Below are 144179 nucleotides of genomic sequence, written 5' to 3' on the forward strand. Positions count from 1 at the left end.
TGATGTCTTCAATGTGAATCTACAATTTTCAGAGTCATGAAAATAAAGAAAACCCTTTGAATGGGAAGGTGTGTCCAAACTTTTGGTCTGTACTGTATGTGTACATATACACGTAAATTCAATATCATGGACTATCCACTGTATTATATTTACAGGTATATGTACACAAATATTATTATTTTTTTTAATATTTGACATAGTGAGGGAGCATGTGAGGGATATTGATGCGGCAGAGACAGCGACCAATGAGACGGAATTAAAGACCATTCCCTGTCATTTTAAACAATTTCATAGTTGCAACCTGAAATCCTTTAAAGCAAAAGAAAGGTATTGATGTAATCCATTGCGGCATAAGAGGAGGAGATATAAAAAAACTTTTGGCGCAATGTGAAATGAAATGGATTACCATATTAGATACTGTGACCCCAAAGGGCCTTAGTGAAGCTTTAAATTTTGCTCCTTTCTTATAGATTAACCATTTCTGTATTTTATATGCACCTTTTTAATTGTATTTAAATCATTTATAGTGCTATTTTGAGCCCCCCTTTTCCTAACTTTTTGTATGTTTTGCTGCTGTTTTAGGATCATGTTGCCTCCACAGGAGAATTTTTGAATCATGGACGTGTTGGAAATTTTTTTTTCCGTTTTTTATCTCCTTCACCACCTCAAGATTGAATTGATGCACTGTCACTTTAAGAAGATCTGAAATTAACTCCGGTGTATTGTTTTATATAAAACTATTTAATATTGATATGGAGAAAGTTTATGTATCATTATAATGCATTGGAGATGTGATATTTGATATATTTGAGGGGGTGATATAATGCATAAATATTAGGGATGATCGAATACCTCAAATATTCAGCTACACCCATATTCGACGAATAGTTCGCCGCTATTCGACTATTTGCGAATATTCGATGCGCAATGTAAGTCTATGTGAAACCCGAATAGTTGCCGAATAGCAACTATCCAGGCTTCCCACAGACTTACATTGCGCATCGAGTATTCTCATAGTGGCGATCTATTCGTCGAATATTCGCGCAGCCAAATATTGCTGAATATTTGTGATATTTGACCATCCCTAATAATTATCTATATGCTTAGTCTATTATACCGGTGCCCAGTCCTTGAATTGCGGGGCGCATGCGCCCTGCCTGGGGAGCACACCACCCCGTTCTCCACGGCATCCTTATGCTGTGGGCGGGGAGTGCCTGACGTCCTTGGTTACCAGGGACGCCATGCACTTCCTCCCACTGGATGGCCGGGGTGGGCGAGTGTGGGCGTGTGCCACGTGGTGCACATGCGCCGTTTCTAGCTATTCAATTGGCTGGGACACCAAGTGACAGGTCCTGGAAGATCCAACTAAACCGTTTTTTTGTATTTTTATTTTGCTTATTTTTTCACCCACTTTCATGATTATGCATGATATTGTGATATTTTCTAATATTCAGTGTATATATGAGGAAGGTCACTCAGACCGAAACGTCAGAATAGGACATTATACTCTACAACCTTGTTTACCAAAATAAAGGGATCTTTCCTTTAACTTCATTATTGAGTGTCAGATTCTTTCTTCTATATGAAAACGGAGTTGGACCCTATCTGAGCACCAATCATAACCCCAGGAGTGCCATACACCCATATTTTCCTTAATCCTAACCAGTCCTGTAAGGGTGAAGTCTAGAATGTATGGTCCCTTCCCGGTTAGCGGACATGACCAGCTTAGTCAGTGGGCATTGCAATGTTTCCTCTGGTCCACTGTAATCATGCAAGAAGGGGGTTTTACCCCCCTCTGAATCCCGGCTCCATATGGAGGTCTTACCCCCAGACCCCCGCTTCTAGTATAAATAGCTCCATGACAATGTGGACTTAGGAAAATAAAGTTTATTCTGCCTGAAAAACATTGGGCTGCATTTAGAACATCTGAAATGATGTCATACCTGAAAGGAGCCTGTACACTCTAGCATCTACTGTTCCATAAGTAGATAAGTATCACCGCCGGGCCTGGGTCACTGTCTCCAGAGGCAGTACTCCTGTTTTGTGCCTCCCTGCCGAGTGTCGACAACATGCAGAGCCACCCACGAGCAGTAGCAACCACCAATGGCTGCTGCTCGCTTGTCTGCCACCGAGTCCAAAGCTTCTCTCTCTGGCTGGAAAACTACGTCAGCAAGGGGGTGTCGTGGGCATGCAATTTAGCCAGAGAGATGAGCAACAGAGCAGGAGAAGCTCCTCCTAGGACACTGCAGCCTGAGATGAAAGACAAAGTGCACACAGCATGGGTAGCTGCCCTGGGGCCCCTGCAGCTCATGGGCCCCATAGCAGTGGCATGGCCTGTCTTTATTGGTGGTGCGCCACTGCTTATTGGTGAAAATCAGAATAGGCCTCCAAACTTTATATCATTTCTAATTAAAGCAAACATTTTAATTGTCCATTTATGAAGCAAAATGAAACTAATTTATACAGTGTTGGCACCATTCCTTTAAATTATTAACCTGTACTTTTCACACCCAAATAATTATACTGACTCATCTACCACACCCTGTATTTCGTACAACAAAAATATACACAGCAACTACTGTATGAGATAGCTATGAGACAAGACCAGTTCTACACTCATTCCAATCAAGCTATCGATCTGAGATGCAAAATACTTCATTGAAATACTTTGATTTTACATGATAATATAAGCACTGGATGAATTTTGTAAGAATTTCTATGTCTGGTTTTGATATGTATCTATTCCTTGTTCATTTTTTTATCACATCCCAGTGCTTAATGTGATTTTCCTCTGAATTATTGGCATGTGACAATCGATATGTGTTTTGGAAAACCAAAATTCTCAGATATGTGTTCACTTATTGGACTTAGGAACAAGTTCTTTTAATCAATATGTAATGGATTGAAATGTCTTCAGTCTACTTACAGTAAATGGAATCTATCACCAACCATACCCCCCTCCAAAAGAATTCAATTTTTTGGATGGATGCGTAGGCCTTGAAGGTTCAATTTACTCAATACCAGTAGAACAGGGGTGGGAACCCTCCACATGTGGGCCGTATGCAGCCCACGATGACCTTTTCTGCGGCCCCCGGGCAGATTCCCAAGGACCGCAGTGTTCAGGCGGCAGTCGCATCTTGCTGGCTGCTGGTCCTTTAAACCCTCTACTCAATCCACGCCCACCAACCTGGAAAGAGCCCATAAATTCTAGGCTCAACCATGCATACACTGGAAGATTACTTCGGCGGGGTAAGCCTGCAACACCCTCTCGTCCCACAGAAGAGAAGCAGCTGCCCTAGCGTCCCCCCAGGTTTGTTCGTGTCCCCTGGCCGCTCTGAGCCCCTGCAGCTTCCCCAGGCCTCTTTGTGTGCCCCTACAGTCTCCTCAGGCCACTGTGCATGCCCCTGCAGCCTCTCCAGGCCTCTGTGTGAACCCTTGCAGCATCCCCAGGCTTCTTTCTGAGCCCCTATAGCCTCCCCCAGGCCTCTGTGTGTGCGCTGCAGCCTCCCCCAGGCCTCTGTGTGTTCCCAGGCAGCCTCCTCAGGCCTCTGTGTGTGCCGCCACTGCCTCCTCAGGCCATTGTGTGTCCCTGCAGCCTCTCCAGGCCTCTGTTTATGTCCCTGCAGCCTTCCCCAGGCCTCTGTGTGTGCCCCTGCAGCCTCCCCAGGCCTCTTTGTGTGCCCCTGGACCCCACCAGGCCTCTGTGTGTGCCTCGTCAGCCTTCTCAGGTCTCTATGTGTTCACTTGCAGCCTCTGCAGGCCTCTGTGTGTGCCCTTGCAGCCTCACCAGGCCTCTGTGTATGCGCCTGCAGCCTCCCCAGGCCTCTGTGTGTGCCCTTCCCGCCTTCCCAGGCCTCTGTGTGTGCCCTTGCAGCCTTCCCCGACCTCTATGTGTGACGCCCTGGCCTATCAGGTCGTCACAGGGTATTGTGCAATCTCCCCTTCTGTGCAATATCCACCTCCTCCTTGATTAAGGGTCCCTAACCATTGGTGTTGCCAAGAACAATCAAAATTCTAGGAACACTCTGCACCACACCCACCAGACACACCAGTGGACGGCCTGAGTGGAATAGGGTCGCCCACTTGGGGGGTTGGTTAAGGGGAGGTCAGGAGTGTCAGGAGTCAGTCAGTGTAGTGTTGGAGGTGAAAGTGAGAGGAGGTCAGGAGCAGGGCTCCTTGGTACTACTAGGTAGCAGACGTTGTTCTGGGCCTGGTAGGAGCTGGACCCCGGTCGCAGGGGGATTGTGACAAGGGGCACGGACTGTCGAGGAGGATAGCCGGCGGCCTTGTGCCATCACCAGGCAGGGGCCAGGGCACGACGTGGTACGTGGACCCTAGGTCAGGGAGTAGCTTCAAGCGTCCTGACAATTTACCCGACGAGGACGGAGCCTTCAAGATCCGTTCTCCACCTGCTCCAAAATCAGGGTACTAGCGCAATGAAGGGGATAGGATTTTCCACACATACGGTCCAGAAAATCCCAAGCGTGAACCCTGAGAGCAAGCTCACCCAGTTAGCCATACTGGGGAGCGGGACCCGATTGGTTCCAAACTAAAGGGGCCAACTAGAAGAAAAGGTGCCAAGGCAAAGGTCACAGACTAACAGGCAACACCAATGGGCATGGGGTCCAGGCGTGCTCCCTTCAAGCAGCAGCGGTGTCCAGAACTTTGGTTTACTACAGTTGTCGGTGTCAGCATTATTGGACTGAGTACGCAAGTGACCCTTACCGTCCCAACAGCACATCCCGATCACCATCATCGAGTCCCGGGGCATCACCCCTACCCGTGGAGGGGTTAAACACCTAGCTGCCCACACCATAGCCACCGGGTACTCCCAGCCGCAGCGGTGGTACTCCACCTTACCACACACCACGGGTGGTGTCAAAAACTGTTCTGTGACCCTAGGGGTCACTTGAAAAGGGGTTATATACAGGGGAGATTAAAGAGTGTATGTCATGAGGCCATTTGCAGGGTGCGGCTAGGTAAATGGAGACACCACTGCACAGTCTTTTGTCACTGGGGCTGATGGTGATGGCAGCCTGGATGTTAGGCCCTTCGCAAGTAGGGCCGAACACCAGGGGGTAGATGATGGAGTTCAGCATGGAAAGAAGGGAGACCACACAAAGGTTATGCAGTGCAACTGGTGTTTACTCACAGTGGTGGTAATGCTGGTTTACTGAGGACGGCTGGCTTCGACCTCTGGTCCGTTTCGTCCCAGTGCCGGTGTGGTAACCTGGTGGCTTCTTTCCCCTGCACCTCTCAATAGTTGGTGGAACCCCGTGGCTTGGAGTTTCTGGGGGTCCCCTCCTGTTTGTCGTTCAGTCTCTCGTCTGTACGGCGGGCAGTGTGACCCCTGTAGGGTTGGTGGTCTGTCCCGGTCCCTGGTTCTCTCGTTACTGCTGGTGCCCCTAGATTCTTGGGTCAGTGAGGTCCTGAATGGTCCCCTCATTGTGCAGGTATTTGTCAGGTAGCCTGAAGCTTCCGCCTGACCTAGGGCCCTGTGCCCGTCGGGGCTATGGTTCCAGGAGTGCCTGGTCGTACCCTCCCTGGCAACCACTCTCTTTCACCAGCTAGGTCACTGCTACACGACCCCGTCTGAAGACACGTCCGTCTCCCACAACTGTCACTACAGATTATCCTGATTCTACTCACTGTCTGCCCCCCTCCCACCTGGTTGTCGTCTAGTGGACTGGATTGGCTCCACCCCTGGGTCGCCATCCATTGGGTCCCAAGCTAGTCGGTCACCAATGATTGGGAGAGGGAAGCTGGGGATTTTTATGTGTTTTGATGTTACCGGCACTAGACTTCCAGGTCCCTGGGGGTAGGCCCTCCATATTTGACTGGATGCAGTACCTTGTAGTGCCCTTATGAGTGCAGGGGCGCTACACAACCTCAAGATGGTACCAATAAAAGCTACAACTCACCACGCAAAAGAAAATCCCTCAGCTCCATTGACAGAAAGATATAAAAGTTATGTCTCAGAAAATGGCACACCAACCTTTTTTTTTTTTTTACAAAGTTCAATTTTTTTTTTAAACAACTAAAATATATAAATGTATTAAGTTTTGCATCACTGTGTTTGTACTGACTGGAAGAATCATATTTCCATGTTATTTTAACTGCACAATGAATGCTATAAAAATCATGTTTTTCAGTAAATTAAATGGTATTAAATAATATAATTCAAAGCTACAGTGTACATCTGCAAAAAAAAAAACCCTTATACAGCTATGATAATGGAAAAATAAATTTATTGTTGCTCCTGTAAGGAGGGGAAGGAGGCTGCAAGAGCAAGGATGAATGTTGCATATGATAGAAAGGGTGTTAAGTATATAGCATTTTTGGAAACCCCCCATTATTTAAAAACGAATAATCTGTGCGTCACCTTCTCTCCCTCAGAAGCAAATTTTCTGAAAAGGAAAAGTTTTAATAAGGTCCTGGAAGCTGCAAGTGACAGGAGATGTCCTGAAAGTCACAAGAGGGCACATAGCAAGGCAAACTAGAAACCACAAACAGGTAAAGTCCTGAAGACTTGTTCTTACCAGTAGGAGAGTTTGTCCTGTAGACCTTAGACAAGTTGTTGATATGGGAAATCGCAGGTAAAGCCCCAGTCACACATCAGTTTTTTGCCATCACTCACAATTCGTCGAATTTTGAAAAAAAATGATCCACGATTGATGCCGCTAGATACGCTTTTTTCTCATCGACTTGTATTAGCGACGGATTGCGACGGATGGACTGATGGCAAGCAAGGAAGATCTCCTGGAAACCGTAGGCAGGTTGCGATACTGTAATGCACAGATAGATTACATAGTTACAGAAAACCGCACACAATTGACTCAGGGACTGGAAACAACAGACAACCAGGCGATATCCAGGAGCCTGTAGACAAAAACTACACACTGACAACCTAAAAGAGATACTAGCAAGTCATAATACCAAGACCCAGGTGTAAGGGGTACTTTGCACACTACAACATCGCAGCTGTGATATCGTTGGGGTCAAATCAAAAGTGACGCACATCCGGCGTCGTTGTCGAGATCGGACTTTGTAAATCCTTTTTGCTACGATTAACGATCGCAAAACCGTCGAAATTGTATGATCGGTGTAGTGTCGGACATTTCCATAATTTCGCTGCAGCGACAGGTACGATGTTGTTCCTCGTTCCTGCGTCAGCACACATCGCTGTGTATGAAGCCGCAAGAGCGAGGAACATCTACTTACCTGCGTCCCCCCTGCAATGAGGAAGGAAGGAGGTGGGTAAGATGTTTACGTCCCGCTCATCTCCGCCCCTCCGCTTCTATTGGCCGCCTGTCGTGTGATGTTGCTGTGACGCCGCACGACCCTCCCCCTTAGGAAGGAGGCGGGTCGCCGGCCAGAGCGACGTCGCAGGGCAGGTAAGTGCGTGTGAAGCTGCCGTAGCGATAATGTTCGCTACGGCAGCTATCACAAGAGATTGCATGTGCGACGGGGGCGGGGACTATCGTGCTCGGCATCGCTACAATCGGCTAGCGATGTCGCAGTTTGCAAAGTACCCCTTAGTCTTAGGAAGCCTTATATAGGCCTAGGAATTCCATTACATAGGAGAATGCTAGGCTACCTGCAAAGCCCAACATGGAGCACTGGAAAGTCCATCCAGTGGACTGGGGTGCAGGGAGCAGAGCCCATACCTGGAACATGTGTTTATAACAGATACATGTCCGTTTTCTTCCAGCAGTACAGATAAGACCAACTCAAGTCTATTCCTATTCACCAGAGAAAAACACTTATAGTACATGGATGGCATACGTGTTTAACATTGCAAAGGATAGGAGAATCTTAGTAATTAATTAATTAATTTAATTGACCATCCATAAAAAACATTGATGACCAAAACAGACACACAGACTGTACACTGATGACACTGATCCAAAACACTGATGACACCAGTACCATTTTTTCAAGTACATGTTATAACACAGACAAGTGAATGAGGATTTAAGAACAGTTTCTTTGATTTTCTGATGGAAGACACTTTAAGGAGGGTTACAGGGAATTAATCAGTTACATGGTATGTACATGTGACGCACATAGTTCTTTAGTATGTAAACTTATATTGCACCTTCATATTCTATGAAGAAAAAACAAAAAGCCAGCACCAAATGTGCACTTCAGCACTAAACATTCCAAACTGTACTTATTATAAAAATTTTGAGATTTTTGGCAAAAAATTGCAATTTCTTGAGCTGCCTCGCCACGTCACGGCAAATCTCATTTGAGGCAGTCCTACACTAAAATATTTTTATAAAATGTGCCATACGGCCTCACATATGAATAGTAGAACTGCTCTTAGCAGCACTCACCTGGTCTATTTCAATCCCGTACCCATGACTGAGTCATGTCTGTGGGCGGGACAGGTCCAAGCAAATGCTGCATGAAGGAAATAGCCTGTGGATATTGGTCGGTGGTTGACCTCCACCTTGCTATGCACCCCAATTTGGGATGTATTCCATCTGTCTAGATTTTGGCGGTTGGTGACTGTTCACATTGAGTCATCAGGCTTTGTCCACAGGCTATTTACTTCATGCAGCATTTGCTTGGACCTGTCCCGCCCACAGCCATGACTCAGTCATGGGTACGGGATTGAAATAGACCAGGTGAGTGCTGCTAAGAGCAGTTCTACTATTCATATGTGAGGCCGTATGGCACATTTTATAAAAATATTTTAGTGTAGGACTGCCTCAAATGAGATTTGCCGTGACGTGGCGAGGCAGCTCAAGAAATTGCAATTTTTTGCCAAAAATCTCAAAATTTTTATAATAAATACAGTTTGGAATGTTTTGTTTAGTGCTGAAGTGCACATTTAGTGCTGGCTTTTTGTTTTTTTTACCTTCATATTCTGCAGCACTTCATAGACATTATCACTGTGCCAATTGTGTCTCACTATCTAACGTCTGTATCAGTATGTCTGGATTGTGGGAGGAAATGTGGATCTAAGACCCCAGCGCTGCAAAATAACATTTCCATTCACTGAACCACTGTGGTGCCACACATACAGTGGTGAAAATAAGTATTTGATACACTGCCGATTTTGTGAGTTTTATCACCTACAAAGAATAGAGACATCTGTAATTTTTAGGGTAAGTTCAATTCCTCTGTGACAGACAGGATTCAACAAAACAAAAATCCATAAAATCACATTGTATGATTTTTAAATAGGAGAGAGAGAGATAACTCCCTCCTCCCCTCCGCAGCATCAGCCTTCCCTTCCACAGCGCCGGCCCGCCCCCCGCAGCTGTGGTCTGATCGCACGATTGGACCACAGTCCCAATGACCCTTGCATGACACTCGGCACCCGCTGTGCTGCCAGCATGAGCCGAGTGCCTTGTGAGGATCGCACATAGCCTCTTGTGGTCACGGCCTTATAGAAAAACAGAGCTTAATATTTGGTACAGAAACCTTTGTTTATAATTATAGAGGTCAGACATTTCCTGTAGTTCATGACCAAACTGGGACACACTGCAGCAGGGATTTTGGCCCATGCCTCCATACAGGTCTTCTCCAGATATTTTAGGTTTCGGGGCTCTTGCTGGGCAACATTGAGTTCCAGCTCCCTCCCTCCCTGATTTTCTTTTGGGTTCAGGTGTGCACACTGGCTAGGACACTCCAGAACCTAGAAATGCTTTTGGTTGAGCCACTCCTTAGTTGCCCTATGTGTTTTGGGTCATTGTCAAGCTGTAAAAGCCAGCCACGACCTATCTTCAATGCACTTACTGAGGGAAGGAGGTCGTTTGCCAAAATCTCGCAATTCATGACCCCATCTATCCTCCTTTCAATACGGTGCAGTCGTTCTGCCCTCTTTGCAGAAAAGTACCTCCACAGTCTGATGTTTCCACCCCCATGCTTCACGGTTGGGAAAGTGTTTTTGGGGTTGAACTCATCCTTCTTCTTCCTCCAAACACGATGAGTGGAGTTGATATGAAAAAGTTCTATTTTGTTCTCATCTGATATCATGGCGTTCTCCCATAACTCTTCTGTATCATTCAGATGATCATTGGCAAACTTGATATGGGCCTGGAAATGTGCTGGCCTGAGCATGGGAACCATGCGTGCACTGCAGGATTTTAATCCATGATGGCATAGTGTGTTACAAACAGTAATCTTTGATCCTGTGTGTCTCAGCTCTCTTCAAGTCATTGACCAGGTCCTCCCATGTATTTCTGGTCTGATTTCTGAGCTTTCTTAGAATCATCCTTACCCCACGAGGCAAAATCTTGCATAGAGCCTCAGACTGAGTTAGATTGACAGTCTTCTTGTGTTTTGTTCATTTTCTAATAATTGCACCAATAGTTGTTGCCTTCTCAACAAACTGCTTGCCTATTGTCCTGTAGCCCATCCCAGCCTTGTGCAGGTCTACAATTTTGTCACTGGTGTCCGTAGACAGCTCTTTGGTCTTGGCCATGATGGAGAGTTTGGAGTGTAATTGACTGAGTGTGTGGACAAGTGTCTTTTATAAAAGTAACAAGTTCAAACAGGTACAATTAATACAGGTAATAAGAGCAGAGTAGGAGGGCTTCTTAAAGTAAAAATAACAGGCCTGTGAGAGCCAGAATTCTCACTGGTTGGTAGGTGAGCAAATACTTACCGTATTTTTTGGATTATAAGAATATAAAATATAGCTTACCGGTGGGGCTGTCTGTGCGGCTCTATGTGCGATTGGCTGGGTGCCTGTGGATGCGTGGGGGTGGGTGCCTGTGGCTGCGTGCTGGCTGCCTGTCGGTGCCGACTGCCTCTCTGTCTCAGCGGCCAGCTGCTTCTCTGTGCGGGTGGGCGGGCGGCCTGCTGGCTGCCACCTTATGTGTGCGGCTGTGAAGACTGCGATGGCTTTGCGGCGGCTGTCCCAGTGTGTCCGCAGTCCTGGTTTCAAATGATGACACCGGATGTCAGCGCGTGCGCAGATGGAGCTCTTGGATAAAAGCTCCAGCTGCGCACGCGCCGCTCCGGGAGTCAGCACGTGCGCAGATGGAGCCTTTGGATGAGAGCTCCATGTGCGCATGCTACGCTCCGGGCACCATCACTTGAACCGGGACTGTGGACCGCGGACACTCACTGCACCAGCCTGCTCCACCACTGAGCTGTTGCCGCCGCTGCCACCACTGAGGCGTTGCCGCCGCTGCCGCCACTGACCCGCCGCTGCCACCACTGACCGCCACTGCTACCATGGACCTGCCGCCGCTGCCAGCACAACCTCTGTCTCTTGTGATCCCACTTCACCACTGCTGCCCCCCTCTGGTACGACACCACAACACTAGAGTATAAGACATACCCCTTTTTTTTTCCCTTTTTTTATCTCTAAATTTGGGGTGTATCTTATAATCCGGTGCATCTTATAAAACAAAAAATATCGTATTTCAAGTAATAAAATGCAAATTAATTATTTAAAAATCATACAATGTGATTTTCTGAATTTTTATTTTTTATTCTGTTACAGTTAATGTGTACCTATGATAAAAAATTCCATAAATTTGCATTCTTTGTAGGTGGGAAATCTTGCAAAATCGGTAGTATATTGAAAACTTATTTTCCTCACTTTGCAAGCAGTGTGCAATTTTTGGCAGTGCAACAGTCACTTGTACAGGTTAATTTACCTCTTTCCCATAACTTTGGTTAAACATGGATCTGCAAAGTAGAACAAGACTTATGAACTGGTGAGTGATGTGTACTACTCCTCAAATTTGTTTTTTTCCCATAGGTCTAATATACAGGTGCGTCTCAATAAATTAGAATATCATCAAAAAGATAATTTATTTCACTATTTCAATACAAAAAGGGAAACATTTTATATAGAGTCATTACAAACAGAGTGATCTAATTCAAGTGTTTATTTCTGTTAATGTTGATGATTATGGCTTACAGTCAATGAAAACCTAAAAGTTATTATCTCAGAAAATTAGAGTATTATATAACACTAACTGAAAAAAAGATTTTAAAGTCAGAAATGTTGGCCTACTGAAAAGTCATTAACTCAGAAAATTAGAATAATTACCAAAAAACACCTGCAAAGACTACCTAAGCATTTAAAATGGTCCCTTAGTCTGGTTCAGTAGGCTACAAAATCATGGGGAAGACTGCTGACTTGACAGACGTCCAGCAGGCAGTCATTGACACACTCCACAAGGAGGTTAAGCCACAAAAGATAATTGCTAAAGAAGCTGGCTATTCATAGAGTGCTGTATCCAAGCATATTAATGGGAAGTTGAGTGGAAGGAAAAAGTGTGGTAGAAAAAGGTGCACACGCAACCGGGATAACTGCAGCCTTGATAAGATTGTTAAGAAAAGGCCATTGAAAAATTTGTGGGGAGATTCACAAGGAGTGGACTGCTGCAGGAGTCTGTGCTTCAAGAGCCACCTCACACACACGTATCCAGGACATGGGCTACAACTGTCGCATTCCTTGTGACAAGCTACTCGTGAACTATAGACAACACCAGACGTGTCTTACCTGGGCCAAGGAGAAAAAGAACTTGACCGTTACTCAGTGGTCTAATTTGCTGTTTTCAGTTGAAAGTAAATGTTGCAATTCATTTGGAAATCAAGGTCCCAGAGTCTGGAGGAAGAGTGAAGAGGCCACAATCCAAGCTGCTTGAGGTCTATTAGGAAGTTTCCACAATCAGTGATGGTTTGGACAGCCATGTCATCTGCTGGTGTAGGTCCACTGGATTTTATCAAGACCAAAGTCAGTGCAACCATCTACCAGGAAATTCTAGAGCACTTCATGCTTTCCTCTGCCAACAAGCTTTTTGGAGTTGGAAATTTCACTTTCCAGCAGGACTTGGCACCTGACCACACTGCCAAAAGTACCAATACCTGGTTTAATAACCACAGTATAAGTTTGATTGATCGGCCAGCAAACTCTCCTGACCTAAACCCCATAGAGAATCTATAGGGTATTGTCAAGAGGAAGATGAGAGGCACCAGATCCAACAATGCAGATGAGCTGAAGGCTGCTATCAAAGCAACCTGGGCTTCCATAACACCTCGGCAGTGCCACAGGATGATCGCCTCCATGCCGCATTGATGCAGTAATTCATGCAATAGGAGTCCCAACCAAGTATTGAGGCATTTACTGTACATATTTTTCAGTAGGCCAACATTTCCGAGTTTAAGATAATTTCTTTAGTTGGTCATATAATATTCTAATTTTCTGAGATAATGACTTTTGGGTTTTCATTGGCTGTAAGCCATAATCATCAACATTAACAGAAATAAACACTATAAATAGATCCCTCTGTGTGTAATGATGCTATATAATATGTGTTTCTCTTTTTGTATTGAATTACTGATATAAATTAACTGTTTGATGATATTCTAATTTATTGAGAGGCACCTGTAACTACATCATTTTGGTTTGGGGTCTGCATTAGGATTTGGTGTTTTATAAACTGCAGGTAGAAGTCCTCATTCAGATGGCAGTCCTTTTGTATTTGTAAACCCGAATTATGAATAGGACAAGCACAGAAAAGGATGAAGAAAAGAAAAAGCCCTTAGTGTTCAGGTTCAGGTTCCACTGCAAGTTTTGGCATAAAATTGCTAATTCAAAATACTGCTAGGAGAATAAAATCCACAGGACACTTTACCCTCGTATATTATATGTGACCTATGTGCGTCCACTAGATTTTTCTTTTGTACATTATAACTGACTAATGGTCACATCAGAGTCATGTTAGTTTTTGTGCACATTGATACCTTTGCACGGCCTTCACACTGGGTTTACTTCAGTTTATTGAACTCTAAAGTCCTGCAGGAGACATGAAAACTTTTAGAATTATTTGATACCTGAAATTCAGAAATATAAAAAATAGGCACAAGACAGCCTCCTCTGTAGCACAACTGATGCATCAGTACAATATAGCATGCCCCATTTTGAGTAGGCAGCTATAGATAACAATAAGGCTATGTTCACATACAGCATTTTTTCTGTAGCCATTTAGTTTATGAATCTTCTTATCTAACACACTACTTCATTTCATAGTGAATGAGATGATCCTTTCATATCTTTATCTTCCTATGCTGCTATCATTTACAATATGTGAATATGATCCAAGAAAGGTTATTGCATTTCATATACAGTATGTTTATTAAAGGTTAAAGAGAACCAACCACCAGGATTTTCCTATATAAACTAAAGCCAGTGCTCTACTGGCACTATCAGGCTGATTTTATACATAACTTTAGTTGTGAGATCGGATGTATAGTTTTTGATATACAGGCAAGTAAAGTTACAGAAATGTATTGGCAGTAGCTGCCGAATAACTAATATGTGGGTGGGGTTTTTCTATCTAATCCCGCCCCTGTCTGCTGCCTGGCCTCAGTAGATTTTAGACTGTATAAACTGAATTTCTAGCAGACCCCTACCACGTGACAGAAATTACTCATACCTGGCAAATTTCTCAGCTCCACAAGCATAGCAGGAGAAAATGTACCCCACAACTTGTTGTGTAATTTCTCCTGAGTATGACGATACCCTATATGTCAGAATCTAATGTTTGGGAATACGAGCACCGCTCTGATGGGTAGGAGCGCTATTTTATTTTTGGGGTACAAAATTGTCTGGAATAGATTGCAGATGTCATGTCGCATATGGAGGGCCATCAAGCTGCCAAAACAGAAGAAACCACCCAAAAATGACCCCATTATGGAAACTACACCCTCCAAGGAATTTATGTAGGGGTGTGGTAAGCACCTTGGACCCACAGGATTGGGCAGTGAAAATTAAATATAATATTTTTTACAATTATGTTGCTGAAGGCCCACATTTTTTATTTTAACAGGAGAAAGCAGACCACATAATTTGTTTTGCAATTTCTTCTGAGTACAGGAATATCCTATATGTGGTTAGAAACTACGGTTTGGGCACAAAGGAGAGCTTAGGGCAGAAGAAGAACCTGTTGACTTTTGGAACACAATTTTTGCTAGAACAGATTGTGGACTCTATGTCACATTGGGAAAACCGGAGAAAAAAGAACAAAACCAAAAATATAGGTAATAGTGAAATATAAATACTAAGTGAAAATATGATTATACAAAGGACATTTAGGTCAGGGACAAACATTAAGTGGGATGTCAAAAGATCAACTGCACAAATATACAATAGCAATAAAAGGACCCCTCTCCTGCACGAAGCGACCCAGCGTGATAAGAACAAAGGGATAGGGGCAAGTCCAGTAGAGGGAGGTGAAGTGTGCGGGGGAACATACACGTTCAGAATCTAATGAAGGCTGCAGTAGCAAGGCACATAGACCGACATTTCAAAACAGCCACAATACAATGTAGATGAGTGTTTCTCCATATGGAGGCTAGAGGGTCAGTCTATGCTCCTCTCTGTGGTCTCCACAGTCTCTTCACAGGCCCTAATGAACTTTCGAGCCAGAGACCAGACCTGGCTCACCCAATTGGACCAGGTCACCAAACATTATGGTGGTACATACTCCGCTCCTATGAATGATGGCGAAACTGGAGGGGGCCCTTCAGTGCAGTCTGTGGTCCACAGATATCGGGAGCTATATAAAAAACGCACACGTATATGGTGGAATAGAGCCTTCCTCACAAAATATTTGGAAAATGACCGTATCCCCAGGGGGCTCCGGGTACAGGTCTTCCCCTCCTTTCCCACCTTGGAGGATTCCTTTAAAAAGGATTGGGAGAGGAGCTTGCATTCTTATTCAAGAAATTTATTAGAACTCCTTTCCCAACACAACTCTTCCGCCCTGACCTCCATCGAATCTGAGCTGGAGAGTCTAGAAAAATCATTATCTGATTTATGTAGTACGGAGGCATTAGCCAAAATTTATGGAGACATGGAACAGGAGGTACAAAAATGGGAGAAGGAAATCTGTGATCTCAAATCCAAAAAATTTCAAAGAGATGCACAAGATTATGCCTCTGAGACAGTATATAAATGGAACCATCGCTTCTCAAGGGGTCGCAGCTTGTCTCGCCAGTCTAACCCTCCTCGGTCTAGGTCCACCTCGCTGTTCTCCGAATCCTCAGTTGAAGATACGGGGGCCTCTAATGCGTCCGCCGGGCTACGTGACACAGTTGAACCTGGGAGAATCCAAACTAGGAGCACACGTACAAGACAAATTAACACTCCCCGTAGTAGTTACATCCGTCCGGATACTGACAAAAATAAAAAACAACTCCAGGTAATCAACCTCTCCTCACGTACCCTGTCGGACGCCGAATTGGATGTGCTATCCAAAGGTTTAAATTTTTGTCCTACTCTTTCTTTTGATTTCTTTGCTGCAGTGAAAGATACGAACCTTTTTGCCCGGAAAGTATTATTAAAAAAACTACACAATCAGAGACGGAGTAACAGCGACATGGACCAGACTGAAAGGCAAGCATTACAAGACTTACAAGACCTCTTGGAAGAACAAGATCCCTCCACAGGTAATCTTCCCACACATTTGCTCCCCAGGTCCACGAGGTTTCCCCCTCTGTCCCTCTGCCCCGCGGTCGACATTTTTACAAAACTAGTTATGGAGGACTTCAGAAAAGTACCAACTAGACGTCAATGTGACAACCTCACACACCGCCAACGTCTTGCTATTAAAACTTTACAATCATATGACGATATTGTAATTAAGGCGGCGGACAAAGGGGGAAATATCGTGGTCTGGCCGGTGGTAATGTATGAAAAAGAGGCTTTGAGACAACTTCGTGATAAAAACACCTATACACGTTTACCACACTCACCTCTAAATACCTTCTCCCAAGAACTCCGGAGGATTTTGCTGCGTGCTCACGATCTAGGGATCATTGATAAGAAGTTACTCGATGGATTGCTCGTTGGCTTTCCACGTGTTCCCACGTTTTACTTACTGCCAAAAATCCATAAAAACGCCCTCAACCCCCCGGGGCGTCCGATAGTGTCCGGCATAGGAGGGCTATGCAATCCAATCTGCCAATTTATTGACTTTTATTTAAAACCACTTGTTGAAACTTTGCCCTCCTATGTTAAAGATACCACGGACGTCCTGAGGCGTCTTGATGGCGTTTTTATGGATAAGGACATGCTCATGGTTTGCGCTGACGTGGAAACCTTATACACCTGCATCGGACATGAAGATGGATTGGAGGCAGTCCGCTTCTTCCTTGGAATCTCCGGTCGGGATGGCGCGCTCAATGAACTGATCCTCGAGCTGCTCCGGTTTGCCCTCACCCATAATTTTTTCGTTTTCAAGGACATTTTTTATCTACAGCGGCGCGGCACTGCAATGGGCGCCGCCTGTGCACCTTCGTACGCCAACCTCTTCCTGGGTTACTGGGAGAGGTTGGTTTTTGGAGACGGAGGTGCCGGGTGCGGCGCCCATGTGCAGTGCTGGCTCCGCTACATAGATGACATTTTTATTTTTTGGCAGGGCACACCGGGGCAGCTCAGATCATTCATTGACACTCTCAACCACAACCCGTACAATATCAGACTTACCTATAGATCTAGTCAAATTGAAATTGACCTCTTAGATATTCGGATTGTGGTTGATGAGTTTGGTGGCGTGCAGACCGACGTTTTCCGAAAGGATACGTCGGTGAATGCATTACTTCATGCAACATCCAGTCACACTCCCGCCACCATTCGCGCCATCCCCACCGGACAATTCCTAAGGATGAAGCGGATTTGCTCTACAGATGACACCTTTGAAGCCCAATCCTCTGACCTCCGGTGCAGGTTCAAAGCGAGGGGTTATGGCAACAGATGCATAAAGAAGGGTTACAACCGTGCCAAACATACCCCTCGCAACCAACTTCTTTCCTATATTCCACGTCAGCAGAACCGGGATACCAATGTCCGTTTTATCAGTACTTTTAATCATGAGTGGGACACAATGAGGGGCATTTTAAGCAAGCATTGGCCTGTACTTCTGACTGATCCTACCTTGGCAGAAGTACTACCCGATCGGCCCCTCATGACGGCCAAACGAGCGAACAACCTCGGGGACCTTCTTGTTAAGAGCCATTATATTCCTCCCCGACCCAATTTTTTTGGTTCGAGTGGCCCACTTCGTGGGTGTTACCCCTGTGGCCATTGTGTGGCATGCAGCAACGTCCTCCGGAGTAAGTCCTTCTCATCCTCTGATGGCACCAAAAATTTTTCCATCTATCCCTACATTAATTGTGGGACCACCCACGTTGTCTATTATGCTACCTGCGCGTGTTCCCTGATCTATGTGGGGCTCACTTCACGTGAGCTCCGCATACGGGTCAGGGAACACGTCCGAGACATCATGGGTGCCAAGACAGCTGAGGATATTAGTCTCCTAAAAACTTTACCTCGCCACTTTAGACTCCGCCATCAAAGTGATCCTAGTTCTCTTCAGGTCAGGGGTATTGATGTCGTTCGGGGCGGAATCCGTGGGGGCAACTTACGTAAGACCCTTGCCCAACGAGAATCCAAGTGGATCATACTCCTAAACACCTTGGTACCCAACGGCCTTAATGAGGTCATTAGCTATGCCCCCTTCCTCTGAATTTATTATCAACACTCTTCGGACTTTTTATATGATAAGTTTTAAAATTCCACCTTTTGAAGTCTGAGATTCTTACGACTGACGGCTGGCTCCTCTCCCTGAGCTCTACACGTCATCCTGCTCCCCTATCCCACAGACCTCTGCTGTGTTCCCCCACAGTCTCGCCTTTAATCATTCATTTTTAACGATTTATTAACGTGTAAAACATACATAATTTTATGATAGATGAATTTCCTTCTTGGAGCAACATATACCTTCTGATATGCTCCTAATGTGCACAGACTTATTAGCTTGTGCTAAGTATATATTCACACTACTATGTGTTGGCAAAAGTATAAATTATCTATTTACTCTTATATTTGTTATACTAACATTCACTTTTCTCTTATTTTATATTTCCTCCTCCAGGTCTCTCCTCTTTTAACAAGTTCTTATGAACGAAATTATGTCTTGGGATTCATAATTTTACCAAAATCATCCTCCTTTGATTCCCTTGGAACATACTAGAGTATTGATATTTGCATTTATTACATCCTCCTTTGCTCTCATGTTTTATGCGCCTTATTCTGTTATTCCTATCTAATTAAATTTATGCTTATATCACTTATACGTCTTGTCAAGAGAGACTCCCTGCTGATATCAGTGCGCGCGCGTCGACCTGCCGATGGGCGGGCTGTGTGGATGCCCGGCGTCGCCTCATGAAGCCAGCTCAGTTCTGGAAAAGTATTCTATGGCCAGATGAGACAAAGATCAACCTGTACCAGAATGATGGGAAGAAAAAAGTTTGGAGAAGAAAGGGAACAGCACATGATCCAAGGCACACCACATCCTCTGTAAAACATAGTGGAGGCAACGTGATGGCATGGGCATGCTTGGCTTTCAATGGCACTGGGTCACTTGTGTTTATTGATTACATAACAGACAAGAGTAGCCGGATGAATTCTGAAGTGTACCGGGATATACTTTCAGCCCAGATTCAGCCAAATGCCGCAAAGTTGATCGGACGGCGCTTCATAGTACAGATGGACAATGACCCCAAGCATACAGCCAAAGCTACCCAGGAGTTCATGAGTGCAAAAAAGTGGAACATTCTGCAATGGCCAAGTCAATCACCAGATCTTAACCCAATTGAGCATGCATTTCACTTGCTCAAATCCAGACTTAAGACGGAAAGACCCACAAACAAGCAAGACCTGAAGGCTGCGGCTGTAAAGGCCTGGCAAAGCATTAAGAAGGAGGAAACCCAGCGTTTGGTGATGTCCATGGGTTCCAGACTTAAGGCAGTGATTGCCTCCAAAGGATTCGCAACAAAATATTGAAAATAAAAATATTTTGTTTGGGTTTGGTTTATTTGTCCAATTACTTTTGACCTCCTAAAATGTGGAGTGTTTGTAAAGAAATGTGTACAATTCCTACAATTTCTATCAGATATTTTTCTTCAAACCTTCAAATTAAACGTTACAATCTGCATTTGAATTATGTTGTAGAGGTTTCATTTCAAATCCAATGTGGTGGCATGCAGAGCCCAACTCGCGAAAATTGTGTCACTGTCCAAATATTTCTGGACCTAACTGTATGTTGTCAGAAGCTACTTTTCAGGCACAGTGCAAAGCTCAGAAGGGAAGGAGTACAATATTAGGGTGCAGATTGTGCTGGAATGGGTTGTGGGTGACATGTCATATTTTCAGTCACTGACTTACCAGGACAGTAGAACCCCGCATAAGTAACTCCATTTTAGAAACTACACTCCTTAATGAAATCATGTAGCCCCAGGAAAAAGCACCATAGCGAAACAATCGTTGGGGATTCCCCCCCCCCACTCTGTGTGACCATTCAGCTCATCAGGTAATTGTCTTCCACATTCAGGCTAGGTTCGCACACTGCGTCTTTTTGATGCTGCGTTTTTGTGCGTTTTTGGCCACTAAAAACGCACAAAAACACACCTGCATCGAAAAAACGCATCAAAAAACGCATGCGTTTTTGCCGCAATTTGGTGCGTTTTTGGCTGCGTTTTTGATCTCTGCGTTTTGCTGCGTTTTTCAAATGCATTGCATGGGCGGAAAACGCAGAAAAACGCAGGAAAGAACTGACATGTCCATTTTTTTTTTTAACTCAAAAACGCAGGTAAAAAAAAACATATGTGTGCGGATAGCAAAAATGAAAACTCATAGACTTTGCTGGGGAAGCAAAGTCCTGCAGTTTTGAGGCCAAAAACGCATCCGAAAAACGCGCAAAAACGCCGCGAAAAACGCACTGTGCGCACATAGCCTCATGTTGCTGAGTTTTGCCTGATCACCCTGGCTTTGAGATCTGTCTGTACTGGTCTCATTAGCCATGAGTCCATTGCGGTATCTGCCTGGATTAGTTTGTGTAGACTTGCACTTTTTCTCCTCATTATCAGTGGTCTCCACCTGGTTTTTACTGCCATAGAGTCTGCACAGTATTAAATGATTCCTATTTCCTAACACTTGGTACATTTCCATGTTCCTACATTGCCAGGGGGTCTGATTCATTACCTTGCTACATATATTTTTTACGCACTCAGCACTTTGATAATTTTTACTATAATTGTTACAACTACACGAGCCTCCCCTTTTTTCTACTGGGTGTGTGACTTCTCTTGCTGTTACCTGTTATACATATGTACAGTTAGGTCCAGAAATATTTGGACAGTGACACAATTTTCGCGAGTTGGGCTCTGCATGCCACCACATTGGATTTGAAATGAAACCTCTACAACAGAATTCAAGTGCAGATTGTAACGTTTAATTTGAAGGTTTGAACAAAAATATCTGATAGAAATTGTAGGAATTGTACACATTTCTTTACAAACACTCCACATTTTAGGAGGTCAAAAGTAATTGGACAAATAAACCAAACCCAAACAAAATATTTTTATTTTCAATATTTTGTTGCGAATCCTTTGGAGGCAATCACTGCCTTAAGTCTGGAACCCATGGACATCACCAAACGCTGGGTTTCCTCCTTCTTAATGCTTTGCCAGGCCTTTACAGCCACAGCCTTCAGGTCTTGCTTGTTTGTGGGTCTTTCCGTCTTAAGTCTGGATTTGAGCAAGTGAAATGCATGCTCAATTGGGTTAAGATCTGGTGATTGACTTGGCCATTGCAGAATGTTCCACTTTTTTGCACTCATGAACTCCTGGGTAGCTTTGGCTGTATGCTTGGGGTCATTGTCCATCTGTACTATGAAGCGCCGTCCGATCAACTTTGCGGCATTTGGCTGAATCTGGGCTGAAAGTATATCCCGGTACACTTCAGAATTCATCCGGCTACTCTTGTCTGCTGTTATGTCATCAATAAACACAAGTGACCCAGTGCCATTGAAAGCCATGCATGCCCATGCCATCACGTTGCCTCCACCATGTTTTACAGAGGATGTGGTGTGCCTTGGATCATGTGCTGTTCCCTTTCTTCTCCAAACTTTTTTCTTCCCATCATTCTGGTACAGGTTGATCTTTGTCTCATCTGTCCATAGAATACTTTTCCAGAACTGAGCTGGCTTCATGAGGTGTTTTTCAGCAAATTTAACTCTGGCCTGTCTATTTTTGGAATTGATGAATGGTTTGCATCTAGATGTGAACCCTTTGTATTTACTTTCATGGAGTCTTCTCTTTACTGTTGACTTAGAGACAGATACACCTACTTCACTGAGAGTGTTCTGGACTTCAGTTGATGTTGTGAACGGGTTCTTCTTCACCAAAGAAAGTATGCGGCGATCATCCACCACTGTTGTCATCCATGGACGCCCAGGCCTTTTTGAGTTTCCAAGCTCACCAGTCAATTCCTTTTTTCTCAGAATGTACCCGACTGTTGATTTTGCTACTCCCAGCATGTCTGCTATCTCTCTGATGGATTTTTTCTTTTTTTTCAGCCTCAGGATGTTCTGCTTCACCTCAATTGAGAGTTCCTTAGACCGCATGTTGTCTGGTCACAGCAATAGCTTCCAAATGCAAAACCACACACCTGTAATCAACCCCAGACCTTTTAACTACTTCATTGATTACAGGTTAATGAGGGAGACGCCTTCAGAGTTAATTGCAGCCCTTAGAGTCCCTTGTCCAATTACTTTTGGTCCCTTTAAAAAGAGGAGGCTATGCATTACAGAGCTATGATTCCTAAACCCTTTCTCCGATTTGGATGTGAAAACTCTCATATTGCAGCTGGGAGTCTGCACTTTCAGCCCATATTATATATATAATTGTATTTCTGAACATGTTTTTGTAAACAGCTAAAATAACAAAACTTGTGTCACTGTCCAAATATTTCTGGACCTAACTGTATGATTATTTTGACCACTATACAGTATTAACATAGCTAGTTATCTGCAGATGTTACAATTGTCCCCTTTTCTTATAAACTAATCTTATGGTCACGTATTGTTAGGGGGATATTACATCCTTCCCTGCCTTTATATGTACGGGTCATCTAAAACCTTCCCTGTCTCTTGTCCTGTATGTTGTTTTTACTTTTTGTAATTTGTTAATAAAATATTTTAAATGTATTATTGCGTTTCTGCTTTACTGTTTTTTGTTCTTCATTTTTCTCCTTTTTTAATAGCTACTAAAAATGCAATAATGATGATAAATTAATAAAGATACAATTGTGCTATAAATCTGCATGAAAAATGACATAAGTAATTACAATCTCTGGATCTTGAAAATTAGGGCCAATCAGCAAATTTAGGCATAATATTAGTTTTCAGCACCACAAAATTAGTCATGGTCAACTGTTTTCATCTGTGAACCAATTTGGGTGAAGAGCACTGTTACCCAGGTTAGGTCTGATAAGCTACCATATCTGGCAGACCACAACACACCCTTGCGCTAACATTTGTACTTCCTGCTTTGCTCCTCATTCTGGCACAGCGACTATGTGAAAAAGACTTGGCAAGGGTCAAAACGTTCTGCTTTGTCCCATATGACTCCAAGCTTGATGAAACATATTTTGTGTCTGCAACACAAATACATTTCACTTGATGTTACAACTCAAGGTATTGTGTAAGTGCGGTTGTTTTCTCTTCTGCTATACTTTTGGGCAACCATTGAGTCCAACCACCTCACAACAGCATTGAGTGCACATGAAAATCTTCTTCACTGTTTATGAACATTAAGAGTTTAAGTTCATAATGGATATAGTACGCAGTAGGTTGACTAGAGTCCCTTGGGCCTTTGTGAAAAATTTGAACATCTCTCTCCCCTGCATGGTGGTCAAATGTATGGGCTATTGTAACGTTCTAAATCCTATAAGAACATAGGAGTTGCCCTCTTCCCCCATTATATAGTAATATCCCCCATCATGCTATATATGTTCCCCATCCTGGTATATATGTTGCCCATCCTGGTATATATGATCCCCATCCTGGTAGATATGTCCTCCAACCTGGTATATATGTTCCACATCCTGGTATATGTGTCCCCCATCATAGTACATATATCCCCCATCCTGGGCTCATCCTGGCATATATGTGTCACAAAGTTACTGTAGAATAGCGAGTGACAGGGGTCTCCTATGTTGTCCCTCACGCTAGAAATAGGGGTCCATAGGCTATTCCTAACTTCAGGGTTAACTTAATGGTGGAGATGCCTGCATCTCGTGCTTGGCTATACTCCTGACCCGACCAGAACTAATCTGATTCCCCCCTCCCACCAGGAAAGAAAGGGGCAGGAGTGAGATGGGAAACAGATAAAGAAAGACAGGGGAAAACCAAAACTCTGACACACTACAAACTCACAGGAACAAACAATGAGAGACTCAGGAGAAAAAGAAAAGCAGAACGGTAGCAACAAAAAATACAAACAAGTTTAAGTCCACAACTAGTTGCAAACAGCAACAAGTACTATAACCACCATTTAGTCTAGATCACAGCATCTAACTAGATCAGATTAGATAAATTATAGCTGGCATAGAAGGGAGGATCTAATCAGCATATATAGCAGGGGAGCAGATGTGATTGGCTTCTCCACAACACGTGATCAAATAAGACTAGCAAGCAGATCAGCAGTGATTATCTCGAGTCTTCCTGTGCTGATCATGGACATCAGAGAAATTATTTATCAGGCAAAGTGTCAGAATCTGCAGTCTGAACAGATTCTGACGCCACCATTGCAGTCGCCGATGTTTGTAAACATCTCCTTGTGACAATACTCTTTCCTCTAAGATGGGCCTCTTGACCCTCGGGACCCAGTTTTTCTAGATGGAAACAATGAAAAGTCGTAACCAGGCGCTAAGCATGTATATCAGAGGCTGGCACCCAAGTCCTTTAATCAGGACCATAACTCTGTCAATGAACCAAGTATTGCAACTAATGGCGAATAAAAAGGAGAATCATCAATCTTGGACACCTGGAATTCTAATGACCCATTGACTAAGACCGGAGGCAGAGGGAAAGGAGATTCAAAAATCCACATTTTTTTTTCGAGACCTGTGAATTACATTATGGATTTTGAGGGACGCAAGTAATGCCAGACAGAACACAACAGTATTAATGACTGCTGTAATTCTGTACCAGGGTCTTAACTTCAATGAAGGTATTTTAAGTTTCATGTTTTTTTTAGGTAACCAGACCAGATCACCCACACACAGATCCAAACCAGGCATATGGGTACAGTCAACCGCACATTTATACTTAGAACCCATATCACACAAATGCTGGTGAACCTTCTCCCACGTAAATAATAATGATGAGACAAATAGATCCTTCTAGGTACCACTGATGAGTGCTCCTCCTGAAAATACAGAACTGGAGATGCCAACCATGCACAAAAAAAAAGTGATACCCCAGAAGATTCATGGTATACAGTTGAAACTACTTTACATACACTATCTAAGGAGACACATATTTATGTTTTTCTCACTATCTGACATGAAATCAGAATAAAACTTTCCGGTTTTAGGTCAATTAGGAACCAAAATTATTTATATTTACCAAATACCAGAATAATGAGGGAGATCCCCCGCACTTGTTAACTAGTTTAATCCCGCTGCTAATCTCTGACAGCAGGATTTAACGCAATTCCCTGCCATCATCGGCAGCCCTGTAACACAATTACAGGGCACCGATGAATTGTCATGACATCATGACAGCCGGGGGACACATGATGACCACTGTCGCCGTCATGATGAAGTTCCTGTGAATGACAGCAGAGTGCCTCACAGGATATCAGCATTTCTGCTGTTCGGACGAATGCGAAGCATTGCTCTGAACAGAAGTGATCGGACAGTGCAGGACTCTAATCCTCTAAGGCAGAGGTCTCAAACACGCGGCCCGCATGCGGCCCCTCGTTCTTCTTCTTGCGGCCCGTGGACCCCATGATGATCGGTACTGGGGGCCACAGTAGTCAACGCTTTATTTCATTTGAATGAACTGCTAGCGCTGCACTGAGATATCTGTAGCTATACCTAAGGCAGCCACCGGCCAATCACAGGCCAGCAGCTGACGTAGTGATATGACGTCAAACGCTGGCAGTTGCCATTGCTTTGTGGCTCCAAAGAGCTGTGCGTGGCGCCTGTGGGCCGCAAGAAGAACCAGTGAAGAGGACACCGAGAAAATGGAGGACAGATGAGAAGAATCTTTTTTTTTTTAATGTGTATATGAAGATCGGCATATAAGGGTAAATTACTACAGGATGGGACATGACTACAAGGAGACCAGGGTGGGCACAATACTATAGGATGGGGACATAACTACAAAGAGACTAGGATGGGCCCAATACTACAGGATGGGCACATTACTACAAGGAGACCAGGATGGACATAATACTACAGGATGGGCACATTACTACAAGGAGACCAGGATGGACATAATACTACAGGATGGGCACATTACTACAAGGAGACAAAGATGCGCACAATACTACAGGATGGGCGCATTACTACAAGGAGGTCAGAATGGGCACAATACTACAGGATGGGGACATTTTTACAAGGAGACCAGGATGGGCACAAATACTACAGCATGGGCACATTACTACAAGGAGACCAGTATGGGCACAATACTATAGGATGGGGACATTACTACAAGGAGACCAGGATGGGCATAATACTACAGGATGGGGACATTACTACAATGAGACCAGGATGGGCACAATACTACAGGATGGGCGCAATACTACAAGATGGCACATTTCTACAATGAGACCAGGAAGGGCACAAAACAACAGAATGGGACATGACTACAAGGAAATCAGGATGGGCACAATACTACAGGAATGGGACATTACTACAAGGAGACCACGATTCACGCTAATGATTCACGCTATAAAACCATACCATAACCAATACGATAAATGCCATTTAAATATTTAATAATAAAAAAAAAAAAAAACTAGCGAAAAATTTAAAAAAGTGATCTTATTGTATAGAAAAAATTATATGGTATTACTAAAAATATCACTTTGTCCTGCAAAAAATGCAGCAACCGAAATATTTTTTTTTCTATGTGTAGCCCATATAGCCAGCTGAGTTTGAGACCACTGCTCCAAAGGGACTAATAAAATCAATGAAAAATGTAATAAAATAGTGTTAAAGAATATGGAAAAAATAAAAAAATATAAGTTTAAATCACCCCTTTTGCCTCACTGAAAATAATAAAAAAAATACACATATTTGGTATTGCCACATTCAGAAATGACCGATCTATCAAAGTATAAAATCAATTAATGTGATTGGTAAAGGGCGTAACAAGAAAAAAAACAAAATGACAGAATTACGTTTTTGTTGGTCACCGCAACATTGCAGTAAAATGCAATAAGAGGCGATGAACACATCGCATTTACTCAAAAATGTTATAAATTAGAAACGTCATCTCAAATCGCAAGAAAAGGCTGTCACTGAGCTCCAGATCCCGAAAAATGAGAACGCTATGGCATATTGACGGAAAAATAAAAAGGTATGGTTCTTAGAAAAAGGGGAGGAAAAAACGAAAATGGAAAATCGGTGGGTGGTGAAGGGGTTAAATATTTCCTTTTTAAAGAAAAAAAAATCTTGAACATACTCTTTGAGGGATTAAGGTTGGAAGCGTCTGAACTAACCCAACTAAAAGAAAACCCCAATCCTGGCATTTAGATTTTTTTTCCAATTGGGTTAATTTTGGTTTTATGGATGTGTCAATACCAAATATATATATATATATATATATATATATATATATATATATATATATATATATTTATATTTATATCTATCTATATATACATATTTCATATTATTATTATTATTATTATTATTATTATTATTATTATTATTAATAATAATAATAATAATAATAATAATAATAATAATAATAATAAATAATTATTTTCAATGAGGGATAAAGTAGATGATTCCAATTTTTATATTTTTTAAAAGTTACATTTCTAAGAGTTTTGTTTTCAAGCTTTCTGTGCCCCAGCAGGTTATTAGATGAGCAGGAGTGTTTCCTGTAAGAATTGGTGTTATTTCCTATGGAGGAGATGTCTTGGAATCCTTCTTGCCCTTTCACTGTGTGCAGTTGGCACGGCTCAGTCACCCAGCTGGCATGCCATTCCCTCCAGCAGGTCGTTGTGGCACCACTTGTGGTGCTCAGGTCAGCTGAATGATGCCCATTGTGCTGGAGGAGCACAGAGAGCCCCTGTCCTGCGCCTGGCAGGGTCAGACCACACTGTGTGCCATCTCCTCCCCATATGGGTGTAGTTACACCTCACTTGTTGAGGAAGCTTCCCGCCCCCTGTGTGCAGGACAGCCCCATGACAGCTGCTGCCTCCTTACCAGGGCCAGAGCTGCCCGCTCATGTCACTGCACAGAGCAGGGAGCCCGGTGAGTACCACTGTGAGGGGCAGTGTGACTGGCACATGACAGCAGTGTGACAGGCAGGGCAGCTCCACGCCGGCTGCGAGCTGTGGGCTGGCCAATAAGTTGGAGAAGTTGTGAGCTCCACACAGTACACAGGAGACGTGTGACATTACTCCAGTATAGAGCACAGCCAGCATGTACTGAAGGTATATAGTGTGTATACTGGGGGGATAGAGTGTATAGTAAAGGTATATAGTGTATACTGAGGGGATAGAGTGTATACTGATGGGATACAGTGTATAGTGAAAGTATATAGTGTAAACTGAGGGTATATAGTGTATACTGAGGGGATAGAGTGTATACTGATGTGATACAGTGTATAGTGAAAGTATATAGTGTAAACTGAGGGTATATAGTGTATACTGAGGGAATAGAGTGTATACTGATGGGATACAGTGTATAGTGAAAGTATATAGTGTAAACTGAGGGGATAGAGTGTATACTGAAGGTATAGAGTGTATACTGAGGGGATGTAGTGTATAGTGAAAGTATATAGTGTATACTGAGGGTATATAGTGTATACTGAGGGGATACAGTGTATAGTGAAAGTATATAGTGTAAACTGAGGGGATAGAGTGTATACTGAGGGGATATAGTGTATACTGATGTGATACAGTGTATAGTGAAAGTATATAGTGTAAACTGAGGGGATAGAGTGTATACTGAGGGGATGTAGTGTATAGTGAAAGTATATAGTGTAAACTGAGGGTATATAGTGTATACTGAGGGTATATAGTGTATACTGAGGGGATATAGTGTATACTGATGGGATAAAATTTATACTGAAGGTATATAGCGTATAGTAAAGGTATATAGTGCATGCAGATGGTATATAGTGTATACTGAAGGTATATAATGTATACTGATGGTATATAGTGTATACAGATGGGATTGAATGTATACTGAAGGTATATAGTGTATACTGAAGGTATACAGGGTATTCTGATGGGATATAGTGGAAATTGAAGATATATAGTGAAGGGATATAGTGTACAGTGAAGGCATATATTGTATACTGATGAAATATAGTGTATTCTGAAGGTATATAATGTATACAGACGGGATGTATTGTATACTGAAGATATATATAGTGTATACTGATGGGATGTAGTGTATAATGAAGGTATATAGTGTATACTGATGGGATATAGTGTATATTGAAGGTATATAGTGTATAGTGAAGGGATATAGTGTATAGTGAAGGGATATAGTGTATAGTGAAGGGATATAGTGTATATTGATGATTTTTAGTGAAGGTTTATACAGTATTGTATACTGATGGCATATAAGGCTATAGTGTCCTTGCATTGGGCAGTGCTGGTGACAGGGGGCGGAGCTAAGCACTTCTGAATGATAGCTGTTCTAATTGTACTCCAAATGTGGGCACTGCTTTACTACCGGCATACACACAGCCCCAGGGAGCATGGGCATGCTGAATAACTAACACTATACCTGGTGTGTACTGATGTGAGTAGATATATCAACTCATATTTCTTTATATCATATATAGACAGCCATCATACACACACTCACACACACACACACACACACACACACACACATTCACACACACACACACACACACACACATACACACACACACTCACACACACACACACACACATACACACACACACACATACACACACACACACACACACACACACACACACACACACATACACACACACACACACACACACACACACATACACACACACACACACACACACACACACATACACACACACACACACACACACACATACACACACACATACACGTATGTGTGTATATATATATATATATATATATACACTGTATATATACCACCTATATATCATCCATCTATAAATAATAATTTTATTTATATAGCACCGACATATTCTGAAGCACTTTAGTATCGCTCGTTCTCTATCTACTATCTGTCTATCTACAGTAATGGCTGGAATGTTTGAGATTGTTCCAGAAAATGAAGTGAAGTTTTTCTCCCTGAAATTTATTGCAATTACAAATATTCTGTTATACACATGATTATTTCCTGTATGTATTGGAACAACACAAAAAAGACCCAGAGGAAATAAAGGCAAATTGCACATAATTTCACACAAAACTCCAAAAATAGGCCAATGGGCTAACAAATTTGTTGGCACCCTCAACCTTTTTTTAGTAGCACACCCTTCGGAATAAATAGCTGGAATCATCGCTTTCTATAACCATCAACAAACTTCTTACACAGGTCTCTCACCTGGAAATTTGGACCAGTCATCATTTTCAAACTACTCCAGGTCTCTCATATGTGAAGGGCGCCTTCTCCCAACTTCAATTTTAAGATCTCTTTAAGACGTGTTCAATGGCATCTAGATTTGGACTCATTGTTGTCCCTTCAGAACTCTCCAGCACTTTGTTTCCATCCATTTCTGGGGGCTTCTTGAAGTATGTTTGGGGTCATTGTCCTGCTAGAATTCCCATGACCTAGGATGCAAACCCAGCTTTTTCTGGGCTAACACTGGGCAGAACATTGCCAACCAAAATCCTTTGGTAATCTTCAGATTTCATGATATCTTGCACACAGCCAAGGCATCCAGTGCCAGAGGAAGCAAAACAACCCCAAAACATCTTTGAACCTTCATCATATTTTACTGTAGATACTGTGTTCTTTTCTTTGTAGGCCTCATTCTCTTTTTGGTAAATGGTAGAATGATGGGCTTTACCAAAAAGCTCTATCTTGGTCTCATCTCTCCACAAGACACTTTCCCAGCATGATTTTAGCTTATTTACGTATATTTTGGCAAACTGCAGTTTAGCTTTTTATGTCTCTGTGTCATTAGTGGGTCCTACTGGGTATCATCCATAGCGTATCATTTCCTATAAATGTTGACGGATAGTACGCACTGACATAATGCACCCTGAGCCTGCAGGACAGCTTGAATTTTGTTGAAACTTGTTTGGGGCTCCACCATCTGGACTGTCCTGCGTTGCAACCATTCATCAATGTTTCTCTACTGTCCAGCTTCAGGGAGATTAGATACAGTGACATGAGTTGTAAACTTCTTAATTATGTTGCGCACAGTGGACAAAGGAACATCGATCTCTGGAAATGGACTCGTAACCTTGAGATTGTTGATGTTTTTTAACTATTTTGGTTCTCAAGTCCTCAGACTGTTCTCTTCTTCTTTCTGTTCTCCAAGCTTAGTGTGGATCACAGACATACAATGTAAAGATTCATTCAACTTATCATTTTATCTGGTTTCAGGTGTGATTTTCATATTGCCCACACCTGTTACTTGCCACAGGTGAGTTTGAATGAGCATCACATGCTTGAAACAACGTTGTTTACCCGAAATTTTGGAAAGGGCCAACAATTTTGGGGGTTTTGTGTGAAATTATATGTCTATCTATCTACTGATCTGTCTATCTATCCAAATATGTATACATTAACTATCTATCTATTATCTATATATTATCTATACTGAACAAAAATGTCAATAGAACACTTTTGTTTTTGTTCCCAATTTTCATCAGCTGAACTCAAAGATCTAAGGCTATGTGCGCACTAGAAATGTCCTTTTTCTCAAGAAACTTTCTTGAGAGACATTCTGGGAGTTGAAGATTCCCGCACCTGCGGGAAAAAAACGCACTAATTCCGCGGTAAAAACGCATGCGTCTGCAGAAAGATTTCTAATCTTTCTCAAGAAATTTCCGCGGCAAATCCGCGGGTAAATCCGCGGGTAAAACGGTCTAGTGCACATATAGCCCAAGTCTTTTTCTTTGTACACAAAAGGCCTTTTTCGCTCAAATATTGTTCACAAACATGTATATCTGTGTTAGTGAGCACTTCTACTTTGCTGAGATAATTCATTCACCATACAGGTGTGACATATTAAGATGCTCATTTGACAGCATGGTTATAGCACAGGTGTGCCTTAGGCTGGCCACAATAAAAGACCACTCTAAAATGTGTAGTTTTATCACACAGCACAATGCCACAGATGTCTCAAGTTTTGAGGGAGCGTGCAATTGGCATGCTGACTGCAGGAATGTCCACTATAGCTGTTGCCTGTGAATTGAATGTTCATTTCTCTACCATAAGCCAACTCCAAGGGCGTTTCGAAGAATTTTTCAGTACATCCAACCACCCTTACATCTGCAGGCCACGTGTAATCACACCAGCCCAGGACCTCAAGATCCAGCATCTTCACCTCCAAGATTGTCTAAGAGGTCTTTCGCCCTGTGTTCTGTTCTCCCCGTTCAGTGATCCCATTGGGGCTTCCATATAAACCCCCCACAAAACGTGTTTTGGACTTATGCGCAGACAGGACCATTGACTCTCATGGTGCACATGGAGTCACTGTGTGCCCTGTTGTGCTCCATTTTCGGAAGTATACGCTTACTGGAGACGAACACCCAGACATAGTAGACTATCTATCTCTCTATCTTTCTTTATATCAAATTCAATCTCAAATTCAAAGAACTTTATTGTCAGGACTAAATACACATTAATTTTGCCAAAGCAAGTTTTCATTAGGGAATAGGGATAGGGACTGTGGGGATGATGAATAGGGACCGTAGGAATGATGGATGGGGGCACATCTAAGATGGGGGCTTTGGAAGTCCATAGCATATCATAGTTCTCTTTTTCAGTCTATGGCATGTGCTCACATACTGTGCTGCTATCTCCACTGCACTCTCTTCTTTCCCCAGCAGGATATACAGGGTGGTCCAAAAGTAGGTGGACAGTATTTGTAATAGGGTTATCAAACATGGTATAAAGTGAAACTGACTCAGTTGCCCTTAGCAACCAATCAGATTCCACTTTTCATTCTTCATAGACTCTTTGGAAAATGAAAGGTAGAATCTGATGGTTGCTAAGAGCAACTGAGTCAGTTTCACTTTACACCATGTTTGATAACCCTATTACACATACTGTCCACCTACTTTTGGACCACCCTGTATGTTTTCTCTTCCTTCTTCATTCTTTCTTCTTCTCCTCCCTCTTCCTTTAGAACACCATGATGTTGGTTTTCTTTTGATTGGTAGTCATCATGTGGAGTTGAATGTCTCCAAGATTTTCAGGTTGTCTTGAAGGCCTTCCTGAGTTGGTAACATCAGCAGTAGGTCATCTGCATACAGCAAGAACTTCACCTGGGCTTCATGGAGTGTGAGACCTGTAGCTGTGGTGGATTCAAGAGCTTTGGCCAGTTCAATGATGTAAATGTTGAAGAGCGTTGGACTTAGGCTGTAGCCCTGCCTGACTCTGTTGCCGAGCTGGAAATAAGCCATTTTTCTCCCGTTCACCCTCATGCTTCAGTGGTTCTTTGTGTAGGAACTAGGTCTTTACTCCTATTCTGTTGTCCAGCAATTTCAGGAATAAGCCCGAGTGCCACACTGAGTTGAAGGCCTTTTTAAAGTTCACAAAATAGGGGTATACCTTCCCATGCTTTATATTGTGAATGTGGCTCTGATCGAGGATATGCAGGTTGGAGATGTGGTCAGTGGTATGACGGTTTGGCCTGAACCCTGCTTGGCTCTTGCTGAGGATGTTGTGCTACATAAGGAAACTGAGCATCCTCTTGTTCAGGATGCTGTTGAACAGTTTTTCCAGGTTGCTGCTGACACATAGGTCTCTATTTGACTAGGTCATACCTTTCCCTACTCTTTCACAGCCTGTATTTCTAGTGGTTTGTACTTTAGCTTTTCTGGTGGGATTCCATCCAGGGCTCTAGCTTTTCTACATTTCATGGAAGAGATTATCTCTTCAACTTCCACTAGTGTAATTGGTGTATCCAAAGGGTTTTTGGAAATGTTTGACTTTTTCCTCCATTGCCTTTACTTTTGACGTTTCCTTTGGGGTGTCTTTGTAGTGGTCTATGAAGTATTGGAACCCCTTGTTGTTGACTCTGTTGCAATCACTTTTCTGAACAAGAAAGCCATGACATATTGCACTATCATTACCATCAAAATAAAGGAAACCTTGATAGAACTACAACAGTAAGTAATAAAGCCACATTGTAAATGTAAAGAGTTGTATCATTGTATAAATGTGATTGGTCATCCCCTGACTTTTCCTCATGCAGATTTGTCACATTTTTTGTGCACAGATTTGTCACAACCAGAAGGTTTTCCTGATGTCAGCAAAATGAATGAGATCCCTGAAGTCTTGTGCACACGGTGCTTATTTTCTCCGTTAGTAGATGTGGTGCATAATTTAGATCTGCAGCATGTCAATTTCAGCGTTATTGGTTCAGATTTCACTCCTATGAGTGGGGAAAAATCTGCACCAAAAGCGCATGTGAAAAACACATGAAAAGCGAGCCTATTTTAAGCAGCGTTTTCCTGCCAAGAGATGCAGAAATAGTGCAGAAATGTATGCACCAAATACTTGAGATGTGCACATACCCTTACTTGTTGGATAGATCTGCCGTGGTCTATGGAGTAGTTGTAATATGATAAATGTCTATCTAATGCTCTAATGTGGAGGCAAAGTGATTAGGGTATTGGGGCATCCTGGTATACTGGGTTGACTTTGAAAATTATTAATTTCATGCACAGACGAAATCACAGTATTTCATTTTAATATAACCACTTTAGATAGCACAAGTGACATAACTGTACGGGTTGCAGTAATGTCAACTCACTCAATGGAGTGGAGGTAGGAGCTGGAGACAATTTATATAAACCGACCAGGCTGCTATATTAAGACTCCATAAAGCATGATGCAAATGCAGAAAATAAGTGGCCTTTCAATGCAAGAAACAGGATACGCAGTCCAAACAACGGCATTTCAGCAATAGTCCAGTACACAAGTCCCAGTTTGGAGTCTTGTATCCACCATACCATTCAATGGGTATGGTGGATATAAGACTGACATATCCCCATACAATGGGTATGGGGATATGTCATCAACCATTATCACCCATCTCTCTGAATACCCATAAACATGGCCCTTGTCACCCTATTAACGCTCTCAGTACTATACATGCTGGAGCTTCTGGACATATCTCCCCTCTATGACTTGTCCGGCGGCCATCTAACAGGGGATATTAGTTGTAATGGTCTTTGGGGCAGTTATATGGGGTGTAGTAATGGTGTTGAGGCATTAGTTTACTCTTGCATGGTAGTATTTGTGTAACTGAATTTTTTAGGAGTCCACTATTATATATTATTAAATTGTTTGGGGAAATGCTTATACAATTATATATAGCAATACTAGACCCCACAGTGCTGATTTTCATTATAAAATAACATCTGGAGACAGTGTACTACAGAAGTTTTGCTTCTAGGCCTATCGTGTGCTAAAAGTTGTTCTATAGATGACATACTAAAATATATTTTGGGGGTGGGGTAACAGATGCCTTTGGGCTTGTGCCACCTGTCATTTAAAACTTGGCTTAACACTGCATTATCCCAGTGGTTGGTCCAAAGTGTTTGGAGCCATGTTGTAATTGATTGATTAAAGGGGGTATCCAACTGATAAATGACAACCTTTATCCCCGACAGGGAACTGTTAACCTTTTTACATAGTAGAGTGACATTTCGGATGCCTGACTGCTGCTCCACTTGTTCTCTATGGGTGCTGCCAGAAAAAGCCAAGTATAGCACTCTTCAGCTCCACAGTGAATGAATGGAGTGGCAGTCGAGCATCACACTGCAATGCCATTCTAAACCCAGGGTCACATGACTGTAGATTCATCCAAGATAATTGGGTCATTTATGCTAATGAATGTGTAGCCACATGTCTGTATAACTCAGCCAAGGATTTCATTGCAATGCACAAACTGACTGTCAGACTCCTGACCGCAGCATGACAGGGGCATAGAAACACATGCTTGGATCAGAAATGCTTATGGCCAGTCTGAGCATAGTTATATGGCCATGGGATATTTCGATCAAACTATGATCTGAGTTTGATCAGAGTGTCATTCTCTCGGTTGTGAGAATCATAGCACTCTGTGAGGAGAAGATAGATAGCAAAATTTCTCCATCTTCTCCATTCTCTGAATCTGTGGAAATCGGACTGCACTCAGATGTCCTTCAAGTGCAGTCCAATGATGTCCATATACATATAGACTTGAATGGGTGAGTCTCATCAAGATTTATGCATCTAATTGCAATATACTGCAAGTTTTTCTCATGCCGAATCTATATGAGAAAGATGTTGATCACCACTGCCCCAGAGCATATCATTACTTCGAGTGTTAATCGATACAAAATCGGATAGCATTCTTCTGATTTATACACTTGTGTGACCCTGGCCTAGCAAGAGTAAAATTTCCCCATTTTACCAATTTGTGCGCATCTCAGTGGTTGGATTCCTACTGTGTCAACAAGTTGTCACCTATCTACTTGTTTTAAAAAGGCAGGAATTGTGCAAGTGTATATCTGCCTGTTTTAGAGTGACTACAGAACAAGACAACTACTTTATTTCTTTAGTCTCATGAGAGCAAACTGAGAGAGAATGATGACAACACTTGAGAAAGTCAGTGCAGTTTGATAGGTTGCATGAATGCATTGACAGCTGTTCCACCCTAACCCTACATAAACATGCATGCTTGGCCAAGGGGTATGAATTCTAAATGAAGAGAGAAAGGAGTAAAATGCTCCTCAACACCTCTAAGGCCCCTTTCAGATTGCGTTTTGCCATACGTCCACAGGTCCCGTCGGAGCATCCGTCCGGACTGCCCCTCCCCCACTCTGCTAAGCGTGCTCCGGACGCATGCGCCCAACAGGGCCATTCACTGCTATGGAGCGCACTGCGTTAGCGTGTGCTCTGTTTTGTGCCATTTTGTGCAAATATACGTTTCTGCAGACGGACACCCGAACGCAGTGCGCTCCATAGAAGTGAATGGCCCTGTCGGGCGCATGCGTCCGGAGCACGCTTAGCAGAGTGGGGGAGGGGCAGTCCGGACGGATGCTCCGACGGGACCTGTGGACGTATGGCAAAACGCAATCTAAAAGGGGCTAAGGCTTATCTTGCCTAAGAACAAAAGAATCAGGCATGTTGAAGTCCAAGAGCTCTATCCTTTCTTCCTGAAAAATAAGCTATTGAGATAGAAGATACACATTAGTCGGTGGTCCGGTCCTGCTGAAATTGTCTGTGCAATGGCCCAAATTGTGTATGGCCACCTTTACACAAATAATGCAAGTACAGTAGGATTAGTACAGAAGGGCAACTGGACAACCCTGTATCGAAGACATCTCCTTTAATCATCTGATCAGTGTTGACAGGGATGTGCCATTCCACTAAACCAAAGTTCTCTACTATAACAGAGGACTTTGATGACTATATCATACACAGTCCCAGAACATCTGGGAAGTGGTTGTCTAGCCCAGGAAAATCTCTTAAGAAGCAACACTAAATATTATCAATGACCATGAATGGCTTAGGTGTTAAAACACTTTATCCATGGTTGTCTTTGGTGGTTTAGTTATCAATTAGTTAGAGATGAGTGAACCCGAGGCTTGGTGCTTGGACTTTTATAAAAAAACTGTTTGGATTCAGAGTTCGGTGCTTTACGTATGAACACCACTCGCGCAAGCATCGTTGAGCTCGGGTACGCAGTTATCAGCCCAGTGCAAGCTGCTTGCTGTGTGTGGAGGTAACAACAGCATGATCAGATGTAGTTGTACAAAAAAATGGGAAAAACCCCGCCTACCTCCCTGTATGGGATCTGTTTATGGATGACTACATGTGGATGAAGATCGGAAGTGCCGAATTAGTGACTTCCATTTGGCTTCAGATCAAGTTCATGTCCCTAACCAAACTTAAGTTTGGCTACTCCTCTGAATCGATTTTTCCATGGGTCAGCTAATCTCTAGTTACAGTGTATTTTTGGTGGTCTACGGTTGTGTACAAGTTAATGCATTTGTCTGATAGTCTAGGGGTGCTTTAGGATTTAAAATGGGCTATTGATGGGTAGTGAAGGGTAAAGGGTTTATATTTAATGATGACATTATCATCTGGCACACCATGCAGGAAGTGCTTGTGCCAAGAAGTAATATTAAGATTTAGAAACCCCTTTATATCTAACAATCAGAACTAATGCTTTATTGATGTCTTTAAACTAGAACAGCGTGGGAAGGGAAGAAAAAGGCCAGGGAAAGCCATACAGGTGACAAATACTATTGAAAACTCTGCTGTTAGAAATGGAAAGGAAGAACTAAGACAAAAAAAAAATCAGAATAATGAAAATATGGGGGAAAGAAAAAACAATCACAAACTAAAATGTTTTTATACAAATGCACAGAGCATGGGCAACAAACAAGGAGAATTGGAGTTACTAACTCAGGAAAAGAAATATGATGTCATTGGCATCACTGAAACTTGGTGGAATGATACACATGATTGGAATACAAGGCTAGAAGGATACAACTTATTTGCAAGAAACAGACATAATAAACAAGGAGGAGGTGTCACATTGTATGTTAGAAAATCCTATATCTCCACAGAGATTGAAGCTTCAGAGACTGGGAGGTCTGTGGAAGTTTGGGTAAGAATACAAGGAGTAAACAAGGGAAAGAACACCATTGCAGGCGTGGACTACAGGCCGCCTTAACAAGCGGAGGATATGGATAAACTCTTTATACATCAGATGATCAAAATATGATGTTGAGATCATGGAAAATTTCAACTATCCAGACATTTCTTGGGAATCTCTCTCAGGCAAAAGTAACAGTTCCAACAAATTCTTATCCTCTGTTACCGACAACTTTATCTTCCAAAAGGTAGAGGAGAAAACAAGGAGATCTGCTACCTTGGATCTAATCCTTATAAACAGGGAGAAAATAGTTGAGGAGGTAAGGGTGGCTGGTGCCTTGGGAAGCAGTGACCATGCTATCATAGAGTTTTGGATAACTAGAGGAGGAAGACCTGTGAAAACTCAGACTTCAAGGCTGGATTTCAGAAAGGCAGATTTTAAGGGACTCAGAAAGATGATAGCAGGGATTCAATGGCCGTATGTTCTTAAGGACTGAAATTTCCAGAAAGGAGATAGTTCTGTTTTGTATAACTTGTTTTTTGTTTTTTTTTTACTGCACTATTCTAAGGCGGGCTTTGCACGTTGCGACATCGCAAGCCGATGCTGCAATGTTGCACGCGATAGTCCCCGCCCCCGTCGCAGGTACGATATCGTGATAGCTGGCGTAGCGAAAATTATCGCTACGCCAGCTTCACATGCACTCACCTGCCCTGCGACCGTCGCTCTGGCCGGCGACCCGCCTCCTTCCTAAGGGGGCGGGTCGTGCGGCGTCATAGCGATGTCACACGGCAGACGGCCAATAGCGGCGGAGGGGCGGAGATGAGCAGGATGTAAACATCCCGCCCACCTCCTTCCTTCCGCATTGTGTCCGGCGGCAGGTAAGGAGATGTTCCTCGCTCCTGCGGCTTCATACACAGCGATGTGCGCTGCCGCAGGGGAACGAGGAACAACATCGTACCTGTCGCTGCAGCGGCATTATGGAAATGTCGGTGAATGTAACGATGATACGATAACGACGCTTTTGCGCTCGTTCATCGTATCATCTAGGATTTACACACTACGACATCGCAAGTGACGCCGGATGTTCGTCACTTTCGATTTGACCCCAACGACATCGCACCTGCGATGTCGCAACGTGCAAAGCCCGCCTAAGTCCTGTTGTGTATAAATATGTGACTCTTCAGATTTTGTGTTATACCATGCCTGATGAAAAGACCTGAGAGGTCTCGAAAGCTTGCAATTATTACCATCTTTTCAGTTAGCCATAAAAAGGTATCAACCACTGAGGATTCTCAGTTCTTTTAAACAATTTTTTTATCTCTACTGGCTAACACGGTACAAAGATATATTTTACTTGTATCAGAAAGGATGGGACATCTTAAAAAATGAGATTCTTAAAGCACAATTGTTAACAATCCCTAAAAGAGGGAAGAATAAGAAACATTTAAGGAAATCAGGATGGATGAACACAGAACTTAAACACATGCTAAAAAGGAAGAAAGAAATGTTTATCAAATGGAAAGAGGGAGGCATATCTAAAGAAAAATATAACACAGTCTGCAAAACCTGCAGGGCATGCATCAGATTAGCCAAAGCTGATAATGAAATAAAGCTTGCAAGAGTCAAAAGCAATAAAAAAGGATTTTGGAGTTATGTAAAAAATAAAAGTCAAAGATGTTATACAAATTTTACAGGATGAAAATGGTGAAGTTGTAAAAAATGATGTTGAGAAGGCCAAACTTTTAAATTCCTATTTTGCATCTGTTTTCTCTGAAAAAGTAAATGTAAAATCAACTGTTCTTCACCGTTCTATTGAAGGATTAGAAGAATCCAGGTCATCTATAAACAAGGAGATAGTGAGGATCTGATGAATTAGGGGTGCTTCACACATAGCGAGATCGCTACCGAAATCGCTGCTACGGCACGGTTTTGGTGACGCAACAGTGACCTCATTAGCGATCTCGCTGTGTGTGACACTGAGCAGCGATCTGGCCCCTGCTGCGAGATCGCTGCTCGTTACACACAGCCCTGGTTCGTTTTCTTCAAAGGCGCTCTCCCGCTGTGACACACAGATCGCTGTGTGTGACAGCGAGAGAGCGACGAAATGAAGCGAGCAGGGAGCAGGAGCCGGCATCTGGCAGCTGCGGTAAGCTGTAACTATGGTAAACATCGGGTAACCAAGGTGGTTACCCGATATTTACCTTAGTTACCAGCCTCCGCAGCTCTCACGCTGCCTGTGCTGCCGGCTCCGGCTCTCTGCACATGTAGCTGCTGTACACATCGGCTTAATTAACCCGATGTGAACTGTAGCTAGGACAGCAAGGAGCCAGCGCTAAGCAGTGTGCGCGGCTCCCTGCTCTCTGCACATGTAGCGATGTTATGATCGCTGCTGCGTCGCTGTGTTTGACAGCTAAGCAGCGATCATAACAGCGACTTACCAGGTCGCTGTTACGTCACAGAAAATGGTGACGTAACAGCGACGTCGTTGTCGCTGTCGCTATGTGTGAAACACCCCTTACATCCCAGAGTACTGAAGGAGATAGCAGAGGAAATATTAGAACCACTCTTCAGAATTTTTGAAAATTCTTGGAGAACAGGAGAAGTTCCAGAAGACTGGAGAAGAGCAAATGTTGTCCCTATCTTCAAAAAGGGGAAGAAAGTGGACCCAGGGAACTACAGGCCTGTGAGCCTGACTTCCATACCAGGAAAGATCTTTGAACAAATTATTAAACAACATTTATGCAAGTACCTGGATGAGAAGGAAGTGATTAACCAGAGCCAGAATGGGTTTGTAACTAATAAGTCATGTCAGACTAACTTAATTTCCTTCTATGACAGAATCACTGACTGGGTGGATCAGGGAGATGCAGTAGATATAGTATATCTTGACTTCAGCAAAGCATTTGACAAAGTATCTCATACAATCCTTGTTGAAAAAATGAATGTGTGGAATGGACAAGGCGACTGTTAGATGGATTCGTAACTTGCTTAGTGATCGGAGTCAAAGAGTGGTCATAAATGGCTGCACATCCAGTTGGAAGACAGTCTCAAGTGAGGTATCACATCAACATCTTTATCAATGATTTAGAAGAAGGAATTAATGGTAAACTGATTAAATTTGCTGATGACACAAAGCTATGAGGAATAGATAATACTAGAGAAGAGAGAGAGAGGATTCAACAAGATCTAAACAAGCAGGAACAGTGGGCAGCAACTAATAGAATGGTTTTTAACAGGGAGAAATGCAAAGTCATACATCTTGGCAAGAATAATGAAAAGAGAATATACAGCATGGAAGGAATAGAGCTATCCAACAGCATGTGTGAAAAAGACTTAGGTATATTAATACATAACAGACTGAACATGAGTCAACAGTGTGATGCAGCAGCAAAAAAGGCAAACAACATTCTAGAAGCATGCATTCTAGATCACGTGAAGTCATTATCCCCCTTTACCCTTCTTTGGTCAAACCTCATCTGGAATATTGTGTCCAGTTCTGGGCACCACATTTTAAAAAAGACATCAACAAACTGGAGCAAGTTTAGAGAAGAGTAACCAGAATGGTGAGTAGTCTGCAAACCATGTCCTCTGAGGAACGGTTACAGGATTTAGGATTGTATAGCTTGCAAAAGAGAAGACTGAGAGGAGACCTAATAGCTGTCTACAAATATCTTAAAGGCTGTCACACTGTAGAGGGATCAGTTTTATTCTCATTTTCACAAGGAAAGACTAGAAGCAATGAGATGAAACTAATGGGGATGAGACACAGATAGATATTAAAAAATTGTTTGACAGTGAGGGTGATCAACGAGTGAAACAGGCTGCCACAAGAGGTGGTGAGTTCTCCTTCAATTGAAGTCTTTAAAAAGAGGTTGGATGGACATCTGTCTGGGATGATTTAGTGAATCCTGCTTTGAGCAGGGGGTTGGACTAGATGACCCAGGAGGTCCATGCCAACTTTAATATTCTATGATTCTATGAAGCTAAATTCTGAATTCTAGTTTTCGTTCACCAGCATGCAGTGCATTGTGGAAACTTAGAGTACAGCTAATACACTGTTAGGTGTTATGTGTATTGTGTACAGACCTGTACAACGGTACACACAGTGACTATAGATTCATATCATGAAACCATAAACATTTATTGCACCACTTTATGGTACTGCCCTGAGGCACAATTTTCACCCCATGAAGTTTTGCATCATGCACGCACATTGTTTATCACCAGTCCCAACTCCATAGCCAGGACCTACTGTTATCTGTTAATTTGCAACCAATTTTTTTCAGTAGTATACTCTGATTAACCCAGCAAACTCCTTTGACATCATCGCTCAAAGCCATTTAAGGTTGCCTCATAGCGTAATGTGCTGTGTGAGTATTCTAAAGATTTGTTTTCAGTTTACAAATGTGCGTCAGGAATTTTGTTTCACTATCCATTTCTCTCATCTCGCTAGTCATCTTGTGAACTCCCGCTCGTCTATCTTCTATCTGCATTTACCTCCTGGCTCAGATCTTCAGTTAACCATTCATCTGTTGTAAGCATAACAAACTCTTCGTGCAAATTGGTACAGTTCACGCTATTATTCTGCTGTAACAGTGTTTCTATAAGCTAGTACGATATTCATTTGATTTTGCATAAACTCATTTAACATTGTACATTACTATTGTCTGTGGTTAACCATTCCTTTGCTGATTGCATACATTTCTGCCATTGAGCATTAAGGGGGTTTTACACGCAATGACATCGCTAACGAGATGTCGTTGGGGTCACAGAATTCGTGACACACATCCGGCCTCGTTAGCGACATTGTTGCGTGTGAAACGTACGAACGACCACTAACGATCAAAAATACTCCCCTAATCGTTGATCGTTGACACGTTGTTCAAAACCCAAATATCGTTGCTGGTGCAGGACGCAGGTTGTTCCTCATTCCTGATACAGCACACACCGCTACGTGTGACACCCCAGGAACGACGAACAACACCGTACCTGCATCCTCCGGCAACGAGGTGGACGTGTCTTTCCTTCGGCTGCTCTCCGCCCCTCTGCTTTTATTGGCCGCCTGCCGTGTGACATCGCTGTGACGCCGCATGAACCGCTCCCTTAGAAAAGAGGCTGTTTGCCAGCCACAGTGATGTCGCTAGGCAGGTAAGTATGTGTGGCGGGATTTTAGTCTGCTGATAGCAGACAACTCAGCCATTAAAAATTGATTGCTGCAAGTATTGGACTGACAATACATCTACCTTTTGTATGCATAGCCACTCTCCTGGCTCTGTCTTCCATTGTTCCTGCTCTGCTTGTCTGTCTGTCGTCCTGCATAGCCTGTTGTTCTGGTCCTCGCTGGTCCACTTGTCATCCAACGTGTCCTGCTTCCTGTCCCATCACCTTTCATCTGTGTTGCTCAGCATAACCTATGGCTTAGTGAAACCACGCCACGTCTGACAGTAGAGGAAAGACAAAGTGCTGTCTGTTTCTAATGACAACCAGCAGAGTTTTGACAGTTTGTGTGTATATAAATACTGCGGGAAATGCTGTGGAAGAACTCAAAGTAGGGTTAAATTATTATCAATAGTAGAAATTATAAGACAATTTACAAAAGGTTTAAGGCCAGCACTAATATTTCCAAATTTTAATTTGTTAGAAAATGGCTGTTTATAATACACTTTTATACATATACTGTGCCTATGAGCATAATTTTCTTTCCATTAGTGTATACAAAGCTTTTCTTCACGATTGTAAGGCCTTGTGAAAATGGTGTCGTTTCGATGCTTTTTTTATGTGTTTTTTTCAAAATCTGCACCAAAAACTACATGCCTCTCCTGAAGTCTGTGCCAACGTTGCAGGTTTTTTTCCTTGCAGATTTGGTGCAGATTTTCATTTAGAAAAAATCTGCAGCATGTCAATTGTTGGGGCATTTTTTAGCCTTTCGAACCATTTGACTTCACTAAAAAAACGCATAGAAAAAAAACGGACCAAAATCGGATGCACCAAATTCTGCACCAAATCTGCAGCGTGTGCACACAGCCTAAGGTCAACTGTAGCCAGTTCTTTCATAAGTCCTCATGATTTTATTTAATAAGTCAGTGGATTGTGAAATTATTTCAACATAATTAATCCCGAATTTTAATATTTTCAGGAATGTTATTACGCACGTCAGTATTTTTTTTCTGAAATGACATGGAGCTTTGTGTGATGATTTGTGTTCTGTTCATGTGACTGATGTTCTCACAGGCAATTATCAGACCAGTCTGAGCTTTTCGGAAACCTTCCTCTTATGTTCCCATACATTACTCTATAGGGAAGTTCTGGCGATCTAGTTTTTCTCTGTGACTGTGTGTGTGTGTGTGTGTGTGGTTGAAGTTTTTTCTCTTGAACATGACGCCTGGGTACATTATCCTCTTTGACATTGTAATGGTGATAATCTATTTTTTGTGTGTGAAAGGTCACTGAACTCCAGACCATTGTTTGCTCGGTAGCTGTACGTGGCCCTATGAACTATATGAGAATCGAGATATGGATCACGGATCAAGCATGTCCATATTATAGCCTTCTGACATCTGTATAATATCTGTATAGTACATAAAAAATATAGAATATAATAAGAGGCCAAATACAGTTTCCTGTGTTTATAATTTGAATTGATCCATGAAAAATGAACGCCATACTGATGGTTTCTGTTTGGCATCTGGTTTTTAACTCATCCATTGAGGTTATTGGGTAAGCCTGATCCATAAAATAGATCGGAGTAAAGACAGCATGGTGGCTCAGTGGTTAGGACTGTGCATCTGCAAGGAGTTTATGTTCTCCTTGTGTTTGTGTGGGTTTCCTCCGGATGCTCCGGTTACCAACCAGCATTCCAAAGACATACTGATAGGGAATTTAGATTGTGAGCTCCAATGGGGAGAGTGATGGTAATCTCTGAATATGATGGCGCTATATAAGCAATGCATAAAAAAAATAATAATAATAATGTCTCATCCTCACCGGAGTCCGCTCCTGCAACTTCTGCTTAGGTCACCAGGCACAGCCATGTTCCCACCGTGGGCAGTGCTGGAGTCAATACTAGTCGCTCTGGTGGGTCCAGGCTCTGCTCATTCTACTGGGTTTCCCTGGGACCTGCAGTACCACTGGCTGACTGTAGGTGGCGTGTGTCTTCCAGCTGAAGTTACCACCATTTACTTACAGCCAATGGGAAGGCACCACACCCTTCTTATTCCCCCCTCTTGTCTGCTGGTCACTGCCAGATATACTATAGTTTTCTAGTTCACTACTTACGTCTGGTTCCTGCTCTGTTCTGACTATTGATCCCTGTGTTTTGACCTCTGCATACTCAATGACTACTCTCCTACTTGCCGTTTTTGTACCTCACTCCCATCTCCGGTTTTGACCTCTGCCTGATTTCCTGACCACGCTCTTGTCTGCCGATTTTGTCCCTTTTCTATATCTCCTGGTTTGACCTTGCCTGTCGACTACTCTTCTAGGGATTGCAGCCTTCCACAGGTAGCGCTCTCCGGGGTCCTGTAGTAATTCCAAATCCCTGTATAGTGGTTAAAGGGTTTCGGGGTTCTGAGGATCCTGCTTAGTGGGCGGCTAGCCTGTAGATTGTCCGTGACAGCCATTCTGAAACTGACTGTGGTTCCAGGCAGGTGTTATAAATAATCAGAGTAGTGCCTGTTGTTTTTTTTAAAGGGGACCAGCGGTCTATGTGTACAAACATTCATGGAAACTGTTTGATAGCTGGTTCTATACCACAATATCACACTATATAAGGAAAAATCACAACATGCTAAAGCTTCACCAGTATGTTCTTTAATGGCATCACATTAAATGATAGCCAACTGGACATCCAGACAGGGTCGTGCAACCTTAAATACGGCTTTCAGAGATTGATACATGGGATTCAAATGGTTAAAACAACAGGCTATTGCTGGCTGCATAAAACAGCTGGCATCTGCTCCTGCACCCACTGCACACACTCCTGTCATATTACATAATATTATGTCCTTCACTGGATAGGGTTTAAAATTCCCTGTAGATTACTTTTTGGAGGTTAAAAATCTTTGCCCACCCAACCTGATTGTCAGCTCCTCATTGACCCTCCTCCTTCCTGCTGCTGAGATCTCACACTGCTCAGTACTAACTGCCGCTGTCAGCCAGGTGGGGTGATCACAGGTTAAATACCCGTTCACTAATGAGCTAATTCATTCTATAATTGGTTTTATAAAATGCTCATCAGAATTATATAGTCATTCTGACACAGGTTTGCAAAGTAGGTAACTTGTCCCCTTCATGTACAAGACATCTCTTTCATAATCTATGTAGTTTGTATTCTGAAATCTGGTAACAAATCCACTTTAAAAAAAGAAAAAATCCTGTAGCTGATAGTAGGATTGCATCACATTAATGCAGCTGTTAAATATACTCATATTACCTGAACAGAAGAACAATAAACAATACATCCAATGCTGAGATACCTGGAAATATGGCATTTGTCCAATTAGTTAAATATTACTAGTAAGGCAATAGTGGTGTGTAGTGAACAGAATGTTCAGTACATTCATTCACCTTCATTCAGTTACATCATTACTATTAAAGGAAACCTGGCAGATTTGTCCCCTATTATCTGCGGCCACAATCGGTTAGTTTTTATTTTCAGCATTCTACAATCTATATATATAATTGCCTTATTCTGTCTGTCTGTCTGTCTGTCTGTCTGTCTGTCATGCTCCGAAATTGTGTCCTTACGGTGACACAAAGCTGATTGGCCGCTGGGCTCGCCATGGCCCCGCCCCCCCACACGGATTGGCCTCTCTCCCCGGCTCTCTGCAGGCCCCGCCCCCCTCACGCAATGCACGCTCGCTCTGGCCCAACTGACACGGAGCCGCGACTCCCAGGTGAGTACACACACACATCAGATCACACTCACTCTCACACTCACTCTCACACACACCTCCCACATCACAACATGCTGGGATATCACTTGCTTCTACACCGGCTGCGTCAGGATCCCGGCAGCGCCAGACATAACCTTGCGATGCTGGGATCTTGACGGATGCCGTGAAAGCTGGTAACCATTATAAACATCGGGTAACTAAGGTCCCTTAGTTACCCGATGTGTATCATAGTTACCAGTGTACACCGGCTCACACTCACACACACATCACATCGCATCCACACATCAAGGTCCTGCAGCGGCGGAAAATACAGACACATAACAGCACACACACATAACAGCACACACATACACACAAATCAGATCACACTCACACACACCTCACACATCACATCGCATCCACATACTCACAACATCCTGGGATATCGCTTGCTTCTCGGCGGCGGTACTGTGCTGTTAGCTTCCAGGACCTGCGGGAGGATCACATGGCCAGAAGCATGTGATACCTCCGGATGTTGTGAGTATAAGCGCGTATGTGCGATATCGTCAGTGTCTGTGTGTGTGAGTGGATGCGATCGGGTGTGTGTGAGTGGATGCGATCGGGTGTGTGTGAGTGGATGCGATCGGGTGTGTGAGTGGATGCGATCGGGTGTGTGTGAGTGGATGCGATCGGGTGTGTGAGTGTCGGCAGAGGAGCACGGCGTGCTGGAGGAGGCTGGGAGCAGAGAGGCTGATCATGGGGAAGGCTGGGAGGAGAGAGGCTGATGCTGGGGGAGGCTGGGAGGGGGAGGCTGGGACGAGGGAGGCTGATGCTGGTGGAGGCTGATGCTTGGGGAGGCTGATGCTGGGGGAGGCTGGAAGGAGAGAGGCTAATGCTGGTGGAGGCTAATGCTGGTGGAGGCTGATGCTTGGGGAGGCTGATGCTGGGGGAGACTGGGAGGGGAAGGCTGATGCTGAGGGAGGCTGGGAGGAAGGAGGCTGGGAGGAGAGAGGATGATCCTGGGGAAGGCTGGGAACGGGAGGCTGATGCTGAGGGAGGCTGGAAGGAGAGAGGCTGATGCTGGGGGAGGCTGGAAGGAGAGAGGCTGATGCTGGTGGAGGCTGATGCTTGGGAGGCTGATGCTGGGGGAGACTGGGAGCGGAAGGCTGATGCTGAGGGAGGCTGGGAGGGGGAGGCTGGGAGGAAGGAGGCTGGGAGGAGAGAGGCTGATCCTGGGGAAGGCTGGGAAAGGGAGGCTGATGCTGGGGGAGGCTGGAAGGAGAGAGGCTGATGCATGGGGAGGCTGATGCTGGGGGAGACTGGGAGCGGAAGGCTGATGCTGAGGGAGGCTGGGAGGGGGAGGCTGGGAGGAAGGAGGCTGGGAGGAGAGAGGCTGATCCTGGGGAAGGCTGGGAAGGGGAGGCTGATGCTGAGGGAAGCTGGAAGGAGAGAGGCTGATGCTGGGGGAGGCTGGAAGGAGAGAGGCTGAGGCTGGGAGGAGAGAGGCTGATGCTGGGGAAGGCTGATGCTGAGGGAGGCTGGGAGGGGAAAGCTGATGCTGGGGAAGGCTGGGAGGACGGAGGCTGGGAGGAGAGAGGCTGATCCTGGGGAAGGCTGGGAGAGGGAGGCTGATGCTGGAGGAGGCTGGAAGGAGAGAGGCTGATGCTGGCGGAGGCTGATGCTGGGGGAGGCTGGAAGGAGAGAGGCTGATGCTGGTGGAGGCTGATGCTTGGGGAGGCTGGGAGAGGGAGGCTGATGCTGAGGGAGGCTGGGAGGAGGGAGGCTGGGAGAGGTAGGCTGAGAGAAGAGAGGCTGATGCACACACACACACACACACACACACACACGCGCGCACTGCACAACACACCACACACACACACACACTGGGAACCACAAACAACTGCCCTACACAGACACCCACACATACAGACAACGCTGCACACACACAACACCCAACACACAAACACCGCGGCACACACAAATATACGCACATACCGCACAACACACACATTGCACAAAACATACCTCCCCCCAAAACACACCACACACACACAAACCGCGCAACACACACACACAACGCTACAGACACACAGCGCTCCACAAACAACGCAACACACGCAACACACATACAACACCGCTCTCACCCCCCGCCACACCCAGACAACACCCAGAACATGTACAGCGCCCTACACAAACACTTGGTAACTACACACAACAACATCTATATATATATATATATATATATATATATATATATATATATATATATAACAAAAATCATACATGAACTACACAATACGTAAATTCTAGAATACCCGATGCGTAGAATCGGGCCACCTTCTAGTCTATATATATAATTGCCTTATTCTGTCTGTCTGTCTGTCTGTCTGTCTGTCTGTCATGCTCCGAAATTGTGTCCTTATGGTGACACAAAGCTGATTGGCCGCTGGGCTCGCCATGGCCCCGCCCCCCCACACGGATTGGCCTCTCTCCCCGGCTCTCTGCAGGCCCCGCCCCCCTCACGCAATGCACGCTCGCTCTGGCCCAACTGACACGGAGCCGCGACTTCCAGGTGAGTACACACACACATCAGATCACACTCACTCTCACACTCACTCTCACACACACCTCACACATCACAACATGCTGGGATATCACTTGCTTCTACACCGGCTCCGTCAGGATCCCGGCAGCGCCAGACATAACCTTGCGATGCTGGGATCTTGACGGAGGCCGTGAAAGCTGGTAACCATTATAAACATCGGGTAACTAAGGTCCCTTAGTTACCCGATGTGTATCATAGTTACCAGTGTACACCGGCTCACACACACATCACACACACATCACATCGCATCCACACATCAAGGTCCTGCAGCGGCGGAAAATACAGACACATAACAGCACACACACATAACAGCACACACATACACAGAAATCAGATCACACTCACACACACCTCACACATCACATCGCATCCACATACTCACAACATCCTGGGATATCGCTTGCTTCTCGGCGGCGGTACTGTGCTGTTAGCTTCCAGGACCTGCGGGAGGATCACATGGCCAGAAGCATGTGATATCCCCGGATGTTGTGAGTATAAGCGCGTATGTGCGATATCGTCAGTGTCTGTGTGTGTGAGTGGATGCGATCGGGTGTGTGTGAGTGGATGCGATCGGGTGTGTGTGAGTGGATGCGATCGGGTGTGTGTGAGTGGATGCGATCGGGTGTGTGTGAGTGGATGCGATCGGGTGTGTGTGAGTGGATGCGATCGGGTGTGTGAGTGTCGGCAGAGGAGCACGGCGTGCTGGAGGAGGCTGGGAGCAGAGAGGCTGATCATGGGGAAGGCTGGGAGGAGAGAGGCTGATGCTGGGGGAGGCTGGGAGGGGGAGGCTGGGACGAGGGAGGCTGATGCTGGTGGAGGCTGATGCTTGGGGAGGCTGATGCTGGGGGAGGCTGGAAGGAGAGAGGCTAATGCTGGTGGAGGCTAATGCTGGTGGAGGCTGATGCTTGGGGAGGCTGATGCTGGGGGAGACTGGGAGGGGAAGGCTGATGCTGAGGGAGGCTGGGAGGAAGGAGGCTGGGAGGAGAGAGGATGATCCTGGGGAAGGCTGGGAACGGGAGGCTGATGCTGAGGGAGGCTGGAAGGAGAGAGGCTGATGCTGGGGGAGGCTGGAAGGAGAGAGGCTGATGCTGGTGGAGGCTGATGCTTGGGGAGGCTGATGCTGGGGGAGACTGGGAGCGGAAGGCTGATGCTGAGGGAGGCTGGGAGGGGGAGGCTGGGAGGAAGGAGGCTGGGAGGAGAGAGGCTGATCCTGGGGAAGGCTGGGAAGGGGAGGCTGATGCTGGGGGAGGCTGGAAGGAGTGAGGCTGATGCATTGGGAGGCTGATGCTTGGGGAGACTGGGAGCGGAAGGCTGATGCTGAGGGAGGCTGGGAGGAAGGAGGCTGGGAGGAGAGAGGCTGATCCTGGGGAAGGCTGGGAAGGGGAGGCTGATGCTGAGGGAAGCTGGAAGGAGAGAGGCTGATGCTGGGGGAGGCTGGAAGGAGAGAGGCTGAGGCTGGGAGGAGAGAGGCTGATGCTGGGGAAGGCTGATGCTGAGGGAGGCTGGGAGGGGAAAGCTGATGCTGGGGAAGGCTGGGAGGACGGAGGCTGGGACGGAGGCTGATCCTGGGGAAGGCTGGGAGAGGGAGGCTGATGCTGGAGGAGGCTGGAAGGAGAGAGGCTGATGCTGGCGGAGGCTGATGCTGGGGGAGGCTGGAAGGAGAGAGGCTGATGCTGGTGGAGGCTGATGCTTGGGGAGGCTGGGAGAGGGAGGCTGATGCTGAGGGAGGCTGGGAGGAGGGAGGCTGGGAGAGGTAGGCTGAGAGAAGAGAGGCTGATGCACACACACACACACACACACACACACACGCGCGCACTGCACAACACACCACACACACACACACACACACACTGGGAACCACAAACAACTGCCCTACACAGACACCCACACATACAGACAACGCTGCACACACACAACACCCAACACACAAACACCGCGGCACACACAAATATACGCACATACCGCACAACACACACATTGCACAAAACATACCTCCCCCCAAAACACACCACACACACACAAACCGCGCAACACACACACACAACGCTACAGACACACAGCGCTCCACAAACAACGCAACACACGCAACACACATACAACACCGCTCTCACCCCCCGCCACACCCAGACAACACCCAGAACATGTACAGCGCCTACACAAACACTTGGTAACTACACACAACAACATCTCTATATATATATATATATATATAACAAAAATCATACATGAACTACACAATACGTAAATTCTAGAATACCCGATGCGTAGAATCGGGCCACCTTCTAGTACAGTATATAAGTGCCCAGGTTGCTTTGTATAATGTTAAATAGGGCTTTTATTTTACTCACCTGCGGGGCGGTCGGGTCCGATGGGCGTCACTGGTCTCGTCCTGGCGCCTCCTATCTTCCTTCCATCGCTGTCCTCCTTTCCAGCTCGTGTAGATGACACATCCTACATCATCCACGCAAAGGCCTCCATTGCGCTCCTGCGCATGCGCACGATAATGTGCTGAGGGTAGAGCAAAGTCCTGTAATGCGCAGGCATAGGAAAAGCTCAAAGACTGCCCACACATGCGCAACACAATACTTTGATCTGCGCTCAGCAGGGCAGATCAAACCGCGCATACGCAGGAGCACAATGGAGGCCTCTATGTAGATGAAGTAAGACGTACCATCCACACAAGCATGAAGGAGGACGGCGACTGTGCAGCATAGAAGAGGCTCTGGACCTGAGATCAGCTTGCCCATTTGACCCGAACGCCCTCTAGGGGAGTATAGTAAAGCTGTTTTTTCCGTTATACAGATCAGTCTGGGCACTTATATACAGTATTCTAGAATTCTGTACGAGGGATTACTCATAAGGGACAACCTGGTGACAGGTTCCCTTTAAAGAGAACCTGTCATTAATATAGAAGAGAGAGACCTGTCAATCTCTTGGAGCAGTGTTGGGAGCAGACATCCGTGGCAGCGCTGGTCTAGTCTCATCTCTGTGTATGGTCCCTGGCTGGATTGTCTAATTATGTTTTCTATGAAATCATGCAGCCTGGCTACTGGTTTTGACAGCATGAATCAAGTCTTAGATCTTATAGTTACGTTAATATTTTTGTTCAGTATAATTTCTAACCTCAAAACATAATGTCGCTATAATGCACATTGAATCCAGAGCCTCCCTGTCCATCTGATCAGAGTGGGGATTTATCTGATCAATAATGAAATATTAAGGCTGGTTTCAGACTTCCGTGTTTTAGGTATTTGTGACATCTGTGATAAAACGGATGCCACACGTACCCATGTTATTCTTTGGAGTTACAGACACGTCCGTGTTTTCACATGGACCGTATGACCCGGCATGGCCCCGTACATTCACACGGAGACATGTCCGTTTTTTCTCCGGCATCACGGTTGTCACACGGATCGCACACTGATGTGATCCGTGTGACATCAGGGTGACATGTACTGGAAAAAACACTTGTCTTTGAAATATAAAGATTTTCTATATTCACCTGTATCCAGTGATGCTGTCTTCGGCTCTGCTGTCTCCTGCTTCTGACCCCCGCTAATTATGCTCATTGAACATTCACTGCACCTTGGACCTGGAAGCAGGAGCATCGTTGGGGACAGCATCGCTGGGTCAGCACCGGGGACAGCATCGCCGGTACAGCGCCAGGTACAACACCGCTGGAACAGCGTCGGGGACAGCACCGGAGACAGCATCGCCGGTGACAGGTGAGTATCCAGCAAGCAGTGTGTGTGCAGTGACTCTAGGAGGTCATCCGAGTTCCCAGTGAACTCTAATGAACCCGTGAAGTCACCATCGTGACACCCGCTGTTGTGTGTTTGTCGCGGGGGTGTCATCAAGGGGTCATCAAAGTTCATTGAGAATTCCGATGACCTCCTGGACATGTCACAAGTATGCAAACACAGATGTCACGCGTTACACACATATGACTATACCCATGCGTATGGCTTGTACCTGATTAAACACGGACGTCTGAAGCCGGCCTAAGTGTGGGTTATGCCATCTGATGTTTAGACATGGTCAATAGTTTGTCATATGTTTTGTTCCCACTGATGGAGGATGGGAAGGGAGGAATTATAAAATCAAGCAGCTCTGATAAATTGTATTCAGATAGCTCTGGCTCCAAATTACAGTTTTATTTGTAACTGACTATGGCATGATTGGATTACAAAACCATCTGTAATTTAGGCGTACTTGCCATTCATCTTTTACCTCCATTGATTTACTTGATTGACAGAGCTAGCTTTACAGGAGCCAGAGAAGGGGCAATATAGATGGGAAATAAGTAGTTGACAAGGTGCACTGAACTGCTCCATTACTCTGAGGATATACTGAGCACCACAATCTAAACTCCCTGTCACCATGTCTTCAGAGTCTAGAAGAAAACCAGAGGAAACCCACGTAAACTCAGGGAGAATGTACAAACTCTTTGCAGATGTTGTCCTTGGTGGGATTTAAATCTAGGACCCCAGCGTTGCAAGACTGTAGTGCTAACCACTGAACCACCGTGCTGCCCATTTTGTACTTCCTTTACAAAAAAAATTGACTTGGTTTCCCTGCTCTTGTGCAGCTTTTGGTGCTGTTGCACTAGGTGTTAAAGGGTAACCATTGTTTCAATTTTTTATTTAATAAATCAATGGTTCACATGAAAATAACCAACTTTGTGTCTTATCAGACAAATCTGCTTCTTTCTCTGCCAGAATTGATCAGGCATTACCAAAATTCTCAGTTCTGTAGGTAAAATCTGTATTAAGTGAAAACTTTCCCATTACTGAGATAGGAGATGGCAGTTGGTGCTGATGAGATTCTATAACGAAGGGAGGAGCAAAAGGAAAAGAAAAGAGTTAGAGATGGATGGAGGAGCTAGAGGCAGAGGAGAGCTAGAGGCAGACCTCTGCCTCTAGCTTTTCCCTCTTCTATCTGTTGAGGAGAGCCATAAGATGAAATACTTAATTAACCTCTGGACATAGAGCACTGTGAGAAGTGTGTTCAATGAAATCAATTCTCTATATATAAGCCAGTCGGTTTTCAGAGGAACTCAAAGATGGCCCTCGATGACATCACAGACCCTACCATCAGCATGGATCCACAAGATGACGTCCCTCCAATCACCATCATCATGGATTCATCCACTGAAGTCAGACCCGCCCATCAACAGCAACACAGATCTCCCCATTGGCTAGCCCATGAACTGTCCCACTAAATGGGCATATCTGAACTTGTGTACGCCCCTAGCCTATATCAAGAGGACGCATGCTTGTACTCGCTCTGTTCGGTGCCACCAAGAAGAGATTTCACATCCGACTGTGTCTGGTGTGAATTCTTTACGCATGCACTTGGTCCATACCAATTAGGCCAGGCAGTAGGCAACTAGTGATCTCTGGTTAAGAGTTCACCCCAACATATCTACATAGAATCTTATCAGCACCAGCTGCCATCTCCTATCTCAGTAATGGGAAAGTCTTCACTGAACACAGATTTTAAGTCAGAACTGAGAATTTTGATAATGACTGATCAATCCTGGTAGAGAAAGAAGCAGATTTGTCTGATAAAATATATTACCAAGTTTCTTATTTTTATGTGTACTATTGATTTATGAAATAAAAATTAAAATGACGATTACACTTTAAAATACCCTGCATCAAGGTATGGACTGCAGCAATTGTCCTAAAGGGAACCTGTCAGGTGCAATATGCACCCAGAACCACGAGCAGTGCTGGGTGCATATTGCTAATCCCTGCCTAACCGTCCCTGTATACACTAGCATAGATAAAGAGATCTTTAGAAAAAGTATTTCTAAAGATCTTATATCGTATGCTAATGAGCGAGGGCACTAGTCAAAAGGGCGATACTTCCCCCAACTAGTCAGCCCTCTTTGCATGGCGTGCCAACATGCTACTCAGTGCAGCATCACCAGCAGTGACGTACCTTTGTCCAATGTCTCCGCTATTCAGACGTCCCTGGCACTTCCAGTCATGTGCACTAGACCTCTCTGAAACTGGGACGTGTATACTCGGCGTCATACTGCACATTTCCGGAAGTGCTACTATGCTAAGAGGGCGGACTAGTCAGGGGAAGTAACGCCCTTGCGACTAGTCTCTGTGCTGATTAGCATATGATTAAAGATCTTTAAAAATACTTTTTCTAAAGATCCCTTTATCTATGCTAGTGTATACAGCTACTGTTAGGCAGGTGATTAGCAATATACACCCAGAACTGCTCGTGGTTCTGGGTGCATATTACACCTGACAGGTTCACTTTAATGACCTTCTCCAGGATCTTATGCTGGACAGAGTCAGGACCTAGTGCAGTAGTACCTGGATTTGAACAAGAGCCAGAAGTGAAGAAGGTAGATTAATTCACTCCTCAACATTGGAAATGCAAAACCAACAAGGAAAAGTCATTATTGTTAATAATATGCAAATTATGGAAAAGTTGAAAAAAAATTCAAAACATCTTGATTTAATCAGTATCAATTATGACACCACGCCTTGGCATGCGATCCATATGGTTATTATGTCTGTGGAATGATTTCATGCCACGCTGAATGCACTTGGTAATGCAAATTAGCAAGACTTTTCCTTTTTGAGGTTGCAATTTGATTATTGAACAGTGTAGTTTGGTCTGGGGACTATATATTTATATAATAAAATAGGACAATTGGAAACTGTTCTGTGGTTTGCTAGTATAGGAATCTGGCCTAGCTGGACTCTGATTAACTTTGAAGCCAAAGAATAGTTTACATGGCCTGGGATCTGAGTAATGTTAGGGGTTTGGTCTTGCTTCCCATTTTTGTCGGTAAATGCCTCTCAAATAACATCCTGTTTCGAGAAGCGTTCCTCTGACATCTTTTTAGACGTTACCCTTACGTCATACTGAAAACAGGTTGCTGGTCCCTGTGGACATGCTAAGGGCTGTAGAGATCAACGTTTTATTAAACCAGTTTCAAAGGTTATTCCAAGGTATACAAAAGACTTTTGCGCTTAACAGGAATCTGTCAGTAACATTTGCCCCAGGCGAGCAGTACAAGATAGAGCAAAGTAAATATTTTTATGGTTACCTATTTTGCCACAACCTCGTGCCCTATTACATAGAAATTATTCACATACAGTCATGGCCAAAAGTTTTGAGAATGACACCAAAATTATTTTTTCACATGATCTGTTGCCCTCTGGTTTTTAATTGTGTTTGTCTGATGTTTACATCACTTACAGAAATATAATTGCAATCATATTATGAGTACCAAAAGGTTATATTGACAGTTAGAATGAGTTAATGCAGCAAGTCAATATTTGCAGTGTTGACCCTTCTTCTTCAGGACCTCTGCAATTCTCCCTGGCATGCTCTCAATCAACTTCTGGACCAAATCCTGATTAATAGCTGTCCATTCTTGCATAAGCAATGCTTGCATTTTGCCAGAATTTGTTGGTTTTTGTTTGTCCACCCGTCTCTTGATGATTGCCCACAAGTTCTCAATGGGATTAAGATCTGGGGAGTTTCCAGGCCATGGACCCAAAATCTCTATGTTTTGTTCCATGAGCCATTTAGTGATCACCTTTGCTTTATGGCAAGGTGCTCCATCATGCTGGAAAAGGCATTGTTGGGCGCCAAACTGCTCTTGAACAGTTGGGAGAAGTTGCTCTTGGAGGACATTCTGGTACCATTCTTTATTTATGGCTGTGTTTTTAGGCAACACTGTGAGTGAGCCGATTCCCTTGGCTGAGAAGCAACCCCACACATGAATCATTTCAGGACGCTTAACAGTTGGCATGAGACAAGACTGGTGGTAGCGCTCACCTCTTCTCCTAATAAGCTGTTTTCCAGATGTCCCAAACAATCGAAAAGGGGATTCATCTGAGAAAATGACTTTACCCCAGTCCTCAGCAGTCCACTCCCTGTACCTTTTGCAGAATATTAGTCAGTCCCTGATGTTTTTTCTGGAGAGAAGTGGCTTCTTTGCTGCCCTCCTTGAAACTAGGCCTTGCTCAAAGAGTCTCCGCCTCACAGTGCGTGCAGAAGCACTCACACCAGCCTGCTGCCATTGCTGATCTAGCTCGGCACTGCTGGTAGTCCGATCCCGCAGCTGAAAAGTTTTAAGATACGGTCCTGGCGTTTGCTGGTCCTTCCTGGGCGCCCTGGAGCCTTTTTGGCAACAATGGAAGCTCTCTCCTTGAAGTTCTTGATGATGCGATAGATTGTTGACTGAGGTGCAATCTTTGTAGCTGCGATACTCTTCCCTGTTAGGCCATTTTTGTGCAGAGCAATGATGGCTGCACGTGTTTCTTTAGAGATAACTATGGTTAACTGAAGAGAAACAATGATACCAAGCACCAGCCTCCTTTTAAAGTGTCCAGTGGTGTCATTCTTACTTAATCATGACTGATTGATCGCCAGCCCTGTCCTCATCAACACCCACACCTGTGTTAATGGAACAATCACTAAAACAATGTTAGCTGCTCCTTTTAAGGCAGGAATGCAATGCTGTTGAAATGTGTTTTGGGGGTTAAAGTTCATTTTCTTAGCCAATATTGACTTTGCAAGTAATTGCTGTTAAGCTGATCACTCTTTATAACATTCTGGAGAATATGCAAATTGCCATTAGAAAAACTTAAGCAGTAGACTTTGTAAAAATGAATATTTGTAGAATTCTCAAACCTTTTGGCCATGACTTTACACATTTTTCTTGACGTGCACTGGTGGATGTTTCAGTGCACTTGTCCTCACCTCCTCTTAGCTTCTCCCCTCTGCTACTTGATTGATAGCAAAGATCAGAAGTGACATCTTGAGTAGAGTCGCTGCCTGTGCTGCCAATCAAGTAACGAACGGTGGCCCCTGAAGAGTCCTGAAGAGACAAAGAGGAGGCAAGGAGTACAAGTGCACTCACATTTGGAGCTTTTATTGCATATGAATAAAGTACAAATTTTAGCAGGAGGTATCCATGAAAATGTTTTACACTACCCAATCCTGAACTACCTCTGGTAGCCTACAGCAAATGTTACTGACAGATTCACTTTAAGAGGCGAGTTAGGTGTCATTTAGATGTAAATTAAAAGATCCAAACTATAATAACTTGTTTAAGCCTAAGGCTGAGGCCACACGGGATTTGTGCGAGTCCTTGCAGGACACTCGGCTCATGCTCACAGCACAGCGGGGGCTGAGTGTCATGCGACTGTGGTCTGATCGTGCGATCAAACCACAGTTGCGGAGGGGAGGTCCGGCGCTGCGGAGGGGAGGGGCGGCGTTGCAGAGGAAAGGGCCGGCACTGCGGAGGGGAGGGCCGGTGCTGCGGAGGAGAGGGAGGGATTTATCTCCCTATCTCCTTCGTTGTGAAACAGGATCGCATTCCACCCATAGCATGCTGCGATTATTTTCTCGGTCCGATTAGGGCTGAGAAAATAATCGCTCATGGGTGCTGACCCATACAGTAATATTGGTCCGAGTGTAATGCGATTTTTTGGAATGCGGTAAACGCACCTCCCCCTTGAAGGAGGTATTGTTCGGCGGTCACAGCGACGTCACTGAATAGGTATGTGCGTGTGACGCTGCCGTAGCAATAATGTTCGCTATGGCAGCGATCACCACATGTCGCACGAACTACGGGGGCGGGTGCTATCGCTCGCAACATCGCTAGCAATCGCTAGCGATGTTGCAGTGTGTAAAGCACCCTTAACTTGTGATAACCAGTTGAGCAATCGGACAGTAGAATACTAAAATATTTTTTTGCCCCTCGGCATTATGTCAGTCATCTCCTTTCTATTTTTATGGTGCTGCATCTATATGAGGTCTTGTTTGTTTCGGGGCTAGTTGTACTTTCTTTTATGGCTATACATCAAATATGGCTGAATTTTTTAGTGTTTTTGTGAATGATGTGTTAAACACGTTATTAATTGTAACAGTATTGCGTTGTCTTATTGTGTGTGGTTTTTTTACATTTATAGTTAACAAAGTGTTTCTATTTTGTTTTAAAATGTATTTATTAACGTTTTTAACAAAAATAAAAGGGAGGGGGAAAATTAGAGAGATTGTTGAGATCAAACAGCGATTAAATGGTGACATTAGTAAATATTTAGCATAAAATATCTTTCAGGTGAGGAGGTATGGGAAAGGATTGGTGAAGGAATGAAGGGGAGGAAGGTGTAGCAATTTAATAGGGAAATTAGGATTAAGGGAAATGGGAAAGAAAGGGTAAAGGGAAAAGGAGAACAAGATATTAACTTGCAAAACTATAAACCTTATACAAAATGTATATACAAGAAAATGTACCTATTTAAAATAACCATGAAAAATTAAATACCAGAACCATATGTTTGAGAATAGTAATACATGACATAGGCGAGTTATTTAGGTATGCAAATCAGGTGACTTCCAATCGATGTGTCCCAGGGGTGCCAAACTTTGAAATAGCGAGTATATTGATTATTGAAAGTGGCATAGTGCTTTTTCATAGTTTCTGTGGTATGGCAACCTTTTCAATAATTTGATTAAGAGTGGGGGGAGAAATATTCCTCCAGTTGGCAGCTATACTACTCTTTGTTGTGAGAAGGATATGAATGACAATGGATCTAAAAATGGGGTCAATTAATTTGGCATCTAAAGATAAAAGAGCTAGTTGCGGGGTGATAAGTGTTTCCATTTTGTTTATATTTACCGTACATTGATTATTATTACGAAATAATTATTATTTGCATGTACATGACATTGCATGGTTACACACACTAAGGCCTGAATTATCAAATCAATTTTGCCAGAATTGGTGTAAATTACTTCGAAAAGTTTAAAAAGGTTTGCGCAATTCGGAGTTGTGCTACAGTTTTGAAACTTTTGCTCTTTTCGCACCTGTTTCTCCCAGCTTCACCAAAATGTGCAGACCTGGGGTGGTATGGCGGTGCAGCAGGGGGCATAATACCTCAGCTCATCTAATCTTTTCTAAGCTGTGGCGTTCCCTATGACAGAAACCTTGCTCCAGATAATATGCCAATGATTCACCACTCTCCAATTGTGGATTCTTTGCAATTAGGAGTATTTAATTTCATAGAATTGCACAATAATGTGACCTATTATTTCACATTTCATCTGTACCCGAGCCTTGAGCTGACAGTCACCAAAGTGTAGAGGTAGCAAAATCCTACTGGTAAAAGGTCATCTTTATATGGTGTTAATCAGAATTGCTGTAAATGATGGCAGTTGTGAACTGAAAAGTATTTAATATGAGTTTACATGGATGGCTAATCCTGAACCACAGGCAGAATGAGCAGACTCTGGCAGCATTATTTCAGCCCTGTATGTTTTAGTCTTTGATGTTTCAGAGAAAACATATTTTCAAAAACCGTCCGGGGACAACATGTCTTTCAGACTAGTCCAAGGAAGCTTCTACCCACCCTGTTCCCCTACACTGACATGTCTGAGTGAGTGCGGCAGAGACCTGACTTGGATTTCTCGTTTGAGACGCATAGTCCTTGGCCAACTGGCCAAAGTTTGTTTTCTCTGAAATGACACAGCATACATGGCTGCAGTGATGCAGGAATTGTAGATTAACGTGGTTTAGGCAGCATGAATCTGATGACAGGTTCTTTTTAAACATTGAACAGAACCCATTAAAATCAATAGATTAGCTCGTCTAATGTACAACAAGTCCTTCACTTCAAAAGACTCTTCAGCCATTTCACAATTTGGCCAAGAGATGAGAATTCTGAACAGAGGACCCCTCTCCGCTAACTCTGAAATGCCTAACAAGGTTATATAGTATGAAAACATTCACTCAATTGTGATTTTAGTTATGTTTTTCTTATGTTGTGTAAATAGTATGAATATGATACGGTGGCTCCGTATGTAGCACCATCTATGAATGTGGCCCTGGGACCAAAGTTTGTACATCCCAGTATCCACCTGATATATCTTTACTCTAGAAAACACAACGTGATGCCCACTGCAAATGTGAAGCAAAAGCAAAGAAGAGGTCAATTGTTATAAGTATCAAATATTGTGTATCGAAAACACAAGTAATATTTTCTTTTCATTGTTAGTGTAAACTGTAAATAATGGTATCACACTACATTCCAAGAGTTGGATTTCTCCTCTACACGTAGTCCAATAACTCTGAGCTATATTCCATGTCGAAATGACACATGCCAAAGTTGTTTTTCAACCTCGGGACCTCAATGTCATTTATTGTGGATACATTTCATGACATAATGTTTACTAAACAGTTTCTTTTATAAAATAAGACATCGCATATATCTTTCTTATATTCGGCAAAATGACCACCACTGCCGAACATGGCTCTGAAGATAAGAGGAACTGCATGGTGGTAATGTACAATTTCTGGAAATGTACTACTTTTTCTCGTCACTATGTTTAAAGGGGTTGTCTGGGATTAACATATTGATATATTAGAGCCAGTTCAAGACCGGCCATATTCCATCATTCTTGGCCTGGTATTTTTTCATATTTGTTTTCATATATGCAGTTTTTATAACTCTACAATTTGTTTTGTTTGGATATTGAAATTATTGATTGTATTTTTTTCCTAACTTTTATTTATTTCTTTATTTTTCAATATTTGGTGAATTTTGGGGGATAAAAAAGGAAATTAGTGTCTTTTTTTTCAAATTTGTTACATTTTTGTGACACAAAGGAGGAGTAAAATACATTTTGAATGTGGATTTTATCCCCCTATCTGTAACAGTTATTTCTATATATCACACAGGTGTTGTTTTCTTTTCAAAAGGGCAGGGGCTAATAACAGCAAATCAAATTGGCAGTGGTTTATTTATTTTTTCCTGCATTTTTATGTATTCATTTATTTCACACTTTGTGCCTCTCATCAGGGCCATTGTTAGCCTACTGCAAACTGGGCAATTGCTCAGGGCCCTCACCCACCTGGGAGCTCTTGCTGTCTACAGCAGCAGCTACACTAATAGCATTATCAGTGTAGCTTCGGATGTGGAGACTACTTTAGGACAAATATGAGTTCATTGGTGTAAACATGTCGCCACAGCGAATTAGCAGAATGCTGCTCCTTCATTAGATTATTGAATCTGATATAATTGAAGGCAGAATAAAATAATATTATATATATATATATATATAAAAGATAATATATATATATATATATATATATATATATATATATATAAGATAATATTGAAGGCAGAACAAAATCATTGTTTTCAGCAGCACATCACGCGGTGCAAACTGCAGATCGATCTACTAGTGATCGTTCTGTGCCCATCATTCTTGGTCAACCTATGGAAAGAGGCCGTGAAAGAATGTGGTATAATATCATAGTAAAGTAAATATAATTTTCATTTCAAAATCCTTAATACATCTAGTTATTTTGTATCACCTCTCTGATTTTTAAGGACAGTACCATGTCTTCAAGGCACCCAATAAATAAGTTGTTGACATATTGTAACATCTATATTTTTGCCATTCTTTAAGCACAAGCTGTTCTAGAGCCTAGATGCTGAAAGAAGAGTGATGCTAAACTTGTCTGTTTAGAATTAAAAATTTGTGTGTTGTGGATCATTGTCATGTTGGAAAAGTGCACGTCTACCAAGGGCTGAGAGTGATGTTAGCATATTCTCTTTCAATGTAGAACAGTACATGAAGACACTGCCACCACCATGTTTCACTGTAGGCACCATGCATTTTTCTAAATAATTTTTTCTAAATGCATGGTGCCTACAATGAAACACGTTGGTGGCAGTGTCCTTATGTGGAGCTACATGTGTGCTCCTGTGTCGGGGAGCTACATTTCATTGCTGGAATCATGAATTCACGGATGTACTGCTCTGTATTGAAAAAGAAGATGCTGGGCTGTAAAAGAGGTTGTTCTTGGAAGATTGAAAAAAGACAGATGTTTCAATTTGTTGTCAACTTGTTAATTCCATGCCTAGATGTCTTGGTGCTGTCCAAATGATGGAGGTCATACAAAAGACTAGATGTATTAGTTCTTGCTGTGGGGTGTATTCATTATTGAATCAACTAATTTGAATAAAAGAGAAGATTTTGTATTGAAAATTATATTATTAACCTTACTTTCAGGTAACGGCTTAAAAAATGTTTTATGAAACTCAGTATTGTCAGAATTTTGTAAATTGTTCTTTTACTCAATGAGATATTAATTAAAAACTTACTTTTCAAAGGGGATTCACTCACATGACAAGCTTGTTATATGATTATGGTATATTAGCCCCAGGTATATTCAGCCTCCTGGCTGCACTGCAGAGTTTATCTGGATCTGTAAGGACCCAGCAGCTCCTGTTCCCTTCCAGCAGCCAGCGATCACATTATTTCTGGGTCTGGAAAGGACACCGCTGTTATTATTTCTTATATTGTATACACAATGCTGATTTAGCACTGGGTATGTACTGTTCAGGAAGGCAGAGATGGTCATAAACCATCTCTGCCTTTTCTATGGGAAGTCTAACTTTGCCTGATAGCTGTCTCACTGCTCCGGCAGCTGTTTTCTCATCATTACAGAGAAATATTCTTCCCACGCGGACCTTTTTATGTCTATAAGTGGACCACAGATACTTAGTCTGATTTTCTTAAATTTACATTATTGGCATTTTATGCTTAAGTAATTGAATCTATACAATCTAGCTGTTGATAAGTGGTTACTTGAAATGTTCTATTCACATTAGGGCTTAAGCATATGGCAAAGTGCGAGACAGACATTGTGTAGCTGCAAGCTGAGGTCCTACTGTAGCACATAAAGTCCCGGTAATCCATATTATAGACCCCTAGCACTGTCTGGTGTCTTTACATAGAAACATATTCTGTTTTTACAGCTTGATATAGGAATCCATGCCAGACAGCCATCCTTCCTCGACATGAATTGGGGTGTCGACAGGCTGCCATAGCGGCCCCGGGCCTACTGATGGATGCCATATCTGCTGCCTGGACAGTACTTCTGTGAAGATCAGCCTGCGATTAGGGCTGTATACAGCAATACCTCATGTTTAGTAATGGTAGTAGCAATACAGTGTTTACTGGATACAGCCGGTAGTCACAAGTACCTTGCTTGCCATTTATGTGCCATTGTTCTACAGTGATACAATCTTAAAATTACAAAGTGAACAACACTTTGATCACATGAGTAATATTTTAAGTATAATCATACACACACAGTACAAGTAATTGGAGTTATTAGACAAAACAGACAAGCTGAGCCAAGTATCTAGGACATACGCCACCATCATCTTTCTTAGGCTAGCGCCACACATCCGTGCCTCCGGTACGTGTTTGGCATTTTTTACACGTACCGGAGACACGGAGACACGTACAGCAATGCCACCCTATGGTAGCAGGCACACACACGTAAAACCACACGGAACATGTGTCCGTGTGCGTTTGTACGTGTGTGCGATTTTCAAAGCGCTGACATGTCCGTTTTTTCACCGGCAGCACGGGTGTCACACGGCCCGCACCCGTACCACACGGGTGTAGTGTGGATGCGGTCCCGTGTGACACGCACCGGAGAAAACACACGTCAGTGAAAAAAAAAAAAACATTAACTCACCTTCTCCAGCCCTCCTGTCTCTGCCGCTGCTGCCTCTTGCTGCCGACCGCCGCTCATTATTCTCATTGAATATTCACTTCACTGCCTGGCAGCAGCAGCAGCGGGGAGACGGGAGGGCTGGAGACCGAGGATCAGCACCACGGACAGCAGCGCGGACAGCAGGAAGGACCAGGTGAGTATAATAATTACCGGTTCTACAGGTAGAACACACGTGTCACGCACGTACCAGAGACACGTACTTACCTGCACGCAACACGCAGGGAAAATACGTGTCTCTCGGCACGTGCGTGAATTTCACGTGAGTGTGGCAGAAGCCTTAATAAGCAAAATTGTTGAAGGCTTCTGAGTTTCTCATACAAAATACAGCTTTAATAATGTATCCCAGAAACAGTGAAAAGTGAATTATTACATAATTTCTGTAAATAGACTATTACTCAAAAGCAGAATTGACTTCCCTCTTAATTTGGCCGTTGTGAACATTTAAGAACAAAGGTATTTTAGAAAGTAATATTTCTAAAAATCCAATAAAATATTGCAAATTTGTGTTTGCTGATATAGTGTTACCAACATTAATATTTGGAGCTATAAGTACAATAAGAAATGTCCAAGGGCATCCTCATATAGGAAGAGATTTGGGAAGAAGAGAGTTGACCTCACGCACTAAAGTCTATAGGGGTTGGAAAAATAGTCAAGTTGGCTTGCATGTCTTCTTCACACCACGCATTGGCCTCAATGGTGGGAACACACATACACCATTTATTTTACATCTTTATTTTGTTTCCATTTTGCAAAACTTCTGTTGTATAAATTAAGGGTTAATGGAATCATCGCTGCACTTAGTCCTATGTGAATTTTTCAATTCTGACTTTGTTAAGCTATTAATTGTGGTTAGTTGATTGAGATTTGGAAAGTTTGGGCAAAGCAATCATGCCAAATAAAGCTTGATTTAAACAAGCTTGAGATCTCTCCTATTGTTTTGTCCACTAGAGACCAGAAGGATTTATTGAGACTACCAGATATGCATGGAAGAGCCTGTTTGAAAATTACATCTCAAGCAAGTGTTAAGTTGGCCTTACACTTTAGATGGTTATTGATTGATTGATGCTTCAACCAATTTTGGTCTCATGTGACAACAGCATCTCCCACCATACATCTGGGGAGTCTCAAACATGTCTTTTGGCAAAATCAAAATGAGGTTTCCAATATTTGGCTGCAGTAAAGGTTTTTTCTTGCCACTCTTTCATAAAAGGCCAGCTCCATGGACTGTACGTCTTATTGTTGTCATGTGGACAGATAATCTAATCTTTGCTTGTGAACTCTGCATCTCCATCAGGGTTAACTTTGACCTGTGCTGCCTCTCTGATTAAGGCCCTCCTTTTCCAGGCTGAGAGTTTTAGGCCCCTTTCACACATCCGTTTTTTGCAATCAGTCACAATCCGTCGAAATGTGAAAAAAACGGATCCAGAGCTCGATCCTTTTTTTTCTCATTGACTTGTATTAGCGACGGATTGCGACGGATGGCCTTATGTTGCATCCGTCGTACGACGGATCCGTTGACCAAAGTGACGGAGGCAATGTGCATAGGAACTTTTTTTGAGCGCATCGAAAAAAATGGATAGCAACGGATCCGTCGCCATCCGTCGTTAGTTGTAATAGAAGCCTATGGGCACAGGATCCATCGTCATCCATCAAATGACGGATCCGTCAACTGGTTCCGTTTTTTAAATCCGAGCATGCCCAGAAGTGTTGTATATTAACTTCTGGTCATGAAATCTCTCTCTCTGTCATGAAAAAAATAATACGACGACGGATCAGTTTTTTTTACAGGATCCATCGCATTAGTTTTACCACAATCTGCAACGGATCTGTTGCATCAGTCATAAAACGAATTTGGACTGATCTAAAAAACTGATGTGTGAAAGAGGCCTTAGTGGGTGGCCATCTCTTGGTAAGTTTTGTGTGGTACCATGTTCTTTCCGTTTGATGATAATAGATTTCATGGTGCACCAGGGATCATCAGAGATTGCGATATAGTTTTAGAACCCCACCCTGACTTGTTTGGTGATCTCCTTGGTCTTCATGGTGTTGTTCAGTTAGTGGAGCCTCTTGCTTTATGGTGTTGCAGCCTCTGTGCCCTTTCAGGAAGGTGTGTATATACTGAGACCCCAGGACACGTAGATTATACACAGGTGGACTTCCGTTCACTAAGCATGTGACTTATGAAGGTAATTTCTTTCACCAGAAGTTTTTAGGGGCTTCATAGCAAAAGGGGTGAATACATATGTACAGTACCTCACAATTTTTATTCATTTTATCCCATAAATTTAATTTTTGTCTATCTTCTCACTTCACTTCCCCAACGTAGACCATTTAGTGCTGATGCATCATACACAAATTGGATTACAAAAATAAAAGGAATGGGTAAGAAATACAGAAGTGGTGCCCGTGTTTCTATTATACTTTTCCTCTGATTGTTCCACTCCTGCTTCCTGGCAAAAAAGCCTCACCAAATACTCAATGTGTGCACGTGGCCTTAGTGTTTTCTGTCAGGCTTAGTTGTAAATTAAAACTGTTGTCTGAGGACCCCAATAGTGGAGCACCCTGTGATAATCTGATATCAGGAGAAGATTAAAAACAATAATTGCATATATAGACTATATAGTTTATGACTTTATACAGTGGTGGGAAAAAGTGTTTGCCCCTTTCCTTATTTCTTATTTATTATTCTTTTGCATATTTGTCAAACTTGCATGTTTCAGATCATCAAATTTAAACATAATACAAAGATAACACAAGTAAACACAAAATGCAGTTTAAATGAAGGTCTTTATTATTATGGGAAAAAAAGTCCAAACCTATAGAGCCCTGTGTGAAAAAGTGTTTGCCCCTAAACCTAATAACTGGTTGGGCCACCCTTAGCAGCATCAACTGCAATTTGTAATAACTGGCAATGAGACTTTTACAATGCTCTTGAGGTATTTTGGCCCACTCATCTTTGCAGAATCGTTGTAATTCAGGCACATTAGAGGGTTTCTGAGTATGAATCGCCTTTCTAAGGTCATGCCACAGCATCTTAATCTGATTAAGGACAGAACTTTGACTAGGCAACCCCAAAGTCTTAATTTTGTTTTTCTTAAGCCATTCAGGGGTGGACTTGCTGGTGTGTTTTGGATTATTGTCCTGCTGCATAACCCAAGTGTGCTTCAGGCCTAAAACACACTTCCGCAAAAAAAACGTACGTGTCTCACGGTCCGTTTTTCGGGTCCGTGTTTTGTTTTTTAGGGGCGTTTCTCCGGTGCGTATGGCATCCGTGTGATGGCGTATGCGAGCCGTGTGTGCGTGTGTAATGTCCGTATTGACATAAAATACGTATGTGTGCTGTCCGTGTGCTGTCCGTTTTTAAAGGCCCGCATACTTACCTCATGTCGTCCGTGTAGAAAAGCGCACACACGTACTTACCACACGGACACACGTTCTGTGTGATTTTACGTGTGTTTGCCATCTACCATTGAATAACATGGGTCTCCATGTCTCTGTGTCTCCGGTACGTGCAAATACGTACCGCACACGTACAAAAAAAACGGATGTGTGTTGCGGGTCTCAGCTTGAGGTTATGAATAGATGGTCGGACATTTTCCTGCAGGATTTTTTGGTAGATAGGAGAATTCATGGTTCCATTTACCACAGCAAGTCTTAAGCGGGCTTTACACGCTGCGACATCGCTAGTATCGGCTAGCGATGTCGAGCGTGATAGCACCAGCCCCGTTCGTATGTGCGATATTGTGTGATCGCTGCCGTAGCGAAGATTATCGTTATGACAGCGTCACACGCACTTACCTGCTCTGCGACATCGCTCTGGCCGGCGAACCGCCTCCTTTCTAAGGGGGCGGTTCGTGCGGCATCACAGCGACATCACACGGCAGGCGGCCAATAGAAGCGGAGGGGCGGAGATGAGCGGGACGTAACATCCCGCCCACCTCCTTCCTTGCGCATTGTCGGTGCAGGCAGGTAAGGAGATATTCGTCACTCCTGCGGTGTCACACATAGCGATGTGTGCTTCCACAAGAACAAGGAACAACATCGCTAATAAACAGAAAACGATTTTTTGTTTCAGGACGACCTCTCTGCGGCAAACGATTTTGACCGCTTTTGCGATCGTTTAAGGTCGCTCATAAGTGTCACACTTCGATATCGTTAATGACTCAGGATGTGCATCACAAACAACGTGACTCCGACGATAATCACTAACGATATTGTAGCGTGTAAAGCCCGCTTTAGAGCTGCTGAAGTAGCAAACAGCCCCAGACCATCACACTACCACCACACTTACTGTTAGTATGATTTTCCTTTTCTGAAATGCTGTGTTACTTCTACACCAGATGTAATGAGACATACACCTTCCAAAAAGTTTAACTTTTCATCAGTCTACAAAGTATTCTCCCAAAAGTCTTGGGGATCATCAGGATGTTTTCTGGCAAAACTGAGATGAGCCTTTATATTCTTTTTGCTCAGCAGTGGTTTGCGTTTTGGAACTCTGCCATTCAGGCCATTTTTGCCCAGCCTCTCTCTTATGGTGGAGTCATGAACACTGACCTTAACTTAAACAAGTGAGGCCTGCAGTTCTTTTAATGTTGTTGTGGAGTCTCTTATGACCTCTTTGATGAGTCATCGCTGTGCTCTTGGGGTAATTTTGGTCGACTGGCCACTCCTGGAAGATTCACCACTGTTCCATGTTTTCACCATTTGTAGATAATGGCTCTCACTAGTTCGCTGGAGTCCCAAAGCTTTAGAAGTGGCTTTATAACCTTTTCCAGACTGTTAGATCTCATTTTGTTTCTCATTTGTTCCTGAATTTCTTTGGAATGTGGTGTGATGCATAGCTTTTAAGGATCTTTTGGTCTAATTCACTTTGACAGGCAGGTCCTATTTAAATAATTTCTTCCACATTTAATTTATGTTTAATTTAGGATGGGGGGGCAATCACGTTTTCACACATGGCCCTGTAGGTTTTGATTTCTTCTTCCCTTAATGATACTATTGTTTATCAACGGCATTTTGTGTATACTTGTGTTATCGTTCCCTAATATTTAAATTTGTTTGGTGATCCAAAACATTTAAGTGTGACAAACCTACAAAAGAATAAGAAATCAGGAAGGGGGCATGTGATGTGTGATTGTGTGTGTGATTTGATGTGTGTCTGTAATTTGATGTGTAGGTGTGTGATTTGCTGTGTTTGTACGATCTGATGTGTGTGTGTGGGTGTACGATCTGATGTGTGTGGGTGTACAGTCTGATGTATATTCTGTATGGATGTGCGATCTGATGTGTGTGCGTGTCCAATCTAATATGTGGGTGCGCGATTTAATGTGCGTGGGTGTATGATCTCATGTATGTGGGTGTGTGATCTGATTGTGTGTGCGATCTGATGTGTGTGTGGGTGTGTAATCTGATGTGTGTGGGTGTGCGATCTGATGTTTGGGTGTACGTTCCACCGCAGGTCCTTGATGCATTCTACTGTGTCTGGTGAGTATGATTGTGGGGTCTTCTGTCTTCTTTCTTCTCTCTGTTTGTTGTCTGTTTTCTTTCTATAATGAAGTGTCATGCAGAATTCTTTAACTTTTTTAGCTGCATGGACACTTCATCATGAACACCGACTAGGGCTTATTTTCGGGGTAGGGACTTATATTTAAGCCTTACTGTGAAAATGCTGAAAGTTCCTGCTAGGGCTTATTTTCGGGGTAGGGAAACACGGTGGATAACAGGAAAAATTTTAGTTTGTGTTAGTTGACCACTTACTTCAAGATATACATGTATACAAATGTATACCAATACCCCACTGTCATGTAAGCTTTCAGCTAATACCTTGGTTCAAACTCAAACATTAATGAATAAATATAATATACAATAAAGGACCCTAGATCTGCACAGAGTTAATTGCATCTTACAAAGCTTTGATGGATAAATGCTGTAATGAAGAGATATTCCCAGTGTGGCAGCACAGATGATGTTAACTGGTGAGTTGTCAGGAAGGAAATGGATTAAAATCTATTGCAAACATGTATAACGGTAATTCGTTTTTAATGAATATAGGGAGTAGGAAAGTGATTTATTAGTACCTGTTGGCTGCTGCTGCAGATATGAGCAAATATTCAGTATATTTATTCTAATTGTTAAAGTGACACGCTCTCTAATTTATAGCCCCAGTTAAGAATCGTATATTTGTAAACGTCTAGGAAAGTTTTTAAAGGGAAGCAGTCATTAAACGTTACCCTTCATCATATAAACGCTATATAGGAGCTATAGAAGCATTTCAGAACATGACCAATGTGGCGCCCCTGAGTATATCAGGGTGCCATAGGGTACTGCAACCATTACCAAGGGTGCAGGATCTACCCTCCCTGGTTCCAGGTTTTTAAGAAACTGGTGTCACTAACATCAGCACAAATACCAATCGCACCTCACATCATGACCTGTCAGACACACCAGTGGTTTGGATAAGCGGAATAAGGTCACCCACCTAGGGGTCAGGCAGACTGGTGGGAGGGAGGAAGTAGATAGTTTAGCGAGAGCCCTCAAAGAGTGAGGAGCTGGGGAGTAGTATCTCCCAAGGAGCTAGACCGAGGTTGGGTCGCAAACTGTGGTCCGGGACCAGAGAAGTCGGGGAAGGGTGCATGGGACATAGTCTAGGAGGACTATCAGCATCCAAAATTCAAAAGAACTGACCGGTACCAAGTACGACGGGGTACAGGACCCTAGATCAGGAGCAGGTTCATCCATCCTGATAATTAACCTGGGAGAAAGAATCTCTTTATGAACTTCCTTAGGAGCTCTGAGGTTGAAGGCGACAGCACATCGCGGGGATAGGGCACTACAAAAATAGTGAGCGGGGTCCTAACAGCTTCATGCCAAGGGACCACAGAGAGAACTAACTTGTGCATGGAGGCGGCTCCGGATAACCCAGTGACACCGGTGGGAGCGGACACCTGGACGGACTCCCCTGTAGAGACTGTGATGCACAGAGTCTTTGGTTTATCTTCAGTGTGAGTGTCTGTTTTATAATCCTCATCCTGCAGCACGACTACACACAGTGAGTACCCTGGTTCCCCTGCACCCTGCGCTCCCAAACATCTCACCAAAACCCCCAGAGGCCGGGGCCTTCCCTACCTGCGGAGGGACTGACACCTTGCTGCTCCACACCATCTGCCCCGGTACTCCTTCCAGCAGCGGCGGTACTCCCATTACCGCAACCCGCAGGTGGCGTCACAAAGTTCTCACTTGTAAATAACCTCCTTTCAAGGATCGGAGCGAGTGCCGAGCCCGGGTCCGGACCTCTCGAGCCATGACCATCCTGGATCCGAGCACCCCGGTCTGCGCCGGCATTGAATACCATTAATAACAACAATGCCACATGTCCTTTTGGTGTTTATCCAGTAGCTAGCTAACTTTGGTGCAGTCTCATCTGCGCTACAAATATATGTCCTAAAATGTCACTCTAATCCCAAAATAGTGTTTATACTTATTTAGGGTCTTCAAAACTGACAGGCTCCCATTAATAACTCTTCTGAATCCAGAGAGGGTCAAGTCCTCCCACACATAGATCCAAGTTGCAAATGAGAGTATGTTTATCTATATAATGAGTGGATAAAAGAGGGCCCCTGTGCAAGAACAATTTTTACAGTCCAATAGCTCATCATAATGTACTATTCCACATCTTTGGAGGTAGAAGTGGCCTCTTTACGTCATTGGCCCTTGTGAAGTTGCAGAGATTGCACCAATAGTATGTCTACCCCTGAGATAAACGAAAAGTCTCTACCTTTATTTTAGACAATATGAAGGTCTCCAATTTTATGCACTTATGCATACAGTATATGCTATTAGAAATTTGTTTCTCCATGTTACTACCTTTCACACTCTTTATGTTACTTAAACGGGTTTTCCAAGACTATTTTATTTTTTAACTATGGGCTTAAGAACTAACAGGCAGGTAGTTGATAACTCCCTGCCTGTTGTGCCCACTGCAGATCTTTGCCAACATAGAGCGGTGCACTGGCTTTTGCTGATGTCACGTCAACTTTTATTCTTCTCTGGGAGCGTTACTGCTGACGTCATGCTGCTTGACAGCTGGGACACCACTTGCATAACTTTGGCGAGACAGCTGTGAATCAGAATGGCGTAAGCAGAGGAGCTCGCAACGGAAGAGTTCATCGGTTGATGTGAAACAGTAGAATCTCCTGCAGGAGCAATCCGTGAACATTCAGTAGCGGCAGAAATCAGCATCAGGCAAAACAGGAAGGTGTTTAGCAACTACCTGCCTGTTAGTTATTAAGCCCATAGTTAAAAAATAAAATTACCCCAAATAACCCCTTTAAGACTGAGCATCATTTAGTCTAAAAGACTTATGTTTCATCCTCACAATTGTGGTTTTAGGTAACAAACTAAATAGATATGATAGAGATAAGTATAGCAGAATTTCTACAAGCTTATTTTTATGGACACAGACAATCAGATTAAGTACAACATCCTCTACAAAGCTGTATGATACAGAAAATGAGTAACAAATCATTGAAAATTCTACCTTCTTGCTATTTTACACAACTGATTTCTACATTTTCTTTGCTTTTACTTTTCATCCAATATTTGTATATGAATGTTCCTAAGTATAGACTATCCTGAGATGACCATTTTTATGAATAAGCATGACACAGTGAGAAAAAGGCCTTACTGTCTCTATGCCAGAGACATAGAGCCTCATTTCATTTAAGGCTATCCTGTGAAGTGAGTTACTAATACTTAGAAATAGAGGTGTAATTCAAGGCAAACCGATGTAAAAACAGATTCGCTTAGAGTTGCCAACCATGAAATAGAAACTAAAAAACTGTCCAAAGTAATGAGAACATCGGGATCATGAAAAGAAGTATTGCAATCTATCAATGCAATAAAAGCCACCAAAAGTCCTTAATCTCATCGAGAAGACCAGTCTTGATCTAAACTGTATTCAATTTCATTTTTTTTTAAAGTATATTTGCCTATTTTTGTAATTAGTGTGATTTTTGCATATCTAAGCCCCCTCTTACATAACATGCCCCTTTCACATTCCCATTTCTTGCCTCTCTGGAACCATATGAAGAAATAAGGCTAAGAATTCTTCTAGTCGCTTTCCTTACCAGGTTCTTTTGGAAGACTTTTGCGATACCTGGGAGACTTTAGACACTTTTTCTGGGAGGTCTCTTTTTTTATTTCATAGACATTTCGAGAAAGTTGGAAAATATAGCTTTATATCAAATATTTATTTGTCACCTTTTCTTTTCAAGGATATTAGTCACTTTCATATTTTCGAGGATGTCGTACAAACAATACTAAATAATAAAAAGTGTAATAATAAAAATTTATAAAATGATGGTAATAACGCCAAATAAAAGAAAAAGGTTCCAAACTATGCGGCAAAATACAGAATTGTTGAAAATGTGCTATGAAGGTTTATTTTTGTGGATCCTGGTTCTCTAAATCCGCTGACTCACATCCAGGAGGTCACTTGAGTTGTTAACGTAGATATGAGAGGCACTGGACCAGATGTATTTGCTTTAAGATGCCGATAAAATATTTCTTTGTGTATACTCAGTTAATGATTATCCTTACTGGTTAAACAAATGTTACTTTTGATACTTTTGAGTTGTAGGCTAAAAAAAAGATGTAGTCATCTGTGATGTTATGCAAGGCAACCAGTAAAGACTTGAAAAAATAATGTAGTGAAAGACTGGAAATCAGCTTAATAGATATTAAGTACTTCAGTTTCTAAGGAATTCCAAGCTTTATTCTGTTGTAGCCATGAAATTAATACATTCTTAAGGTCCAGTCACACTAAGCAACTTACCAGCGATCCCAACAACGATAGGGATCGCTGGTAAGTTGCTAGGAGGTTGCTGGTGAGATGTCACACTGCGACGCTCCAGCGATCCCACCAGCAACCTGACCTGGCAGGGATCGCTGGAGTGTGGCTACACGAGTTGCTGGTGAGCTCACCAGCAACCAGTGACCAGCCCCCAGCGCCGCGTGGAAGATGCTGCGCTTGGTAACTAAGGTAAATATCAGGAAACCAACCCGATATTTACCTTGGTTACCAGCTCACGCAGCTACACGTGCAGAGAGCAGGGAGCAGCGCACACTGAGCGCTGGCTCTCTGCTCTCCTAGTACAGCACACATCGGGTTAATTACCCGATGTGTGCTGCAGCTAAATGTGCACAGAGCAGGGAGCAGCGCACACTGAGCGCTGGCTCCCTGCTCTCCTAGTTACAGCACACATCGGGTTAATTAACCCGATGTGTCCTGCAGCTACATGTGCACAGAGCAGGAGCCGGCACTGACAGTGAGAGCGGCGGAGGCTGGTAACAAAGGTAAATATCGGGTAACCAAGGACAGGGCTTCTTGGTTACCCGATGTTTACATTGGTTACCAGCCTCCGCAAAAGCCGGCTCCTGCTGCCTGCACATTTAGTTGTTGCTGTCTTGCTGTCACACACAGCGATCTGTGCTTCACAGCGGGACAGCAACAATTAAAAAATGGCCCAGGACATTCAGCAACAACCAACGACCTCACAGCAGGGGCCGGGTTGTTGCTGGATGTCACACACAGCAACATCGCTAGCAACGTCACAAAAGTTGTTCGTTAGCAGCGATGTTGCTAGCGATGTTGCTTAGTGTGACGGGGCCTTTAGACACTTAATAGCATTCTTTAGCTGTAATATAATGCAACAATTGTAATTATGTTAAATTATGTATATGTTAATAGTCCTGGGAAGAAAGAGACATAAAATCAGCCAAATTTCTTTGCAATTATTGCGCCTTGTTCATTATTGCATTTACGCCCAATAATTGTTGTGTTTTGAGTGTGTATTGTTGACGCCATATTCATTTTTCTTTCCTTTTGCGCCTTTTCTTAAGTATACTTTGTGTTTTTTTCAAGTCGACCACTGTGGGCAATGTTTAACGTTTCCAAATGTTTTCGTCTTATTTATTATTTGTGACTTTTCGAAAAGTTAAAAAAAATTGTACTCCCCGCCCCATCCCCAGAGTGATTTTATGTTCCCCAGATACTTTGGCACACGTTTTGGGTGACTTTTCGGGCAAAAATGATTAACATTTTTAAGTGTGCATAAAACTCAAGTAGTACGCTCATCATTTTGAAGTATTGTATTCCATTAGACAAAAAATAAACATTTATGAGTTTGCGCAAATTTCAAGAACCACTCTCATCTTTTGGAAGTATGGTATTCCATAAGGCAAAACAGGAAAGGTATCTATTTTCAATATTATTATCAGTAATTTTTATAATCTGACTGGTGTCTTTTTTTTTTTTAGATAAATGAAAAAGAAATCACAATGAGAACTGAGGATAATGGCAACCTCAAAGCTATTCATCGCAGCTCTAAGCCACCAGGAACCATACACCTGGAAGAAAAAGAGAAGAAAACCATTCCATTACAAACCCATTTAGTTGAAAAGATAAGGAAAACCTGTAGCTGCTCCCCTACTGAAGCCAAAGATGCACTGCTCAGCTTTCTGCCTGTGCTACAATGGCTCCCTAAATATAAACTGAAAGAATACTTGCTGGGAGATGCAATGTCCGGCCTTATAGTGGGTGTTCTGCTTGTTCCACAGTCCATTGCTTACTCACTTTTGGCCAGTCAAGAACCTATCTATGGTCTTTACACCTCATTTTTTGCATGCATTATATATTTTTTAATGGGAACCTCTAAGCATATTCATGTTGGAATATTCGGGGTGCTATGCTTGATGGTGGGTGAAATTGTGGACCGAGAACTGCAAGCTGCGGGTTATGATAAATTGAATGACCAAGGAGGCCAACTGTCAACAGTTGGGCTAATGACCAATGAAACACTTGATGCTAATCAGACCTCACGGCTGAGCTGTGATCGAAGCTGCTATGCTATTACAGTAGGAGCAACAGTTACATTTATGGCTGGAGTTTATCAGGTATGTTGTGAAATGGTAAAAAATGGGACACATTGTTAAATATCTCTTGTTCATCAGTAGGATCAATCCTTCTAAGCCGTTTATATTGATTTCTAGGCACTGGTGGACACAGACAGAAAAGTGCTGTAGTGCAAGAACAATATATGGACCCTTTGCAGCCTAAAAGCTCATCAAAAAGCACAACTCCACCTACGTTGGAGGTGGTCATGGGCCCCCCCAACCTTTTGGGCCCCTGTGCAACTGCACCAATGATATATCCTCCCCTGCATGTAGGTCATGGAAAGTTGACTAAAATAATACATTGATATCTGTGATCCGAGGTCTTATTCCTGAGCAAATGTCTTAATACGTAAATGAGCTATGAAATCTAAGGACCTGACACAGATCTCCTGGAGGATCTGCCTCCACAGCTTATTTTAAATGAAAGGCGTTACCAGTGTGACATGTAGTCTATATTTAAATACACTCTGGAGGCAGATTCTGGGTAGATCTATGTCCGGCCCATAGATCTTAAAAGCTCATTTATGACGCCCCTGACCATATCAGGGTATCACAGGGAACTGCACTCCTTTCTCTTATGGTGCAGAACTCATCCTCCATGGTTCTGGGATCCTAACTCTGGTATTGTTTTGCATCAGCACACAAATTCTAACCACAGCTCACACCACACCCTGTCAGGCACACCAGTGGGTGGTCTAGCTGAAAAAGCGCCACCCGCCTAAGGGTCAGGCAGACTGGTGGGAGGGACATAGTCAGTTCAGTAGTAGCTCCCAAAGAGTGAGGAGCTGGGAGTAGCAGCTCCCTAGAGTTGAGTAGTAGCCCTCAGAGAGTGAGGAGCTGACTGAGGGAGCTGTAGCTCCCTGGGAGACTTTGGTTAGGTCGCAGACGATGGTCTGGGTCGGAGGAGTCGGAGACCCGGTCGCAAAGTATTGAAACAGGGTGCCCAGACTTAGTTTTGGAGAACGGTCGGCACTGGAAAGTCCAGTAACCGGACCGGTAATGAGCACAGTAGGGTACAGGACCCTAAATCAGGGAGTAGATTCACGCAACCTGGTAATTCACCTGTGGAGGATAGTCTCTTTATAAACTTTCCCCAAGAGCTCAGAGATCAAAGGCACCAACACAACGAGGGGGGATAGGGCTTTCCAGCTTATGTGGCCTACAGAAATCCCAAGTGTCAGCCTCGAGAGCACAGCTTCCCTATTTAAATATAGGGAGCGGGACCCTGACAGCTTCAGGCCAAAGGGTCACTTAGGAACCTCTACAATTGTGCATGGAGGCAGGCTCCAGATCACTAAGCAATACCAGCGGGGACGGATTCCCGGACGAGCTCCCCAGAGTGGCACCTGCACCCAGAGACTTAGGGGTACTTTGCACACTACGTCATCGCAAGCCGATGCTGCGATGCCGAGCACGATAGTCCCCGCCCCCGTCGCAGCTGCAATATCGTGATAGCTGCCGTAGCGAATATTATCGCTACGGCTGCTTCACCTACACTCACTTGCCGTGCGACGTCGCTCTGGCCGGCGAACCGCCTCCTTATTAAGGGGGGCGGGTCGTGCGGCGTCACTGCGACGTCACACGGCAGGCAGTTTATTAACCCTTTAGGGGCTTCACAGGAATAAATGCAAAGCGGAATGAATAAAAAAAAAAATACATTTTATTAAAAATGTTGCTTTAGCCCCAATTTATTCACTTTCAGAAGAAATAGCATGAAAAAGTAGACCCCAAAATTTGATACCCAGTTTCTTATGAGCGCGCTGATACCCTAAATATGGTTGGAAACCTCTGTTTGGACAAACGAGAAGGCTCGGAATTTTGGAACACAAATACTGGCACTATGTTGCCATTCCAAGGCATCTAAACAGCAGAAACCCCCCACAAGCGACCTCATTTTGGAAACTAGACCCATCAAGGAATTTATTTATGGGTGAGAGGAGCATTTTGAAGCCATAGGTGCTTCACAGAACTTTTTAAAATGTGGATATGAAAATGATGGTTATGTTTTATTCCACTAAAATGTTATTTTAGTCCAAGATTTGTAATTTTGACAATGGATAATAGGAGAAAATGGACTTCATAATTTGTTACGCAATTTCTCCTGAACACAGTGATACACCCCGTAAATTGAAAATTGCGCTCTTCCCACTACAATAATGCCACATGTGGTCGCATACTGCGGTTTAGGCACAGGAGACTGTGAGGGAGAGGGTATTTAGATTTGGGAGCACAGACGTCAATGGTGGTGGGAGCCATATCACTTTTCCAGAGTCATTGTTCTATCAGCAATGTGGAACCCCTCATATTTCCAGTGATAGATGACAGACCTGGGTAGGGACTGGGTTTGTGTGGGATAAGTTAGGGGGGTTTTATTGGTAACATTTTGGGGTACAGAATATTTTTTGATTCCTTTCAGTATTAAGCCTGGGATCACATTCTTGTGCTCTGTGTTGAGCACTTACGTTGATTTTTCTGTGTAAATCCCCCCAAAATCTGATTTAGACAAAACCCCTGATGGAACTACTCACTCTACTGAGGCAGATGAAGACACTTTGGATTCTGTTTAGCGCCTAAAATGGTGCGACATTGCCGTGCCGGAACAGAGACTAGACAGAATCCACAGTGTCTCCATCTGCATCATTATAATGATTGGTTCCCACAGGGATTTTGTCTGAATCACCTTTTTTTGGATTTACGGATTTTTCTGGATTTATATGGAAACCCAGACATAATGCTCAGCAGAGAGTGCAGGATAAATATCAGCCGAGACTTTATCCGATTTTTAAGAGGCAGAATGAAGAAATAGACAGCCGTACATAAATAGTTTTTTTGAGTTTTATTGCGCTGTTCACTTTGCGATATTACTGTTAAGATGGATTTATTCTGCTGGTTGGTGCGATTACAGCGATACCAGATTTATATAGTTTTTGTTCTGCTTCTATCACACAGTAAAAATATTTTTTTCTATAATACATAGTTTTTCCATCGCCATGTTGTGAGAGCAATAACTTTTTTATTTTTGGCAAACGGCTCTGTATGAGGGCTTATTTTTTGCACAACCAGTTGGAGAAATGTTTGGGACCATTTTGGGAAACATAACATTTTTTGATTGCTTTTTATTCATATTTTTCAGATGAAGAATGAACAAAACCACGAATTCACTTATTTTTTCTTACATCTATTTTTTGCGCGGTTCACTGTACGGTAAAAGTGATAAGACCGATGTATTCTTTGGGTCAGTACAGTTGCATCGATACCAGACTTATATCGCTTTTTTATGCTTTGCTACTTTTACACACTAAAATCTATATATTACAAACATTTACTTGCTGTTGTATCGCCATATTCTGTGAGCAGCAATTTTTTATTTTTTTTTAAAATGAGCCATATTAGGGCATGTATTTTGACATTTTAATCTCTATAATTTTTTTACCTTTATGTCTTTTTAATTGCTTTTTATTTCCTTTTCTTTGTGTCAGTATAATGAGGAAATTACTTTTTTGGCAGGTTTTTTTTTTTTTTTTTTTTTTTACAGTATTTACAGAATAAGCAACGTGACATTTTCATAGATCGGACCTTTCTGGACGTGGCAATGCCAATCATGTGTACATTTTCTTTTTTATACACAAAATCTGCGTTTCTAATGGCAAAACGGGTTTTCATGATTTGTTTGCACCTTTTTTGTGTGTTCTGTGTTTCATTTTTTTTACACATCTTATGTAACTTTTTATTTTCTCACTTAGACCCAGTTTGGAACATGATTTTTTTCTCACATTGATCACTGATCTCCTGTGCTCCTGTACTCATGTACATCAGCACAGATCAGTGTCAGTTTCTCACTGATTGCCTATAAGACCCAGCTCATAGCTGAAACTTACAGGTCACCATACCGTAGGGTCATCAGCTGACCCCCAAGGTGCCATGGCAATTATCTGCACCCACAATTATCATCGCTTTGGGCCATTCCTGCATTGGGTGGGTTTTAACCCCTTTATCAACGTAGATACCACTGTCACAATTGACAGTAGTATTTAAGGAGTCATTCGGCCCCGTTCAGTTTCAAAACTGGTCGGGGCCAGTGCCCGTGTGTGTCAGCTGTCATGTACAGCTAACACTCACGGGATTTCCATGCACAGTTCCGCGTTATTCACTTATTTCTTAGTGCCTTAGGAATAGGGCCCCTCAACGAGCGCCGTTAAAAGGCATGTCGGTGGTCATTAAGGGGTTAAGAACTTTTGTGGATTTCTCTGGAATAAAATGTCAGATCGTAGATTTCAAGGTAACATTTTTTCCAATTCTCTATGAACTACATACAGTTAGGTCCAGAAATATTTGGACAGTGACACAAGTTTTGTTATTTTAGCTGTTTACAAAAACATGTTCAGAAATACAATTATATATATAATATGGGCTAAAAGTGCACACTCCCAGCTGCAATATGAGAGTTTTCACATCCAAATCGGAGAAAGGGTTTAGGAATCATAGCTCTGTAATGCATAGCCTCCTCTTTTTCAAGGGACCAAAAGTAATTGGACAAGTGACTCTAAGGGCTGCAATTAACTCTGAAGGCGTCTCCCTCGTTAGCCTGTAATCAATGAAGTAGTTAAAAGGTCTGGGGTTGATTACAGGTGTGTGGTTTTGCATTTGGAAGCTGTTGCTGTGACCAGACAACATGGGGTCTAAGGAATTCTCAATTGAGGTGAAGCAGAACATCCTGAGGCTGAAAAAAAAGAAAAAATCCATCAGAGAGATAGCAGACATGCTTGGAGTAGCAAAATCAACAGTCGGGTACATTCTGAGAAAAAAGGAATTGACTGGTGAGCTTGGGAACTCAAAAAGGCCTGGGCGTCCACGGATGACAACAGTGGTGGATGATCGCCGCATACTTTCTTTGGTGAAGAAGAACCCGTTCACAACATCAACTGAAGTCCAGCACACTCTCAGTGAAGTAGGTTTATCTGTCTCTAAGTCAACAGTAAAGAGAAGACTCCATGAAAGTAAATACAAAGGGTTCACATCTAGATGCAAACCATTCATCAATTCCAAAAATAGACAGGCCAGAGTTAAATTTGCTGAAAAACACCTCATGAAGCCAGCTCAGTTCTGGAAAAGTATTCTATGGACAGATGAGACAAAGATCAACCTGTACCAGAATGATGGGAAGAAAAAAGTTTGGAGAAGAAAGGGAACGGCACATGATCCAAGGCACACCACATCCTCTGTAAAACATGGTGGAGGCAACGTGATGGCATGGGCATGCATGGCTTTCAATGGCACTGGGTCACTTGTGTTTATTGATGACATAACAGCAGACAAGAGTAGCCGGATGAATTCTGAAGTGTACCGGGATATACTTTCAGCCCAGATTTAGCCAAGTGCCGCAAAGTTGATCGGATGGCGCTTCATAGTACAGATGGACAATGACCCCAAGCATACAGCCAAAGCTACCCAGGAGTTCATGAGTGCAAAAAAGTGGAACATTCTGCAATGGCCAAGTCAATCACCAGATCTTAACCCAATTGAGCATGCATTTCACTTGCTCAAATCCAGACTTAAGACGGAAAGACCCACAAACAAGCAAGACCTGAAGGCTGCGGCTGTAAAGGCCTGGCAAAGCATTAAGAAGGAGGAAACCCAGCGTTTGGTGATGTCCATGAGTTCCAGACTTAAGGCAGTGATTGCCTCCAAAGGATTCGCAACAAAATATTGAAAATAAAAATATTTTGTTTGGGTTTGGTTTATTTGTCCAATTACTTTTGACCTCCTAAAATGTGGAGTGTTTGTAAAGAAATGTGTACAATTCCTACAATTTCTATCAGATATTTTTGTTCAAACCTTCAAATTAAACGTTACAATCTGCACTTGAATTCTGTTGTAGAGGTTTCATTTCAAATCCAATGTGGTGGCATGCAGAGCCCAACTCGCGAAAATTGTGTCACTGTCCAAATATTTCTGGACCTAACTGTACCCATATAAATGGCTTAGGAGGGTTGATCCTACTGACAAATTCCCTTTAAAGAGGACCTGACACTCGCTCAACAAAAGAAAAGCGCTAAATACCTTCTAAAAAGCCCTGAGCTTGCTTTTGAAGCATCAAAGATGAAATATCTGCTTGTAGTTCAACTGGACATTTCTTCAGAGTCGTCTCTGGGGACGTGCACCTTGATCCCTTCCTCCTCGAAGCTGCTAATCACAGCACAGCAGGATCCGAGGTTGCTAGCATCTGAGCTGATTGGCTTGCGTCTAGGAGGGAGAGGTGCAAGCTCATGACTCCAGAGAAGACTCTTGAAAAGCAAAAAATGTGACTATGTCTTCAATGGACTCACACAGCACAAAACAGAAAAGAGTTGTAGAATCAGGAGCTCACAGTTTTTTACAAGGAATTGAACTAATTTTTTTGAGCAATTAATAGTCCACATTAATTTCACTTGAAAGAGTAAACATTGACTTATTGTCCACATACAGTAAACAGAATATACATATGGAGCATTAAAAATCTACATCACCTTAAGGCCACTTTACATGCTGCGATATTGCTAGCCGATGCTAGCGATGTCGAGCGTGATAGCACCCGCCCCATCGTACGGCCGATATGTGGTGATCGCTGCCGTAGCGAACATTATTGCTACGGCAGCGTCACATGCACATACCTGCCCTGCGACGTCGCTGTGACCGGCGAACCGCCTCCTTTCTAAGGGGGCGGTTCCTTCAGCGTCACAGCGACATAACTAAGCGGCCGCCCAATCAAAGCGGTGGGGCGGAGATGAGCGGGACGAACATCCCGCCCACCTCCTTCCTTCCTCATTGGTGGCGGGACGCAGGTAAGGAGAGGTTCCTCGTTCCTGCGGTGTCACACGGAGCGATGTGTGCTGCCACAGGAACGAGGAACAACATTGTTACTGCAGCACCAACGATATTTGGGAAGAGGGGGGCATGTCACCGATTAGCGATTTTGAACGTTTTTGCAACGATTCAAAATCGCTAATAGGTGTCTCATGCAACGACATCGCTAAAGCGGCCGGATGTGCGTCACAAATGCCGTGACCCCAACAAGATCGCTTTAGCGATCTCATAGCATGTAAAGCCACCTTTAGTGTCAAGATATAGTCTAATTCTAGATTGATTAGATGTCCTTATCCAAAAATTGATAACTGAGAATCATATTGTGTGAAAATGGGAATGGGAAATATCTTTATTGTCTATCTGAAGTCAAGTCAGTCAGTATACATAGATTCTGCCAAAGTATAACATTTCTCTACAGGTGTGTAACTTGCAGTTTATTCAAATTCACATCAAATTAACTAGGTTGTAATACCACGCACGACCTATCAACTTGTATGTTCTGTTTCTGAAAGCAGCCATGTTATCCCATTTCCTTTTCTCTAAAGTGCTAATCTGAGAATCAAAAGAATTATACCCATCTCTACTTAGAAACTCCAATATTCCGCTATCTAAGGTGCCCAGGCAACAGAAAAGTGATGGGTCACTATCCTAGGTTCTGCAGAATAGCTAAAGTAAGTGACTAGAGAGATATAAGTGAATCTTCCAAAATTAGGCATATTCACTTGAATCAGTTGATAGATTTGATTCTGTCAGAATAAAGCATTTAATATAATCTGAGGTCTCTGCAGACCCTGAAGCATAATAAACAAGGAGCCGGAAAGGGTTTAAAAAAAAACCAAAACTCACTTGTTTTAGCCTGCCCCTGATCTCTTGTGCCGCTGCAGCTGTCAGCCCACTCCTCGTAGCTTTTGATCAATGCTCATTCTTCAAACCAATTTTTCAGTGCTGACTATGCTTCACATCATCGCTCGGGGTGCTATGCCTTTCAGCAGCCATGAAAGCATGTAGTTAATGATTTGTGCTGCCCCACATGGTCACTTAGGACACAACACACATAATGATGAGCATTATTCCATGCGTACAAGTGAGGTGTGACAAATTTGTCATTGTCATGGCATTGCACCCTATGTGACTGTATGAAGTTCCCTTACGGGAGTCATAAGTGAGCTAAAACCATGCTGGACACCAGGAATATGGTTATTGGTAAGTATTTTAATACAATTACACTACACACTTTGGAGTGCTTCTTTAATAGTGGGATATTTTGCAAGGGAAAAATGTGCCTACTATTAAAAGGCATGCGATTCCAACAGCAGTGTGCGCTGTGAGGTTTCAGAAGTATGTAATCACATAGAATGACTGCAGGCTTTCATCACAAACTTGGACAAGTTCCTAAATGCTCTTAACATAAATACAAATATAGTAACACTTAACTTTTTTAGATAGCACAATACTTTGTAAATATGAACAGATATTACGTAATCTTACAAGTTAGGGATTGTTTGATGTGTACAGAAACAGAACCAATAATGGCAGGAATACATCACCAGTATCACCATCATTACAGAAATACATAATCAGACCCACCAGCAGTACAGAAATACATCACTAAAACCTCCATCAGTACAGAAATACAGCATCACAACCAACATCACTACAAAGATAATCACCAGAACCACTTTCAGTATAGAAATAGATCACCTAACCCGCCGTCAGTACAAAACGTAATCTCCAGTGGCACCATCAGTACATGAATACATCACCAGAACCACCATCAATAGAGAAATACATAACCAGAACTACCATCAGTACATGAATACAATCAATTACAGTGTCAGATCAGCCCCTTATACAATAGTATATTATGAACCTACAATGTCTAGTATGTTGTTAAAAATGGTAAAGAGATGCTGGGAGTTACCAGTCATCTTCATCAGATGGTGAGCTATACAGAAACCACAGTACTAATGAGGTTCAGGCAGTATCACAAATAAACATTTATATCTATGTACCTTATCGATTACATCTTCTCTGAATGAAGTCATTCTCTTCTCAATCTAGTCTAGATACCATGATGACTTTTCACATCCACAGCTCATCTTTGTAGACTTCTCTCTTCTCCGGTCTTCTGTAGCACATCTTAACATGATGCCATTAAAATTAATGGAATTAATATAATACTTCTGAATAAAAATATCTGTCCTATGTTGTGCCCCTGAATAAATGATTGCCCCAACTGTGCTCCCTGCATAATATATGACTCCTAGACTGTCTCTCTTATGATACATGACCTCCTAACTGTCCTGTCCTTTCCATACTAAGCAACCCTTTTTAGAATGTCCTTTCACACTGTGTCCCCATATACTGCCTAGTCTACTTTTCCCCCTCTTGACACTCCCCCCTCTGCATACTGTCCCTTCCATGCTGTGTATTTACAGTGTTCACCCATTTGCTCTGTTTTACTTCCCCAACACATTACTCAGTCTCTATACTGTACCTGTCATACTATTTCTGTCATACTACCCCCTAACACATTTTTCCCACATACATTTCTCCACCACACTGTCCCCTTATGCTCCCCTCATTTGCCTCTCACACATCTCCCCCATTACCTTGTAAAACTGTAGGGGGGAAAAAAGCGCAATAGGGTCTTACCCGGTATGAGGGTAGACAGATAAGACAAAGAAGCACTCACCTGGTGAGGTTGTGCCAGTCACAACCCCTTATGATAGCCTGTGAGTGCCCAGTGGTTTAGCTGCAGCCCCGGGAGAGGAATTTTGTATCACACAGGTAGAAGAGAAGACCGGGTTTATGCCGTTTAAAAACCACTGATGCGTGTAAATTAAAAGATTTCCTTTTTATTTGACAGTTCCAAAAAACAAGGAAATCTTTTAATTTACACGCATCAGTGGTTTTTAGCGCGGCATAATCCCGGTCTTCTCTTCTACCTGTGTGATACATCTCCCCCATTGTCTCACCCTTTTCATATTTCCTCCAGCTTCCTTAGATTGTCTCTTCACACATTTTTTCACCCCATACTGTCTTCTCACATTTTTGCACATGCCTCCCCATACTGTCCATTCACACATTCTCCTCGCCCATACTTTCACCTCACACATTCCCCCGGTTCTCATAGTTCTCACATATCCCCCCCTGCTCCCGATATTGTCTTCTCACATATTTCTACACCCTATACTGTTTACACACACATTTCCCCTCTTCCTCTCCTAAAAGAGTGCAATCAAATTCAGGATTCGGGCACTTCACACATTTTGTCAGTTAAACAGCCAACTTACAGTACAGCGGAATCCTACTCCGGAGGTGGCAAAATGAAGCCTCCTATGACATATTTTGGATCGATGCATTAGACAGCCTGACAGTGCCGCCATTTCTTCTATACAACCCTGCTTGCATCAGTCAGGTATGCTATCAGTTTTGCATACGGACAGCACCCAAATGTTTAATATGTTCACCTGAAGCCCGTACAGCTATTACATTTCATATAGACCCTCTTATATCAGCTAAAACTTGTGCAATAAATGAGTTATGTACAGCTAATTCTATTCATTACATTTTATACCACAAGAGGGCGCCTGAGGAGCGAATGGAAGAACAGATGTACATACACTAATTATGTGGAGCAAAGAGTAGTAAATTAGTAATGCAATAATGAAGCAATAGATGATAGAAAATTAGCCATTCGCGAGGTTTCGTAATAATCAGAAACTCAATTTAAAGCATCGGAATATATAAACTCTGTCATGACTATGATAATGTACTGCTACTGCAAATTACTGTGGGAAAATAAAAGAAGAGGCATGTAAAATATACAACTTACACACTATAAATACTAGTAGAAGTATTATCAACAACAAAACCAATTGTCTGGATAACAAGATGCCATATACCGGAGATTCTGCCGCTCATCTATACATTGCTTTTTTCTTCTGGGCAGTGGGGGGCGTAAGTGCACATATACAGTATATATATATATATATATATATATATACACATATATATATATATATATATATATATATATATATATATATATATATATATATATATAGTGCCTACAAGTAGTATTCAACCCCCTGCAGATTTAGCAGGTTTACGCATTCGGAATTAACTTGGCATTGTGACATTTGGACTGTAGATCAGCCTGGAAGTGTGAAATGCATTGCAGCAAAAAAGAATGTTATTTCTTTTTTTTTTTTTTTTAAAATTGTGAAAAGTTTATTCAGAGGGTCATTTATTATTCAACCCCTCAAACCACCAGAATTCTGTTTGGTTCCCCTAAAGTATTAAGAAGTATTTCAGGCACAAAGAACAATGAGCTTCACATGTTTGGATTAATTATCTCTTTTTCCAGCCTTTTCTGACTAATTAAGACCCTCCCCAAACTTGTGAACAGCACTCATACTTGGTCAACATGGGAAAGACAAAGGAGCATTCCAAGGCCATCAGAGACAAGATCGTGGAGGGTCAGAAGGCTGGCAAGGGGTACAAAACCCTTTCCAAGGAGTTGGGCCTACCTGTCTCCACTGTTGGGAGCATCATCCGGAAGTGGAAGGCTTATGGAACTACTGTTAGCCTTCCACGGCCTGGACAGCCTTTGAAAGTTTCCACCCGTGCCGAGGCCAGGCTTGTCTGAAGAGTCAAGGCTAACCCAAGGACAACAAGGAAGGAGCTCCGGGAAGATCACATGGCAGTGGGGATATTGGTTTCAGTCAATACCATAAGTAACGTACTCCACCGCAATGGTCTCCGTTCCAGACGAGCCCGTAAGGTACCTTTACTTTCAAAGCGTCATGTCAAGGCTCGTCTACAGTTTGCTCATGATCACTTGGAGGACTCTGAGACAGACTGGTTCAAGGTTCTCTGGTCTGATGAGACCAAGATCGAGATCTTTGGTGCCAACCACACACGTGACGTTTGGAGACTGGATGGCACTGCATACGACCCCAAGAATACCATCCCTACAGTCAAGCATGGTGGTGGCAGCATCATGCTGTGGGGCTGTTTCTCAGCCAAGGGGCCTGGCCATCTGGTCCGCATCCATGGGAAGATGGATAGCACGGCCTACCTGGAGATTTTGGCCAAGAACCTCCGCTCCTCCATCAAGGATCTTAAGATGGGTCGTCACTTCATCTTCCAACAAGACAACGAACCAAAGCACACAGCCAAGAAAACCAAGGCCTGGTTCAAGAGGGAAAAAATCAAGGTGTTGCAGTGGCCTAGTCAGTCTCCTGACCTTAACCCAATTGAAAACTTGTGGAAGGAGCTCAAGATTAAAGTCCACATGAGACACCCAAAGAACCTAGATAACTTGGAGAAGTTCTGCATGGAGGAGTGGGCCAAGATAACTCCAGAGACCTGTGCCGGCCTGATCAGGTCTTATAAAAGACGATTATTAGCTGTAATTGTAAACAAGGGTTATTTCACAAAATATTAAACCTAGGGGTTGAATAATAATTGACCCACACTTTTATGTTGAAAATTTATTAAAATTTAACTGAGCAACATAACTTGTTGGTTTGTAAGATTTATGCATCTGTTAATAAATCCTGCTCTTGTTTGAAGTTTGCAGGCTCTAACTTATTTGCATCTTATCAAACCTGCTAAATCTGCAGGGGGTTGAATACTACTTGTAGGCACTGTATATATACAGTCATATGAAAAAGTTTGGGCACCCCTATTAATGTTAACCTTTTTTCTTTAAAACAATTTGGGTTTTTGCAACAGCTATTTCAGTTTCATATATCTAATATCTGATTGACTGAGTAATATTTCTGGATTGAAATGAGGTTTATTGTACTAACAGAAAATGTAATTTAAACAATGCAATCCGCATTTAAACAAAATTTGACTGGTGCAAAAGTATGGGCACCTCAACATAAAAGTGACATTAATATTTTGTAGATCCTCCTTTTGCAAAAATAACAGCCTCTAGTCGCTTCCTGTAGCTTTTAATGAGTTCCTGGATCCTGGATGAAGGTATATTTGACCATTCCTGTTTACAAAACAATTCCAGTTCAGTTAAGTTTGATGGTCGCCGAGCATGGACAGCACGCTTCAAATCATCCCACAGATGTTCAATGATATTCAGGTCTGGGGACTGGGATGGCCATTCCAGAACATTGTAATTGTTCCTCTGCATGAATGCCTGAGTAGATTTGGAGCAGTGTTTTGGATCATTGTCTTGCTGAAATATCCATCCCCTGCGTCACTTCAACTTCGTCACTGATTCTTGCACATTATTGTCAAGAATCTGCTGATACTGAGTTGAATCCGTGCGACCCTCAACTTTAACAAGATTCCCGGTGCCAGCATTGGCCACACAGCCTCAAAGCATGATGGAACCTCCACCAAATTTTACTGTGAGTAGCAAGTGCTTTTCTTGGAATGCCGTGTTTTTTTGCCTCCATGCATAACGCCTTTTTGTATGACCAAACAACTCAATCTTTGTTTCATCAGTCCACAGGACCTTCTTCCAAAATGTAACTGGCTTGTGCAAATGTGCTTTTGCATACCTCAGGCGACTCTGTTTGTGGCGTGCTTGCAGAAACGGCTTCTTTCGCATCCCTCTCCCATACAGCTTCTCCTTGTGCAACATGCGCTGTATTGTTGACCGATGCACATTGACACCATCTGCAGCAAGATAAAGCTGCAGGTCTTTGGAGGTGGTCTGTGGATTGTCCTTGACTGTTCTCACCATTCTTCTTCTCTGCCTTTCTGATATTTTTTTTGGCCTGCCATTTCTGGGCTTAACAAGAACTGTACCTGTGTTCTTCCATTTCCTTACTATGTTCCTCACAGTGGAAACTGAGAGTTTAAATCTCTGAGACAACTTTTTGTATCCTTCCCTTGAACAACTATGTTGAATAAGCTTTGTTTTCAGATCATTTGAGAGTTGTTTTGAGGAGCCCATGATGCCACTCTTCATAGGAAATTCAAATAGGAGAACAACTTGCAAATGGCCACCTTAAATACCTTTTCTCATGATTGGATACACCTGCCTATGACGTTCAAAGCTCAATGAGGTTACAAAACCAATTTAGTGCTTTAGTAAGTCAGTAAAAAGTAGTTAGGAGTGTTCAAATCAAGAAATTGATAAGGGTGCCCATACTTTTGCACTGGTCAAATTTTGTTTAAATGCGGATTGCACATTTTCTGTTAGTACAATAAACCTCATTTCAATCAGAAATATTACTCAGTCTATCAGTTATTAGATATACGAAACTGAAATAGCTGTTGCAAAAACCCAAATTGTTATAAAGAAAAAAGGTTAACATAAATAGGGGTGCCCAAACTTTTTCATATGACTGTATATGCCCACAGCGTTCTACCACTAAAAAGATCTGCATGTGTGAAAGTCTTCTTGCAATGTAATTATGCATTGGATACTTGTAATTTGGCACATTGCCAACACCCTAAAGCTGAGTTTCAGGAATTTGACAAACATGGCAGGTCATATTGTCACATTGCAATAAGATGTGGAAAATGGGCACATGACTGTAATAAATAGCAATGATCAAATCCCGGTATTTGGGAGATATTACTGTTATGGTCTCTCAGGCTGTATTTGCTGACAGAGCTAGCTGGGTGGTGTCTCCATATGCCAGTGGTAGATATGGGGCGGAATGCCGAGTGTCTCTGTATACTATGTAATGGCACGTATGACTAGCCATTGCATCATTACATGTTTGGACATACAATAAAGAGTGTAGAAAAGCAGGAACAATGCTGTTTTAAGTAGCAATTACCACAATGGAATTTGGGAAATATGATTGTTATGGTTTCTCGGGTGGTATTTCTGTAGATGTCACTGCATGAGTACCTGATCATACTCCTGTATTCTCCATCTAGCCCCAGAGTGACCTTCCTTTAAAAGCTGCCCAGGTCAGGGCCAGCCTCCTCTTACTTACACACATGCTTAAATCCTCTTTTTTTTATTCTAGTACCACGCTAATCAGTATAATCCGCTGATTACAAATATAGCCTAGAGGAGGATGCAGGGAATCACTTCTGCGTCACAAGCTCGGCTCACCCCAGATATTTCTAAATGTTATCAGCAGCTTTAATGGAAATGGATTACATACATTTACATTCAGGAGGAGAGAAATGCCACAGCCGTGACAACGAGTACATGTTATTCCTATTTGCTGATTTTAATAAATATTCAAAAATCAAAAGTAGACAGTGACTGTGTACACCAAGGGGCTACACTGTGAGAGAGCACTCCTTTAAGGGACCAGCAATAAACCTATTGGGCCGCTCCACTAATTTTATATTGATGACCTATCCTTAGGATGGGTCATCAACATCAGATTGGTGGGGGTCTGACATCAGGCACCCTCAATTATTGCTGTTTTCAGTGCTGGTAGTAGCCAGAGGATCGGTGGGGGTGCTGAGTGTCGGATTTCCGTCATCTGATATTAATTAACCAAGGATAGATGATTAATAGTGTATTTCCTGGAAATAAGGGCTCATGTCCACTTGTGATTAAAAAATGTCTTCGATACTCACCCAGAAAAGTGAGTTAAGTGTCCTGCGTATGGTCTGCATTTTTTTTTCACCTAGCATCCGTATGACATGCGAGTGCTGTGCAAGTGTGTAGATTTTTCTCCTCAAGGATACGTGTGACATGCGTATGACATCCTTATTACATGCACATGCATATGCCATCCGTATTGCGATATTTTTCTCGCACTTATAGACTTGCATTAGCACGTCTGGTGCGATATACGCAGCTATACGCAGCATGCTGCGATTTCACTGAGAGAACAATTCGTGATGCGAAAAAAACAAACAAAAGGACACTGCCCCATAGATTAAAGGGAACCTGTCACCAGTATTATGGCCTATAAGCTGCGGCCACCACTAGTGTGCTCTTATATACAGCATTCTAACATGCTGTATATAAGAGCCCAGGCTGCTGTGAGAACATAAAAAACACTTTATAATACTCACCTAAGCCAGTCGCTGCGGTCCTGGTTGGCCTGGTGGGTGGCGCTGATCTCCGGGACCGGCGCCTCCTCTCTCGGCCATCTTTGTCTTTCTTCTGAAGCCTGTGTGCATGACACATCCACGTCATACACAATCGCCGGCACTGAGGTCCTGCGCAGGTGCACTTTGATCTGCCCTGCTCAGGACAGATAAAAGTATTGTAGTGCGCCTGTGCAGGACCTCAGTGCCGGTGAGTGTGTTTGATGTGGACGCGTCATGCTTATAGGCTTCAGAAGATAAAGGAGCAAGATGGCCGAGAGAGGAGGCGCCGGTCCCGGAGAACAGCACCGCCCACCGGGCCAACCAGCACCGCAGCGACCGGTTTAGGTGAGTATTATAAAGTGTTTTTTATGTTCTCACAGCGGCCTGCACTCTTATATACAGCATGTTAGAATGCTGTATATAAGAGCCCACTGGTGGTGGCCGCAGCTTATAGGCCATAAAACTGGTGACAGGTTCCCTTTAACTAACAAAGGTGCGATTGCAATCCAATTTTTAATCGGATCGCACTCGCACATGAAAATCGCAAATGGACAAGAGCCCTAAGACAGGGTCTTATATTATTTTTGGCTCCAGAAGATGCGCTAGGGCTTATTTTCAGGAGATGTCTTTTATATTTTTATTGGCATCAGTGATTCAGTCACCCATTAATGAAAAATGAATATTTTCCCCCTGTGAAAGGGTGATTATTCATTTTCCATTAATTAGCCGGCATGTGACTATAAACTTCTAGGGCTTACAGCAACACAACGGAGGAACAAACACCAATAAATGTGACATATTCTGAAAGGCCTGCCCAAGCCTTATTTCACCATACTATTATAGTATGATATGCAACTAGGGCTTAGTTTTAGAGTAAAGGCTACTTTACACACTGCGATATCGGTCCCGATATCGCTAGTGTGGGTACCCGCCCCCATCTGTTGCGCGACACGGGCAAATCGCTGCCCGTGTCGCACAACAGCCATCACACATACTTACCTGTCCGGCGACGTCGCTGTGACGGGCGAACCGCCTCCTTTCTAAGGGGGCGGTCCGTGCGGCATCACAGCGACGTCACTGAAGCGTCACTTAACCGCCGCCCAATAGCAGCGGAGGGGCGGAGATGAGCGGGACGTAACATCCCGCCCACCTCCTTCCTTCCGCATAGCGGCCGGGAGGCAGGTAAGGGGAGCTTCCTCGTTCCTGCGGCGTCACACGCAGCGATGTGTGCTGCCGCAGGAACGAGGAACAACTTCGTTACTGCTGCAGTAACGATTTTTAAGAATGGACCCCCATGTCGCCGATTAGCGATTTTGCACGTTTTTGCAACGATGCAAAATCGCTTATCGGTGTCACACGCAGCAACATCGCTAATGCGGCCGGATGTGCGTCACAAATTCCGTGACCCCAACGACTCCGCATTAGCGATGTCGCAGCGTGTAAAGCCCGCTTCAGGATTATGTTATAAGGACACTCCAAAAAGGAGAAAAAATCCAGCTAGGCCGTATTTTTGAGATAGGGCTTATATTCAGAGAAAATAAAAGTAGTGGAACACCTGTTTAACATGGACAGACCTGTTATTTGCCATAAATAAGATTTTTCTTTGTCCTTGAAGTAAATACTGCTGTTCCCCTAAATCTAGCATTGCTTTTCTTTTGCTCCAGAACTTCTTGAGATATTGCCCTCTCTTCTCTGTATGTAAATCTAGTCTTCATAGCCCATTGGGTATACTTCTTTACTATTTTCTATGAGTGTTTATATCAGGACCATGCCCATTTGGCTAAAAAGACTAATTTTTTTTATACAGAGAAAAGGGATGCCTATTTCAGCAAGGGATAGAAGCAAGAACAAAACATAAACCACACAAGATTTAGGAGAATGGCAGCATTTACACCAGATAACAAATACATATCCATGGCAAGCGACAGGTCCTCTTTAGTTTAGTAGGTCTAATCTTTTGTTGTGTGTAATATTATGTGTAATTTTCAGAATTTACGGCTTTGCAGAATGTTCTTTTACTGCAAACTAAACCTTGACACCAAATGTCAGTAACTTGTCAACTAAACTTTTTTAAATGTTTTTTGGAATCTGTTGAAATTTTCAGTAATGAAATTTCTAACTAGTGCAGAAGGGGCTATATGCACTATACAGAACCCTTTTATTTTTAGAATTAAGTGGTGGTCTGAGACAATTATGCATCAGAAGATCATTTTAACTGAACTTTAGCCCCATAAGGTGACAAATTGTAGTCAAGGCATTATGTCTCAGTCACCTCCAAATGTGGGATATATTCTGTGCCTGCGACACTATGGGACTCAGTCCTGCTGCATGGCTCCATAGGCAAACAATGGTTAAATATTGTTAATCAATCATAAATGTGCAGGATTAAACCTAAGGTTATGTTCACACGTTAAGTATTTGGTGAAGAAATTTCTGCACAAGCTGTGCATCTCTTTGAAGGAAAAATGCAGTGATAAAAAGTCTGTTTTCTGAGTTTCTGGTGCAGATTTTTTCCATACATTAATATTGGTGAAATCTGCAGCAAAAACACTGAAAGGCTATGTGCGCACGTTGCGTACTAGCCCTGCAGATATTTCTGCAGCGATCTGAAGAGCACATGTGCGCTTTAGATCGCTGCAGAAATGTCCGTAGTGAGCGCCGATTCCATGCGCTCTGCCTGCAGCTCCTCCCATAGACAGAGCAGGGGCTGCAGGCAAAGCGCAGGAAAGAAGTGACATGTCACTTCTTTTTGCGCAGCGCTTCGGCAGTAGCCGAAGCGCTGCGCTCTTAGACGCCACGTGCGCACGGCCCCTGCACAGTCTCCATAGACTGTGCAGGGGCCGCAGGACGCATGCAGTTACGCTGCGCTACAAAGCGCAGCGTAACTGCATGTTTTTACGCAACGTGCGCACATAGCCAAAGACTATGTGCGTACTTTGCGTCGAGGTAGTTGCAGTTCTAAATGCATCCTCTGGCAGAAATTGTCTTTGCCAAAGTTGCTTTTGACCACAGAAACGCGATAAATATGCGTGCGTATTTACCGCGTTTTAGCCGCCTTTTTAGTGCTTTTTACATGCTTTTTCATTGCTTAAACTCAGATGCGTTTTGAACATAAAGACACTGCTAAATAAAGTTTATACATACAAACACTATGAAAAAAGGTAAAAAAAAAAGAAAACAATATAATTATTTATATCAAAACGAAAATAGTTACATTTTTTATAATTATAGCGGTTTTATACTATTTATGGCTAAAATAATAAATTATTATTTTTAATTATTTTTATTGTTGGACTATGTTTGTGTGTAAAGGGACATATCATTCCATTATTTTGATGTCATAAACGCATGCATTTATTTAGTTCAAAACGCATGTTTTCTGCACCTAAAAAGCATGTAAAACGCTGAAATTTTGATGTTTCTTGCTTTTTGCAACTTCTCATTGACTTCATTGTTAGCAAAATGCAGCCCAAATGGCAAAAACAATTGACATGTTGCTTCTTTGAACGCTGAGGTTTTGCCCAAAATTATGCAAATTAAACGCAGCGTTTTGAACAGAAAAGTGCGGACAAGAAATCCCCATTTTCCATTGACTTTGCTGGAAAATCAAAACGTATGGCTTTTGGCATGAAAATGCTGCAGTTCAAAACGCAGCTGAAACGCAGGTAAAAACGCAAAGTGCGGACATAGCCAAAGAATTGACAGATTTAAATCTGCACCAAATCGACAAGGAGAAAATACTCAACGTGTTCATGAGACTTCAGGATTCTCATACCCTTTGCTGGGATCTGGTAACCCTTTAGGGTATGTGCCCACAATCAGGACTCACTGTGTCCTCAATGCAGCGGGTCCTGACCTGTGGGGCCGCGAGTCTCCTCTGCAGGAGAACGCAAGAGACTGCAGCTGTCAGTACCCACGATCAGGGTTAGGTGTGCTGCGTTTCTCGCTTGTGATCTACCTATGGAGGATGCATGCATATCCACTTCAAGCAATTGACATGCTGTACTTTGGAAAGCCGCACTGCAGGTCAGTATTTCCTGTGTTAAAACCAAGCACAGTTGGCACAGGATTTCGAGAAATCCCATCCACTATGCTTATACTGTACAATGCAGCGTTTTGGACGCAGCGAAAACATGCTACATCCAAAACGATACAAACACTGATTGTGGGCACACACCCTTACAATTTGTGACAAATCTGCACTGAAAAAAATGCATAAAAAATGTGCCAAAAAACCCAATGTGTGCGCACAACCTAAAGCTGGAAGCTAGTTTTGCGCCTCTTTAGGTTAAATAGACAATGTGGTGCACAGAGATGGACCTTTGCGTTACGCCATGTTAGAATTCCGCTTGCACTGATCATCATATTATAAAAGTTTCAGTTCTAAATACTTTTGTTTTGTAATGTTGTTTGTTTGCTTGTTTTAAAATAGTGTCCGCCATCTGTGCCATTGTCTTATCTTACTGTGTTTTAAATTAGCTGCTTTAAAAAAAATTTTTGGCAACATTTTCCAGAAAATTACAATAGCAGCAGCAAATACATACTGATTTTGATTACAAATGTTTTTTTTGGGGGGGTGTTGAAGGTTTAGAAGTTTTGAGACAAACATTTCAGTCCAGCTGCTTGAAATCATTGATTTATTATGTGTCCACAATGCCTCTTATAATACATGTCATTGATCTCCGGTACAGTGGTACACATTGTGCATTAGTGATAGTATATGTTACAAAGCTTCAGCATATTAAGTGTTAACAGTTTATAATGTACGCAGACCGGTTCAAAATGAATTAGTCCTTGTGAGTTGCACGGCTAAGACTGCTTGCACTGTAGTCAATAGCACTGGGCTTAAGCTGGGTTTACACACTGAGACTTTCTAGCGATCCAACCTGCGATCTCAACCTAGCTGGGATCGCTACAAAGTCTCTGGTGAGCGGTCAAACAGGCAGACCTGGCCAACGACCTAACAGCGATCCGGACCTGCAGAGCGACTAGCTGGTCGTTGGGGACAGCAGGTGAACTTCACCCGACTTCATTTAATGCCGCGCGGCTCTGTGTGCCGTGTAAATAAATAAATAATTAAAAAATCCGGCGTGCGGTCCCCCCCTATTTTAATACCAGCCAGATAAAGCCATACGGCTGCAGGCTGGTATTCTCAGGATGGGGAGCCCCACGTTATGGGGAGCCCCCCAGCCTAACAATATCAGCCAGCAGACGCCCAGAATTGCCGCATTCATTAGATGCGACAGATCTGGGACTGTACCCGGCTCTTCCCGATTTGCCCTGGTGCGTTGGCAAATCGGGGTAATAAGGAGTTAATGGCAGCCCATAGCTGCCAATAAGTCCAAGATTAATCATGTCAGGCGTCACCCCGAGATACCTTCCATGATTAATCTGTAAATTACAGTTAAAAAACACACACCCGAAAAATCCTTTATTAGAAATAAAAAACACAAACACATTCCCTCATTACCAATTTATTACCCACAACAAAGCCCTCCTTGTCCGGCGTAATCCACGGTCCTCCAACGTCGCATCCAGCTCTGCTGCATGCAGGTGACAGGAGCAGCAGAAGACACCGCCGCTCCGGTCACCTGCACGCAGCTAATGAAGAGAGCCGTGTGATCGGCTGAGCTGTCACTGAGGTTACCTGGATCCAGCGGTGGATCCAGCGGTGGCCGCGGGTAACCTCAGTGACAGTTCAGCTGATCGCGTTACTCACCTCATTTGCTGGTGATTTCCCCCCCTCTCTCATACTCACCGATCCCCGATCCCCGGCGCTGCACGGCGTTCACTCTGCTCCGGCGGCTTTTCCTTTTTTGAAAAAGCCGGCCGCCCATTAAACAATCTCGTATTCCCTGCTTTTCCCCGCCCACCGGCAAATGTGATTGGTTGCAGTGAGACACGCCCACACGCTGAGTGACAGCTGTCTAACTGCAACCAATCACAGCAGCCGGTGGGAGTGTCTATACTGTGCAGTAAAATAAATAAATAAATAATTAAAAAATCCGGCGTGCGGTTCCCCCTATTTTAATACCAGCCAGATAAAGCCATACGGCTGAAGGCTGGTATTCTCAGGATGGGGAGCTCCACGTTATGGGGAGCCCCCCAGCCTAACAATATCAGTCAGCAGCCGCCCAGAATTGCCGCATACATTAGATGCGACAGTTCTGGGACTGTACCCGGCTCTTCCCGATTTACCCTAGTGCGTTGGCAAATCGGGGTAATAAGGAGTTATTGGCAGCCAATAGCTGCCAATAAGTCCTAGATTAATCATGTCAGGCGTCTCCCCGAGATTCCTTCCATGATTAATCTGTAAGTGACAGTAAAAAAACACACACACCCGAAAAATCCTTTATTAGAAATTAAAAACACAAACACATTCCCTCATCACCAATTTATTACCCACAACAAAGCCCTCCTTGTCCGGCGTACTCCACGGTCCTCCAGCGTCGCGTCCAGCTCTGCTGCATGCAGGTGACAGGAGCTGCAGAAGACACAGCCGCTCCTGTCACCTGCACGCAGCTAATGAAGAGAGCCGTGTGATCGGCTGAGCTGTCACTGAGGGTACCTGGATCCAGCGGTGGCTGCGGGTAACCTCAGTGACAGCTCAGCTGATCGCGCTACTCACCTCATTTGCTGCGTGGAGCTGACCGGAGCGGCGGTGAGTAGCGCGATCAGTTGAGCTGTCACTGAGGTTACCCGCGGCCACCGCTGGATCCTGGTAACCTCAGTGACAGCTCAGCCAATCACACTGCTCTCTTCATTAGCTGCGTGCAGGTGACAGGAGCGGCTGTGTCTTCTGCAGCTCCTGTCACCTGCATGCAGCAGAGCTGGATGCGACGTCGGAGGACCGTGGATTACGCCGGACAAGGAAGGCTTTGTTGTGGGTAATAAATTGGTAATGAGGGAATTTGTTAGTGTTTTTTATTTCTAATAAAGGATTTTTCGGGTGTGTGTTTTTTTACTGTCACTTACAGATTAATCATGGAAGGAATCTCGGGGAGATGCCTGACATGATTAATCTAGGACTTATTGGCAGCTATGGGCTGCCAATAACTCCTTATTACCCCGATTTGCCAACGCACCAGGGCAAATCGGGAAGAGCCGGGTACAGTCCCAGAACTGTCGCATATAATGTATGCGGCAATTCTGGGCGGCTGTTGGCTGATATTGTTAGGCTGGGGGGCTCCCCATAACGTGGGGCTCCCCATCCTGAGAATACCAGCCTGCAGCCGTATGGCTTTATCTGGCTGGTATTAAAATAGGGGGAACCGCACGTCGGATTTTTTAATTATTTATTTATTTATTTTACTGCACAGTATAGACACTCCCACCGGCTGCTGTGATTGGGTTCAGTGACACAGCTGTCACTCAGCGTGTGGGCGTGTCTCACTGCAACCAATCATATTTGCCGGTGGGCGGGGAAAAGCAGGGAATACGAGATTGTTTAATGAGCGGCCGGCTTTTTCAAAAAAGGAAAAGCCGCTGGAACAGAGTGAACGCCGTGCAGCGCCGGGGATCGGTGAGTATGAGAGAGGGGGGGACACTTCAGTCACTCGGGGGATTAGCGGTCACTGGTGAATCCTTCACCGGTGACCGCTAATCAGGACGCTACACAGACAGAGCCGCGGAGTCGCTGCAAAGTCTTCACACACTGAAACTTTGTAGCGATGCATGCTGCACAGCGGGAAACAAAGGACCTAGGAATGGTCCTGAACGATTTGTAGCGATCACAACTTCACAGCAGGGGCCAGGTCGCTGATAGGTTTCACACACTGCAATGTCGCTGGGGAGGTCGCTGTAACGTCACAAAACCGGTGACGTTACAGCGATGTCCTTTGCGATGTTGCAGTGTGTAAACCCAGCTTAATATATGAAGCAGAAGACAAGGCATGACAGCTCACTGATTACTAGTTCAGTTTGTACCCATCTTTAGCTGCAGAATTAAAAAGGGGCACTACTTGCCAGTGCATACCTGATCCCCTACTGCAAATTGAAATTAACTTATTATTTAACCATTCAGATGCTGCAGGGAAATACATATTGCAGCACCTAAGCCATACCTCCTAACTTTTGAAGAACAGAAATAGAGACAAAGTATGCTGCACACACAGCTAATTTTGACCGTTCCTCTAGCCACACCCATTTGTCAGTGAGAAATGTTCAGCAGATGTCTCGGACTGTTCATTCATTCATGGTCATATCAGCCAGAACGTTCTGATCTTTAGATCTGTTTCACACGTCAGTGAAAAACTGACATTTTTCACTGGCATAGAAAAAACGCATATGTCCCTCCGTGTGCCGTGATTGCATATGGAGATAAACTCACCTGTCCCCGCTCCTGCTGTCCGTGGTGCTGAACTCTCCCGGATGCTGTCTCTGGCCGCCATTGTGTCACCTCTGCAGCTACTTCCGGGTCAGCACCTCACCAGCGCCATGCCCGTACCCGCCCATAATCTCGCGCCTGCGCATTTAGCTCACCGGCGCAAGCGAGGGCAGCTGTTTTCTGCTCTGCCCGCGATATGGCAGTGTGAACTGCGCCTGCGCAAGCAGACCTAACTGCACAGGCGTGAGATTTGAAAATGCGATGAGGGGGATGACGGAGGGCGTCATCCCGTCAATTAAAGAAGAAGGACGGCCATCAGCGGCAGGAGGGGGATAAAGGAGCAGAAAATGAGCCCGCCCATCTGGCCAACCAAGGTAATTAGCATACGTAACGGCCAAGTTTTATAAAGTTATTTTTGGGGTCTGGAAAGGGAGTCAGGGCCAAGGTGCACCTTTATAGAAAGCAGCCTAGGAGCTGCAGAAGGTGATTCTTTTAGTTTAATAGGTAAAAATCTGGTGACAGGTTCCCTTTAAAAGAAGCTCAAAAGACTGAACGTATGCGCAGCAAATGCAGATATTATTATTAATAATAATAATAATAATATTAATAATATTAATTAAATTATAGTTTATTCTTTTAGCATTTAATTAGCTCCTTTTCTAGTGTGTTACAGCGTAGATCTGCCTGAAATAGATATCTTGTGCACATACTCATAGTTTAGTTTGTCAGTACGTGTGACCACTTAAAGGGAAGGTGTCGTATTTTTTTATTTTGGATTAATAATAGTGATTATGGAATCAAATATTTTTAATACAAAATAAAACTCACTTTTTATTTAGTTTTATTTAATTCTAGTTTTACTGAAACACTGGGCGCTGCCATCTAGAATTTGCTGTGTGTAACGACAGTTACTCAGCGCATTTATAGCAGCGCCCTGTGCATTGGGTCTGATAGAAGGGCTCCGACCTCTAGACTTAACACTGAGATCTCTCTGCTGTGACCTGGACATGCCTCCGGGGCTGTCCAGGTCGGCACCATCTTTTTTTGTGGAGCTCACAACGTGTGCTGTGTGCTGCACTTTCCCCATGTCACCCTGAATACTCTCCCCCAACCCCCTGCTGCTCTCCCTGCTTCCGCCACTACCCCCTCATTGCTACCCTCCCCCGCCACTTCCCTGCCGCCACCGCTCCCTGTGCTCTCGGGCCTCCGCTCCCTATCTCAGCAGAGCACTGTATATGCGGTGCGGTATACACGGGCGGGCAGGCGTGTGTGCGGCAGAGCATTTTGGGTGTGCGTGCCCGCGGAAGAGCATTGTAGGCGTGCGCATGTCAGAACATTGCGGGCGTGCCGCGGCAGAGCATTGCAAGCGTGCGTGCCTGCGGCAGAGCATTACATGAGGGTGTGCATGCATGCAGCAGACCATTGCAGGCATGCTTGCAGCAGAACATTGCGGGCGTGCATGCAGCAAAGCATTGTATGCATGCGTGCAGCAGAGCATTGTTTACAGGTGTGTGCATGTAGCAGACCATTCTTAGCGTGCATACGGCAGAGCATTGCGGGCGTGACTGCAGCAGAGCGTTGCTGGTGTGCATGCATGCAGCAGAGCATTGCAGGCGTGCGTGCGGCAAAGTGTCGCGGGCGAAGGAAGGGACGCTACGCTCTCCCACTGCTCGGGTCCGGCTGCTGCTGCTGCTGCTCGGTGGTGGCTCGAGCGGTGGGCCGGATCCCGGGGACTCGAGCGGCGTTCCTCGCCCGTGAGTGAAAAGGGGATTTGATTGATTGGATGGTGGATTTGAGTATTGTCCGTGACGCCACCCACGGTTGTGGTGATATTGGTGACACCACCGCTGCTCTGGACGGGGATCCCGGGAGCGGTGACAGGGAGCAGCTTTGTTGTTAGTTCTCCCCTCCGTGGGTATGGGGTTGGTTGTCCCGGGGCTCGGTGATGGGGGAAGGGTATGGATGGCAGGCGGGTTCCGGGGCCTGGTGAGGTGCAGGGTCGCAGGGGCAGCGCTGTGCCGCACGGCATGGTGGTACTCACTCAGCCAATGATGAGGACACAGTTCTCGGTAAAACACACGGCTGGATGGACGGGTCCCACAGACGGCCGCGGTGGTTTCTGCTCCCGGCAGGTTGATGGTGACTGCCTTTCCCTGTACCTATGTACGGTAGATGGTTACGATGGGTTCCCACCGGTAACCCGCTCCCCAGCTTGGATATGGGCTGGAGGAGCCCCTTTTTGCCCGCAGGCTCTGGCCCTGGAAAACGGTTGCCTTGGCGGTGGCGGTGTCTCCCTCTCACGGTTGGGCTGTTGCCTTTTGTCGGGACTTGGCTGCTGGGGAACCCAGGAGGTTCCCTTCGCTGACGGATTCGACAAATTCACAGCGACTCCTTGCCTTGTCAGGGTCCGTAAACCCCTGCCAGATGGTGCTGACTTCACCTTGTGTACCGGTCCGGTACCGCCGGGCCACCGCCCTTTTTCACGGTCCTTACGGTAAACTCCGATCGGTCACTCCTGCAGACGGTCACCACCGTCTGCCAACCTTGCTGTACCGCCCGGGCCACACACCCGGACGCTGTTAGTTAGTTGCTCCACTACCACTTCACCTCCTTCCACTTTCACCTCCAAAACTAATCTGTTTACTTTTCCCGCTTCCAGGACTGTGAACTCCTCGGTGGGTGGGACCAAGCGCCTGGCCCACCCCCTGGTCACTTTTAGAAATTGTCTTAGGGAAGCTCACCCGCATGCTCGTCGTCCTCATCGGTGTCTCCATCTGACTGCAGTTCATTGCCGTCCCCGACTTGAGTGGGCAAATGATCACATTCAATGGCATCTGGCATGTTGGTGACATATTCTCTTCTTGAATGAATCCTGGTTTTCACTGTACAGGGAAAATGACAGACTGGCAAATGGTGGTCACACCAGATACTGACTGGTTTTCTGACCCCCAAATATTGTAAAGCTGCACATTTTAGGTGACTTTTTATTGTGGATCAAATTGTCTCTCCAGGGAGGAAGGAGACAAACTATTCTATTGGAAATAGCAATCCTACAAGTCAAAAGTGGCCTTTTAACAAGCCTTTTCATATGACTAAGGATTTATGCCAGATCAGAATCTCAATATGCAGACACGGTGTTTTGAGGTGATTGCCCCTCGTCAGTGCAAAGTATGGGAACTGATCTGGCTTATGAGAAGCTATAGTGGGGACCACGGGGAAGACTTATTGTGGCTAGCATAAGGCACACCTGTGCAATAATTATGCCGTCTAATCAGGATCCTGATACTCCACACCTGTGAGGTGGATGATTATCTTAGCAAAGAAGTGCTCACAAAAACAAATTTCAGAACAACATGTGATAGAAAAAGGCCTTTTGTGTACATATATAAAGTCTTATATCTAAAGGGTGCTTTACACGCTGCAACATCGCTAGCAATTGCTAGCGATATCGCGGGCGATAGCACCCGCCCCTGTCGTTCGTGCGACATGTGGTGATCGCTGCCGTAGCGAGCAATATCGCTATGCCAGCATCACACGCACATACTTGTTCAGCGACGTCGCTGTTGCTGCTGAACAATCCCTCCTTCAAAGGGGAGGTACGTTTGGCGTCACAGCGACGTCACAGCGGCGTCACAAAACGGCCGCCCAAGAGAAGAGGAAGGGAGGGGATGAGCGACCGGAACATGCCGCCCACCTCCTTCTTTCTTCCTTTCCGATGGACGCAGGTAAGATGATGTTTGTCGTTCCTGCAGTGTCACACATAGCGATGTGTGGTGCCGCAGGAACGACGAACAACCTGTGGAATGAAACACTAATGACATTATGATTTGGAGCGACGTGTCAACGATCAGCGATTTTTGACGTTTTTGCGATCGTTGATCGTCGCTCCTAGCTGTCACACGCTGCGATGTCGCTAACGACGCCGGATGTGCGTCACGAACAATGTGACCCCGACGATATATCGTTAGCAATGTCGCAGCGTGTAAAGCACCCTTTAGAGCTCAGTTCATGAAAAATGGAAGCAAAAACAAAAGTGTTGCGTTTCTATTTTATTTAGTATATATATATAAAAATAATATTTATACATATATACAGTTAGGTCCAGAAATATTTGGACAGTGACACAATTTTCGCGAGTTGGGCTCTGCATGCCACCACATTGGATTTGAAATGAAACCTCTACAACAGAATTCAAGTGCAGATTGTAACGTTTAATTTGAAGGTTTGAACAAAAAAACTGATAGAAATTGTAGGAATTGTACACATTTCTTTACAAACACTCCACATTTTAGGAGGTCAAAAGTAATTGGACAAATAAACCAAACCCAAACAAAATATTTTTAATTTCAATATTTTGTTGCGAATCCTTTGGAGGCAATCACTGCCTTAAGTCTGGAACCCATGGACATCACCAAACGCTGGGTTTCCTCCTTCTTAATGCTTTGCCAGGCCTTTACAGCCGCAGCCTTCAGGTCTTGCTTGTTTGTGGGTCTTTCCGTCTTAAGTCTGGATTTGAGCAAGTGAAATGCATGCTCAATTGGGTTAAGATCTGGTGATTGACTTGGCCATTGCAGAATGTTCCACTTTTTTGCACTCATGAACTCCTGGGTAGCTTTGGCTGTATGCTTGGGGTCATTGTCCATCTGTACTATGAAGCGCCGTCCGATCAACTTTGCGGCATTTGGCTGAATCTGGGCTGAAAGTATATCCCGGTACACTTCAGAATTCATCCGGCTACTCTTGTCTGCTGTTATGTCATCAATAAACACAAGTGACCCAGTGCCATTGAAAGCCATGCATGCCCATGCCATCACGTTGCCTCCACCATGTTTTACAGAGGATGTGGTGTGCCTTGGATCATGTGCCGTTCCCTTTCTTCTCCAAACTTTTTTCTTCCCATCATTCTGGTACAGGTTGATCTTGGTCTCATCTGTCCATAGAATACTTTTCCAGAACTGAGCTGGCTTCATGAGGTGTTTTTCAGCAAATTTAACTCTGGCCTGTCTATTTTTGGAATTGATGAATGGTTTGCATCTAGATGTGAACCCTTTGTATTTACTTTCATGGAGTCTTCTCTTTACTGTTGACTTAGAGACAGATTCACCTACTTCACTGAGAGTGTTCTGGACTTCAGTTGATGTTGTGAACGGGTTCTTCTTCACCAAAGAAAGTATGCGGCGATCATCCACCACTGTTGTCATCCGTGGACGCCCAGGCCTTTTTGAGTTCCCAAGCTCACCAGTCAATTCCTTTTTTCTCAGAATGTACCCGACTGTTGATTTTGCTACTCCAAGCATGTCTGCTATCTCTCTGATGGATTTTTTCTTTTTTTTTCAGCCTCAGGATGTTCTGCTTCACCTCAATTGAGAGTTCCTTAGACCGCATGTTGTCTGGTCACAGCAACAGCTTCCAAATGCAAAACCACACACCTGTAATCAACCCCAGACCTTTTAACTACTTCATTGATTACAGGTTAACGAGGGAGACGCCTTCAGAGTTAATTGCAGCCCTTAGAGTCCCTTGTCCAATTACTTTTGGTCCCTTGAAAAAGAGGAGGCTATGTATTACAGAGCTATGATTCCTAAACCCTTTCTCCGATTTGGATGTGAAAACTCTCATATTGCAGCTGGTAGTGTGCACTTTCAGCCCATATTATATATATAATTGTATTTCTGAACATGTTTTTGTAAACAGTTAAATAACAAAACTTGTGTCACTGTCCAAATATTTCTGGACCTAACTGTATACATATATATATATATATATATATATATATATATATATATATATAGCCGATGTGTGGAGGGTTTTAATACCAAGCTATGTGGTTTCATTGGAGGATCAAGTAGAGAACAATGGAATGGTGGCTGCTTATACAGTAATCTGGCTAAGTAGTTTTAGCTTTCTATATATAGCGCACAAATCATTTAATCAACTGCACCTTCCGGCCATAGCAGTGGAATAATAGCAGCGGAATAGTTTGTGTGCATATCGAGCGTTTGGCTGAAGCCTCAAGGTATAGAAAATGATTTCTTGTGAACCCTCCATTTTTTTGCATAGACATGGATGTCCTAATTATATTTTAATTAGAGTTCTAAATGCTATTGTGTTGAAATAGTAATTTAAAAACATGTCGACAACAGCAATAAAGGGAATTCTGCACAGGCCTCTGCTATCACCTGGGCAGTCTTAGACGCCTCCGCAGTAAGGGGATTATACGAAAAGTGATTGGCCATGGAGTAAAGCTCTAAGTATAATTCATTTAGGAATGCGTTTTTATGTACAGATAATTAGGTTTCGGAGTATGTCCATTAACAGCTCGTTCTTATCACTGCTCTGCAAAGAAGGAAAAAATTATTTCCTCTTAATTATAATTAATTATAATAAGTTACATCTACAAACTAGAATTTTAGTAAGAAAAATAATTATTTTTTATTATTAAAATTATGGTATGTGGGTGTAAAAGTGGTCCAGGTGAAATGCTCAATTACATCTCTGTAATCCATCAATACATTTTGATGATGAGCAAAGAAAATGTTATTAAACGGTAATAGTATTCTAAAAGTAAATATTAGAGATAGGTTAATCGATTTAATTCAGATTGAATTTGTGCAGAATTTTAAGGAATTTGCTGAACTTGGTGAAATCAAACAATTTGCTACTTGCAAATTGTCTAAAATGGCCTTCATTATTTTAAACATTGCAGAAGATTGCATCAGCAAGGGAAGGATCACGTGACTTCGGGTGAGGTTTCACACATTAACTTGGAGCTATCACATGGTAAAGCACAGCCAATCAGGAGGGTTTATGGTATCCTGTATAAAAGCAGAAGCAGGAAATGCAGCAGCAATTCTGTCTTGAATCTGGATAGTGACAGGATGTCAAGACTCACAGTTTAGCTATAGGGATTTAGAGAGAATGCCTTAAAACAACATATATATAGTATGACAGAACAGCAGCGAAGAAGATCAGAATGTGAGTGTCATACATGTTTTTCATGGTAATTGGATGCTTTAAAGTGCTTTTGATTTACACCCAATTAACTAGCTGCAACTCAAATTTTCTGAGAAACTTTGGTGAATCTTGCAAATTTGAATTGCAAAAGAATTGCTAATTTCTAATATATATGTATTAATGGATCAACACAAACACTTTAATTGTGATTTAATGGGATCTTAGACTTGTAATTATTTGTATCTGCCTGTGTTAACTTTACATTTTTTCTTTTTTACTCCACAGGTAATAATGGGAGTTCTACAAGTTGGCTTTGTTTCTGTCTACCTTTCTGATGCACTTCTCAGTGGATTTGCAACGGGTGCCTCTTTTACAATCCTTACATCTCAAGTGAAATATCTTTTAGGCCTAAGTCTACCACGTGCCAATGGGATTGGCTCTTCAATTTATACTTGGATTTATATCTTCCAGAATATTCACAATACCAACATTTGTGACCTTGTTACCAGCTTTGTGTGCCTCTTAGTTTTGGTTCCGGCCAAAGAACTCAATGAGTGCTTCAAATCTAAACTTAAAGCTCCGATCCCTATTGAGCTTTTTGTAGTAGTTGGTGCAACTCTTGCCTCTTACTTTGGCCATCTCAAGGAAAATTATGGGTCCAGTATAGCAGGTGAGATTCCTACTGGATTTTTAATGCCAAAGCCACCAGAATGGGGCCTAATTCCTAACATAGCATTAGGGGCATTGTCCATTGCAATTATAGGATTTGCAATCACTGTCTCCCTTTCTGAGATGTTTGCCAAGAAACACGGGTATGAGGTGAAGGCCAATCAGGAAATGTATGCCATTGGATTCTGCAACATCATACCTTCATTTTTTCATTGCTTTACCACAAGTGCTGCACTTGCAAAAACGCTTGTTAAAGAGTCCACTGGTTGCAGAACTCAAATCTCAGGAATCATGACCTCACTAGTCATTCTGTTGGTCCTACTGGTAATTGCTCCTTTGTTTTACTCTCTCCAAAAATGTGTTCTTGGAGTTATCACCATAGTGAACTTGAGAGGTGCTCTCAGAAAATTTTTAGATCTTCCCAAGATGTGGAAGGTCAATAAAGTGGACACATCTATTTGGATGGTCACCATGTTTTCATCAGCATTAATTAGTACAGAACTGGGACTATTGATTGGCATTGTCTTTTCCATGCTGTGCGTCGTTGTGAGATCTCAGAATCCAGGGGTAACACTTCTAGGTAGAGTGGAGGCCTCAGAAGTATATGAATCTATGACAATATATAAGGACCTGAACACCACAAAAGGAATTAAGGTATTTAGGTTTGAAGCCTCACTATACTATGTGAATAAGCAATGCTTCAAATCAGCCTTATATAAGCATGTTGGTGTGGATCCAGTATCGGTGGCATCAGCAGAAAAGAAAGCAGCGAAGAAGCAAGAGAAGTTGCAGAAGAAAGAGGGCATCACAGAAATAGGTCTTACCCAGGTGGAAACTGTACAGCGGCTCTACCAGGAGCAATTGTCTGTTCACTCAATAATCATTGACTGTAGTACCATCCAGTTCATTGATACGGCTGGGTTAAACTCCTTGAAGGAAGTCTTGAAAGATTATGATGACATTGGCATTCGTGTCCTGTTGGCTCAGTGCAACAGTTCTGTGAGGACTTCCCTTAGAAATGGGGACTATTTTAAAAGGGAAGAAGGAACTATGGTATTTCACAGCATCCACCAAGCGGTACAGTTTGCACTGTATGAGCAAGAGCAACGGGATGCTTTCAATAATGGGTCAGCAGTGTAAAAGATATAGCAGTGAAAGTTACATTATGTTACCATGCCATAGGTACTATAGTTTATTCTAAAATACATGTGCACTACCGAAGCATGCAGTGTCGAACTGCAGACAGTCTACATCCATCCATCATTCGTTCATTCATTCATTCATTCATTCTTTTTATGAAGACAACTCCGTATATTCCCATCCAAATTGGCTGTTGAGCTAATCGTAAGAAAGGACACAGAAATATCTATGGCTCTTACAGGAGGTACTGTTACAATTTGCTGAGGAATTATTTGGAGACATATTACACTGTATAATAATGTGTGAATATGTTTAGTTGATCACTCAGGGTATCAAACTATCAGATTATCTTTCCTATGTAAAATATACTATTTTTTATTTATAAGTGAAATGAATTGCATAGCTTTCTCTTAGTGTTTTGATATGGAAGGACTATTTTATGCAGACAAAAATCAAAGATATTACATTTTAAATACTATTTTTCAAGCAATAGGAAGAATATTGTAATGCATAAATCAGTAGATGATAAGTCACTGGGTTCTACTAACGCCTACAAATGTAGATTGTAAAGATTGAAGTCACAGCCCATGTCACATACCGGTTGTGTTTGCTACCGAAGGAAATTGCAATGCAAGTGGCTAGATAGAGATTTAGACACTAGATGGAGCCATTGATTCATTTTTCAGTGCTCATGTGCCCTATACAGCAGCCGGGGTGACTGTTATATAGGACTTATATGCTAAACTGTAATGTTTAGACTTCGCAGACACAAAGCCTTACACGTAGGGTGAAGAACACCCTATGTTTATGTGCTCACTAGTGATAAGCTAGCACCACTATAATCGGGTTCTCGGCACTCATCATTTTGATGCTCGGACGGGCTTGACTTGTTTACCAAGTATAAGAGAAGTCAATGGGAAACTGGAGATCTTGCGGTAAAAATGCTAGAGTCCCCTATTGACTTCCATTATACTCGGTAAACAGGTTGAGCCCATCCTAGCGTCAAACCTTATCGTTACAAGAACCAAGCATGCGAACATGGTAGTGTTCGCTCATCACTAGTGTTCACTATAAAACAATAGTTATATCAGTGGTATGTGTTTGTGCTTACATGGAATCAATATGACAGTTGCCTGTTGTACTTAATACTTGTTAAACTATGAGCCTTATTTAACAAATCTCAGAAACAAAGTGCCCTTATTAACCACAGCAATGATTGATTAATTTTCTCATTGCAGATGATAATTGTGATTACTTGCTGTGGGAGGCAACTGTGGAATGAAATCCTTATATATCGTCACCCTATTCTAGAACACTTTACAATACAGAGAATGGTCCACGTACAAACAAAATCAGGCATTATAAAGTATTCAACAATTCAAACAATTGTAGTAAGGGCGCTGCTCCAAGAGCTTACAATCTAGGAAGAAATAGGGATGATACTTCTCTAATGCTTATTTTAATGTTTTACTGTGAATAACAGATTGTGACATTTTTTTAAAATATAATATCTCCTCATATTGTGTATAAATGTGGGTCAGTGGTGGGAATTTTAGGTCATTGGTTCAGTCTTACAATTTTCAGTATACTGATAATGAACTTTGAAAATGTGGTATTTTGTAGTCTGGCATGCAGCGAAACTGAACCAACCTGCCATAATCCCCGTCAGCATTACATTATTAGGTAATGGCTCAATGGCAGTCTGCAGTTAAATGAGATTAGTCCATGCTATCGTAGAGATAGTATCAAAGCTGTCCTCCACCCAAGTGATGCTACTTTTGCCATGTACAGATACCCTCCCAGGTGCCCTCTGTTTGTATCCCACTGCCTCCCCCACTGAGACTGGTTTCATTCTTCCTGTATCCAAGAGTAGCACCACAGTGGCATAGAAAACACAATGGTAAGTTTGAACCATGCTTCAACAGCACAGGAAAGGCAAGGTTTAAATTGTTTTGATTTAGCAATCTCTTCTCAATGCCACTAATTGATAACTATACTTTCAACAAACTTAAATCAATAGTACAGGAGAATGTAAAAACTGTATCTTATCAGAGAAATCTGCTTCCTAACCATTTATGAGCCACTTGTTCACCTCCCGAACTTATCATCTACTCTGAAAAACTGCTCAATTCCATCGTTCTCAGACAGGACTTCTAGCAGAGAAATGTGTCATGTTACACAGCTCATTATACTCTATGGAAAGGGAAGAAGAAAAAGGTAGGAGGAGCAGAGTGAGAAAACAAGCAAGGAGAGACAGAAAGATGGTGCTGAGCTTTCTAGCAAATCTTTTATCTCACTCCAGAGATAGATTGAAATCCACACTGTTCAGCACTACTGTAGAATTTCCTCCAGACTTCTCCTGCTCCTCTGTGTTGTAAAAAAGGACAGAATGAATCCCTGTCTGTGTGCTGAGCTCTTTATGGAACACATCAGAGGAACTAGTCTCCACCCACTAGCTCAGAGTCAGTTAGTTTAGTGCAAATTAAGAGACAGCGCTTGCAGATAAGAAAACTGGTGAAAAGTGCAAGTCATATTATGGCCAGAAATAGTGTTATTCCCCTTGTCCAAAAACAGAACCACTTTTTGTGAACAGCTATTTGAAAGTATGGCATGGTTACCCTTTAACTAATTGATGCCTGTTTTTAATAATACTATGTGTTATGAAAGTAAAATCTGAACTTGATATGGCTCACCAGCTTTCAATGAATATTTATGACTTATCAATAATAATTACAGTACTTTTTATATAAATACAAAGGTTTTATGAAAAAAGGTAAAAATATAAAATATGAAAAGCAATGACAACACACACATAGCCTTGTCATTTAATATATTATAAAAATATATTTAATTTATATATGAAAATGGCATTTAAATAAAGTAAATTAATTATTATGCACTATTTTTTTATTTACCCATTTTATAGGGGCTTCCCCATAAAACAATTCCATATGCACAGCATTCAATATACATGTTAGGTAGCTGGGGGTCTGTCACTAGCAGCCTCCAGTTAGTAGGAAGGTACAGAGTCCACCATCCCTCCTTACCAGTATATACGTGAGGTCATTAACTGTCAATGCTCCATAAGACTCTACAGGAAAGTGCTCTGCTGTTCCTGTAACTTTTATAGACCTGTATGGAGAAGCATTATACATACTTTTCTGTTGCTCTATTTGCTGTTTTTTATGATGTTTAATTTAATGAATCACTGTGAGCTTGAGTTACATAATGTACAGAAACTCAGAAACAAATCTATTGCTATGACAAATTAGAAGGTCAGGTCACGTAGGAGGTCAGTATATCATTCCAAACTGGATCAAAAATTAAGCACTTTATAGAATAAATGTTACATGAAATGATTGCTCTCAGCATTACACATGCTTTACAGAATACATTTAGTAATAGCTGTAGTAAGTCGTATCTGTTGTACTTTCACTGTTGCCTTTGAAAGGAATAAAAGTCATATTCTTTATAAGATTCTTGTGTGTTTTCTTGTGATTTTTTGTGTTTTATGTTTATATATTGCAAGTGTTAACTACATTTTGGGAAGCACAAGCAGGTGATTTAATTGTCACTCTTCCAGATAAATTCTCAAGTTCTCCCTTGGCTTCAATTGTACTCGGTAAACAAGTCGAGCCCGTCCGAGTGTCCGACGGCTCGTTACGAGTACCAAGCACCCGAGCATGGTAGTGCTCAGTTATCACTACTGCTAACAAGATTATTATTGTGATGTTAGGTATAGGAAAGTACCATGCGTTCGGTGACAGGAAAGGGAAGGGAAACCCTGTGTCTAGGGAAGGTGGGGGATGGTGACCCCTGACCAAGCCTTCCACTGGCCCCTGGCTCCCCTGACCACCCTAGATAGGTTCTGCAGCTATGCGCCGAGGATACCTAAACCTAGCAAACCCTGAGCTGGGCACTATTTAGGGTAAGGATGGGATGAGCACTTAGTCAACCCCACTACTTCTAAAGAAGACACAGGGGGCACACCCAGGGGAAAGCACATAACCAACTTATCTCCAGGAAGACTTAGGGAGTGATGCAGCAACAAACTACAAAGTTTTTCAGATGGATATAAGCGCACTGCTTGCATCCAGACCCTGCGTAGGTTTCTAAGTCTATCACCAGCAAAGAGCAAGGTGAAATGAGAGTATTTAAAGTCACAAGGGAAGTGCTGATTAACAGCTGAAAGGTGAGCAAATCTGAAGGTTCCTAGAGAGAAAGGGATAAACCCAAGGAAAAAAGGGAATCAGGGAACAGCTTGTGTAGCCAAATGCTGTGACCATCTACAGCCAGACACCACATTACTGTCTGTCAAGCATTACACACCCGTGACTATTATGAGACAATATGCCATAGCTGTAGAAAAAGACATGAACCGCACATCCAAAAATCATACTTTGATCTAATGCTGCTAGGCAAAAATTTATATACCTCTACATGAGGTTCTTGGTTTAACATTCTAATCAGACTGTATGAAGCCCACTGCCACGTCACAGCGAACCTTTGAGTGGGTCCCTAACTTATTTGAAGCCTTAAAAGGTGTGGCGCCACGCGCCAACCACCATCCCAGCGACAGTGCACCAGCAGGGCATGTGACACATGGTAAAACGCTGAGCCCCCTTTGCTCCAGGCCACACTGCCCCATCGACACAAAACCACCACAGCAATGGCCGCCACACAGCACCAGAACTCTGTGAAAGGAGGTGCCCAAATCACCTTCCACAAGCTCTCAGTATGTGAACTGAGAGCAAAAAAAGCAGAACCTCTCCTTGTAGTCTCCTGCTAATTAAAACCACCTGTGCCAAATGGGTTTGTGCTATGTGGCAGCCATTGTAGTCGTGGTTTTGTGTCAGTGGGGTGGTGTGGCCTGGAGTCATGGGGACTCCTCCATGCAGCATGAGTGTTGTGAGGCACCAGATCACCTGCCCTGCTGGTGCACTGTCGCTGTGGTGGTGGTTGGCATGCAGTGCCGCACCTTTAAGGCTTCAGATAAGTTAGGGACCCACTCAGGGGTTCGCCGTGACATGGCAGTTGGCTTCATACAGTCTGATCAGAATGTTAAACCAAGAATCTCATGTTCAGGTATATACATTTTTGCCTAGTGGCATTAGATCACAGTATGATTTTTGGATGTGCGCTTCATGTCTTTTTTCTTCAGCTATGTTTCACTACTATGAGACAATTTTCAGTTCTACAGTACTGTTAGTTACATGTCTCATAAGAGTAATTTCCCCTTCATTTATAATAAGCCCAGGAGGCAGATTCTCTGGGTGATCTGCTTCCAGTCCACAGTTCTCAACAGCTCATTTACATATTATGAAAATGTGGATTACTCTGGAATAAGAAATCGTATTACAGATTTCAAGGTATCATGTGATTCAGCTTCATATGACCTGCATGTCTATATGGATATACTCAGATTCACTTTGTATGTAATCAAGAAGCAAAAATTAAAAATGTATTAAATTATTAACCTTTTGAGGACTATGGGTTAATCTTTTTGTCAAAACCACCCCCAAAAAAACCTGACAGAGTGATGTGCAGCAAACCATGGTTTTGACAAAAAGTTTAACCCCCTCATTCCCTTTATGAATTTAAGTATCCATAAACTAGGGGTTTCATTACACTTTGATAATATCACTCCTGAGGAGTACCACCATAAGTGGTGGACGAAACATGTTGGGAGGTTATACAATAGGGACATCAATTAGTGGGATAGACCACACTAGGCACTGTCTTTGTGAGAACGGGAGACAAAGCACGGGGCACGACAGGGTTAATAGGATCCTCTACCCCGGCTCATGATCTCATCTCTCATTTGTGAATGGCCTCTTCATCAAGTACATATGGTGAGACCGAACCAATTTTTTTTATATTTGAGCACTGGTACACTTTGAGCACTTTATCACTTTATACAAAATTTGGCTGTATGGGAAGGTATTTTAACAGCTTTATTAAAAGTTATCTTTTATTATTACACTGTGTCCCTGCTAGAGATATGATTATGCTTTGGATACAATAGGATACAATAGGTTAGCTTTGTACAAGTCCATCTCCAAATATCTTGATATTACTTTATCCACAGTACGTAACATAATCAAGAAGGTTACAACCCATGGTAATGTACATAACCACCCTGGACATGGAAGACAGAGAAAAATTGATGAAAGCAACACAGCATAGTCAGTCCGGATGGTGTATAAGCAGCCTAATCAGGTTCCAGAGAAATTCAAGCTGTCGTGCAAGCTCAGAGTGCATCAGTGTCAGCGTGAACTATCTGTGGACATTTGAATGACATGAAACCCTATGGAAGGAGACTCAGTAGGACCCCAGTGCTGACACAGAGAAATAAAAAAGTTACACTGCAGTTTGTCAAAATGTACATGAGTAAGCCAAAATCTTATTCATAGATGAGCCTAAGATAGAGCGTTTTGGTACAGCACATCACTCTATTGTTTACCGAAAATAGAATGAGGCATGCAAAGAAAATTACACAGTCAAATATGATGGAGCTTCAAAGGTGTTTTGGGGTTGTTTTACTGTCTCTGGCACTGCGTGCTTTGCATGTTAAGCATCATTCTGATGATTACCAAAGGATTTTGGGTCACAACATATAGCCTAGAGTCAGAAAGCTGGATTTGCTTCCTATGTTATGGGTTTTCCAGCAGGACAATCACAACAAACATAAATCAAGAAGCACCCAGAAGGTAATAGAAACAAAGCCCTGGTGAGTTCTGAAGTGACCAGCAATGAGTCCGGATTTAAATCCCATTGAACATCTGTGGAGATGTACCACCACTGCAGCAGTCGGACTGCTTGTGTCGCGGGTGGGGAAGGATGCCGCTGCGCTGTGCTCGCTAATGCTCGGGTCCGGCGCTGCTGCGATGGCTGCTCAGTGGCTCGAGCGGTGCGCTGGATCCGGGGACTCGAGCGGTGCTCCTCGCCCGTGAGTGAAAGGGGGTAGTTTGGTTTGGGGATTTGGTCCGTGACGCCACCCACGGGTTGTGGTGAGGTTGGGCACCACCGCTGCTGGTGACGGGGATCCCGGGAGCGATGGCAGGGAGCAGCTGGGATGTTGTTCTCCCATTCCGTGGGTAGGGGTTGGTGGTCCCGGGGCCCGGTGAGATGACAGGGAGGCAGGGTTGGATGGGTGCAGGGTCGCCTTGACTGCGCAGCACGGTGCCACACGGCACGGTAGTACTCCCTCAGCCACAAAGGTACGCAAAGTCTCTGGTAAACCAAACGGCTGGATGAACGGGTCCCGCAGCCGGCTGCTGTGGCTTCTCCTGGACGGTTAGTGGTGGCTGCCTTTCCTTGCACCTTTGTGTATGTTCGGTCCTGATGGCTTCCCACCGGTAACCCGCTCCCCAGTGTATATATGTGCCGGAGGAGCCCTTTTGCCCGCAGGCTCTGGCCCTTGGAACTCTAGCTGTGGCGCTAGCTGTATTTCCTTTTGCTGGTCGGACGGTTGCCTTCAATTGGGTCTTGGCTGTTAGGAAACCCCTGGGGTTCCGGTCACTAACGGATTTGAGCTCTAATGGCGACTTCAAACCTGGTCGGGGTCCGTAGGCCCTGCCTGTGTGTGCTGGCTTCACTTCGCTCCGCGGTTCGGTACCAGCGGGCCACCGTCCGTCCCCGGTCCTACGGTTCCGCGTTGATCTGCCTCTCCTGCAGACGGCCACCACCGTCTCCCAACCTTGCTCTTGGTGCCTGGGCCACACACCCGGACACGGTCAGTCTGCTCCTCCACTACTTCTTCACTCCTCTCACTTGCCCTTCCCTAACTGAACTGACTTCCTTTTCCCGCCTCCAGGACTGTGAACTCCTCAGTTGGTGGGGCCAACCGCCTGGCTCCACCTCACCTGGTGTGGACATCAGCCCCTGGAGGGAGGCAACAAGGATTTTGTGTCTGGCTGATGTGCCTGTCTCAGGTTGGGGGTGTGTGTTGTAGTACCTGTGACGACCTGGCTAGTCCAGGGCACCACACTTGGATCCGGGGTTACTGTGGCTCGAGGGTCTCCAGACCCGGGGGCTTGCAGGCACTTGAAAATAAAAGGGGCTAGTTACAGGGGTGGTTAGTGTTCGTGACGCCACCCGTGGTTTGCGGTAAGGGGAATATCGCCGCTGCCGATGGGAGTACCCGAGGGTAGATGGTGTGGGGCAGCCAGATGACGTTCCCTCCACGGGTAGGGTATGCCCCAGGACTCTGTACGGTGGATACGTAGGGAAGCGTGGTGCAGGCCAGGCGGGGAGATTCAGGGGAATCAGCGTACTCAGAACGTGTGGGTGTTGGTGCGACCATTAAGCAGACTTTCACACAGGAGTAAACCAAGTCTCTGGGTGCCGCTGCCGGTCAGGGGAGCTCGTCCGGGAATCCGTCCCCGTTGGTATTGCTGATGGTTCTGGACCTGCCTCCATGCACTATATTTAAATGTTTCTGAGTGACCCCTGAGCCTGAAGCTTTCGGGGTCCCGCTCCCTACAATTAGTTAGAGGAGCTGTGCTCTCGATGGCTGACACTTGGGATCTCAGTGGGCCGCATAAGCTGGAAAGTTCTATCTCCCTCGTTGTGTTGGTGCCTTCGATCTCTGAACTCTTGGGGAAGGTTCATAAAGAGACTATTCTCCACAGGTTAATTATGAGGTTGCGTGAAGCTACTCCCTGATCTATGGTCCAGTATACTGCTGTGCTCGGTACCAGTCCGGTCACTAGATTTTCCGGTGCCGACTGTTCTCCAAAACTAAGTCTGGGCACCCTTCTCCAATACCCAGTGACCGGGTCTCCGACTCCTCTGGTCCCAAACCACCGTCTGCGACCTAACCAAAGTCTCCCAGGGAGCCCCAATTCCCTCAGCTCCTCACTCTCTGAGGGCTACCACTCAACTTACTACGTCCCTCCCAGCCTATCTGACCCCTAGGCTTGTGGCCCTTTTCCAGCTAGACCACCCACTGGTGTGCCTGACAGGGTGTGGTGTGAGGTGTGGTTAGGATTTGAATGCTGATGGAGCAATATCAAAGGTTAGGATCCCAGAACCATGGAGGGTGAGTTCTGAACCATAAGAGAAAGGAGTGCAGTTCTCTGTGACACCCTGACTAGTCCAGGGGCATCATAGAGACATCTTAAAATTGCTTTTAGGAGAAGGCACCCTTCAAATCCGAGAGATTTGGAGCTTTTTTTAAAAAAAAGAGTGGTCCAAAACTCCAGTTGAGAGGTGCTGACACAGAGAAATAAAAAAGTTACACTGCAGTTTGTCAAAATGTACATGAGTAAGCCAAAATCTTGTTGATAGATGAGCCTAAGATAGAGCGTTTTGGTACAGCTCATCACTCTACTGTTTATCGAAAATAGAATGAGGCCTGCAAAGAAAATTACACAGTCAAATATGATGGAGCTTCAAAGGTATTTTGGGGTTGTTTTACTGTCTCTGGCACTGCGTGCTTTGCATGTTAAGCATCATTCTGATGATTACCAAAGGATTTTGGGTCACAACATATAGCCTAGAGTCAGAAAGCTGCATTTGCTTCCTAGGTTATGGGTCTTCCAGCAGGACAATAACCACAAACATAAATCAAGAAGCACCCAGAAGGTAATAGAAACAAAGCCCTGGTGAGTTCTGAAATGACCAGCAATGAGTCCGGATCTAAATCCCATTGAACATCTGTGGAGATGTACCGCCACTGCGGCAGTCGGACTGCTTGGATCCGAGGTTACTGTGGCTCGAGGGTCTCTGGACTCGGGGGCTTGCAGACACTCGAAAATAAAAGGGGCTATTTACAGGGGTGGTTAGTGTTCGTGACGCAGTAAGGGGAGTACCGCCGCTGCCGATGGGAGTACCCGAGGGTAGATGGTATGGGGCAGCCAGATGACGTTCCCTCCACAGGTAGGGTATGCTCCAAGGCTCTGTACGATGGAGACGTAGAGAAGCGTGGTGCAGGCCAGGCGGGGAGATTCAGGGGAATCAGCGTACTCAGGTCGTGTGGGTGTTGGTGCGACCATTAAGCAGACTATCACACAGGAGTAAACCAAGTTTCTGGGTGCCGCTGCTGAAACGCCCGTGCCGGGGCTTGCAGGGCTCGCACGGTCACCGGGCCAGTGGTATTCGGGGTCAGGTTGTGAGTGGCCCGACCCGGCTTCCGTAACCCCCGGCGGGTTTCAATAAAAGTAAAGTCCGACCGTCAGTCCAGTGTTACAAGGGGGATGGAAGGAGGGTAACGGGGTTCCTGGAGAGCTTGCCATCACTCTCCCCCCAGGAAACGGTACGGGACGGGGAGGGGGGATGCTTGCAGCGCCACCCATGGTTTGCGGCCAGGTGTTCAGCCGCCGCTGCTCAGTCTCTCTCCGGGGCATGTGTTACGGGCAGCCGGATGGAATCGCTCCCCACGGGTGGAGCGGGGTGGCCCCGGGAGGTTTATGAAACCCAGGACAAAAGTCCTCAGGGACACTGGGAGCACAGGTCGGCGGCATTACTAACAGCAGTCACGGAGTGCGGTTCCAGTTGTTCTTTATTTAAAGTCCGTTCCACATCGAACCCGGGTGCTGGTCCTCGCCGCCTGTAGCCTTTGTTCGGTCCTGGGCAGGTAGGAGGAAGGGGCCGGTGGAGTGATCTGGGGGTCTCTCTCTCTTTCGGTGCGATAATGCTATCCCCGTGGCATGGAGCATCTTGGGGACCCGCCGCCATTCTGTCTGTCTCTCTTCCAGTAGCGGACACACACCAACCGCCACCGGGTACAGCTTTCTCCAGGGATCCCCAGTCCTCAGCTCCATTCTCTTCCTCTAGGTGTTATCAGCCCTGGTCTCGTGGCATCTCCTCAGCAGGGAGCTGTCCTGTGTAAGTCTGCACTCTGCTGCAGCCTCTGACGTTCTGACAAACTTTCTGTGTGTTCTGCACTAAACTCACTCCTATCCAGGCCCCCCTCCCCTTGATTGTCATGGGGACCTGCCTGTATCCAGCCACCTGCTCATTAAACAGACAGGATGAGTCCTGGACTCAAAACTTCATGCTGCAATAGCTATTAACTCCTTCCTGCCAGTGTGATGTGAGTGTGTGTTGTGGGGACTCTTCTTCCTCCTGCCCGGGAAAAATGGGGTAACATTTAATACCCTATAACGACCCGTTTACAGGGGCATTACACTCCTCCAGACCAAAAACGCAACACTCCGGGGTTGCGACAACAAACAACACCGCAAAAAAAAAAACTTTTCATAGATAAACAAATTAACACGTTCCTTTTACTGGGACCCAATAAAGGATAGGAAGAGGCAGGAGGAAAAAGAAGAAGAAAGAGAAGAAAAGCATGGAAAAAGAAACATTTGCATATGTCAAAACATTTAAACTTTCGGGAACAGGCCTCCTTACGACGCTCCAGGGCCCTCCAAGTACCCAGGTTTAGGGAGTAAACTTGGTAGTCCAAATCCCGGTACGGGCTGCGGTGCCGGGCTCACCCCTCCGGACACCACTCGAAAAAGCTCGCACCCGGGCAGTCCATTTCATCTCCCTATCTTCTCCTGGGCCTGGGGACGCAGGGTTCCTGGCTCCTAGCAAGTGTCCAACAAAGGGACGGGCACGGATTTTCGCGCCCCGCTGCAGCCCCACCCACGAAGCGCGGACAAGTCCAGTCCTTGTTGGTACGCATGGCGCCCATCCCATTCTCAATGGATGCCATTTTACAGTCCAAGTCCATTTGTCGCATACCCGCAGCCGCGGGCACCAAAATAAATGTTAGACAACCCAATTTTGCAGATGGTAAACACAAGGCACGCGTCACCCGGTGTTACCGGGTCTTGTCCGGACCCTGCTCGCAGCGCCAAGTTGAAACGCCTGTGCTGGGGCTTGCAGGGCTCGCACGGTCACCGGGCCGGTGGTATTTGGGTTCAGGCTGTGAGTGGCCCGAACCGGCTTCCATGACCCTCGGCGGGTTTCAATAAAAGGAAAGTCCGACCGTCAGTCCGGTGTTACAAGGGGGATGGAAGGAGGGTAACGGGGTTCCTGGAGAGCTTGCCATCACTCTCCCCCCAGGAAACGGTACGGGACGGGGAGGGGGGATGCTTGCAGCGCCACCCATGGTTTGCGGCCAGGTGTTCAGCCGCCGCTGCTCAGTCTCTCTCCGGGGCATGTGTTACGGGCAGCCGGATGGAATCGCTCCCCACGGGTGGAGCGGGGTGGCCCCGGGAGGTTTATGAAACCCAGAACAAAAGTCCTCAGGGACACTGGGAGCACAGGGCGGCGGCATTACTCACAGCAGTCACGGAGTGCGGTTCCAGTTGTTCTTTATTTAAAGTCCGTTCCACATCGAACCCGGGTGCTGGATCTCGCCGCCTGTAGCCTTTGGTCGGTCCCGGGCAGGTAGGAGGAAGGGGCCGGTGGAGTGATCTGGGGGTCCCTCTCTCTTTCGGTGCGATAATGCTATCCCCGTGGCATGGAGCATCTTGGGGACCCGCCGCCATTCTGTCTGTCTCTCTTCCAGTAGCGGACACACACCAACCGCCACCGGGTACAGCTTTCTCCAGGGATCCCCAGTCCTCAGCTCCATTCCCATCCTCTAGGTGTTATCAGCCCTGGTCTCGTGGCATCTCCTCAGCAGGGAGCTGTCCTGTGTAAGTCTGCACTCTGCTGCAGCCTCTGACGTTCTGACAAACTTTCTGTGTGTTCTGCACTAAACTCACTCCTATCCAGGCCCCCCTCCCCTTGGTTGTCATGGGGACCTGCCTGTATCCAGCCACCTGCTCATTAAACAGACAGGATGAGTCCTGGACTCAAAACTTCATGCTGCAAAAGTTATTAACTCCTTCCTGCCAGTGTGATGTGAGTGTGTGTTGTGGGGACTCTTCTTCCTCTTGCATGGGAAAAATGGGGTAACATTTAATACCCTATAACGACCCCTTTACAGGGGCGTTAGGGGAGCTCGTCCGGGAATCCGTCCCCGTTGGTATTGCTGATGGTTCTGGACCTGCCTCCATGCACTATATTTAAATGTTTCTGAGTGACCCCTGAGCCTGAAGCTTTCGGGGTCCCGCTCCCTACAATTAGTTAGAGGAGCTGTGCTCTCAATGGCTGACACTTGGGATCTCAGTGGGCCGCATAAGCTGGAAAGCCCTATCTCCCTCGTTGTGTTGGTGCCTTCAATCTCTGAACTCTTGGGGAAGGTTCATAAAAAGACTTTCCTCCACAGGTTAATTATCAGGTTGCGTGAAGCTACTCCCTGATCTAGGGTCCAGTACACCGCTGTGCTCGGTACCAGTCCGGTTACTAGATTTTCCGGTGCCGACCGTTCTCCAAAACTAAGTCCGGGCACCCTTCTCCAATACCCAGTGACCGGGTCTCTGACTCCTCCGGTCCCAAACCACCGTCTGCAACCTAACCAAAGTCTCCCAGGGAGCTCCAACTCCCTCAGCTCCTCACTCTCTGAGGGCTACCACTCAACTCACTACGTCCCTCCCACCAGCCTATCTGACCCCTAGGCTTGTGGCCCTTTTCCAGCTAGACCACCCACTGGTGTGCCTGACAGGGTGTGGTGTGAGGTGTGGTTAGGATTTGAATGCTGATGGAGCAATATCAAAGGTTAGGATCCCAGAACCATGGAGGGTGAGTTCTGAACCATAAGAGAAAGGAGTGCAGTTCTCTGTGACACCCTGACTAGTCCAGGGGCATCATAGAGACATCTTAAAATTGCTTTTAGGAGAAGGCACCCTTCAAATATGAGAGATTTGGAGCTTTTTTTAAAAAAAGAGTGGTCCAAAATTCCAGTTGAGAGGTGTAAAAAGCTTCTTGATGGGGATAGTAAGTGATTGATTGCAGTTATTTATTCAAAAGGGTGTGCAACCAAATATTAAATTAAGGGTGCCAACAATTTTGTCCAGCTTATTTTTGGGGAGTTTTATGTGAAATGATGTCCAATTTGCCTTTTTTTCTCAGTTTTGCTTTTGTGCTGTTCTAATACACACAAAGTAAGTAAAGATATATATAACAAAGCATCTCTAATTGCTATAATGTTCTGGGAAAAATAATTCATTTTCTAAAACAATTTCAAGGGTACCAATACTTTTGGCCATGACTGTATGCAAAAAGATCCATCATTACCTCTCCAGTGATCCAGTAACGGAATGTCCACCTAACATGGCTTTGATCAGTGAGGTGGCCAGATGAGAGACTGCATTGAGGCTGTCTCCTGAGAAATCCTTGGGGGCTTAGCACTCCACAGAGGCACCTGGAAAAGCAGGTAATGTCCTCTGCTCCCATGTAATGCCTGGTGCGATACTTGAGCCTGAAGCATCGAGGTCTACATTTCTCTATCAAGATCCTCAGTGGAGGTGGAAGATTAACAACAGGAAAGATAGTTCGCAATTATCATGGGAATGGTATCCCCTGTCTGGTCACCATCTTCCCAGAGAATTCTGGGTACAGCAGTGGATGTTTCTCCTTCATGCAACCTGCAGCCTCTCTGTTTGTCAAATGTGGGTTTGGGGTCTATAGAGGTTAAGAGTATGGTGGTGGGCTGTACACTGAGGTGCATGTGTAGATATAAGTCAGATTGTGGTACTGCTTTTGGTGGGAGATGAGGTGATTTGGCAGCAAAGAAATACGTCAAAAAGCATAGCACCAGTTTTGACTCCCATAGCCATTTGATGAGGTTCAAGATCCATGCAGTTGGAGGGCAAACAGAAGCCCTCTATTGTGCGCACAATAATTTGTGAGTAGATGGAATTGGGGAATGTCTAAATGTATGTGCACTTTGAAGGGTCCTCTGTGGCACCTCTGAAACAGGAAGATAGGGAATGCATTTAGTATGATGACACTGTTGAAATTTATCCTTCTACCATTGGTAAACTTGAATTTGAATTTGGCCTGGGCTGATGAGGTGAAGCAGGAGGAGGAGCCTTATTCCTTTGAAATATTTTTATGGCCTCCAGGCATTTGACTTTTTGGCAAGTGTCATGGGGGAAGGCTCAGACCATTATTCGGCACTGTATTTTTTTCCCTATATGGATTCCATAAGTGAGGTATATCGGGTTTATGGGAGAATGATGTCGTCAATGCAAGGTGTTTCTGCCCGGACTGAGATGGGACCACAAAGACATTTGGTTGTGGATGAGATTAAAGGAAGCTTTTTGGGAGACTAATTAGCCCTTTTAAGGTAACATTGTTGGATCTTCAACAATTTGTCAGTGGCAATTAAAAAGGGATGCTGCTGTCAGTTGAATGAGACTCAGTGTTGAAAGTCTGTGTGCAAGTGCAAACACAAATGTACCCTTTGTGGTGGTGGTCATGACTTGGTCAGGTATGTCAAGTAAGGTAGGCCAGCAGCTGTGCAAGTTGTCTATAAAGTGGGCAATGCCCATGAGGGTTCACAGGATGGCTCAGTATCTTAGTAGATACCCAGGTAGGATAGTGGCAAGTTTGTTGAGTCGTTTTTGGAGGGTTTTCAGATTCAGTGCACTTTCAAAGCATCTGCAGAAATTCATGGAAATTTGATACCTGCATCACCGCTGCCTCAAGTCATTTTGAAAAAGCTACAAAAGGAGGTATAGCTGGGTCTGGTGGAAGGATTGCTTGTGGACTCACCTTTCAAAACGTTCTGAGTAAATCCACTGCATGTTATCTCAAAAAGAGAACCATATAAATTCTGTATGATCAATCATTTGCTTTTCCTGCAATGAAGCCTGGTCAATGATGATATCGATCAGTGGCTTTGCTCAGTGTCAAACATTTTGTCTGGCATAGTAGACATGGCAGCCTGGGTTGGAAAGTTCAATAGGGGAACACTGTTGGCAAAGATTGATATTGAGGTGGCGTTACAACTAGACAATTATCAACTTTTGGGATGTGTGTTGTAAGGTGAATATTTTGCTGATGGGGTTCGCCATTTAACTTTATCTTTTTGACACATTCAGCACTTATTTGGGGGTTGATCATGAGGGAGGAGGCCGGCATGTGTTCTGTCCTTCACTGGATGGTTTTTGTTTTTTGGGCCACTGGCTGCTAGTGCATTTATGATGTGCTACCCAGATGAGTCCAAATGTTCCTGCTAGAGAAGTTAAGTTTTTAGACATCAAGATTGACACCTTGGCAATGGATTGCAAGTTGCCAGAAGATAGGGTGTTGGATATAGTGGGAGCCATTCAGAACACTAGGTTGCAGTGCCATATTATCTTAAAGGGTCTTCAGTCACTGCTGTGGAAGTTGATCTTTGATGAAGGCTTTTGTTCAGTTGTCATTTTTTAACACTACATCACTTTGTTTAGTTATCAGAAATAAGACCATATTTAGAGGTTTTGGAGGAGTTCTTCTGCAAGCTGAATGTCAGTTTGATGTGGATTTCTGGTGTGTAAAAAGAACATAAGTCTAAAGCATGGTCTCTGTCTACGGCACTGCAGTATTTCAGAGTCAGACATACCAGGCTGGGATCATACAGCCTTCCCTTTAATTCTCTCCAAAACTGAACTTCTCATGTTGCCTTCCTCTACTAACCTACCTATACTCAATATTTCAATTTCCTTGGGTGGTTCTACCATAATTTCTAAAAAGCACACTCACAATCTTGGGGTCATATTTGACACAGAACTTTCCTTTATTCCCTATATCCAATACTTCATTTGCTTATATCACTTGCACCTTTAGAACATCTCCATAATTTTACCTTTTTTCACCTGCCAAACTGCAATCCCTCTTACTGTCACTCTTATTCATTCTTGTCTTGACTACTGAAACTCTCAACTAATTGGTCTCCCTCTTACAAACATTCTTACCTCTAAACCATCCTAAATATGGCAGCCAGGGCTGTTTTTCTGTCCAGCCACTACATTGATGTCTTCCCCTTATGCTAGTCATTGTGTTGGTTACCAATCTGCTGCAGAGTATAATAAACACTTATGTCCAGTGTCGGACTGGCTACCAGAGGAACCTCCAGTAATACCAGGCTTGCCTGCGGTTACCTATTACTGGCGGTTTTTCCGGTAGCCAGTCCAATACTGCTTATGTCCCTAACCTGCAAAGATCTGCACTGCTTTACACCATCATATGTCTCCTCCCTCATCTGTGTCTATCAAACTACCCACGCTCTCCATTCCCATAATCTGGACCTCCTATTTCTGTCTCCAATACTTCTCTCATGCTGCATCACTTTTTTTCTGGAATGCATAAGCCAAGTCAATGCAATTAATACCTAGCCCCACATTTTTAAAACTACATCTCCTTTCACCTCACTTCACTAATCTAATTCTTCCTTGTTCCCCCTTTCTAAATTTTCCTGAGAATTTGGTCCCTCCTATTCATCTGTCCTCACATCCTTCATAACACTTGGTAACTACTTACACAAATACTGGCTGATGAGAATTAGAAACAGAGACAGACAGAGAGATAGAGACAGAGAGAGAGAGAGACAGAGAGAGAAGCCAACAGGGAGAGAGACAGACAGAGGGAGAGACAAAGAGAGACAGACAGAGAAACAGAGAGAGAGAGGCAGACAGGGAGAGACAGACAGAGAGAGAAAGAGAGACAGTCAGAGAGAGACACACAGACAGACAGAGACAGCGAGAGACAGAAAGAAACAGAGAGAGATAGACTGACAGAGAGAGAGAGGCAGACAGGGAGAGAGACATAGAAGGAGACAAAAACAGATAGAGAGAGACAGACAGAGAGACGGATAGAGAAACAGACAGAGAGAGAGATGGATAGAGAAAGAGACAGATATAGAGAGACAGCGATACAGACAGACAGAGAGAAAGACAGAGAGACAGATAGAGAGAGACAGAGAGAGAAAGAGAGACAGGCAGACAAGGAAAGACAGATGGAGAGAGAGACAGACATAGAGAAATATACAGACAGAGGGTGATTGAGATAGACAGATAGGGAGACAGAGAGACAGCCCGGGAAACACTGAGGGAGTGTGGGAGAGAGACACTTAGTTACTATCCCGGGAAACACCAGGTACTACAGCTAGTATATATATATATATATATATAATATATATATATATATATATATATATATATATACCCCAAGGGGTAAATGTTAATTAACCCTTGCACATAGTGCATAGGTTTGCCAGTCTAGGAGTCCCACACCTTACCAATGGGAGAAAATGTTTTTAGTGGCCCTCCTCTACATCTCTTTCAGAGTGTATTGGAGTGACTCCTTCTAATTTGGCAGTACTTGCACATAGTGCATACGCATTACCAGTCTTGGAGTCTAACTCCTTACCAATGGGAAATAAAGTTTTTAGAGGCCCTCCTCTGTTTGTCTTCCAGTTGGTATTGCAATCGCTCAATCTAATTTTTTGCAGCCCTTGCTCTTAGCCTTTATGAGTGTAGCAGCCCCAACACCTAACAATTTTTATAGAATGTGTATGAGGCCCTCCTTTATGTGTAATACAGGGTGCTTCATAGTGCCTCTTTTTTCTAATTTTGGTAGTTCTTACAGTACATTGTCTGCCTAGTTATTGTGAGTTTCAGAGTCTATCCTGCATAAATTAAACAGGACCATGTCACACACATTGCATACCCAGATAAGGTAATAAAATGTTAAAATTGCATTTAGCGGTGACTACTTGTGGGCGTAGTTTTATTTACCCCTCTACTATGTCAATTACTGTAGTCATAGGCAATGGGGTAATACGGTGAGACTTGGCCCGGCTGTTGTTCACACATTACATTTTAAGGCAATGTTTTTAATGACTTTTATTTAAATTAAAAGCTGTTTTTTACAGTAACAGCAAAAGCAATGAGATTTCATAAATCTGATGCACACGATTGGCTTTTTGACTGAAATAAAAAACTCCTGCATTTTTTTAAAGAAGCAGCAGGTCAATTCTTTTAACGTTTTTGCAACATTTTTTCAACATTGAATGCAGTGAGAAAGCGCAAAAACGCTAATTGTGAACATACCCTAAGGAGTAAAGGATGCGTTTTGGTTTTTTTTTCTCTTTTTTATTTTGCCTTATATACATGTCATTATCCAGGAAAGTTTGTTAACATTTTTTCAGTGAAATCCATTTTGAATGTTTTAATGCAGTCCGTAAAAGTGGCATAATACTCTGACAACATTGTTTGTAGCAGTGACCTCGGAGTCAGAGATGTGTCTAGGCATCTGCCCTATGCTGTTCTTATTCCATTTCAGTGGTGTTTCCATATATTTCAGTGATTTTCAAGCCTCCCCCGACCTCCTGTTAGGGTCTACTGGAAAAATGCTTGAGCTTCCCATTGGCTTCCATTATGCTTGTTACTCGAGATGAGCACCCAAGCATTGCAAATTGCTTAACTCAAGTAACAAGCCTCCAAGCATTTGTGCTCTCCCATCACTACTATATAGATATATATATATATATATATATATATATAGATGTGAAGCCCCGCAAGTGTTGTGTCGGTGCATTACCTTCAGGGACTCCACGCAGCTGGATCCTGTCACAGGTAGGAAATCTTCTATCTAGGATTGTCGGGACGCCACTCTCAGAATTGCGGTCAGTGGGGACCGCCACTGCAAGTTAGGGGTGCCTGGGGCTGATGGTAGGTGCAGTCAGTTGTAGTAGCCTCCTGAGAGTGAGGCATGCCCCAGGGTCCCGTGTGGGTGTGTAGAACCACAAGGCGCAGAATAACTCCACACAAGCAGAATGTCTTTCAGGGGTTTTACTCACTGATGATGGCAGGGTGAGTAACCCGGGCGTAGCTGGGATGAACCAGGCTGGAACCAGGTGTCCTTCAGGCTGACTGATGAGGGTGGCTACCGACTCGCCTTCCTTAGCCCTTTACGTTTTGGGGTAACCCCGACTTTTAGTCCCTATGGGGGTCACCCAGGGAAGTTGCTGGTGCCTCTCTCCCCTTCGTTTTGGCCCGTTTGCTTGTAGCCTGGACCAGGACACTCCGGCAGCTTGCCTCCTGTGAACTATGGGCCCTAACTGTGGCTACGTGGCTGCGGACTCTGTAGTGTGGTCTTGGGGGTGTGAAGTGCCCCCTCAAGCAGGTTTGGCAAAGGAAAGGTGAATCTATCCCTGCACTGGGACCTGCTACCTGTTTGGGCCTGGTAACTCCCTGGCAGTCTCCTTACTTCCCACTCCGTTGCTCTCTCTTTAGCTGTGTGTGGATTTCGGGTAGCACTACTAGGTGACCGTTCTCCCCCGTCGGTAGTCACTGCGCGGACGCTGTTAGACTGCCACAGCTCCAGGGTCTGCTTCTGCTCTTCCTGAGCTGCACACTAAACCGGCTCACTCGTGGGACCTGCACTGCTGCTCCTGTCTGAGCTCCACTTCCATGCTCCTCACTCCTCCACACTCTGCTTCAGACTGCTCCTCTCCTCCTCCTCTTTTCCCTTTTGTGCCTGCCTACGCCACCTAGCAACCAGGCTCTCTACCACACCCCTTGAGTGGAGATGGAGGCTTCGCCCCCTCCACTCCTCAAGTGGAGGTGAAGGCTTTGCCCCCTCCTGGGATCCCCAGGGGTCCTCTCAAAGGTACATGTGTGAGACCTGATCACTATGCGCCTGTGTAGTCACACCTCGGTCAGCCTTCTGGATTACCTGTTTGTACTGTCCCCAGCATGGGTGCAGTACTCAGTGGTGCCTGACCAGGTCAGGGGCGCCACATATACAGTGGGTACGGAAAGTATGGAAAGTGCCTCCGTGAGCTTTCTTTCTTCCCGTAGAGCATTCGATAACAATTTTTTCCTTAAGGTATGCATATGTATAAAGATAGTTCACATGATGCAATTAAAAACCTTATTTATCAGACCAGGCTACTTTATCCCATTGCTTAATGGTACAGTTTTGATGCTCACGTGCCTATTGTAGACCCTCTGAACACATGGGACAGCATGGACACTCTGTCAATATAACATTTAAGGGATATATTGATGATGACCATACTTTAATGTTACTTATGAGTTGAAGTTTAAGTTGAATTTTGAATTTTGTATGCCATATTGTTTTATCTGTCTTGATCTTTATCTGTATTAGTTTTATGCCTTAATATGCAATAGTTCGAGGTATAACCTATGAGCCACAAGTTAGGACCCCTGATTTACTGCTGAGCCAGTTAACCACAAATACTGGATATTTTCAAACCCTTAAAAGAACCTTAAACAAGAAACTGTACAAATTTAGCCGAAATGATGGATAATTTAGGAGTTCAAAGAGTTTCTTTCCTATGTCATATTTACATATATTAAAAGCAATACCTAACAGCATTCCACTTAACATTGATTCATAGAATTGTTATGAGATTAAACATAAACACAGCATAAGAAAACAGAGTTACAAAGTTTCTTAGAGTCTACATTTTACTGTTATAACTAAAGTTGTGACTATGTTTTGCAATAAAGGTTTTATTGTTTTTAAAACGTTACATACAAAGAAGACAGAAAACAAAAAGGTTCCCAAAACTTAAATATAGATGGTCTGATATGGTTAAATCATTTTAACGTTTATCTAATAATAATGTAAAGCAAGTGATTTTAAGAAACTTCCAATTATACTTTATAAATCAAATCAGGAATTAAACCTTTCAAAAACTGTTTCTGAACCAGACATAAGCTAGTTGCCAGGGAAAATCCATTTTCAGCTCCACACACACTGAATGGCTTTCTGAGAGTGGGGGCAGAGCCTATACAGTTTGCAAGCTCACAGCAGCAGCTGATGCAGGATCAGTTTGCTTCAGGCTACAGCACAATTCAGAGCTCTGTCAGGGTGTTAGTACTAGCTCCTCTGTCCTTCCTCACACAAGCTTATATGATCTGTCTTCCTCCTCTGCTTGGCAGTTACTTCTTAGTGCGCAGTCAGCTACTGGCTTGGCACACAGCCCCCTGCGCTGTGCACACAGCTCCCTCCCCCTGCCCTATGCACAGGCTCTTCTGATGTCATCTAGCTCCTGCTCTGCTCAGTAACATCTCAGCTGCTGCTTCCTGTGTTGTCTGACTGTGACTGTGATATAATTTCAGCCAATGCCTCAGCACACTCAATAAATGTATTATGCACTACAGACTACAACAACTCTGTCCAGCAGTCCACACTCTGCTAACATTAGAGACAGATATGATTCAGATATTTCTATACATATCTATCTATAGATTTCTGTTTTATTTATCTATCATATCTATCTATAATCTATCTATGCAGCTATTGATCCACTGTACACCTTTTCTTTTATATATCTCATCTATCTTTCTGAGACATAGATAAAATATAGTAGCTATCGAGAGAATTTGCAATAGATAGAAATAAAAGGTATGTACAGTATATATTTAGAGAGATAGATACATAGATAAAAACATTTATATACAGTACAGACCAAAGGTTTGGACACACCTTCTCATCTCTAGAACAACTGTTAAGAGGAGACTTTGTGCAGCAGACCTTCATGATGAAATAGCTGCTAGGAAACCACTGTTAAGGACAGCCAACAAGCAGAAGAAACTTGTTTGGGCTAAAGAACACAAGGAATGGACATTAAAGCAGTGGAAATCTGTGCTTTGGTCTGATGAGTCCAAATTTGAGATCTTTGGATCCAACCACCGTGTCTTTGTAGAAAAGGTGAACAGATGTACTCTACATGGCTGGTTCCCCCCATGAAGCATGGAGGAGGAGGTGTGATGGTGTGGGGGTGCTTTGATGGTGACACTGTTGGGGATTTATTCAAAATTGAAGGCATAGAGAACCAGCATGCCTACCACAGCATCTTTCAGCGGCGTGCTATTCCATCCGGTTTGCGTTTAGTTGGACCATCATTTATTTTTCAACAGGACAATGACACCAAACACACCTCCAGGCTATGTAAGGGCTATTTGACTAAGAAGGAGAGGGATGGGGTGCTACGCCAGATGACCTGGCCTCCACAGTTACCAGACCTGAACCCAATCGAAATGGTTTGGGGTGAGCTGGATGGCAGAGTGAAGGCAAAAAGGGCCAACAAGTGCTAAGCATCTCTGGGAACTTCTTCAAGACTGTTGGAAGACCATTTCTGGTGACTACCTCTTCAAGCTCATCAAGAGAATGCCAAGAGTGTGCAAAATAGTAATGAAAGCAAAAGGTGGCTGGCTACTTTGAAGAACCTAGAATATAAGACATATTTTCAGATGTTTCACACTTTCAGTATTTGATTCCACATGTTTTAATTCATAGTTTTGATGCCTTCAATGTGAATCTACAATTGTCAGAGTCCTGAAAATAAAGAAAACTCTTTGAATGAGAAGGTGTGTCCAAACCTTTGGTCTGTACTGTATATATAAATATATATATATATATATGTATATGTATAAAAATATATACAGTGGAACCTTGGTTAACGAGAACAATCCGTTCTGGGACTGTGCTTGTTAACCAAGTTACTCGTTTAGCAAAGCAAGATTTCCCATAGGAAATCATTTCAATGCAGACAATTCATTCCACAACTTGTTCAATGTCCCATCCTGGTGCACTATTGTGCCATTTCACACACAGACAACAATGTACAAACACACACAAACACGCACAAACATGCACGCACAAACACACGCGCACAAACACACGCACAAACACAGATTATGCTCACCTTACCTTCCATTCCCTCGCCGGTCTTCTGGAATTTGCAGTTCGCCCATAGAAGACGTGTATCGGGTAACCAAGGCGACCGATGCCGGACCTTCCGCACTCAGTGCGCAGACGTCAAAGGCAGGAGCCGCTTGCCTCTAATTGGCCAGTGCGCTGCCTTTGAGTAGCGCCTGACAGGGGAAGTTCCTCCCTCGTTGCGATGGTTACCGGATACACATCCTGTGGAGGGAGGACCTTCCTCTGTCAGCCGCTACTCAAAGGCAGCGCGTTGGCCAATCAGAGGCAAGCGGCTCCTGCCTTTGACGTCAGCGCGCTGGGAGCTGAAGGTCCAGCATCGGTCGCCTTTGTTACCCGATACATGCAAGTTCCAGGAAGCCGGTGAGGGAACGGAAGGTAAGGTGAGCATGTATGTGTGTGTGCGTGCGTGTTTGTTTGTGTGTGTTTGTGCGTGCTTGTGTGTGTTTGTGTGGACTGCAACAGCAAGTTAGAGTGCGGTGGATGTACTGAATCGGAAGTGTGTGCGGTGAGTATTTTACTTGTACAGCAAGGCTTTCTCGTAAACCGAGTTACAAATTTACATAAAGCCTTGCTCGTTAAGCGAAATACTCGCTAACTGGGTTACTCGTTAAGCGAGGTTCCACTGTATATATAAATATACATATATATATATATATATATATATATATATAAATATATATAGCGAGGAGATAATTAGTTATATAGAGGTAAATAAAATATAAATATAAGTAAGAGATACAAATGGAATAGAACAATATATATAGCAAGTGTGTCGCCAGGGGTTAAGGGTATACCCAGAACCGGGCCAAGGGGTCGCTTCTGGAAAGGGGATCACGGTGTCGTGACCCAGTCTGTGCTCCCTGGTTCCACAATAAAAAGGGGGGTTATGTTCGTGACGCCACCCGTGGAATGTGATCAGAGATGACCACCGCTGCTGCAGAACTCACGGTTTTGCAGTTTCTTTGTCTTTTACTGATGATGTTATTCAGCAGAGTACTGTCCACGGAGTCTGTGAGGGGTTCAGGGTTTCTCCCACCCAGCCGGGCCGTTGTGGCTTCCTTGCCTGCACTGTGTGTCTGTGGCCCCGCTGCTGAGTGAACTATGCAGCTGGCTCTGCTCTGCTCGGCTCCTAGGTACCGACCTGACAGGCAACTCGAGTCCTTACTAGTATGTTCCTGAACTCTGCGCTTGTTGCTTGTGTCTGTGGTACAGGTGAAAGATCTGGAATCTTCACTTCTCTGGTGGTAACTGTGCAGCATGTAACCTGCAGTCTCGGATCCAGCATCCGTTCTGTGTGCTCCACTGGGATGACCTCAGCAATGCTCTGCCTCCCAGGAATGTTCTCTGTGTAATCTGTCTCCTTTCCTCAGACCCTCAGCTAGGCCTGGAATTGGTCAGTGGATCCTGAGGTGAGCTAAAGCCAGCTTCCAACCTGCAGATCCTTTCTCCTCAGTGCTCTGCACTGAACTTCCAAACTGAAACTACTGACCATTTCCTCCCCCCACCAGAATGTACAGGGAAGCAGCTTGGTCTCCCCCTTCTGGCCAGGAGGTCTTGGTGTTGTGTGTGGGGAGTTAACCCTTTGTGTTGTTACTGTGGCAACCCTGGGGTGCCACATTCCCCCTTAGTGAAGAACAGTACTCCGGGACTGTGAAACAAACGAACAAGTTATCACAACAATTATATATATATACAGAGTCTCAAAAGGAAAAAATACAAAAACCTTAAAGCTCAAAAAGAGTCCAAAATGTTCAAAAATATATAAGTGTTCATACAGTATAGTCTCTGTAGGTACTGGGCTTTTGGTCTTAACGTTGCAATTAAATAAACATTTCAATCAACAAACACTTCTTAAAGGTGTCTCTACTCTGGTCGTAAGTGCAGTAGGCCTCACGGCCCTCGGCCACCAACAATGTGATCAAGTTGTAACTCTCCGTGCTGCCACCTTACACCACTCTTCTCTCACCTTTTCTGTACACTAAACTATTACGGTTTTTCATATAAACATTATAACATATGTACATTTTATATGCAATTCCACATTAGTCTTTATATCTTGCTGGTATCTGACCCTGAGTACTACGCTGTGATCTGCGTACTGTTGGTGTACTGGGTGTACTTAGCATAATGGTGTGAGTGGAAGTGTACCTATTTAGTGTTTCTGGTACTTGTGAGGATGGGGGGCTGACTGTAGGACTGGCAAGCTCACTGGGACCAGGAATCTGTTCTTCCTCTACGGTTTCGACTTCCAGTTCTTCTTGTCTTGAGACTTCTTGTGGTACGAGTTCTGATGCTGGTTCCGCCACTTGAGGGAAGGCGATCATTGGGACTACTACTGCTCCATAGTAATTTGGCCATGTTTTTGGGAAATCTCCTAAGACTGTATGGAATACATCTTCTTCCTTCTTGACAGGTTGTACTTGTACGGGTAAGGTGACTTCTGGTGTCTTCAGGGTTTCAAGACACGGTTTGAGTTGATCTCTTGACACGACAGCTGATGTCCTTCCTTCATCCTTACTGATGAGACACACTTTGGGATTATCCATACTGGATGGTAAGACTGTATATGGGGTGGTTTCCCACTGATTATCCAATTTGTTTGTGCGCCGTTTCCTCTTGAGAACTTGGTCACCAGGTTGCAATGGGGTTGCTAGAGCATGCTGGTTGAAGGTTCTCTCTTGTCTTCCCCTAGCTTGTTGGAGACTTTTCTCTACGCACTCTTGTACTTGGCGATACTGTTGCTGACGTAGGGTATCCCAATTGGATTCTTGAACTTCTGCATCTGGCTTCAGAATTCCCATATCTAAATCAATTGGCAGTTTACCGGGCCTTGCACGCATGAGGTAAGCGGGGGTGCAGTTTGTAGAACTCACCGGGACATGATTGTACAAGTCCACCAAGTCTGGCAATTTCTCTGGCCATTGATTTCTTTCTGACTCTGGTAAGGTCTTCAACAGGTCAATCACAATATGGTTCATCTTCTCACATAAGCCATTTGTTTGGGGATGGTATGCTGTTGTGCGGATCTTTTTACAGCCATACATGTTGCAGAATTCTTGGAAGATCTGTGATTCGAAAGCTGGACCTTGATCTGCAAGGACTTGTTCTGGGTAACCATGGGGTCTGCAAAAGTACGTCTGGAATGCTTTAGCTGCTGTTCTAGCTGTAAGGTCTTTCACGGGTACCACCACTAAGAAGCGTGAGTAATGGTCCACGATGGTTAAGGCATAGACATAGCCGGACCGGCTTGGTGACAACTTGACGTGGTCTAATGCGACTAGCTCGAGTGGTTGCTTGGTTACTATGGACTGGAGTGGAGCTCTCTGGTTCTGTTGATCCTTTCTTCTGAGGTTGCACGGTCCGCATTTTCTACACCAATCTTCAATTGATTTTCTCATGCCAACCCAGTAGAATCTTTCTCTTAAGAGCACTTCCAACTTTTTCCAACCAAAATGACCAGCACCGTTGTGGTAAGCTTCCAGAACCATCTTGACGTCTCTCTTGGGCACGATGATCTGCCAGACCAACTCATGTGTTTTTGGATTGGTGTGCCTTCTACAGAGCTTCCCTTGGTACAGGAACAATTTACCTCTCTCTTTCCAGAGATGTTGTGTCTCAGCTGGGGCATTCTTATTAGGGTATGCACCTTGTTGTGTAAGCAGTTCTTTCACTAGCTTCACAGCTGGATCGCTGTCTTGTGTGTCAGCCCATCCATGGTGTGCTAATGGGTTGAGAGTTGCCTGCTGTTGTTTTTGGTAGACACTCGGTTGATACTGTCCAACCTTAGGACGGTGAAAGGCCGGCAGCTCAATTTCTTCCAGTCCCTCCGTTTCCTCTTCCACGTCCCCCGAGTGTGGCATCCGGGATAAGGCATCTGCATTCCCATTCTTGTGGCCTGCCCTGTACTTGATGACAAAGTTGTAGTTTGACAGTCGGGCTATCCATCGCTGTTCCAGCGCACCTAGTTTTGCAGAGTCCAGGTGGGTCAACGGATTGTTGTCAGTAAAGATGGTAAATTCTGCAGCTGCCAGGTAGTGTTTGCAACGCTCTGTTACAGCCCAAACTACTGCCAGTAGTTCTAACTTGAAGGAGCTGTAATTCTCTGGGTTTCTTTCTGTAGGCCGGAGCTTCCTGCTTGCAAAGGCAATAACTTTCTCCTTGCCTTCCTGCTTTTGAGACAATACTGCTCCCAGTCCTACGTTGCTGGCATCCGTGTACAAAATGAAGGGTTGATGGTAATCTGGATATGCCAGGATCTCTTCTCCTGTCAGTGCCCACTTCAACTTCTTAAAGGACTCTTCTCTCTCATCACTCCACTGGAAAGGAGGATTTCGGGCTGCAGACTTCTTTGACTGTCCTACCAGGATGTCTTGTAGGGGAGCTGCTAGCTTCGTGAACCCTTTTATAAATCTTCTATAGTAGCCTACCAGTCCCAGGAATTGCCTCACCTCTTTCACGCTGGTGGGTCTCGGCCAATCTCTGATCACGGTAACTTTTTCAGGATCTGGTGCTACCCCTTCTGAGCTCACGACATGTCCCAGGTACTGTACCCTTGGCTTTAGAAGGTGACACTTGGATGGCTTGATTTTCATGCCGTATCCAGATAAGGCTTCAAACACTTCTGCCAGGTCTTGTAGATGCTGTTCATAGGTCTTGGAGTAGACTATGACGTCATCCAGGTACAGGAGGACAGTTTCAAAGTTCTTATGTCCTAGGCAGCACTCCATCAGTCGCTGGAAGGTTCCAGGTGCGTTGCAGAGTCCAAACGGCATACAATTGAACTCACAGAGGCCCATCGGCGTGGTGAACGCTGTCTTCTCCTTATCAGCCTCTGCCACAGGAACTTGCCAATACCCACTAGTCAGATCTAGGGTGGAAAAGTAAGTAGCGGATTTTAATGCAGCCAATGACTCTTCTATCCTAGGTAATGGGTATGCATCCTTGTGTGTAATGCGGTTGATCCGTCTGTAGTCTACACACATCCTCATGGTCCCATCTTTTTTCTTAACTAGCACCAGTGGGGCTGCCCAGGGGCTACAACTGTCTCTTATTACCCCTGCTTCTTTCATTTCTTTGAGCATGTCTTTGGCGCATTGGTAGTGAGCCGGTGGTACTGGTCTATACCTCTCCTTTATGGGTGGATGGTTACCTGTGGGTATAGTGTGCTCTACCCCTTTGATCTGCCCAAAGTCTAATGGGTGTTTGCTGAATATTTGTTCATATTCTTTCACTACCCTGTATACTCCATGCTTTTGATGGGAGGGTGTAGAATCGGTACCTACATGTAGCTTTTGGCACCAATCCTCCAGCTTTCCCTCTGAGCCATTGTCCTCCGCCTGATTTGACGGCTTCAAGGGCTCAACGGTGGTGATGGCGTTGTTATCAACCGTATATAGCTTAGCCATGGTAGCATACTTTGGTAGGGTGACCTCATCTTCCCCACAATTTAGAAGGCGTATTGGCACTCTCCCCCTGTGTACCTCAACTATTCCTCTGGCCGTCAGTACAGTGGGCCTACTGTCTGAGTACACGGGTTCTACCAGGGCCTGATAGTCTCGCCCTCTGATGCCTATTGCGGCTCTACACCAGACCAGCATTTCTGTTTTGGGAGGAATTACAATAGGTATTGGGTCACTTACCCTTGCACTGCCAATTTCACCTCCTGACATTTCTACCTGCTGCTTCAGCATCAAGGCTTTAATTTCCTTCTGCAGGAGTCTCTGTTGCCCAGGTTTGGCAGTCTCGACGATCTGCTGCAAGACAGTAATTACCTCTACAAAACAATTTTCAATTACATTCATTCCTAGCAGCATAGTTGGTTCACGTTCTCGTCGGTCAACATCAACAATGATAATACCCTGATTCTGCAATTCTACTCTCCCAATCTTAATGGTCATTTCTCTGAAACCAACCTGTGGTACTAATTCACCATTGCTAGCCCATATATTCAATGCAACATTAGATGGACCACTGCTAACGTCTGAATCAGCCCAGTACCTCTTATAAAGGACATGCGGAATTGATGATATTTGGGAACCAGTGTCCAGCAAGGCGTTGAGCGGAATGCCATCCAGCACGATGGGGAAGACTGGACGTCCCCCCACATACTTGTCGTGCCAGGGTGAAGGACCTTGAGAGTTCATTCCTGAGGAGCGGCCCACCTCCCCAGGGGATCCCCATTTAAAGCACATTCACGGGCAAAGTGACCTGGCTCATTGCAACGGTGGCAAATGGGCTGTCCATCCGGCTGGTAGCGGTCGCTGGGTCGTCCTCTCGTCGCTTGGTATCTCCTAGGCCTCATCCATGGGACATCCTCTTTGCTGGTCGCCAGCTCAATCTTGGGTGCAGACTTGGATCCACGCAGCTCCTGGACGATTCTAGCCATGGAAGCAACAGTGTCTGTCAGGGCATCAAGCCTTTGATGTAGAGCCTCATTAGTGATCGGCTCCAGGTGGTTAGCAGCAGCCGCTGACATGGCTGATGTCACTGGCACTACTGGCTGCTGGGGTGCCGCTGTAAGGTGTTGAACAGAGTCTATATCCTGCGGCTCCTCCACCTGCTGGAGGCGGATGGCTCTATCCTTTAGCTGGGCAAATGTTAGTCCTGGATCCTGGATCACCATCATGCTCAGTTGTCCCCGGTGGCAAGGGGATGAGAGTCCATCCAGGAATTGGTCTATCAGCAGCTTATCTGCTCCAGGGGCTAAGGCAGGTTCTGCTAATTTAAGTGCTCTGAGCGCCTCCTGCAAGTTTAAGGCAAAGTCTCTTGCGCTCTCTCTAGGTTTTTGCTTGCATCCAAAGAACCTCATTTTAGCCCGGCTGCCAGCAGTGGATTCAAAAGCTGCTTTTAGTCCAGCTATTATATGCTCTACAGTGTCCTTTGCATCATCCGGCCAGGATGTAGCCTCCCGCTGGGCATTGCCGGTTAACTGTCCCATAAGCATACCAACACGCTGAGCTTCTGTCAGGGGGTACATGCTGTAGTAGATTTTTAGCTTTCCGATAAAGTCATTAAGTGTGTTGGGCTCACCTGAGTACTGCGGCAGTCACACTGCACCCGGGGTGTATGGCATCAGGAACGGCATGATAGGTGCCGCTGCACCGCCGGGTACAACAGCGTCTCCCTGCTGCGACATCTTTGCGCCCCCTTAGTTAATTTCACCAGTCTTCTTGACAGCAAGCCTGGGACACTTTTCTGCGTTTTCGTTCGGGTCGCAGCACCGAGCGCACCTCCTCTGCAAGCGGTAGGCAGAGTCTTAGTTTAGGCGCGATGTTTTCCCGCGCGTAGCAGCTAATGGCGCGATTAAAGATGGCGCCTGGAAAATTTTACCAATGATGTTTTTTGATTTTTCCAGGTATCTTTGCAAAGTTTAAAGTCCGTTCTTTGTTGCAACAATTCACAGAGCAAGTCTTTTATGCGATGCAATAAGTCTTTACAGGCACACGTCACCCGGGTTGCAGCCGGGTCCAGTCCGCATCCTGTTCGTGACGCCAAAGTTGTGTCGCCAGGGGTTAAGGGTATACCCAGAACTGGGCCAAGGGGTCGCTTCTGGAAAGGGGATCACGGTGTCGTGACCCAGTCTGTGCTCCCTGGTTCCACAATAAAAAGGGGGGTTATGTTCGTGACGCCACCCGTGGAATGTGATCAGAGATGACCACCGCTGCTGCAGAACCTCCGGGGTGATGGAAGGCAGCTTGAGATGGGATGGCTCCCCACGGGTAGAGCCTTTTCCCCGGGGCAGTGTGTTAGTCTATAGGGGGAGTGCAGGACACGAGCACAATAAACAGGCAGACTCACGGTTTTGCAGTTTCTTTGTCTTTTACTGATGATGTTATTCAGCAGAGTACTGTCCACGGAGTCTGTGAGGGGTTCAGGGTTTCTCCCACCCAGCCGGGCCGTTGTGGCTTCCTTGCCTGCACTGTGTGTCTGTGGCCCCGCTGCTGAGTGAACTATGCAGCTGGCTCTGCTCTGCTCGGCTCCTAGGTACCGACCTGACAGGCAACTCGAGTCCTTACTAGTATGTTCCTGAACTCTGCGCTTGTTGCTTGTGTCTGTGGTACAGGTGAAAGATCTGGAATCTTCACTTCTCTGGTGGTAACTGTGCAGCATGTAACCTGCAGTCTCGGATCCAGCATCCGTTCTGTGTGCTCCACTGGGATGACCTCAGCAATGCTCTGCCTCCCAGGAATGTTCTCTGTGTAATCTGTCTCCTTTCCTCAGACCCTCAGCTAGGCCTGGAATTGGTCAGTGGATCCTGAGGTGAGCTAAAGCCAGCTTCCAACCTGCAGATCCTTTCTCCTCAGTGCTCTGCACTGAACTTCCAAACTGAAACTACTGACCATTTCCTCCCCCCACCAGAATGTACAGGGAAGCAGCTTGGTCTCCCCCTTCTGGCCAGGAAGTCTTGGTGTTGTGTGTGGGGAGTTAACCCTTTGTGTTGTTACTGTGGCAACCCTGGGGTGCCACACAAGAGAGAGGGCAATGCATTATGGGAACTGAGGGAAAGTATGTAACTAAGAATTGCTGGTCATGCCCAAACAGCTCTTAAAGGCAGTTTTTGAAAGAGCACAAAAAAATTTAGAGAAAATATGTCATATGGCACAAAAAAAGCATAATCTTAGCTGCCAAGTTACCCATAACTAACAACCAGCACAGTCTTGGTTTTGTTTTTTTTTTCAACTAAATGACATTTACACTTTAAACTGGGACAACAATGAGGCGAGAATAATTCAAGTAAATATAGTACAACCACATTTGATCTATGGAATATTTTCATAAGGAAGGTGGTTAATGTGTTCCACTCTCAGACTCATAAGCATATGTGGCGCCCTGGACTAGCCAGGTCATCACAGGTAACACACACACACCCCCACCACCCTAGGCAGTTACATTAGCCAAACATAAAACCCTTGTTGCCTCCCTCCAGGGTCTGATGTCCACACCAGGTGGGGTGGAGCCAGGTGGTTGGCCCCGCCCACCGAGGAGTTCACAGGCCTGGAGGCGGAAAAAGGAGCAGAAGTTTAGTCTTGGAGGTTGAAGTGAGAGAAATAAAGTGGAGAGTGTCTGGGTTTGTGGCCCAGGGACTGACAGCAAGGGTGGCAAATGGTGGCGGCCGTCTGCAGGAGTGGTGGATCAATGCAGAACGTAGGACCGGGGTCGGGCGGTGGCCCGCCGGTACCGACCGGGGAGCGAAGGGAAGCTAGCACACACAGGCTGGGCCATCGGACCCCGACTAGGCTTGGAGTCGCCATCAACAGTCAAATCCGAGTGTGACAAAAACCAAAGACCCGTTAGAAGACAACCGTCCGCACCATGTGGGTATACAGACACCGCCACAGGCTAGAGACCCAAGGGCCAGCGCCTGTGGGCAAAACGGGCTTCTCCGGCATCCACCGGGGAGCGGGAGCCCACTCTTCATTTCAAAATAGCTGTAGAAAAAAAAAAAATCACAAATAAAAGGAATTCTTCCTTCCCAACAGTAGATCACAATACCAAGCACTACAGCTTTCTTAATGTAGTGTAGAGAATTGCATGGCAATGAGTACTCTTGACGTGGGTTCCGATCCTGTGTATTTTGGACAAAATATTGACCGGTACCTTATGTATTTCAAATATAGGTTTTATCTTATTATTACACATTGTTACGGGCTTGATGGCCTAGGAAGGATTGAGAGAAGAACCTAAGCGCAACCTGGGGTCCACCGTGCTAGAGATGGTAATAGTAGCTAAGAGCCCAGAGATTCAGTCCAAGCATGATCAGTGGCCCTTTCTCTGGACTAAAGGGTGCTTTACATGCTGCGACATCACTAGCGATATATCGTCGGGGTCACGTCGTTAGTGACGCACATCTACCGCCGTTAGCAACATCGCAGCGTGTGACAA

The 144179-nt window shown here is 44.1% G+C and overlaps 1 protein-coding gene across 2 annotated transcripts; it reads left to right on the forward strand.

Moving 5' to 3' along the window:
- Positions 1 to 28238: 28238 nt before the first annotated feature.
- SLC26A2 (solute carrier family 26 member 2) lies at positions 28239 to 114246 on the forward strand. 2 transcript variants are annotated; one of them, XM_075344638.1, is made up of 3 exons: positions 28239 to 28318; positions 77210 to 77845; positions 109245 to 114246. In XM_075344638.1, exons 1-3 carry the CDS (start codon positions 28292 to 28294, stop codon positions 110766 to 110768), a joined length of 2187 nt encoding a protein of 728 aa, XP_075200753.1. In that variant the 5' UTR covers positions 28239 to 28291; the 3' UTR covers positions 110769 to 114246. The 2 variants fall into 2 exon arrangements, with proteins under 2 accessions (XP_075200753.1, XP_075200754.1); XM_075344639.1 differs by lacking the exon at positions 28239 to 28318 and adding an exon at positions 28446 to 28500.
- Positions 114247 to 144179: the final 29933 nt, after the last annotated feature.

Source organism: Anomaloglossus baeobatrachus, chromosome 4 (genome assembly GCF_048569485.1).
Source record: "Anomaloglossus baeobatrachus isolate aAnoBae1 chromosome 4, aAnoBae1.hap1, whole genome shotgun sequence".
In the NCBI taxonomy this organism is placed as follows: domain Eukaryota; kingdom Metazoa; phylum Chordata; class Amphibia; order Anura; family Aromobatidae; genus Anomaloglossus; species Anomaloglossus baeobatrachus.

What these genes read in the sequence shown, in the direction of transcription:
- SLC26A2 (XM_075344638.1), top strand. Translation starts at nt 28,292, where the DNA reads ATGTCACTGCACAGAGCAGGGAGCCCG. An exon ending in TGCACAGAGCAGGGAGCCCG is followed by an intron (nt 28,319 to 77,209) that starts GTGAGTACCACT and finishes TTTTTTTTTTAG; the next exon opens with ATAAATGAAAAAGAAATCAC. An exon ending in TTATGGCTGGAGTTTATCAG is followed by an intron (nt 77,846 to 109,244) that starts GTATGTTGTGAA and finishes TTTACTCCACAG; the next exon opens with GTAATAATGGGAGTTCTACA.